At 40.8% G+C, this 144,179-nt stretch overlaps 4 protein-coding genes, 2 long non-coding RNA genes and 2 other non-coding genes across 11 annotated transcripts; 5 read left to right on the forward strand and 3 right to left on the reverse strand.

The window, feature by feature from the left end:
• Nucleotides 1-1,221: 1,221 nt before the first annotated feature.
• Nucleotides 1,222-1,821, reverse strand: LOC127535881 (uncharacterized). The gene is made up of 2 exons (XR_007944762.1): nucleotides 1,664-1,821; nucleotides 1,222-1,560 (listed from the first exon to the last, which is right to left on the reverse strand). It is a non-coding gene; the product is annotated as an uncharacterized LOC127535881 (long non-coding RNA).
• A 1,215-nt stretch (nucleotides 1,822-3,036) lies between these two features.
• LOC127535854 (uncharacterized) lies at nucleotides 3,037-5,896 on the reverse strand. Of its 2 annotated transcripts, XR_007944730.1 has the most exons (3): nucleotides 4,346-5,896; nucleotides 3,510-3,618; nucleotides 3,037-3,350 (listed from the first exon to the last, which is right to left on the reverse strand). It is a non-coding gene; the product is annotated as an uncharacterized LOC127535854 (long non-coding RNA). The 2 variants fall into 2 exon arrangements; XR_007944729.1 differs by lacking the exon at nucleotides 4,346-5,896 and having other exon boundaries at nucleotides 3,510-4,216.
• A 12,920-nt stretch (nucleotides 5,897-18,816) lies between these two features.
• Nucleotides 18,817-81,858, reverse strand: LOC110967754 (protein bicaudal D homolog 1-like). Its single transcript, XM_051954700.1, is given in 13 exon segments — nucleotides 18,817-20,056; nucleotides 21,661-33,833; nucleotides 33,836-34,008; nucleotides 34,660-34,811; nucleotides 43,571-43,765; nucleotides 44,247-44,640; nucleotides 45,940-46,118; nucleotides 46,193-46,699; nucleotides 49,962-50,136; nucleotides 53,541-53,845; nucleotides 55,363-55,515; nucleotides 55,700-55,912; nucleotides 81,198-81,858. Coding segments are annotated over 12 exon segments (3,519 nt in total). The 5' UTR covers nucleotides 81,417-81,858; the 3' UTR covers nucleotides 18,817-20,056; nucleotides 21,661-32,979.
• A 3,428-nt stretch (nucleotides 81,859-85,286) lies between these two features.
• strap (serine/threonine kinase receptor associated protein) lies at nucleotides 85,287-93,204 on the forward strand. The gene is made up of 9 exons (XM_022217466.2): nucleotides 85,287-85,727; nucleotides 86,122-86,257; nucleotides 86,981-87,062; nucleotides 88,060-88,132; nucleotides 88,852-88,951; nucleotides 89,083-89,220; nucleotides 90,043-90,179; nucleotides 90,334-90,483; nucleotides 92,440-93,204. The coding sequence occupies exons 1-9, from the start codon at nucleotides 85,616-85,618 to the stop codon at nucleotides 92,499-92,501; spliced, it is 990 nt and encodes a 329-aa protein (XP_022073158.1). The 5' UTR covers nucleotides 85,287-85,615; the 3' UTR covers nucleotides 92,502-93,204.
• A 556-nt stretch (nucleotides 93,205-93,760) lies between these two features.
• On the forward strand, nucleotides 93,761-129,787 carry tmpoa (thymopoietin a). The gene is made up of 6 exons (XM_022217465.2): nucleotides 93,761-94,623; nucleotides 109,067-109,184; nucleotides 112,960-113,103; nucleotides 114,713-114,840; nucleotides 124,253-124,353; nucleotides 128,650-129,787. Exons 1-6 carry the CDS (start codon nucleotides 94,381-94,383, stop codon nucleotides 129,074-129,076), a joined length of 1,161 nt encoding a protein of 386 aa, XP_022073157.1. The 5' UTR covers nucleotides 93,761-94,380; the 3' UTR covers nucleotides 129,077-129,787.
• Nucleotides 129,788-134,284: 4,497 nt separating this feature from the next.
• slc25a3a (solute carrier family 25 member 3a) lies at nucleotides 134,285-142,419 on the forward strand. 3 transcript variants are annotated; one of them, XM_022217461.2, is made up of 8 exons: nucleotides 134,285-134,426; nucleotides 134,905-135,076; nucleotides 136,123-136,247; nucleotides 138,584-138,763; nucleotides 139,876-140,057; nucleotides 140,851-141,023; nucleotides 141,179-141,289; nucleotides 141,939-142,419. In XM_022217461.2, the coding sequence occupies exons 2-8, from the start codon at nucleotides 134,935-134,937 to the stop codon at nucleotides 142,097-142,099; spliced, it is 1,074 nt and encodes a 357-aa protein (XP_022073153.2). In that variant the 5' UTR covers nucleotides 134,285-134,426; nucleotides 134,905-134,934; the 3' UTR covers nucleotides 142,100-142,419. The 3 variants fall into 3 exon arrangements, with proteins under 3 accessions (XP_022073153.2, XP_022073155.2, XP_022073154.2); XM_022217463.2 differs by having other exon boundaries at nucleotides 134,306-134,426; nucleotides 134,910-135,076; XM_022217462.2 differs by lacking the exons at nucleotides 134,285-134,426; nucleotides 136,123-136,247 and adding an exon at nucleotides 137,407-137,531.
• On the forward strand, nucleotides 140,144-140,343 carry LOC127537298 (small nucleolar RNA SNORA53). The gene has a single exon (XR_007946895.1). It is a non-coding gene; the product is annotated as a small nucleolar RNA SNORA53 (small nucleolar RNA).
• LOC127537295 (small nucleolar RNA SNORA53) lies at nucleotides 141,341-141,540 on the forward strand. The gene has a single exon (XR_007946884.1). It is a non-coding gene; the product is annotated as a small nucleolar RNA SNORA53 (small nucleolar RNA).
• Nucleotides 142,420-144,179: the final 1,760 nt, after the last annotated feature.

The following is a 144,179-nucleotide window of genomic DNA, read 5'->3' on the forward strand; positions in this document are numbered from 1 at the left end:
GACACGGTCATAGGCCTTCTCCAGATCCACAAAACACATGTAGACTGGCAGGTCATACTCCCATGACCCCCTCAGCAGCTCTGCAAGGGTAAAGAGCTGATCCGCTGTTCCACAACCGGGACGGAATCCGCATTGCTCCTCCTGAATCCGAGGTTCGACTATCGGTCGGATCCTCCCTTCCAGCACCCTAGAGTAAACTTTCCCGGGGAGGCTGAGAAGTGTGATACCACAGTAGTTGGCACACACTCTCTGGACCCCCTTTTTGAAAATAGGGACCACTACCCCGGTCTGCCACTCCACAGGCACTGTACCCGATGCCCACGTGACATTGTATAGACGTGTCAACCAGGACAGTCCAAGAATGTCCAGAGCCTTCAGCATCTCAGGGCAAATCTCGTCCACACCTGGCGCCTTGCCACTGAAGAGCTTCTTAACTACCTCGGCAACCTCTGCCACGGATATGGACGAAGATCCCCCCCGAGTCTTCAGGCTCTGCCTCCTCCATAGAGGATGTGTTTACCGGGTTCAGGAGTTCCTCGAAGTGCTCTTTCCACCGCTCGACGTTATCCCCAGTATGGGTCAACAGTTCTCCACTCCAACTGTACACAGCTTGAGCGAAGCTCTGCCTCCCCTTCCTGAGGCATCGAACGGTTTGCCAGAACTTCCCCGAGGCTGACCGAAAGTCCTTCTCCATGGCCAACCGGTACCTGTCAGCTGCTTCGGGAGACCCCCGAGCCAACAAGGCTCGAAAAGTCTCCTTTTTCAGCCTGATGGCCTCCCTCACCACTGGTGTCCACCAGCGGGTCCTTGGATTGCCGCCACGACAGGCACCAGTGACCTTCAGACCACAGCTCCTAGCAGCTGCTTCTGCAATGAACCAGGCCCCCAACAGAACTTCAGCCGGACTCACTGCAGGACCAGAGTCCGGGTGGAGATGACCATAGGCCTGCTGAAAGCCCGTTTCCAGCGCCTACGTCTCCTCAGGGTGACCCCTGAGAGAAGCAGCCTGTGATATTACAGTGGCATGTGCTGTTCTTCATAATATTACCACTATTAGAGGAGAGCAACACCCTGCCCTACAAACTGAAGACCCAGATGATGACCCCATCCACCTGCAGCTATCCAGGACAGCAGAGCAGTCAGAGACACTGTATGCAATAATCACTTTAGAGTTTAAGTCACCATCATCACCACCACAGCAAATAAAGACATGATACACAATTCATTTGGTCTTCTTTATTTCCTACAAATAAAAGATAGTTCAGTTCATGTTCCAATAGTGAACATAATTCACCTGTGACCATCACCCACCTCTAACTTGTGCTCCAGTATTTCAATTTCCAGATCTGCCCTCCTAATCTGTTTTTTTTTATTTTTCTCAGCAAATGCAGTTTGTAAATCCGTTTTACTGATAACTGGGAATACATAGAGGACATTAAATTATACAGTTGCACATGAATTCCACAGAATGAACCTCTGGTGTTTCCTGAACATCCATCTCACTGTGTCAGTCTGTGCAGTGGAAGTTGAGGGACCATCCTGCTGCTGTCCAGCCATGCTCTGTTAAAAAGGATGAGAATGTGCAATACTTCAGTGTAGGCTAAATGCCACACTTTATATTCCACCCAAAATGTGAATGGGAAGAGAACTATCAGTAACATACCTCTATATGCCTTTCTGGATCCCCCTCTGTAAAGGCAGCAGACACAGTTTCAGCCTCTTCATCCTAGATCAGTGACATGTTTCAGTAAACTTAAACTACCATTTGGATAACTCTGTTGCCTACTTACAGTTACAAGGTCTGTTGTGGTATGAAGGGGCCAAAAGACAAAAAAATACAGAAAAGAGAGCTAAATAATCATGTGTATATATATATATATATATATATATATATATATGTATATATATATATATATGGCATGCCGTTTAGGAAATTATATATTGAATGAAAGTCGATATATATTGAATGAAAGTTGATATATATATAATGAAAGTCGATATATATATAATGAAAGTTGATATATATATAATGAAAGCTGATATATATATAATGAAAGTTGATATATATATAATGAAAGCTGATATATATATAATGAAAGTCGATATATATTGATTGAAAGTCGGAATATATGGAATGAAAGTCGGAATATAGAATGTTCAGACTTTCATTCCATCTATTCAAAGTTTCATTCCATATATTCAGACTTTTTCCTACTGAGCCCTGGAAGGACATGGCAAACAAAAACAGGAACCTTATTGGACATTTGCTCTTCAGATGAGCTCTTCTGTGATTATCTATCTGTCTTCATGGTTGTCACAGGGAACAGTGACTACGTTTGAGAAAACAGGTAATTTTTAGAGATGTTTTGATTCTGAACACTGAACGTGTTAGCATTAGCTTAGCTACTTAGCTTCGACTACATTTGCATCCCTACATAGCTTAAAGGTTAAACACATGCACCATATGTTGATGATAATGATAATATCTATGTTTATCTTTATAGCTGGTCTTAAGGCTAATTACGAGGCAGAGGTCAGCTGCTGCCTGGACACATCCATGATCACGCCACTGGTGGGACACAATTGTATTGGATTTCAGCTGAAGGCTGCTGTTCTGTCCAAACTGAGACATTTTTATTGTGACATACCCTCCACTGTTGTTAGCTTTTGATTCAAAAAATTTTTTTGAGATGAGGAAATCACTATTGCATGTTTCTAGTTAAATACCCTACTTTTATGATATATCACTAAAGCATGCACTTTTTATATTTTCCATCAATTTCACCCAAAAGTTGAATAACTATTTGTGAGCAGTGTATGTAGACACATAATAGAAGCATATTTCAATCATATGTCTGCTGCAGTAGTGCAGTTTATCTACCTAGATTGGTGTAACAGTAAAAAAAACAACAATATATGCTACTGATGTTTCTGACTAAAATCTGCTTGAAAAGCACAACTGCTTATCTGTCAAAATGTGTGTAACAAAAGTGTGCACTGAACACCGAATAAAGTCTCCGTAGATTATAGACAAAATTTGCATCTCTCATCACAAATTTCTGTTTATTCACCCAAAGTGCATGGGTAAAATACAAAACAGGTGAAGTACTAAAAAAGATTTATTTTCTAGAAAAGCCAATAGTCAACAATGCAGTTTAATTCTGGGACAGTTGCTCCAGCACCGACACCATGCGTCCCATCAGTGCAACCAAGGTTTTCATTCATCTTCTGGATGTTCTGGAGAATGGCAGAGGTCACGTCTTGGTGTCTTCCGATCTGTTCCAAGAACCGTTCCTCTGACCTCTCCAGATACTGCAGAGGATCCACAGCAGCTTCCTGGTTCCCTTTTCCTGCATAAAAGCACCAAAAAGTACTAGTTGTCAGTAATTATTTTCTATTTTCATAAACACAGTTAACTTAAAGTAAATGTTCTATTTTGTGATTTTAGGATGGGTCAAAAGATAACATACTGATCATGTTGATGTCTGCATAGTCTAAACAGATCTTACTTGATTTGGTCTGAAGAGAGGAGGACAGCGTGGAGGAGCTGCAGGACGGAACCAGTAAGCTGCAGACTAGTGCTCCTGGTAACTGGACCTCATCATCCAAGGCCGACAACTAAATAAAATGAACAAGACATGCTGTTGATAGCATCTGTAATACAAATGATTTTATCCATTAACTGATTTATTGCTTTGTCCATACAATGTTAGAAAGTGTTACAAATAATACCTGTAATCATTTCCAACAGTGATAAATGCCTTGTTTTATTTTACAACAAAAAACACCAAAAGCATCTGTGTATAAGAAATCAGTGCATTGGGTTTCCACATCTGCAAAGTGGAAAATCACACATCAGAATTTTACCTTGAAATTATGAAAATAGCTGCAGATTACCAGTACTCTTTACTTCATTGTGTTAACTTGATCATTTGAATCAGTTTTTTAGACTTGTATTACTGATACGAAACATAATCAACACATAAATTAAAATGTGTTCGCAAAGAGTTCACTGGTTCTTCAAGGAAAATTTCAATGATAACCATATAGTTCAGTAATATGAATAATGGGTCATTGTGTAACAGCGTGGGAGGTTCTGAATACAGGTCTGGTAATGAAATATTGCTGCTGCTTTCCTCCGGTTTTATAAGGAGTTGTTTCATAGCTTGTTAGCTTACCAGCGGCTACCTGGCTGGCAAACAATAGTTCAACGCCAACCTCTAATCAGTGATCCGGTGTCCGGACCGCGTTAGCTGGCGGAACGTTCATAATACTGATGTGGGACTGTTGTAGCTAGCATATTCATAGTAGGATAACAGCAGGATGTTGGAGAAATAAAACTTACCATTATCAGGATCGCTGGTCTGCATGGCAGACTCTTAGCCCGTTAAAGTACGGCGGCCCGCGGGCGGGCCGTTTTTTTATCGGTATACGCTTTTTTGAAATAGAAGGACACTGCAAACACGATTATACAAACACTATACACACATAGAAAGCTGAGATTCTCATGAATCCGCCGGTATAAACCACTTTCAGATGTGATTACCACAGCGGGTAATATAAACACATTTATCCAACAAACAACAAGTCATGTAAACGTGCACAGCTCACCTGTCGACGCAGTTTGGACGCTCGTTTCTGGTCATAAAAGAAGATAATCCACAAAAACTGGCCAGAACCCAAGCTTAGCCATCCAGAGGAAACAATCCAGTATAATACTTTGGCCAAAACATGTCTCGAAATAGGTAAAAAATCCAGAAAACGATCGGCTCCGTGCGCGTGCACGCGGCGCGTGGTGGCGCTGTGCGTTTCATATTCACTGCATCTTTCTATTATAACTTTATCATACACGGTCCTATTTTCTTTGTTCTTTGTTCCATTCAAAATGGATACTGAACGCTTCTCGACCGCTTCAAACCGGACTTCAACCAATCAGGTGACTCGTTTCCGCCTACTTCGGCGATTTAGCCAACCATGGCCGCGTCTGACAGATATCGATTACATCACTTGATTGACTTGTTTCTCAGCAAATCACGCCGGAGGAACCGTTAGATTGACAGGCCTGGTAGCCAATGAGCTTGCTGAATGGCTTGAATATAAATCCCGCCTCTGCCAGCGGCTTTATATGATATTTCATTCGTGAGCTCCGGGCTCCACCTGCTGTTTCTCTGTATTCCTCTCAATCTGTGTGTGTGATCGACACTGAAGCCTATCTGAAGTGATTTTTTGAGTTCTTTATGAGTTTTTGGAATGAAAATAATGTGAAAATGAAGTGAAAATAAATTTATATCATTCTGTAAAGAGTGTGCACAGTGTATAAAGATTGCATCCAACATTGACAGGGGCGGAGCATATCAGTACAAATACATGTGTGAAACACTCATTTCTTGTAGTATTGCTCTGAAATTTTGACCTGAACTATGTAAGACCCCAGGCTTTTGCAATATTGTGTTTTCAAGCTCTTACAGTGCTGCCACACTGATTTTCAGGTGTTTTATTAGGGAAAAAATGTAGGCGAGAAAAAAATTCATCCTAATTCAGTGTGTGCCAACATGAAATACTCTGTGCCAGTAGCACCTAGAGTAATTCTGACTGCACTGGGTGAAAATTCAGGTTGTCAGCTTTCAAATGAGACCCCAACCATGCATGTACTCCAAACAGTTCAAGAACAGCATTCAATTTACTTTCTGTAAATCTCAGTAGAAATTTCGGGCGGAAATTGCCCAAACCTTAAAGGGCTCGCACTGCTTGAATGTCTGTGTATTTCAGGCCGATTTCAAAATAAAACTCAATAAAATTCTCGTCCGGGTGAGTGTCCTCCATTGTCGCTTCGCCATACGGACATGTCCCTTCCGGGGCTCGGTAGGAAAAAATATATAATATAAAAATATATAATGAAAGTTGATATATATTGAATGAAAGTACAAATATATATATAATGAAAGTCGATATATATTGAATGAAAATCGGAATATATTGAATGAAAATCTGAACATTATATATATATATATATATATATATATATATATATATATATATATATATATATATATCGACTTTCATTATATATATATATACTTTCATTATATATATCGACTTTCATTATATATATATCAACTTTCATTCAATATATATCAAGTTTCATTATATATATATCGACTTTCATTCAATATATAATTTCCTAAACGGCATGCCATACATATATATATATATATATATATATATATATATATATATATATTTATTTATTTATTTATTTATCCATGACCTTTTATGCCACCAATTTACAGGCACCTGCTTTCTTTCTGTTGGCTGGGCAGAAGTCTATGTTAGTTTAAATAGGCTTAATTATTTAACAGAACATGATATGGATGCAGACATTTAGGCTATGTGTGGATAAAACAACTGCACAGTCAAACAGCCACTTAATATTTAGGCTACTTTACAATGTAAAACATGATCAACATGAAGTACCTCCATGAAATAATGCCGAGGTCTGACCTGTTTGAACAATGTTTTTATATTTCATCTTAAACTGCTGCCACGTGTGCTTCTCCCCCTCGGGATTTCCCCTAAATGAAATAACTTAATATTCTACCATTCAGACAGTTTTTCCCTATAATATTATTACGATTACAAAGAACTAAATTTAAACTTATGCATTGATCCGGGCAGCAGTGTTCTCCCCGCCGTCTCCCTCTCTTTTGCAGCTGCAGCGGTGTTGCACTTCTTTCTTAAACGTGTTCAAACTCGCCATATGAGCGCGTTAAAAATTTCCAGTTCAAAAACGCAAACTTTCGCTTCCCCGTTGCCATGGTGACTCGTCGAATCGGGGCTCCATTGATGCTGTCTTTTCAGAGTTGTGGTGCACGCGCTTAACTCCAAGTGAAATTAGTCCGAGTTGATTAAACCAACTCAAATCTGCCATTGTGAAACAGAAAACTCAGAGTTTCTATCTCAGAGTAGATCAACTCAGAGTTGAGGATTAAACTCAGAGTTTCTTGAACCTGCTTCGTGAAACAGGCCCCTGGACTCTGAGATGTTATTATCCACAATAATACTCACGCAAATGTCACTGCTGACCTTTTTTCTTGGAAACCCATTTTATTCATAGCATGAATTATTCATTCAACAGTACTTTCATGATGACACCACTCAATTACTAAGGCAACAGACCTTTTACCAATAACACACTCAGAGCTACAGTAGATGTAGAAACCTTTGAGTCTGTCTCACTGTTCACTTTCTTCTCTTCTGTTTCCAACATTTCAACAGGATAAGAGTCAAACAGGAGGAGACTGTGGTGCTGAAGGGACTGCTCCACCTTTTATTTCATTAACCACGCCTGACGTACGTCAGCGGAGTTACTGCATTCGCTTCGGTATCTGGCTGGGTAAGTATGTATGTGGGTATGTATGCATGTGTGTGTATGTCCGGTCAGATATCTCTGCAAGTGCTGAAGTCAGGATAATCAAACTTGGCACTGAAGATCAGTCTAAGATCCCCTGCTAAGTTGTGGAGTTACAGGTCAGCAGATCAAGTAGGAAGGGATATACGTAGGATGATCAAAATTGATACAGAGTATCATGCATGGGCGTGGTTCTGCCATCTACTGAGGGCTCGTCTAGTTTCCTTTTCATTGGGCTTCACAGCACACACTGCAGGATTCAACCTTGGCAGTATCTAAATACACACACCTCTGCACCTCAGTGAAGAATCGATACTGGAGGTAAACAACCCCTGACAAATGTACTTTCCTTTTATCTCTCCCTGGGTTTTCACACATGTTGCTGTACTTATTTGGAAAGATTTCCCAGAAAGACTAATTTCCTTTGCTCATGCCGGCCTTTAAAAGATGCTCTTTAGCAAGCTTCCCGTAAAAAAAATGCAGAACATCCCCCACAGTCTGTGTCCTTTACAAAAATATTTTTGAAATTTTATGGAAAGGTAGTATGTAAGACTTAAGCAGTTTGAAGTCGTCTTCCAAGGTTACAGTCTTTCCCTCATTTTGACCGGCTGCATTCCTTGATTTCAACCGGGCCCTGCTGGAGTTGATGCAGTCCACCGTACAGACCACCGATCCTGATCCTGGTTAGTTTTATTTCTCAAACACCCTGCTGTTAGCCTACTATGACAATATTGCAGCAACATTTCATTACAAGACCTGCATGCAAAACCTCCCATGTACACAACGGCCCATTTAAATCATATTTCCAAACTATAAGGTAATCATTTAAATTTCCCATGAAGAACCGATAAACTGTTTAACATTAACATTAATGCAAGTCTAAAACTGATTCAAATGATCAAATTAACACAATTAAGTATTTTTTTTCATAATTTCAAGGTAAAATGCTGATTGTTCTGTGATTTTCCAGCTTTGCAGATGTGGAAATTCAATGCATTCATTTCGTATACACAGATTTCTTTGGTGGTTTTTAGTTGTTACTCAAATAAAACAAGGCATTTAAGCACTGCTGGAAATTATTGAAGGTATTTTTTGAAACACTATAACATTGTGTGGACAAATTAAGAATTAATCAATTAATGGAGAAAATGGTTTTGAATTACAGATGCTATCAACAGCATGTCTTGTTCATTTTATTTAGTTGTCGGCCGAGGATGATGAGGTCCAGTTACCAGGATGACTACTCTGCAGCTCACTGGTCTGCCCTGCAGCTCCTTCTCTCATCAGACCAAATCAAGTAAGATCTGATTAGACTGTGCAGACATCAACATGATAAATACATTATCTTTTGGCTAATCCTAAAATCACAAAATAAAACATTTATTTTAACTGTGTTCATGAATATAGAAAATAATTACTGACAACTGTGACCTTTTGGGGTGCTTTTATGCAGGAAAAGGGATGCAGGATGCTGCTGTGGATCTGCTGCAGTATCTGGAGAGGTCAGAGGAACGGTTCTTGGAACAGATCAGAAGACACCAAGACCCAACCTCTGCCATGCTCCAGAACATCCAGAGGATGGATGAAAACCTTGGTTGGACTGATGGGACGCATGGTGTCGGTGCTGGAGCGACTGTCCCAGAAATAAACTGCATTGTTGACTACTTCTGCCTTTTTTAGAAAAAAAACATTTTTGCAAATTACTTTCCTTAAGTTCACTTTTATTTTACTCTTGCACTTTGGGTGAATAAAAATATATTTGTGATGAAAGATGCAAGTTTTGTCTATAATCTCCTCCTGAGACCCGGCCCATTCATTTATGTCAATTATAATGGACATTTTGTTCACCTCTATCTTCCTTAAGTATTTGGAGTTACCCTATCAAGCCCTATAGTATTCTGTAGAGGACATCCTGGGGTTTCCAGTGATGTGTCATCTGATGGGTTTGCATGGTGGGAACTTTGTTTTTTTTTTTCTCTATCAAGATGGCCTCCACACCAAGAAGCACATTTTATGGAAAGAGGAGAGGTAAGTCAAAAATTCTTTATTTATTGCTATTTTTTACCAAGATTATTATATATATTCTTGTTCATTAACATGTAAATAACAATATTTTTACATCTGAAAACAGTTTCATTTTTTATGTTTTGAAATGACAGTAATTAAATGAATATCAACTGTAGTGGGCACCAGGACTACTTTAAAGTATTTAATGACTGCACATTGTCGTAGAAGAAAGAAGTGAAGCAGAGAGGATTCTGTACTGGATAGTAGAGGGAGATTCAGATTTGGAGCTTTCAGATGAGGAAAAGGATGAGGAGGATGAATATCAGCCTGTGATAGGAGAAGATGACGATGAAGAAGGAGAGGAAGAAGATGTAAAAGAATCTGATGAGTCAGAGGCAGAGAGGGAGCAGGAAAGTCGTCGTGCTCTGTGGGCCAGGACTAACTTCTATGTTTTATTTTGTTTCAGGCCAATGTATTACATGTTATTATTGTGTTAGATTATTGTAATTGTACTATGTGTAAATGCTGTTAAATGTATCCAAGTTAACTAGAAATACGCTACTAAAGCTGGACAGTAGGAAGTCATCGCAAATCCATGACACATTGAAATTACTGTATTAAAGCAAACTGATGTGAAAAATGAACTGTTACTCCTTTTATTAACTTGAATTTATTTGTGTTATTTTTCCATCTATCATAACAGATTCACACCTGTGCTACCTGGGCTTCCTGCCTATCAAGATGACCCTAAAATCTGTGAATACTGGAGTTCAATCCAAAACTTTTAACAGTACATCGATGACAAAACCTTTGAGGATCTAGCAACTTTTACAAATCAAAGAGAGCTGGGAACTAGAGGAGTGTCACTGAATACCACTGCCCAAGAAATAAGATTTTCTTCAGCATATTAGTACACATAGCCTGCCTTGGCTATCCCAGAGTCAAAATGTTTTGGGCTAAAAACCAAAAGTTCCCGTTATTAGCAGGAGAATGGCAAGGGATAGGTTCTATAAGCTGAGAAGCTTACTCAAGATTGTCAATGACCTGGATGTAACTGAAGAGGCAAAGGAGTCAGACATTCTTTGGAGAGTCAGACCATGGCTTGTGAGGCAAGGTTGTCTTCGCCTTCCGAGGTCTGACAAGGTGTGCATTGATGAGCAAATCATCTCGTTCACAGGCCGCTGTCCAGTCAGGCAGTATGTGGCAGGAAAGCCAAACCCTACTAGCCTAAAGGTTTTTTGCTTGCCTCGTCAAATGGAATTGTCCTAGATTTTGAGGTCTATCAGGGCAAGAATACATTCAGGGGCCAAAGACTGGGAGTTGGAGCTGCAGCGGTCTTGCGAATGGTTGAGTCAGTTCCTACAGGAACTTATGTGTTCTTTGACTGCTATTTCACAACGATCGATCTCATTGGTGCTTTGCTCTCAAAGGGTCTTCCAGCAACTGGAACCATTATGAAGAACAGGGTTTCAAAGCAATGCCAGCTGCCAACAGATAAGCAGCTGAGTAAAGACGGGAGAGGGGCTTCAGTGATGTTGGTCCAGAGGGGACAAAATGGTTTGATAATAAACCAGTTCTGATGGCCTCCACTGTCTATGGAAACGATCCAGAGGACATCTGTAGCAGATGGTCCAACAAAGACAAAGGACATGTCCAGGTGAGACGGCCAGCAGTAATCAGAGAATATAATGACAACATGGGTGGTGTAGACCTCTGTGACCGAATGCTGAGCTTCTACCGCATGTCAACCAGGACCAAGAAGTGGACATCACATATGATGACACATTTCTTTGATGTTGCCATCACAAATGCTTGGATCCAGTACAAGTCTGACAGTAAAGCACTAAATCGTCCAGCAAAGAACACACAGCAGTACCTGGACTTCAAATTGCACCTGGCCGAAGAGCTGCTGGATAGTCCTTCATTTGATGACAGCAGTGAAGACAGTGAGGAAGATTATCAGCCACCAACCAAAACAAGAATCCCACAACCAGAGCCATCTGTATGCAAACTAGGAGCCAGGCACATGCCAGAGATGATGGACATCAAACATGCAGGGACAAGGGCTACAATGGCAAGACATACACCAGGTGCACCAAATGCAAGATGCTCCTGTGCGTAACCAAAAGGAAAACATGCTTTCAGGATTATCACAGCTATGTTCTATGTCTTATAGCTCAATGTTGAACTGAACTAAACTGTTTTACATTACATTGCAACATAATATTGCATAATTGTCCTTGCAAGCAACAAATAACAAAAGAGTGATACAGGTTTTTTTTTTTGTTCAAAATGAATTTGTTCGTGGGTGAATATCACTCTAAAGATATAATCTTGTACCTTTTTTCTCGTTTTCTAAATTCAGTTCCATTTTTACACGGATGTCGTCCTGTTGTCCTGTAGAGTGGACATGCTGTGAAATTAAAATAAAAAATATATTTAAAAAAATAAAATTGTACTGTGTTTTTTTTGGGCCCAATTAGATAGAAAATCAGACAAAAACAGAAATTGTAAGACACTTTTTTCTTCAATTCTCAGGAGGATCTACAGAGACTTTATTCAGTGTTCAGTGCACACTTCTGTTACACACATTTTGACAGATAATCAGTTGTGCTTTTCAAGCAGATTTCAGTCTGAAACATATCAGCAACATGTTGTGTTTTTATTGTCACAACAAGCTAGATAGACAAACTGCACTACTGCAGCAGATACAGTGCCTTGTGAAAGTATTTGGCCCCCTTGAACGTTTCAACCTTTCGCCACATTTCAGACTTCAAACATAAAAGATATAAAATTTTAATTTTTTTGTCAAGAATCAACAACAATTGGGACACAATCGTGAATTGGAACGAAATTTATTGGATATTTTATACTTTTTTAACAAATAAAAAACTGAAAAGTGGGGTGTGCAATATTATTCGGCCCCTTTACTTTCAGTGCAGCAAACTCACTCCAGAAGTTCAGTGAGGATCTCTGAATGATCCAATGTTGTCCTAAATGACTGATGATGATAAATAGAATCCACCTGTGTGTAATCAAGTCTCCGTATAAATGCACCTGCTCTGTGATAGTCTCAGGGTTCTGTTTAAAGTGCAGAGAGCATCATGAAGACCAAGGAACACACCAGGCAGGTCCGAGATACTGTTGTGGAGAAGTTTAAAGCTGGATTTGGATACAAAAAGATTTCCCAAGCTTTAAACATCTCAAGGAGCACTGTGCAAGCAATCATATTGAAATGGAAGGAGTATCAGACCACTGCAAATCTACCAAGACCCGGCCGTCCCTCTAAACTTTCACCTGGAACAAGGAGAAGACTGATCAGAGATGCAGCCAAGAGGCCCATGATCACTCTGGATGAACTGCAGAGATCTACAGCTGAGGTGGGAGAGTCTGTCCATAGGACAACAATCAGTCGTACACTGCACAAATCTGGCCTTTATGGAAGAGTGGCAAGAAGAAAGCCATTTCTCAAAGCTATCCATAAAAAGTCTCGTTTGAAGTTTGCCACAAGCCACCTGGGAGACACACCAAACATGTGGAAGAAGGTGCTCTGGTTAGATGAAACCAAAATCGAACTTTTTGGCCACAATGCAAAACGATATGTTTGGCGTAAAAGCAACACAGCTCATCACCCTGAACACACCATCCCCACTGTCAAACATGGTGGTGGCAGCCTCATGGTTTGGGCCTGCTTTTCTTCAGCAGGGACAGGGAAGATGGTTCAAATTGATGGGAAGATGAATGGAGCCAAATACAGGAGCATTCTGGAAGAAAACCTGTTGGAGTCTGCAAAAGACCTGAGACTGGGACGGAGAATTATCTTCCAACAGGACAATGATCCAAAACATAAAGCCAAATCTACAATGGAATGGTTCACAAATAAACGTATCCAGGTGTTAGAATGGCCAAGTCAAAGTCCAGACCTGAATCCAATGGAGAATCTGTGGGCAGAGCTGAAGACTGCTGTTCACAAACGCTCTCCATCCAACCTCACTGAGCTCGAGCTGTTTTGCAAGGAAGAATGGGCAAGAATTTCAGTCTCTGGATGTGCAAAACTGATAGAGACATACCCCAAGCGACTTGCAGCTGTAATTGCAGCAAAAGTTGGCGCTACAAAGTATTAATGCAAGGGGGCCGAATAATATTGCACGCCCCACTTTTCAGGTTTTTATTTGTTAAAAAAGTTTAAAATATCCAATAAATTTCATTCCACTTCACGATTGTGTCCCAATTGTTGTTGATTCTTGACAAAAAATTAAAATTTTATGTCTTTATGTTTGAAGCCTGAAATGTGGCCAAAGGTTGAAAAGTTCAAGGGGGCTGAATACTTTCACAAGGCACTGTATATTATTGAAATGAGCTTACATGACGTGTCTACATACACTCACAAAAAGTTATTCATCTTTCAGGTTAAATGTACGGAAAATGTCAAAAGTTCATAATGTATCATGAAAGTCGTGCTTTTAAATAGAAGCATGCAATAGCAATTTCCTCATCTCAAACAATTTATTGAAACAAAAGCTAACAACAGTGGAGGGTATACCACAATAAATATGTCAGTGTCTCATGACAGTTTGGACAGAACAGCAGCCTTCAGCCAGGGGTGGACTGGCCATCTGGCATATGGGGCATTGTCCCGGTGGGCCGGTGTCTAGTTGGGGTTGGTCAGCAGGTTCCCCTGGACCTCTAATCAGTAAATTGTAACGGGATTTTAAATTTCTATTTTTCCAGCACAGCTTTCCATTGTTTACGGCGTTGATTATCTTTCTTTTCCTTTTTTTTTAGGGCGTTGGTTATCAGCTCAGAAAACACACAGACCAATTACATACGAGTTCAGACGCCAAACCACAGAAGTTTCTGCATTGACTGAATTTCATATGAAGACCACAGAGCTACACTGCAAAAACTCAAAATGTTACATCGTCTATTTGTCTCATTTTTAGTGAAAATGTCTCATCCCACTTGATTTAAGATAAATTCACTTAACAAGTGACATTTAAGCAAGATGCAGCGACTTGTTTAAAGACAATGGCCATGTTTACATGAAGTTTTTTAATTCGGAATTAACTCATTCGGAATTAAAGTTTTGTGCTTCGCGTTTACATGGAAATATTAATTCCAAATTAAGGTTTACATGAACCACACATTTATTCCCCTTCAATAATTCCCCTTTTAACGCTTGGGCATTGGAAAGGATTCTGATTGGACAGGGATGGCATTTCTTTTCCGCAACAACATGGAAGAACAACTAATAAGCACGCTTTTCGCTTTGCTTTTTATTGTCGTTTTGAAACAGCAACTCGACAATGGCATACTACTTCTGTTGAAGTTGCAAGAATGTGCTCGTGCCAGTAAGTTCGCAGAACGTGTACGTTGCTACGTCATCGCTATGTGAGGAGCCAAGCATGCGCAGAATGACCTGAATTAACTAAAGCGGAATTAACTGTATACATGAATAGAATGTACACAGGAATTAGTTTATTCGGAATTAACATCAGAATAAACCAGGTTGTTTATTTGGAATAAAGTTTATTCGAAATTAATTTTTTAATTCAGAATTAAGTGTTTACAAAGAGATTTTAAAGCGGAATTAACTATAATTCCAAATTAAAGAGGAATTAAAGGTCTCATGTAAACGTGGCCTATGCATCTTAAATATCTTGTTAAGTCAAACAATCTTGAAATTATCTTGTTTTGAGTTGAATTTTACAAGAAAACTCAAAATAAGTTTAACCCTCATGTTGTCCTGCAAGTCAAAATTGAAAATATGGAAAAAATAATAATATTTTCACAGTAAAATTTCTGATGTCCACATTTTCGACATTTTTGGGAAATTTTTGAAAATTTTTTGGTGGAAAAAAGAAATGTTAAAAATGTTGCTTAATAACAGCGAAATTTGTTGGATTTTGGTAGTTTTTTATGTGACTGTTCTTAAAGAAAATATTAGAAGTTTTACTGATATATATATAATCAATTATTCAATTATTGGAATTTTCTTCCTGAAGGATTTGCAAATTTTCAGAAATTTGGGGAATTTTTTTGCTGATTTTTTGGATTTGTTTCAAACAAGGAAACAGTATTTTTATTGCCGCTAAATGAGGACAACAGGAAGGTTAAAACATCTCAAATTAGGAGGTTACATGAAATCCAAAATCTGGTTATGACTGAAAAATTGCTATTTTTTTTTATCATGTCTGACTCATTTTAAGACACCTAAGTTTGACAATCTAGCTTAAAATATAGCTTAAAATAGGTTTTCCCAGCTAATTTTAAGATCTCAGTATTCTAAATATCGTATCTTATTTCAAGAAATCTTACCAAGCCATTTTTCACTTGTTCTATTGGCAGATTTTTTTTTTCACTTATTTCAAGGTAAAAAATTCCTTGAAATAAGTTATTTTTTTCTTGTGTTAGGAGGGGCATTTTTTCCAGTGTAATGGTCTTTTCCTCAGTCTGCTGCTGTTTGGATTTGGCGTCTATATTTACCGTTTTCAAAACACTAAACACTACTACTACTACTACTACTACTCACTCGGCTGTTGAAAAATGGTGGTTCTGTGTTTTCATCGTTGATCATCGGTCACCGAGTATGACATACTCGTTTCTCAACTCTGGCCCAGCAACGAGTTGGTGCCTAAAAAGCTCCAGTTTTTGGAGCCTGGAGCCGGAGCTCAGCTTATGGAAAGACAAAAAAACACTGCAGCTCTATCGAAAAGGGGGTAGTCAGAACTCTATCTAAACTGCTAAACTATAGTGGACTGACAACAACACAGAGTAGGAATTTTGCACTGAAAAGACAGTAACAAAGTGTAACACTGATCTCAATATTTATAGACCACCTCCCTCGTATTGTGTTTTTCTCCTCTATGCTGCTAAAACTCCTCTGACCCAGTGGTTCATGGACTCAGGACCTCTGGCATGTCCTGTAGCACCGGGATGAAGGCAGTGAATTCTGTGGGTCCTGTGGGTTGCAGGGTCGGACCTACCTAGATCAGGCTTATCATGGTACATCCCACATGTACCCAGGTGAAGTGAATCATACCGAGCATGCTCAGTAAGATTTGGATCTGGGGACTGTGGAACCTGGGTCAACACCTTAGCTCTGTTGTGTTCCCTTGACCACTCCTGAGCAGTTTTTGTGGTGTGTCGAGTTGCATTGTCCTGCTGAGGGTGGTGAGTGGTATCAAGGACTGCTGTTGCCATGAGGAGTGGAGGGTTGGGGGGTTGCTTGACCTGCAGTGTTCAGGTACCCACCTGAACAGTAAGCAGGACTACAGAGTGAGACAGATGAAGCCTCCAGGGACATGTCAAACATCCATATGAATGTTAGGACTCAACATTTCCCAGCAGTTATAATGCATTAAAACAGGATGGTTGATATTACTCACTTCACCTGTCAGTGGTCAGAAAGTTGTGGCTGACTGGTGTATGTTTTCATGTGATTTATGTATACATAGGTCCGTAATGTATCTGAGAGGTCTAGAATGAATTATGACTTCAGTCCCTCATACTTCTCTGCAGGTCACACATATTTGACACACAATTCAAATTCCCAAACCACTTTTAGGTCACAGAAATCCCCAAGAGGGCTGCTAGAGCCACATCTGCAATAATATTTATTCAGTCATTTCATTTACATCATTACTCATGATAGAGATTCTTCAAAATGATGTCTTTGGTTGAGAAGTAATAACTTGCTGCTCATCATGCAGAAATGGCCCTTCAGTGTCATTGTCCACCGTTGCTCTGATAAGGAGGCGAACAACAGAGATGGAAAGCAGCTCTGTTGTAATCGCTTCACACACACAGACTAGTCTAGCACTATATGTCTAACATCCCAACATGAGGAAATAACAGTTCAGGCAGTAAGGATACCATCCAGCAGAATTTACTGTGACTGTGGGTGAATATGAAGTTTGATTCAGATTTTGATGTCTTTCCAGTGTATAGATTTACAAAATCAACATGGTAGTGAAACTGGGCCAGCAAAGCACAGCCATCATTTTGGAATCTTTAATGCTGTCCAGTAATGCACTGAAACTACAGCTGTAATGAATATTTATCTATTATTTTCTGCACATTTATGTGACACCCTCTACATTCTGCATTGTTCCACCACCATCATGGAACTGTACTAAAGCACAGGGTTATGCATATCACAAGGTTATGAGATCCCTGACTGAGAAAAAGAGTAAGGTGGCTGAGGTTAGAAGAAGCGTTTAGTCATGCTCACTAAAGAGCTTGTCTTGTCTAAAGCTGGAACAGGAGCTCAGGACCTGCTATCCCTGGAAGCTTCTCCTGTCTCACTCTGTAGTCCTGCTTACTGGGATGAAGTAAAGGGATTCAAAAGCAGAGTTACAAGGAAAGGCTTCTGTTCAGAAATGTGAAAACCTCTGCACATCCACTGCAGCGAGCTCTGATCCTCACTGCAGTGGATCAGCGAGGATCCACTGCGGCGTTTTAACCACCAGAGGGGGCATGTGGGAAACATTGATCCCACACACTTGACAGCAATTGAAACTGACCTTGTCTCTATACGCCAATCAGCCTCAGCATTATAGCCACTGACAGGTGAAGTGAATAACATCCATCATCTAGCTATAGTGTAATGTCCTGCTGAGAAATCTTGAGTCCTGACATTCATGTGGATGCTTGACATGTACCACCCACCTGAACACTGCAGGTCAAGCAACCCCTCATCCTTCATGGTAACAGCAGTCCTTGATACCAGTTGCAACCCTCAGCTGGACAATGCACCCCGACACACCACAAAAACTACTCAGGCACAGGAACATGACAAAGCTAAGCTGTTCACCCGGGTTCTACACTCCACAGATCCAAATCTTACTGAGCACCTGTGGGATGTGTCAGGATAAGTATGATCTAGGTAGAACCCACCCTGCAACCCACACGACCCACAGAATTCACTGCCACCATCCCGGTGCTACAGGACATCCCAGAGGTTCTGAGTCCATGCCTCACTGGGTCAGAGGAGTTTTAGCAGCATAGAGGAGACCAACACAGTATTAGGCAGGTGGTCATAATGTTGTAATGTAATGTAATATCCCTGTAAAAACAATGAATTATTGAGGAAAAATTACCAAAGTGCTAAAATTCAGTGTCATCTATGTTTAAATTCATTTTTGCAATTATAGCCAAACAAATCATTATGAGATTAAAGGAACTGTACTCGACTCATTTTATTACATTTATCAGACTTTCCTTTTTGATAAAGAACTTCTCAGGTGATCCTGAATCTTCTTTTAGTTCTGCTGCTGTAGATCCTGGCTGGTGGGGACTTTTTATCAACTGTCTCTATTATTCTCATCTCTATACCAACTTGTGTGAAACCTGGAATTCAGGGCACATGGCTGTTCCTGGTGGAAAATAACAACCAAACACAAGTATGAGTAATTTATTTTTGAAAGGGATGTGTTAAGGTGAAACATATCTGAAACAAATACTGCAACAATATTACTTATTATTGCGGATTCCTCTCCTCTCCGTGAGTTAATTTGGTATCAGGAAAAAGACATTTACAAAGATCACACTGACTGCACAGTCATATGGAATCATGGAAATAAAACTGAATCCACTTTCACTCTTCTTTCTGACTTAAGCATTGCATTATTCAGACTTGCAGTTAAAGGGTCTATCTATATCTTTACAGACAAAATGACCTTTCTTTTTCACTGCTACATTACAATAAAGACATGGTGTGAGTAAACCCCCTCTTTGTGTTTGTCCTGCACAGAAATGTACTCATCATTAGCTTTCTTCCAGATTCTGTAAATCCTGAACTGAACCTGAGAGGTTTCGATTTATAACAGCCTGAAGTGGAGTGCACTTCTATGATGTAATCACTTGTCGTTTTCAAATAATGCTCAGTATTTCTCTCCACTCCAGCTTATGTCCATTTGAGTCCTGTTAACTTCAGCTTTTGGCAGTACAATAGGTGCTGTGAGTGGATTGATAAAAGTTCCATCTCACCGTGAAAGAAGTGTCACCACTGCTGCTGAGGTTACATCCAAGCGCTCTGTTCACTAAACACGTGTTGAATGATAAAGTGTCGTCAGCTTTTGGAAGTGTTCGATACAATGCTAACAGTCACTCAGTACTTGAAATAGACTGTTACACTTTGTGCTTATCCTACAGGGTATTTCTCTTCCTTTTAATGCAGAAGCAGACTTCCCAAAGCTGAAGCCTAAAGCTGCACATGCTTTAAGAAAGACACACAGAGGTTAACATAGTGATAGAGAGAAATACACATTTTTGATTTTGATGAGTGAAAATAGTCAAACTAAATGAGTTAAGACATAAACTGGCTGATTCTGTATAGTAGTGCTATAGTAGTGATTCTGTATCGGTTGATGTGGCTCTGCTGGCAGTCAATTGTCACAGTATTATTTGTAATTTGTAAAAAAAGAATGTGACCCAGGCACTCCCTGTAGAGGCATCGAGGGACAACTCTCAGGTGGGTGAACCCTCTGGAGAAAATGTTTAAACAGGTCTTGTGGGTTGACAGTGTCAGAGATGGCAATCAGAAGTTGTTCTACAGGGATAGAGGATAGTGGGAAGCCAGACAGGAGGCACTGAAGGCAGGCATCAGCTGAGAGATCCCAGAGGGTCGACGCTCTGCTGCTGAGAATGGGAAAGCATGAAGTCAAGATCAGGATTGAGCCATGATGTGAAATATGATTTGAGGGGTAAAGGGAAAAAGGCACAAAGGTTTATGCCAATGAGACAGATACTGCTATTGGCTTTATACATGCGCTTATAGTAAAACAAGACAAAACATGTTTAAAACGCATAGTGATCATATATATATATATATTACATTTCTGTGCATGTTGTCTCAATATATAGCCCACATACTTTCAGTAGACATTTGGGATGATTGCATTCTCTGTAAAGCATCATTAAGATCATTTCAGCTCATTTAAATATATGAATTCTACTAGTTTCTGGTCAACTGAACCTAATTGAAATGTTTTTTGGGGGTTTTCAGACCACTGTAGAAACTAAAAACATCTAACCGTATGTTTTTATATTATAACCTTGACTCTCTGAGTGAAGAGACTATCTCTCCACCCAGTTACATATTTCATATGTACGGGGTAATTCTTAGGAGACCCTGTGAGGAGGCAGTGCAGCCCAAGCAACATGTCTGTGATCAACGCACTGTCTGCAAATGTACACTTCATTACATACCAATCAGGTGGAGGTCCTGGACAATGCAGAGGGATTTTCAGGCAGTAGGCTGCTTTAAGGACCCCTGGGTCTTAGTAGTCTCTACCTCCTAATTCAACGCCTAATGAACGCCTTAGCAGCACCACAGCAATACGCTGGTATTGATATTGCAGCCACAGGAGCCAGAGAGACAAAAGAATAGATCTAATGAAATCTTAACTGGGAAACAGCAATCCAGGTAGGCTGTCATGCAAACGGCACACAGAAAGATACCGGCCTGGTACCAGGACCTTCAAGCTGTGAAGTGACAGTGCAAACCACTTCAACACCATGGTGGTCCTGCTCATTCTCCTTATCATAAAAATGTATTCTAACCATTACAAAAATTGAATACGCAGTGCCTACACCTGTAGGCGCAGGTTGAGAAATCTTACTTTAATTAGGAGCAGCAATACAGATCGTTGCTGATTCTAGTAAAAACAAACAAAAATGCCTCCAAAAAACAAAAAGTGGCTTCAACAGCCCAGCTCAGTCTCTAAGGTCTTGATGTTAAAAGAAGAGAAAATTCTTAAAAATAGAAAATGTTAAGGGAAGCACATTTGTCCGTAACAATCATCTACATGAGTAGGTGATTCTATTTCTAGTCTAAGTTTTATGTTTAAGTTAATTTAACTCATCTAGTTTTACACTGTCCCCACTAACACAATGACTGTAAACTACTTAATCAGCAGAAATTCAGTTAACTCACATTTTTAAGCCAGCAGAGTAACTTAGGCCTCAAAGCTGATTCAACCTAAAATAATTAAGTGAATACAGCACGCTGTGCAACATTAGAACATGCCAGTGAGTTTATTCTGTAGGACAGATGGTACCAGGAAAACCTACTAGATTAGAAGCCTTCCACCTGTCCTCAGGCTCCTCTGACAATGGTTTTGTTTTTGACTTATAATTGGTAAGACACTAGTGATATCAGGAAGGAGGATTTTGGAGAGGACAGTGAAATTCTGATGCTAAGACAGTTCAATACTATGAGTAGTGAACTGTGATGATGCTACCTGATCAGATCTGAGAAGGCCCAAACCCTCAGCTCTGGGGAGGATATGATGAGCGGCACTGTGGCAGAAGGCTACTGACGATCTGCAAGAGACTGATACAGTTAGATGGACACACAGCAAACACTTAGAATAATAAAGGCTTGTCCAAGGATTCAGCACTTACCCACACATCAGTAAGGTTAAAGTTGCTTTGGATTTACCATTTTAACAGAAGGTGAACTTTATTTCTTCTGTGACACTGGCCACTGTTTTGTACCTGACTAACTACAAAAGGAAATTGTGGAAATAAATATTCTGAGTGCAAAAGATGGGAGGAGTGATCAAGCACAAGATAAGACACAGAAAGTATTGATTCATAGATATTTACAATATGTATTAACATAACACTGTACAGTTAAAGCCTTAAAATATTTGGTATGTACACGTGCATATAAAGTGGTCTGAAAGCAAACAGGCATTGAACACATTCAGTGGTATGACATTTAACAGTCTGGATGTTTTAACAGCAGGGAATTAGCTCAGAGATGCTGCCTGCAGTATGCTAGTGCAAGATCACAATAAAATCAGTGTGATTCTTTGTGTTCTGTGATACACTCGATATTGCAAGGTGATACTGGAAAAGCAGATTGGAGTTTTGGTAACGGACATTTGAAGGCAAAAATTACACTTTAAATAAAGGTGGTGGAGCCACAAGGCCACTTTCTCCAGATAGGCAAGGTTAAACTGAAGGCCAAGACTATAATAATAATGATAATAATAATATTAATAATCCAAAATTAATTTGAATTACTTTAGGTAGGTTGAGCTTCTCAGCAAAAAGGCTTTAAAGTAATTGTTGATCAGGACTTTTTAGGTAAATAATGAAACCAGGGGGGCACATGGGGGCTTAGCAACACATTTTGCCCAGGAGCTTCATCGAGCCATGCTTACATTAAGGCAGAGCAGGAAGTAAAGTTTATTTCGTCAACTGTTGGTTTCTCCTGGGATCTACCCAGACTCACATTTTCAACTTTGATGTTGTAATCCCGTCTGTGTAGAAGACTTTTGAACTATCTGACCATCACTTTGTTCCTATTATGAAAGTCATGTGAGGGCAGGCTGCTGTTTTTTTGTGTCAGGTGAACCGGTAAAGGTCTTGAACTTGTATGGAATGATGCACCCCACAACCTCAACCACAACTCCATTACATCTGTCTCGAACAAGATGGAGTTTTCCTTTTTGACAAATTACAGCTTCAGTTTCTTCCATTTACAGATTGGTTTTAAGAGGGCCTAAACACACAGGGTAAGTTGAACACCCTGTATGGGTTGTTACATTCTTGATGTACAAGGTTATCTTAGTTGTCTAGTTCTTATAGTTGCTTTCTTCTAAACTAGACTTCTAGACTTAAGCATTTTCAAAATATCTGACTGTTACAGTCATGAACAAAGAAACAGGAAATGCTATGAGAGTTAGACTTTTAGCTCTGCCCACCAAAGCTGAACTCAGTCTTTATGTACTTTCAGTCTTTATGTAGGTTTCAGGAACTTAAAATTCCAAAGTATTTATGTCCAGGAACCTTAACTTAACTTAAGGTGTCCTCTGGTGCATTGTGAGCTGTTTTTTCAAAGTAGGTCCAAAGTCCCTGAAAGAATAATTAATAGATTAGCCCAGTGACATATTAAACATGCGATAAACTTAAATTCCACAGAAATGCCGTCTTCTGCAAAATGGAAAACAAAGACTGAACTGCTGGTCTATTCGTTGTGGAATCTCTTGGCCAACTAACTCCTGATCAATTTCAGTCACAAACTACAAGGAAAGTAACATATTTTTTTAGAGGTGACTGTTTTCAAAGAAGTGCCTAGTATGCTGAAGAAAATGCAAACATCAGGATGTTTGCCTTTTCTTCAATCAGTGACACCTAGAGTTACTGAGCCTTTAATAGGCTGTATGTCTTGAATGAAAACTTTCTGAGGGGAAAAGTAATCTATGAACTTCATTCCTCTAGTGAAAGACAGGCTGAGCTTCTCAAAAAAGTTTTCATTCCCTGTGGTGGAAATGCACGTAATGATAAAAAAAAAGAAAAAGATTAAAACAGATTTTTTTTCTCTGAAGACTAGCTCTGGAATTTTATGAAATGTCTAAATGGCAAAACTCTTTCCATTTAGCATCCAGTTAAAGGACCACTGGCTTCAAATCAATAATGGCAATTTTTGAGGAAAACAATTCTAGCAAGCATTGACGTTTTTTCTGACAGTCTGTTAAGGTTTACATTGTAAAATGTCTTTCTAGCTTTACTTTACATTAATTTAAAACATTAAACATTTTTGACAGTATCATTTACTCCAGACTATTCATACATTAATCAAACTGGAGTTGGGTTGGTGGTTCCAGCTGAGAAAACGCCAACATTACTGTGAAACAGCATACAAAAAAAAGCACAACTGCTGTTCTAGTACCATGGGGCAGAAAACCTCATCTGACAGACTTCATTTTGTTTCTTCTTAGGTAAAATACAGGTAATTGATTTGTTTTTGCATATGATGGTTGGTTGGTTGTTAGAACAGGGAGATGTGTGCGTCACTGAGTGCGTGTGTGTTCTGACGAGTGGGGGAGTCACAGAGAGGAGATCACACTGGTTTCCTTTTTAACCTCAAACAACATACAGGTCACACCCTCAGCAGATCACAGTATTCCTTTTATTTGAGTACATTTTAGATTCACCTAATTTTTTTGTCCACCAGTACAATTGCAGATATAATTTGAGATGTAAATGAATGTCATATGCCAGGGGTCACCAACTATATTTGCCAGAGGGCCAGAATTTTACCGGACAGTCACTTTGGGGGCCGGACCCTCAAAGAAAAATTAAATAAAAATCGAATTTTGGCATAACATTATTATTTGATGTTTATTTTTTTAATATTTTTTCCATTTCATTACAAAACTGAAGGCATTTTTAGCCTTTATGAGTCAGTGCTCCTATCACCTGTACCACAGTCAACCACTAGGAGTGATAGAGATATTTTGCCTCATCTCAAATCAACTTTATTCACAGAGCACTTGAAAAAGAAACACCGCAGAAGTGACAGGAAAAGGCCTCTTAACACGGGTAAAATGGCACTCTCTAAGGCCACGAAACGAAAAGTTGATGTGGAAAACAGATCCTTTAATAATGACTGGACTGACTGCTTTAATAGTGTGGACCACATGATATTTTCTCTTTGATCCTCACAATTTTGGAATCCAGTCGCGGGCTGGATTGGACGGTTCGGCGGGCCGGATTCGGCCCGCGGGCCGCCAGTTGATCATCACTGTCATATGCCATGACATGGAAAGTACTTTGCTTGATAAACCCGCAGCATTATTCACAATGCTACTTTTGTCAGGGCCCTCCCCTCACCCCCACTCCTACCTGGCATCCAAAAACCCTCACCCCATCTATCTCCCCCCTTCCTCTCTCCTCTCGTGCTCTCTTTCCTTCTCTCCCCAGCATTGCACTGAGTGGAGTGTGGCCACTCGGCTGCCTCCACTCAGGCAACCAGTCGCCTCCTGGAGTCTGGACAGCTGGAGATCATTCCACTAATTACACCAACCTCGATAAAGAGCGGCTCTTCCTTCCACACCCTGCCAGATTGTTGTACTTGACGTATTCAGTCAGTCGCTCTCTAGCCTGCATGTTTCTATGTGAGTGTTATTCAGCACCTAACTCTGTCTCTCTTCTCTGCCTCATCAGAACCAGCTGTCCGGACCTCCGTCTGTCGTGCCCCACCAGAATCCCTCCTGGACCGAGTCCCCTCCTGGACCGAGTCCCCTCCGGAACCCCTCCTGCCGCCCCCCCCCCAGTGCCTCCGAACCCACCTGTCACCTCCTGGCCCAGTTCTTGGTTCGTGCCTTCCTGTATCACCTACGCTTGGCTCATCTCTCCCCCCGACGTCCTCCTCCTCGTTGATTCTTCGCCCCTTGCCTTCCTTAGCCGCCAGGGATCCCAATACCATCCGCTGCCACACTCTGATCCCCTCACGGAACCACGACGGCCGCCGATCCCCAGCTCTAGCGCTTCTCACCTGGACTCACTCCCATCCCCTCTGGAACACACTCCGGCTCATCATCCGCCACCTCCATCCCCTTCCCTACAATAAAACCTCCTTTAACTCCACCTTTGCCTTGGTAGGGTGGTTCTCTGCTCGAGTCCTGCCCATAGACTGTATATATAGTGGACGTAGCATCTGGCTCCAGAATTGAAGCCAACCCGGAAGTGTCAAAAACTTGCAATATCACGCCGTCCGCTAGGGTTGGCTCCAAAAAGCTTTTTCTACATAGACCCCAATTCATTTTTGGAAAAAATAAAATTTGATAGACTGATTTTCTACGGCTCAGGATTTTTTTCCCGTTAGTTTTCATGGTGAAAATGAGAGATCAGGTGGCCGATCTTAAAATAAATCAATACTGAATTTTAAATAAATCGTTAAAGTTGGCGGAGCCAGGCTATACTTGATAGACAGCAACAGAAGCCTCTGTGGTAAAATGTGGGCAGGATAAGAGAATCTTCAGCCAATCCTGCCCCTAGTTGCTCTCCGGTCCAGCCTGTTTGATGCTTTTTACGTCACTGGCTCCAAAAAATCCAAAACGGCGACCAGGAAGTAGCTAAATCCGGGCTTCATTTTCTCGGCGTTGAAACCAATGGGTGACATCATGGTTAGTTTACGCCTGGTCCTGCCTAAATTTGTGACAGCTTTACATTTCTAAAGGATTTTCCTGTTTCCCAAGTGGCCTTTTTTTTGTATGATTTCTGTACTAAAATGAACTTGAAGTGCTTTGCACAACGTTATTGCAACTGAAATAAAATGCAAGAGTTTGTTCTGACATGATGTTCTGCATCATTTTCTCCAGGGATGTCATCTTTTCTGTCTCTGAGCAGCTCATAAAATTTGTAACAGTTATAAAACTACAAATATAAACCCATCACACTGCACTCTTGCTGATCTATAAGGCAGGGAAACATCCGAAAGCCCGAACTCAAGAAATAAATAAAATAATACTAATCTTTTGACTGATTTAGATGTTATATGCTGTATTCTACCTTTCAGTATTCGTTTTTTTGCTGTAATATACCTTATTGCAGCCACTAGTGGCAGCAATAAGCACACTGCAGCACCAAATCACCGATAGCCAGATGAACCTATTAACTCAGTTCCAATTAAGTTCTGAAGAGTTCCTGTGCTGAAGCTATAATAGGAAATAATCTGTATTAGTTTTGATTGATTTCACTAAATATCTATATTTAACAATCTGCTTCACATGTGGAAAAAATAAACAAAAATAATAAAGGTTTTCTAACTAGTCTGTGATGCAGGACAACAATTAGCTACGGCACCTGATCAGTTGACTGGTAAAGTAAAAACCAATCAGGGGTTGCACAAAAAAATGTGTGTATGTGTGTCTGAGTGTAAATGGTTCATATTATCTATAATAGAGGAGATGTTGCTTGATAAACAGGATAAATAACACCTTCAGTTGATTGTTCCAACAACGTTTCCTTCTGTCAAAGGTGTTATTGATTTAACAATATTGTAATAGATATTATGAGCTGCTCCCTGGTTAAAAGACAGCAATGCCGAACCACTGACCATGAATCAACCACAACATTAAAGCCACCTGCCCAAGACTGTGTAGGTCCCCCACATGCTGCCAAAAAGCTCTGATCTGTGGAGTCATGGACATGGAATAACTGGAGGAGTCCTGTGGTCTCTGGCACTGCTCCTTTGGGTTTGTGGGTGGGACATCTGTTAATCAGACTTGTTCCAGCACGTCCTGTGGATGCTTCATCAGATTGGGATCTGTGGATCTGGGAAATTTGGAGGCTGGCTCAGCCCCTTGTGCACCTTACTATGTTTCACAAGCCATTCCTGAGCACTTTTTACCATGTAGCAGGGCACATTGCCTTGCTGGGGGAGGTCGCTACCAATAGGAAGTGCTGTGGCAATGTGCTTGGTCTAGTTTTGGTAGGTGGCACGTGTCAAACTAACATTCTCATGAATTAAATGTAATTGATTTAAAAATTATATGGAAACCAGTTGCTGAGAGGAAAGAACACATGCAAAAATCTAAAACCAAAATATTTTTTTGAAAATGTTTGGCAGTAAAGCCTAAATTGTAGTCAAACACTGTGGTATGTGACTACATACCACAGTGGGGACTATTCACCACATAAGGGGATTAAAGTACATTTCTTATTTTTAGTTCAGACCACACCTTAAGCTAGGCTTTAAAGAAATGGACCACCTCAAATGGCAACTGTGCAGGAATGATGGAACCTGATGGTAAACGGAAATCCAGTCCATTACTGAGGGTGAGAAACTTATTTTTATTTCTAAATTGTTATTGAACCATTAAGGAGTCACTGAAATGTCATGTGAAGTCAGATTGCAGATGTTGTTCTGCAATGTTGTAAGTTATTTAAAAAAAACATAACAAGAATATGTTGTCAAACTGTAGTATAGCAAGAACAACTCTCAGATAAGCCAATCAGTAATCTGGAAAATAGGGGTGCCTGTCAAATGAGTTTTTGCCCCATGCTGCATATTGGAAAACCTGTGTGTAGGCAAAAAAATATGTTCATCCACAGTATTACACAAGAGTCTGTCATCAAGAGACAATAGTGATAGTCTGAATCAACAGATTTAGAAAGAAAGAAAGGAAGAAAAGTGGTTATCAACGGTCCCAGTGATGGAAAGGCATAAAGAAACAAAGTGTACATTCGAAGATCGTTGAAGGGGTACTTGCCAAGTCTGTATTCACCCAGACAAAAAAACATCTATTTACAGTTGAGCTTTATCTGACAAAGCATTAGCCATCCCACTGATACAACCCAAGCTATACATAAGAAATGGCATTTAAGCCTGAGGTACAGGAGTAAAAATGAAAAAAAGGAAGCACATTGACAGAAAGGTTTGTGACAATCAGCCAGAGCAGGCATTTGTTATTAGGCTACACTGTGTAGGTGCTGTAAATAGTAAGTACTTTAAGGCACACACAGACACAGGGAATACGGCATCATGTGTGCTAAAATGGTATGGTTTCAGCTATGATCAATGGTTTAAAGTACATTGCACATTTTCAGAAACAGGTTTGCTGTTAACTCAGGTCAAATGAGAAGATTAACATCAACTTTCCACCACAAGAGATGGATATACTGGAGGTGACAGGTAAAGAAGGGGTCAATAAAGTCGTAATAAAAGGTGTATTTTCAGTTATGTGGATCTACTCTACTTTATTTAGACAGCACTGTCAGAAAAACCCTCCACAAAAGCCTTCTGAATGAGTGATATCAGGAATTTCTGACAGCTACTATTTCCTACATGACAGAAAAAAATGGAAGTGTCAACTAACTAACAGCAAATACTGGTAATTACATCCACAGTATCCAATTTTAATTGGTATTAATTGGATTCAGCAAATTCAGACAGAGGTAAGAACTGTTTGGACATGATCTGACATGGCAATAAACCACCACAAAAATGGGACACACTGAAAGTACTGTCATTGCTCAGTGTCTGTGCTAAGCTAGGCTACATACAACCCACGATGAAATAGATATTCTTCTCATGTGACTCAAGATAACATGAACATATTTCTTCAAATTTCAGATTTCCATGACTGACTAAAGCTTAACTCTGAGTCTCTGTCTCATTTGGGGATTCTGTTCTCATAATGATATCATAATGCTGATGGTGGTTCTGGTGTGGTTGCTGATTCATTACAGGTTAAATGAAATTTATAACATTCCCTGAGTTTGGTGCAATGCCATGAACAAGCTTTCACATGCTACATGTTGTATCTATCAGTCAAGAGAATCCCAATAGTCTTTAATCTCTTCTCTTCCTTGTTAGTGATGGAATAGAAAGATATTAAGGCAAACAATCATGTGGTCTCACTTTATTTGAATCACCTGTTTGTTGCATCAGTTCCTCGTATTGTTTTGGGTGGAGCTGAACCATTAATTGATTTCTGATCCCCAGTTTAACCTGTTGTGTCAGTGGTTTAAAAAAATAATGCCATCCATCCATTTTGGTGGTATCTCATCACACAATAAATATTGAAGTGAATCAGAACTCATATCACAATATCTGTCAGAAAAATCACAAATAGATTTTCCCCTAAAATTGTTCATCTGTATTTTGGAGTCCAAAATTTAGCAATAGACCAGTTTGCATAAGGTTTTAGATTTAATGGCCATACGGTCCCTGACAAAAGTCTTGTATAAGGCTATAGTAACTTTAAATGGCATATAACTTTATTTCTAATCAATCTGTTCTCACAAAAAATGGTTCATTTTAATGTTAAGGGCTTTCACATTAATAACTGGGTGCAAACTGAACCTGTCAAAGTGTCCTGATGTTGGTAAAGCCCATAACATCTGTTTTTGCAAGGACAAAAGTCTTGTCATGTCTTTAAATGATTCAACCAATCACAGATTAGAAGTTCACCTGTGACAAATACTGTAACTGACACATTCCCAGGTGTGTATAAAAAGAAACCCAAGACACAAGACTTTCATATGAAGCCCAACCTGACCCCGACAGCATGCCAAAGATCCAACCACAGACCAAAGTACTGATCATCAAGAGCCTGAAGACCAAGTCTGCTGCTGAGGTGGCAGACAGCTTTAATGCATCCAAATGTCAAGTAGAGAGGATAAGAAAAAGATCTGAAGAAACTGGTGACATTTATGACAAGCCCAGGTCAGGCAGACACCTGTTAGAGAAGAGTAGTTGTTGCTTCGACAGTCCAGGGCCAGCCCTTTTTCAACTGCAACAGAGTTACACGTGAACTGGTTGCCAGAAATCCCTGTATCTTCAAGAACAGTTTGTTGAATTCTCTCAAACGGTGTTCTCCATGGTCAAATTAGTGCACAGAAACCAGCATTAAACAGAAGATAACAAAAAAAAATGTGTTGCATTTGTCAAGGTCCACAGCTTGCAGGAAGGATGGACAATAAAAAGTGACAGAAGGTTGATTTTTCTGATGGATCATCCATTGAACTGCATCCCAATCAACGCAAATCCTGCAGAAGCCACACTGACCCAAGATTCACCAAGAAAACAGTCAAGTTTGGTGAAAGAAAAATCATGGTTTGGGGTTACATCCGGTATGGGGTGTACGAGAGCTCTGCAGAGTGGATGGAAACATCAACAGCCTGAAGTATCAAGACATTCTTGCTGCCCATTACATCCCAAACTATAAGAGAGGGCAAATCCTGCAGCAGAATGGCGTTCCTTCTCATACTTCAGCCTCCACATCAAAGTTCCTGAAAGCAAAGAAGGTCCAGGAGCTCCAGGATTGGCCAGCTCAGTCACCAGACATGAACATTATTGAGCATGTCTGGGGTAAAATGAAGGAGAAGGCTTGGAAGATGAAACCGAAGAATCTTGATGCACTCTGGAAGCCCTGCAAGACTGTTATCTTTGTCATTTCAGATGACTTCATAAATAAGTTATTTGAGTCATTGATGAGACGTATGGATGCAGTCCTCCAAGCTCTGGAAGTCATACACAATATTAATTCTTCTTTGCAAGACACCATGACTTAATGTTCTGATGTTTTTATAGCATATTTGTGTATTCAAAATAAAGTATATGTATAATTTCAACATTATTTTTGTGTGTGACAAGACTTTTGTCCAAGCAAAATCTGACCTTTCTGTCCTAATTAAATGATAAAACTCAATGAATGATACAAAACTTTCTTTTAGTATAATAAATATAATCTAGAGAGCATTGCCATTTATATGAGCCATTTCTGATTTCAATTGATCAGTCAAGTCAAGTTGTTATTTGTTGTTCCAACAACTTAAGATAAATGACAAGACTTTCGTCAGGGACTGTAGTAGCACAATTTATAAATACTGCAGTGTTTTATATATCAGTGGTTTTGGAAATGAAATGAGAGAGAAACTCAGACCACTGAGATACACCCCAAAGCCAACTCCAAGTCATATTGCTTCCCTGTACAATGACTTGAATATGGATTCAACTGATCATACACTGGTCATATGTCCTGTTTGAGTGCTCTGTCTCATCTACTTCCTCCTTCTCATAAGGTCTTCTCTGCTTCCATACAGCCAACACTGCTATCAGATCAAGTTTTCATATGGAATGGGAAGGAAGTCTGCACTATAAGAGCATCCAAACATGAACATGCATAGCAGAGTATATGGCTATATATAAATCAACCACTGGATGGTGCTGGAGATGGACAGAACTTGCTAAAGGTTGAGCTGATGACAGTAGCATGCTGTAACAACCCTGGATGAAGAACAAACTACAGTCTGGGGTGCACTGATGTATTCCTTTAGTGATGGAAACGTCCTCCGTGATGGAAAACGCACAACAGCAAGCAGTCCATTATTCTTCATTCACAGTTGTCTATACAAGCTGTGTGTGTTCCTATAAGATACTATAGGGTGAAATAAATACTGAAACACTACAGGAGTCAGTATGCTCCAAACAGCACTAGTCAAGCACCCTGCCCTCATGTCCTGTGAGTTGTGTACATTTTTGAGACAACAGTCCAGCAAGCCAACTAAGTTGCAGTGATTGGCCAGCTGTGCAAAAAAATTGTGGGCTACCACTTTCTATTCCCCTCACAACTGCTACCATCACAGAGTGAGATTCTATGAATGACATTGAGAAGAAATTCTCAGAAAGTGTGCATTATCATTTGTGCCATCGATGTGTCTCACCCTTGTTTGAATCATACTGAATCCTTAAACTTCCAAAAACAAAAGAGAATGCTTGCATGTGGTTTACAGTGTTTGTGTATACATCATATGTGACTCACTACCATTTAAGACAGTGTGGATATTACATTGAATATAGAGGATGGTATATAATATGTCATGACCCCCATTTGAACTTATGAGTGTCTGTCAAGTGTCCAGTCAATATCTCAATGTTTCTGTGTTTTGAATCGCTTCATGCATCTGTAGTCTCAACCTGAAGAACCTAAATGCTAAAAACGCCCATTAAAAATCCTCTATTAATGTCCTCCTGTGGACCAGTCAGCAGTCTCAGAATAAAAGGAAGGCGGGGCCACTTGTGCTCCTTATGACAAATCCCTGAGCAAAGTCACTGAACTTCAGAACCCATTAGCCAAGGCTTAGGCACAGGAAAACAAGAACTGGGAAACAGGAAACCACTCTGTCCTCCACTCTGTGAGCCCCTACTCTCTCAGATGACACAAAGAGAAAGGTGATGGGAATTGCAGTTTTAGTGTCAATAAGGAGCTCAGTGGGGAAGCCCTGAAGGCTCACAGTAAAGGACTTACAGCAGAGGGTCATTCCCGGGGCCGGTAAGAACTGTAGTATCTGGGGTAGAGGGGTGTGTAGTGAGTGGAGTGGCTGTAGGAGGATGACGAGCCAGAGGTGAGGTAGGAGCTCGATGGGCTGAAAGCAGGAGAGGAGCTGTGGTAGACAGAGGAGTAGCTGTGTGAGGAAGAGGGGGAGTAAGAGGAAGAGTAAGGGGAGGATGAGGAAGAAGTGTGGAGGACAGAGGAGCGTGTCATGCTGGACAGGGGCCGAGTTCGGGCAGAAGGGCTCCATGTGGAGCGCCTTAGCCCCAGAATAGGGGAGCGATAGGGAGAGGAGGGGGCTGATCCTGGCTGAGTGAGCCTTGTGGTGGTGGAGGAGGGAGAGCTGTGAATGTCTGAGGTGCAGTGCCTGGAGAGGTCTGAGCTACGGGGCAGAGCAGAGGAGAGGTTGACACTGAAACTGTGGGAGTCAACCACAAACGTTCGTACCCCCAGGGTCCACTGGGAGCTAGCCGGCCTCAGGGGAGTTGATTGTTGGGTTTGCGTCGAGGGAGAAGAGGCGGCCTCCAGAGAGGGGGGTGTCTCTGGCACCGAAGGGCCAGACAGCGAGGCGACCGATAGTGATGATGGACTGCGAGCAGGTATATGAGATGTGGGGGAGGTGAGAGCTGAGGCCAGAGCTGCAGCAGCGGCACTGACCACAGAGGGAGAAAGGGGGGCAGAGGGATCATCGAGAAGAAATGACGTAGGACTAGTGAGGGTAGAAGGGGGGAGGCTGCCAGGGGCCAAAGCTGAAGTGGAGCTTTGGGCTTGGTTGGATGCTGAAGCCGAAGCTGGGGGACTTACTTTGGGGGTGCTGGTCTTCCCGCGGGTCACCCTGCCCCCCGGGTACGATGGGACTGCTCTTGATCAAAGGCCAGATCCTCCAGGCGTTGCGTGAGGGCCAGTTTCTGCTGGATGGCCATCCGCAGGAGTGAGTTCAGAGTCTTCTTTTCATCCTCGGCTGCAGCCAGCTGCCTCTGCATCTCATCTAGCTGGGTCACATACTCGTCACACCTGCAGCAGGCACATGTTTCAGTAGTTGGAAAGAGAAACTCAATGAAAGAGGTTTTAATCAGAGCAGGTACAAATAAAAAAATAATCACAAGATGAAAAAGGAAATAAAAGTTATGATCAGCTGGACATTTTGAAAAGGCTTATTGTCTTTGTTGTTGAATGAGGAGCTGGATCCCATTTGAATGTCTGTTTCTTTCTTCTACTTTCTGAAGCTTTGCACATTTTAATAATCTTGGCAAAACAAGGTAATAATTATTGAGCACTAGTGTGTCACCTTTAGAAGTTAGATTAGCTGGTGACTGGCAGCAGCTTCATATTTACATCATAGACACAAGAGTGGCATTACAGAGAAGTGAACAAGATGAGTGGCAAAGTTCATTTAGATCCAGTAATTCAGCTCCAGAGGTTTGTTGACTCGTATTATCGTTTAACTTTCTGTCCATTCAAGGACTCAGTACTAGTGATATTTTCACAAGTGATATTTTCACTATTAATGCGACATGCAACTGCACGTCACAGTAATGCAAACAAATAATATTTACTTACATTTTCAATACGTTTTACATGTACAGTCATTTGAGTCAATAATCAAAAAAAAAAAACAAAAAAAAACTATTGGTAGTGTTTGTTAGCTTCTGTTTTGTCTCTGACCTGGTGGCAAACATTGCTCGGAGAGAGGAGAAAGTGGCAGCGTCCTCCTTCAAGGCCTTGAGCTCATTCCTTAGCTTTGTCATGGTGTCGGTCACCATGGATTTCTCTGCCTCATACTTACTCTTCAGGTTGGCCAGAGCCACCTCTGCCGTCTGAGTGGACACACACATTACAGCAATCAGAAATTCTGCTTTCTGTATTTTGCACTCAGCTCCCTCCACTTTGAGGAAAAACTAAGATCTCATTTCACTTGAATGTGCAACATCCTCGTGAGCCACATCCTGGCAGCAAAACACTGTGGAGCTCCAACAGCTGTTTGAATGACTCTTTAGTATTATGTACAGGCTGAATCAATGTGGCAGCACAACTGTTTTATGCTATTTGTCTACATAATTTTGCAATGTGTGTGTGATTGCAAACAAGTACAGACATTAGAATTCTGTTTGATCCAGAGGCAGATATTCTGTGAGTGGACAGAGTTAACTCTCGCCTTTATACTGTATGTAACATTTTTGGGAGAATTCACGCAAAACCATATAAAGAAAGTCTAAAGTAACAGTAATGTATATAAGGTATGATGAGTGAGTTGTTCAGCAAACCTTACTGGTTGATATCTTTAAGTAAAGAAAGTAAGCTGTTGGCTTTTTTACATGCTTCACTTAATCTCTAAAGGCACAGTTACCCAGCGCTAGTGGCGACTAGTTACTCCGCCAAGGAACACGATGGAGTTATGTGACCATTAGTCAGTCCCTCCAGGAATTCGCGATGTTGAGATCGCGCGAATTCACTCGAAATCAACTAATCTCCACGAATTTTGCGCGGCCTTGCAATTTTGTCCAATCACCGCAACTTTCCCGTAATTTTGGCCCGCCTCCCGTGACTTCCACCAATCATAGCAGCTCCCAGCGTAAACCTAATGCACATACGTCACCGAATTCACTTCCTGTTTATGGTTTGAAGATGCAGACATGCGATACTAATGTCTCTTATTTACCAACAAAAATTACTGCTGAAGACCGTGACAAACAATTAATTCACTGATGTTCTTCACCAAAGCAGAGCTAAACTGTTTTGCAACCGTGCAACGTTGTGGTGGAATACAAAAAAGAAAAAAAAATCATCGATTGATACACTAATTTTTTTTTTTAACACAAAACATATTAGAACGGCTGAAATGATCAGACAACAGACCAGACAAATCACCATGATGGAAACTGTTGCATCAAGATACGTTAGAGCACTGAAAGAATGACGTAAATTAGATTAAATTATTCCACCAAAGAACACGGCGGAGTTATGTGACGATCAGTGTGTGTGAATCCTTCCTCTGTTACCCACATCACTCAAAAACAGACTCGGGGATTTGAATGAAATTCTCAGGGTCGGTCAGAAATGACACAAGGACCAAATGATTAGACTCCGGCAGTGATACGGCTTAAAGTTTGGATCCACAGATTTGTTAAGGATTCATAGCAGCACGGTGTCTGATAGCAGCACGGTAACCATGGCAACAGGTGAACGCTACCTCAGCGGCCTGCTGACGATCACACGATTGTGATCCTACAACAAATCTACCGCTGTGGACGTATCGGAAATGATACAAGGAACAACTGATTATATTGTGGGGGTGTTTCTGAGTTCCATCAATTCCTGTCGCCCCCTGCATAGTTAGGTCACTTCATGTTAAACCAGTATCTGGCTGCTGCTAATATACCACCATGGTGTGCCAGCTTTTGTGGAAATGAGTTGGAACGTTAAATAATTAATTTCAGAATAAATATTGTCAATTACAGTGTTGAAACATGTTCTACAAGCTGGAAAAAATGCAGCTTTTTAGCAATTGTCACTGTCTCCTGCAATTTCATCACAACAAATAAGCTTAAAACATTGCAACTTTTATCGCAATTTTTTAGAAAAGCTGCTGCGAATTCAGGCATTTTCGACCGCAACAATCACGAGAAACGCCCGCAAAATCCTGGAGGGACTGATTAGTTCACATCAATCCTTCCTTCCTTCTGTGCACAACATTACTCAAAACCGGACAAACAGATTTGGATGAAATTTTCAGAGAAGGTCAGAAATGACACAAGGACCACCTCATTAGATTTTGACAGTGATGTGGCTTATAGCCTGGATCCACAGATTTGTTAAGGATTTCTCAATGAGATAGCGGCACGGCGTCTGATAGTGGCATGGCATCCTGTAACTATGATAACAAAGGAACACTACGTCAGCTGCCTGCTGCCAATCACATGATTGTGATCCTACTACAAATCCACTGCTGCAGACTCACTGGAATTGAAACCGCGAACAACTGATGTAATTGTGGAGGTGCTTCTGAGTCCCATCAATTCCCGCCGCCCACAACATATTTAGGTCATGAGATTCGGTATCAGTACATAATGTACACATGCATAACACATGCCTGTGTTCAGCGCAAGGTCAGGGAATGAACAGTCTTGGGGGAGCACTGCACTCTGAGTGCTTTTCTTGTTTTGACTGTGTTACTTCTGAAGGTACAATCAGATCAAGATGTTTATGATTTTCAATTGTGATTTGGGTGGTAGAGACAAAAATTCAGTGCTACATTGATTCAGTTACAATGTTTTGGTCATACATCCTTCAACTAGAAAGAAGTGGATTAAGTAAGAACCAGACCAAATGACCAAAATGTCACAAAAAATCTGGTGCATTTGTCTTATAGCTGGATAATATCATTAATATTGTGATCTGGCACTTGCTAGCCTGTATTTCAGTATTTAAGGCACAAGACAGCTGTGCAACAATTTATGGAAGGAAAGTGCTATTCACAAGCATGTCATGCTAATTTTTAGGCATTCAGTATTGATTTGCTGAAAAACACAAGTTAGAATTCCATAAATTATAAAGAAAACATTACATTTCTGTAAATATGTTATTTTTTACAAAAAAAAATGAAAAAACCTACAATCAACATGTACAACATTTTTTCCACATGTTCACAAACCTGGTGTTTTTCACAATATTCTGCACATCAACTTCTAGAAATTTGACCATGCTCAATGTATTATCCAGCTTCCTTCTCTGTCCTGATCTGCTCTCTGGTCTGTGCAAACATAGGCTGCAGGCCAACTGAAAAGTCTCTAAATTTTTGTCATGTTATATAAATCTTTAATGGTTTCTCAGTTGTGCCAAGGATCGTAGAATGTTTCATTTTTTCTGACATCATCCATGAGTCCAGGGACCATCGCAAAGTTAAAAATGCACAAATTATTTTTGCTGTTCCTGGATCAGACAAATGGTAATTTTGAGGACTGAAGATTAAAGCTAACATGCCTTTCAAACCTGTCATTCAGAGGGTTAAAGTCGAAACGGCAGAAGTTGGAGGGACAGAGCAGAGGTACCCCTCACCACTGCTCTTTGGTGAGCGACCTGCACTATATAATCTTTTCTCATGCTGGATTTATATTCAGCATCAGCTTTTCAAAATTATAAGAGCTGATTTTATGTGTCACATGAGGTCCATCATGTCCGAGAAACACAATAGACTGGACCTTTCTGGGTCTAGTTATTAATGCCTCTCTCTTCACAGACCGGATCATGTTTCAATTAGTTTGACATCTTATCAGAAAGCAGAATTACAGTAAATTATTTTCCTAAGACAACCTGTAATTGAGGTTTGGGGGGAACTGGTGCTGGTCTAAGAAACAACAGCAGCCAAATACAGTATGACACAATCATAGCATCAAGACTTTCGGCTTTTATATTCTGGTAAATTCGAGGTTGTTTCACAACATCCACCAGACTATGAGGCACAATACAGGAAGGACAGCCAGTCATTTCTCCCTCCCACACATTGCAAACAGCACAGTATTGTGACAATCAGTGGCAGCTGGCCAATAGAGGGCCCTCGGGTGATGCCCACCCCCACCCCCCACCAATAGGTGTTTTTGATTTTTCATTTATAAAATAAGTATTTTTTAAAATAAGCAATAATCAGTCATTTTTTAGCACCTTGCGTGTTTAAATTCGCAATTACATGTCATGTACAAAATATTAATTAGAATTTTCGGGGAAAATAGTTTCCTGCTCATCTCTGCTGAGCTGCTGGGGCGCTGGAGAAATCGCCCTTCCAGTGCGGCAGAGCAGCCAATGACCGACAAGAGATTCGACATAGCAACAGAAATTTATCCAATCAGCGTCGTCGAATCTGATGCCCAGAGGGGCGAAATCGATATCGCCCCAAGCCAAGTGTATGGCAAGCCGTTTTAACATTTAATGCCCAGACTGGATATTCGCTACAGATATTTGTAATTCAGTTCTTCCTAGTCGAAAAGAACGTTAGAGATATCAACAACTCTATTTCTCCTATCCGTAATTATCATTTCAGATATCCACAAATACATTCTTCCTAGGAGAAATGATGTCACTTTTGCCATTCATGTGTATGGGTTACGTCATTGCGCCTATCCATAATTCAGTTGCAGATATCCGCAATATGAGTTACGGATATCTGCAACTGAATTATGGATATCCATAATTCCAGTTGCAGATATCTACAACTGAATTACGGATAGTCAAAATTCCAATTCGAGATATCTCCAACCCCTCCTCAATTACAGATATCTATATGTTCCTTTATGGATATCCATAACTCAGTTTTGACTAGGCGGAATTCTTTGTAGATATCTTAAATTAAAGTAATGCCTAGTCAAAATGACGTTGTAGATATCTCAAATGGGAATTACGGATAGGCAAAACTTGATTGTAGATATCTAAAATTATGTTAGAGATATCTTTAATGGATTTTGATGAGATATCTAAAACTGGAGATATCTGTAATTATAATTCTGCCTAGGCGAAATGTAATTAAAGATATCTTGAATGACAGTTTTGACTAGACGAAATGACGTTGCAGATATCTGTAATGTCGTGCTATTAGTTCTCCCACTTTCAGGCGGAAAGCGGTGAAATGCATGATTTGAACTTTTGACGCGTTTTTTTGTCTGTCGCGGCCATGGCCTCCCGGCTGGACAACGTTTCCCTTTTTGACAGACTTTTCAGTACAACTACCCGTGCTCGACAGGAACTGGCAGCAAGAGAAACGGATAATATTGTGGATGCAACGAGACGGCTATTTCGCCGTCAACCCCAACTCCTTCGGAGTAAGTGTTGCCAGCATAGGCTACATACCACTGAACTAGCAAAGTAGCAAAAGCGCGGCTAAATTCATTTCATTTTTCTGGCTATAATTGATCCAATAAATAGCAATCAAAGTTCCCGATTTCTGCTCTCTTCCTCAGGTCTCTGTTTCTGCGGTTGCCGAGGTGCTGCGTTTAGCGTCTTAAAGGGACAGTAACATGCGTTCTATGAGTTGCTGTTTTACTGTGTGGGTTACATTCACATCTATACAGGACCGTAGCCAGGATTTTGGAATAGGTGAGGTCCATGATGCGCGCGCAAAGCGCCGCCGAAAATTTTTCAATGTTTTTTAAAAATATTTATTTTATATATATTTTTTAGGCTACAAGTCACACAAGATGTTTGTTGTTTAAATATCTTTTAATGATGTGAAATCAGCATTTTCCAAACAAAAATGTGTATTTTTTCAAAAAAACAAATCAACTTTTTACATCAAAGGCTAGCTGAATCCTCCTGTGACCAGAGGCATCCCACCGTCGAAGGATATTCTCCCGGTTCACCTCCACTTTCTGATGCACATGCATCATCGCCAGGCCTGTCAGTCTGTCGTTGGACATGGTAGATCTAAGCCATGTCTTAAGTCTTCACATGGCTGAGAATGACCTCTCACAGGCACAAGTCGTCACTGGCAAGGTTAGAAATATCTTCAACATACATTGTATGTTGTCTGATGAGCCAGGCGCTCATCAAAAAAAAAAAAAAAAAAAAAAAAAAAAGCACCGGACGCGCTCTCTGCTGTGGATAAAAGTAATTACACTCTTTGATCAGATGATCTGACAGGCCGAACTAGTGCCGAATTATCTAAAAAATATATTGTGGTCATCTTGGTGTAGATGGGCGGGGATGTGGTCTACAAAGTGCTAATAATAAAAACACTAGTTTTTGAACGGGGTTTGGCCCGCTGCCAAGCGTGTCACAGGGCGCATTTGCGGGTACGTGCATCAGCTGATCAAACAGCTTTTCACCGCAACACGCACACAGGCACAAACAGAACACAAAGCTCATGGATGTTTACCACAATTTACAATTTACAAGCACGTTTCACAGAGAGGTTTCAAGTTTTTATGAGTTTATGTTTTATTCAGTTGGGCATAATTGGCGAAAAAAAAAAAAACTCGGAAAAAATAGGTGAGGTCCGGACCTCGCTGACCTCATACCTGGCTACGGCCATGCATCTATATAAATGTCTTTTAATTGTGTACGAACTGCCCTTTGCACCACTGTATGGTGCACACTGTCACTATGCACATCTTCAATGTATAGGAAATGTAAGTTTTGTATTTCTATTTTGCTTTATATTGTACTCTATATCTTCATGTAGTTTAAAACTTACATGCCTCTTTACCATACTCTCTCCCCTATTTGAGCTACTGTAAATGCCAATTTCTCTTGGAGATCAATAAAGTATCAACCTGATCGACTGGTTTGATTGATCTATGTATCATGTCTTGTTTTCATTTTTACCTTTACCTAACACTGCAATCTCCCCATGGGATGAGCGTGGTTGTGGTGTGACGCATGTGGGCCTGCGTGCCTGCGTGCCTGTACAGGGCTGATGATAGTTGGACGCTCATCCGATTCCGCCGCATATGGATAAATAAACAAAATTATTATTATTATTTTTGCCTTTTTATTGTGATGGTGGCAGTGAAGAGTGACAGGTAAAAGAGTAGGGTCAAGACAGGCAGAAAAGGGCCACGCTCAGGAATCGAACCCGAGCCGCTGCACATGGATCGCCTGCTTAACCCGGAGCTATCAGGTACCCCGTAAGTAAAATTATTTAATAAATACCAGCGCACCGACCCAAACGACCGAATGAAATAACGTTCAATCTGCCCCTGCCTAAAATAGAGCAACGTCATTCCGACGAGTCATAGTGACGTTTAAGATGTCTTTAACTCACATTTCGCCTAGTGGAAACTGAATTACGGATATCTGTAATTTTCATTTAGGATATGTGACGCGTTTTATGACGTTTCAGTTACGTCATTAGAGATATCCGTAATTCAGTTTCGACTAGGCGAAACTGAGATTTAGATATCTCTATCTGTCCTTTCAGATAGCCAAAATTACGTTATGGATATCTTTAATGAAAATTCCGGATATCCAAAATTCATTAACGCCTAGTCAGAATGGAGTTGTGGATATCCGCAGTCTTAGTTTCGGATAGTGCAATCTGGGCATTAAATGTTAAAACGGCTTGCCATACAAGTGAGCATGTGTGAGTGCGGTGGATAACTGTGACAGTGACAATGATGGGCGAGGCGGACGGTGAAAGTGTACGATCTCTTCTCCTAAATCCATTTGAAAGGAGAACATTGGTGGAAAAACTCAAAATAAAACAGCGAGGCCCTGATCAACCTAATATTAAAATAAGTCAACAAACCAGCGAGAAAGGTAAATTTTATACAAGAGGCTTCTCTCGAAATTGGTACAAGAGGAAGGCTTGGCTAGCTGGATGCAGTCATGCAAATGCTTTATATTGCTTCCTGTGTTTGCTCTAAAAAACAGCTGGGACAGACACGGCATGGACTGTTTCAGGAGTAAGAGATATGAAACATTTATCCGAGAAAATAACGAAACTCAAGAGTAGGACGGCACATATGGAGAACACCGTTAAGCTAACGATGCTAGGCAAGGCTAACATCGCAACACAGCTAGATGAAGAGATGAAGTGTAACACACAGTTACACACTGAACTGTTCTGAAGTGGCCTCCAATGAGCCCTGATCTGAATTCTACTGAGCATCTGTGGAAGGAGCTGAAACATGCAGTCTGGAGAAGGACAGCCTTCACACCTGAGACAGCTGGAGCAGTTTGCTCACCAGGAGTCCACACGTGCAGAAGTCTCTCTGAGAGTTACAGAAATCACCAGACCACAGTGACTGGTTTAAAAGGTTGTACAACAAAATATTAAGTTAAGGGTACCATCATTTTTGTCCAGGTCTGTTTCATATTCATACAAAGTAATCTTGAACAGAAGAGTACTGTCTGTCTGTATACACACACACATTTATTCCCTTGACCAGATTTTTCTTTGTATAAAGTTGACTTAAACACATCATCCAGCAATGTATTGCACTGATTAATTTTTGGATATTTTGTCTAAATAGTATGTGTTTGCTTATGTAATCTGCTCATCATTTTCTGGCTTGTTCACTAAAATGTTGAAATCATCAAAATTGTTGCAGATTGTATTTTTCTTTGTCTGCTAATTGAAAAATCACTTAATCGTTGCAGTTCTGATCAGTTAGTAACATTGGGCTTTATCATAAATTACTGTACAGTATTTTTCTGCTCTAGTATTAATTTCTTAATATACTTAACATAATACTTGAATCGTCAATTCAACACTAATGCACTGTTTTATGTGCTCAGCTGTATAGATAATTTATTGCCAAAATTGTGGTTACGCAATATGTTGTTCATGTTTTGTGCAAAAATGCCTCAAGTTATTAATAATTATTATTTCACAGAGCACTGATATCCTGCCATTTCTGTTGTATCGGGATGGTTACTGAAACTGATTTGACACGGCACAGCCCCACCTAGAATATTTTTCACCAGCCGCCACTGGTGACAACATTTTGAATTTGTTTCAGAGATTGAATTGTACTTTCTCACTTTAAGCGTTCAATCATGTCTTACACATTGCCCCATATATTAGCATTACATTGCTCAAAATACTTCTACTTTTGTCAGTATTGTTCAGCCATACATACAGTCTCACCTGTTTGTTGGCCTTAAGTACCAGTCTGAGGGTGGCTATCTGCTCTCTCTTGGTGCTGAGTAAAGATTTGAGCTTCAGGATTTCCTCCATGCAGCTCTCCTTGTCCTTGTCCAGCAGAGGGGCCAGTTCCCGGGCTGCAGCTCTCTGTCTGGACAGCTGCAGGGACCTGTCTACTGCCCGCTGCAGGTGCTTCACCTGGGGGAGGACAGGCACAAGGTGGAGGGGGGAGGAAACGAGGACACAAGGAGATAAGAGGATACAAGGTGGTTTATTTCACTTTGTAGGTGTTCTAAAGAAAAAGAGAGGAGAACGGAAGAAAGGAAGTTCTCCAAGGAATGAGAGTGGAGGAGAAACAATGAGTTTGGCCAAAAATGAGGATTTAATCTGCAGGAGAAGAAAAGAGATGAACAGGAGGAAGGAGAGAAATAATACAGAGCTGAAGAAGCAAGATAAGAAAAGACCACTAGAAGTATCACATCTTAGACAAGAAATGAAGCAACTGAGAGCTGTGAGAAAGGAAAGGCAGACAGTAATGAGACAGAATATGAAGATGGGACAAGTCTGAAGAAAACTGTGATCATTCAAAAACAACAAGGGTGGATAGCAAAGTTTAGCACAGGAGAAAACTGACAGGGAGAAGGGAATTCCACCCACACAACACCAGCATGTGTTCTACCTGGTCTCTGATGATGGCGTTGAGGTTGTAAATGTTCATGGGCTCCCTGCGGAGCTCACCGGCAGGCTCCAGGGCAGGTGATGATGATGACGATGACGATGATGAAGAGGCACTGATGCTGGGTGAACGGGTAGGAGGTGTGCAGGGTGGCAAGCTCGTCTCAGGTGGCACCTGAAGGCCCTCCCTGTCTACCTCCTTCTCCTCTCTTACTGCCTCTGCAGAGAGAGGCTCTTTGGATGGAGACTCAGAGGGGCTCCGTGATTCCCCAGGAGTTGAGGTTGTTGAAGAGACAGCGGCCAGCCGCCTGGCTAGGCGTGGTGTGAGGAGAACTTTGCTGTTGTCCGAAGACATGGCTTTGAGACTGGCACTGAGGCCCCTGAGCCCCCTGCCTTGTCTATAAGAAAAGCAGAGCGAATTAGATTTTTTTACCCTGTCAAACCTTTAGTGTGGAGCAGGGGCAGTCATTTTAACTACATCAGCAATCATGTGCTGTTCTCATAATTGTCCTCCATGGAATTCAATACTGCATTTAGGTGTTGAGTGTCCAGAAAGTATCCACAATATCTACATTAATAGGAAACACACTATTATGAAAATGATTGTTTTTGATGCTTGAACGTTCTTACTCATTGTAATACTGCGTGACGTGTGCTAAAAGAGTAACAAGGACACAAGCTGCTCAGAAAGGAGTTTGAAGGATAAGAAACCAGTCCTAACCGGCTGCCTGTAGCAACCTAGAGATAACGCATACCAAGATGTTTAACTCATGTTTATGTGTCTGTATTAAAGCTGTGCTATTTTCACCCTTCACCAGTCACTTGTCCAGACTCTGTTCTGTGCATGCTGATTCCTTGCACAAGCAAAACTTTGCTTTGACTTGAGAGACGACTCTGAGTATTAATTTGGAGAAGTCAGGACTCCACAGAATAATTCTCCTGACACACTTGAGTTGAATTATCCTTTAATGCTAACAATGCCAATTGTTAGGATCTTGCTCTGGCCCCTGTCTTTCTTCCATTTTTTTCCTCCTTTCTTGTTTCCTGATCTGTTTTGGTTTTGTCCTGTCTTTTTGGTTCCCTGTCTGTCACCTCTCCCTCATGTCTCTCTCTCTCTCTCTCCCTGCCACTCGTCCTCCTGCTCTGCCTGCACTCTACCGGCGGATTACTGCTATGAGTGTCAGCTGCCGTAATCAGCTAAACACTACTCACCTGTTCTCCACCTCACCTCAGCTGTATAAGCTCTGTGCTTTCTTTCAATCCCTACTGGATCATTGACTCACATGTTGTCACAGACTCTGCTTTCCACCTTGGATTGTGCTCTCCTCACCAAGCCCTTGTCTGCTATTCCTGTTTTGGAGCTGAAGGTTTTTGTAGGTCTAGGTTGTAGTTTGTTTAAGTCTTGGATTTGGTTAGTTTATCTCCTGCCTTGTTTTCCCCTTCCTGTAGTGGTTTACTTGGTTTTGTTTAAATAAAGACCTGATTCCGTCAGGCTGTGCTTGGGTCCACTCCCTGCCCCCCCTGTAACACCAATAGGTGCTATAAAGGGTTTGGGATTAAAATTCTATAATCAAGGTGCTGTGTTTTCTCAATTACCTCTTTAACATAAATTTCTCAAACTCATTCAGTCACTGTAAATTTAGAAAGTCACCACACTCCCCAAAGCTGCAGGTGTCCTATGAGAACAACAGTCACACCTGTAGTAGTCCAGCATGACACGGTTGGGCGTCTCGTTGTTGCACAGGCAGACGTGGTGGTAGAGCTGGGCAAGTTCCTCACTCAGGGTCACCAGCTCATCCTGAGCTGCATTCAATGCCCCCTGGCTCTCACTGGCTGCTGACTGGGCTGTCTGCAGCTTCAACTCCAGGGCAGAAATCTGACAGAAAAGAAGAAATATTTCGTCCCTGTGAATACCTCTTATCCTACTCAAAGTTAGTAATACAAGGTTACCTTCTCCCGGCCTTCCCGGCAGCTCTTCTCCAAAGAGGCAACGTGTCTCTCCAGCCTTTGGAACTGACTATTTCGCCTTGGTTTCTCCTCCGTTGCTCCTTCCACACACTGAGCCAGCTTTTCTCTGAGGGCTTTCATCTCTGCTTTGAGCTCCACCACCTCTGTTACAGCCACACGGTATTTGCACTGAAGAATCTCCAGACCTGGAGTTTGGTATGAAAATACCCGACGTCTGTTCAGTTCTTCACTCTTATCCTCCTCAGTTTCCCCTTCCTCTTCAATCTCCTCGTCTCTGTCCAGCTCCATCAGGGTTTCAGCGTGGAGCTGAGTGGTAGCACTGCTATGGGCCTCAAGGCTAACCCTTCGATGCAGGCGGCGGAGGACAGTGACTTTGTGGCTAAGGCGCAGGGCCTTCTCATGCTGCTCTGTCAGGGCCCCTTGTGTGTGTTGGAGTTGAGTCTTGGACTCCTGAAGGCTTGTCATTAATGCTGCTTTCTCACGTTCAACCTGAGGGGGGCAGCAAGATAAGGGATGGATGTTAGTGGACTTTAGGATGAGATCACAACAAGTTCAGCTCCAGTCAGGTGACTTTGTTGCATTACATTATCACATTAGTGTGATGTGTCTGACTTATCATTCATGTAGAAACATTCTTACAAATCAGAGACAGACTGTTCAATATAAAAAACACACCTCTTACCAACTCAGATAATTTAAGCTTCTCCGCAACCAGACGTGAACTAGAAACTACATGGGAGTGGATTTTCACTGCAGTCTCATCCCACCTGCACAAAAGTCCCATGACAGAGTAAAGAAAAATCCTCTGTTGTGTCCCAGCCCTATTCCCATGTTATGTTTTCATTAAACAAGCTTCAGGCAATTTAATAATTTGATGCTCTTGCCATTCTTTACTTACATGAAGTTGTGTTCTACTGAACATTTTTTAAGTCACACATTATATTGCGGAGTGGCTGCAAATATATTTGGAAAAAAAAACATACGCCTACATTGCAGGCATGACACTCCACTTTCTTAGATTCACACAAACACATAGATGTGCGCATAAACACAGACTACAGCTTCTAAGCTGCTCTGTTTTGAGCATGGTTTAATGAACTAAGTAACTGGTTCTAAGGTCTGAGAAACGCCCTGAGATTTTGGGAAAGTAGGAGAGAAAGGAAACAAAACAAGAAAAGGTCTGTGTACAACAATACAAAGTGGGAAAGTTCGTGACAGAGTGCTTTACGTAGTAGGAATACAATATGTCAGCATAGATTCATAGTTAATCATTCCAAATCATTTTAATGAGGAGTATGCTGTTGGATTATGAACCCAGAAGACAAAAGAATAAAGATTAAAATAAAGAATGAAAGTGTCATGTTTTTCTGTAATTATCAAAGGGAAGAAACAGCTACTCTTTACACTAATGAAATGCAATTATTTTCTGTGTCTAAGATTGACATGTAAAAAATAATGTGTGTAGATGTATTTTTGAACTTAGTACAAAGCCAGGCTATCAGACTAACAACATCCAGACCCTAGCTCTGCTTTTAATCAACCTCTAACCCTAATTACATTAAAAGCAGAGAGGCAAAGGATAAGATATTAGATATAATACGTTCAGAAGACACAGATGAATGCAGAACAGATTTGAGACCCACACCCAGAAGAACAATCCTGTTCAAGCTCAATGTTAAGTCATTGGCAAGTTGTTTGTTTTCACATTTCATGCTGTGATTGAAGCTCCCATTCTGCATTGGTAATCCTCACTTTTAATATCTAACCACACAGATGGTTGTGTTTGCATTTGACAAGGTTTTGAGATATTAGTCTGGGATTAGTATTGTAAAATCCAGAATAAAATTTAAAATCCTTCTCCTCACATAAGTCTTTAATGACTCCAAATTACATGTTTCTTGTGGCCCTTAATGTACCATATTATCAAAATGGATCACTTCGCTTTCAGAGTGCAGGCTTATATGTGGTCCCTAGAGTTCTCAAAAGCAGAGTAAAAGGCAAAGCCTCCAGCTATCAAGTTCTCTCCTGTGGAATGAGCGCCCCATTGGGCTGAGGGCCCAGACATCTTCTCTGCTTTTAGGATTAGTCCTAAAACTTTGATATTAGTTAGGAGTGCACAGGAGACCCTGAAACATCCTTTACTTATGCTGCTACAGGCCTAGACAGCTGGGCAACTTTGAATGATGCACTGAGCAACTCTCCTCTCTTTCACTCACCATACATTTAGTATATGCCACCACTACATGCCACTAGCTTTCTATCCTCTCTCTCCTGTAGTTTATATTCTTTCCTTATTGCCATTATCTCTGGGTGCAGCACTACAGGGTTCTCGCCACCTTTCCCAGCATATATTGTCTCTTATGAATTGTTTACTATCCTTTTCTCTCCCATTTTGCTCTCACTCCAACTACTGGAGGTTGAAGGCCACCCTCACTGAGTCTGGTTCTGCCAACATTTTCTGTTTGTTTAAAGGGAGTTTTCTCATAAGACTGTTGCCAAAGATCTACTCAAACTGAATCAAATATTTGTTGGGTCTCCATGTATAACATATTCTAATAAGGTCTTCACCTTACTATGTGAAGTGACTTGAGATGACATGTTGTGAACTGGTGGTATATATATTAGAATGAATTAAATTGAATTGAGCTCCTCTGGTGCTTTCTCAGGCCCAGGTCACTGTCACTTTTTCTTTTACCTCTGCATAGTTTTCTTAGTTTAAAGTTGGTTGTTTATCTTTTTTGACGTTACACTTGATTCTGTCGACTGAGCAAGTTTTTCTGACATTCAAACCCCAATACATCTACATGTTTGCTTCTACTGTAATTACTTTTCCTGCACAAGTAAGAACTTGACTTACCACATATACTAATCAGCCACAACATAAAAACCACTGACAGGTGACGTGAATAAGATTGATGAAGTTGATATGTTGTGTTTTGCTGGAGAACCTTGGATTTTGGCATCCATGTTGATGAAACTTAGAGACTCAAATAAACATTATCCCAGAACAAGCACATTCCCTCATGCAAATAGTAATCCCAAATGTCACTAGCCTTCCCCCACAGGAAAGTACAACCCACTAGATTGCAAAAACATCAAACACTCAGGGACATCTTGAGGAACATGGCAATTGCCCAAGATGTTGATTTGACCTCCAAACTTCCTAGACCCCATTCTGATCCAGCATCAAGAACATGCAGTGGAACAAGTCTAATTAGCAGAGGCCCAACTGCACAACCCCAAGTACCCAATAGATCAGGGGTGTCAAACTCCATTCCTGGAGGGCCACTATCCTGCATGTTTTAGATGTTTCCCTCTTCCAACACACCTGATTCAAATTATCAGCTCATCATCAAGCTCAGTAGAAGCCTGATAACGAGCCTGATCATTTGAATCAGGTGTGTTGGAAGAGGGAAACATCTAAAACATGCAGGATAGTGGCCCTCCAGGAACGGATCTTGACACCGCTGCAATAGATCCACTGCCAACGTCCTGGTGCCAGACCCCATAGGACACCCTGAGGAGTCCTCTGGTCCAAGTCCAATGGTTCAGAGCATTTCTGACCACATAAGGGGAGCCAACACAATACTAGGCAGGTGGTCATAATGTTATGTTTGATTGGTGTATATGTATTCATAAATCAAACTCTCTCTAACCTCTTAGGTTGATTCATCAGTTCATTATAAATACATCATCTTGAAGCCACATTTGTGATAATCATCTATCGATCTTGATCAGAGAGCAGACTCACCGTCATCAGTTGCTGCCTGAGCTTCTGAATCTCAGTCAGGTTCATCTCACTAAAGAGGTCTGATGTCGCTGCCCCCTCAGCTTTTCGGCTCGGCCCTCGGCACTCTCCATTAGCCCTGGACACTGACCCTGCAGCCGTTCCTGCTCCCATCCCACCCTGGAGGTGGCCGTTACACCTGGGCAATCAGAGTCAGTGCAGTATATTTAGGATCATTTGCTTTCCAAATTGCAAATAGAAAATAAGAGAAATCTATTACCAACAACTAAGATTGAATACAGTTTTTCCAAATGCTCACAAGAAATTTATTTCATTTGTTTCGAAGAATGTTTTCATGGTTTTGTGTCAGCAATGGGAAGCATTTGGTTGCAGAAAAGGCCTGGCGATATACAGTGGTATGCAAAAGTTTGGGCACCCCTGATAATTTTCAAGGTTTTCCTTTATAAATCACTGGTTGTTCGGATCAGCAATTTCAGTTAAATATATCATGTAGCAGATGAACACAGTGATATTTGAGAAGTGAAATGAAGTTTATAGGATTTACAGAAAGTGTGCAATAATTATTTAAACAAAAGTGGACAGATCCATAAATTTGGACACCCTTGTTGTTTAATTGATTTGAATACCTTTAGCACTCATTATTGGAGCACAAAATTTGTTTGGTAAGCTCACTGACCCTTGACCTACATACACAGGTGAAGTCAATCATGAGAAAGGGTATTTAAGGTGGCCAGTTGCAAGTTGTTCTCCTCTTTGCATCTTCTCTGAAGAGTGGCAACATGGGAGCCTCAAAACAACTGTGAAATGACCTGAAACAAAGATTGTTCAACATCATGGTTTAGGGGAAGGATACAAAAAGCTAGCTCAGAGATTTCAGCTGTCAGTTTCCACTGTGAGGAACATAGTGAGGAAATGGAAGACCACAGGCACAGTTCTAGTTAAAGCCTGGAGTGGCAGGCCAAGAAAAATCTCAGCTAAGCAGAGGCGAAGGATAGTGAGAACAGTCAAACTCAACCCACAGACCAGCTCCAAAGACCTACAACATGATCTTGCTGCAGATGGTGTCACTGTGCATTGTTCCACTGTTCAGCGCACTTTGCACAAGGGGATGCTGTATGGGAGAGTAATGCAGAAGAAGCCTTTTCTGCGCACATGCCACAAACATACAGTAGTCGCTTGAGGTATGCTAAAGCACATTTGGACAAGCCAGCTTCATTTTGGAATAAGGTGCTGTAGACTGATGAACCTAAAATGGAGTTATTTGGACATAAGGGGCGGTATGCATGGCGGATGAAGAACACAGCATTCCAAGACAAACACTTGCTACCCACAGTAAAATGTGGTGGTGGTTCCATCATGCTGTGGGGCTGTGTGGCCAGTGCAGGTACTGGCAATCTTGTTAAAGTTGAAGGTCGCATGGATTCCAGTCAGTATCAGCAGATTCTTGCGAACTATGTTCAAGAATCAGTGACAAAGTTGAAGTTGCGCCGGAGCTGGATACTTCAACAAGACAACGACCCTAAACACTGCTCAAATTCTACTAAGGCATTGATGCAGAGGAACAAGTACAACGTTCTGGAATGGCCATCTCAGTCCCCAGACCTGAATATTACTGAAAATTTGTGGTGTGATTTAAAGCGGGCTGTCCATGCTCAGAAACCATCAAACCTGACTGAACTGGAGATGTTTTGTGAAGAAGAATGGTCAAAAATACCTTCAACCAGAATCCAGACCCTCATTGGAAGCTATAGGAAGCGTTTAGAGGCTGTTATTTCTGCAAAAGGAGGATCTACTAAATATTGATGTAATTTTTCTGTTGGGGTGCCCAAATTTATGCACCTGCCTACTTTTGTTTAAATAATTATTGCACACTTTCTGTAAATCCTATAAACTTCATTTCACTTCTCAAATATCACTGTGTTTGTCTGCTATATGATATATTTAACTGAAATTGCTGATCTGAACAACCAGTGATTTATAAAGGAAAACCTTGAAAATTATCAGGGGTGCCCAAACTTTTGCATACCACTGTACAGCATTTTTCATACTGCCAATGAATTCCATGTGCAGAGCCAAATACAAAATGAATTTATCTAACACGTATGCATCAAAGCTTGATACATTTTATTTCCATAGAGTTCTATTCAAAATACATATATGAGCCTCACTTGCACTGGGTGACATGTTTTTACACACTGCAGTTTGAAGAATGTCTGTTAAACACTACAGCTATATTCTGATGTTTAGACAACTACTGTGTCTTTTTTAAAGTGAAACTATACATTTGTTAGAGAGCCATGGACATCATATGCACTTAGAGATAGATTAATACTTTGTTGACTAGAGTGTTATAATACATTTTGTTTTCAGTAAGAAAAATCTAAAATAGCACCGTTGAAATATAAATGTAACATGAATGTAATGCACTGACTGATTTATAAGTTCACCAAAATCACTATATTTCCCTGACTTTAACAAAGGGTTTTAGAGACCCAAAGCAAACAACATGAACATATGGTGGATATGAAATCCACTGTCAAAGTCTTATGATTTGAATATCCAACTTTCCAAAGTCCCTTATTTGCTATATTTTTCAGAAAAAAAGTGGCACAATATGTGCAGAATCCATTCAGGAGTTCCCATTCAAATCATTCAAACCTTATTTTCCAAACTAAATTAGTAGGACATACCGGGCTTTGCAAAAGTTCTGTTACACTCAGTTTTATGATCTTTAGAGACGTGTACATGTCGGAGTGAAAAATTCCATTAAATAAACTGAAAGTTCTACCTTATAGGCAGGTGTCCTTAATACAATTTTTTTTCTCCGGTGAAGTTGTATCAAGATGGAAGTCAAAAGAGTTGAGATATCTGCTCTCCTTTGTGCTGAACATCAGCCAGATGACCGTCCACAGAGTCGCAGAGAGGCTAAAGAATGGTGAAGATCTTTCAGGTCTTCACCATTCTTGAAAGATCACTGAAAGATCTTCACCATTCTTGAGCCTCTCCGCGACTCTGTGGACGGTCATCCGGCTGATGTTCAGCTGCTTGGCTCTGTCAGACTTGTTGTGGCCAGCATGAAGGAGAGCAGATATCTCAACTCTTTTGACTTCCATCTTGATACAACTTCACCGGAGAAAAAAATTGTATTAAGGACACCTGCCTATAAGGTACAGCCATGGCCATAAGTTTGGACACAAGTACCATGATGCTTGTGAATCTTAGAAAATACCACAAAATTGTCACTTACAATATAAATACCAGTCATAGTCATCAACCAAAATGAAATATATTTCATTTTCAACCAAAATCAACCATTTTGGTTGAAAATGAAATATATTTCATTTTGGTTGATGACTATGACTGGTATTTATATTGTAAGTGACAATTTTGTGGTATTTTCTAAGATTCACAAGTGTCATGGTACTTGTGTCCAAACTTATGGCCATGGCTGTAGAACTTTCAGTTTATTTAATGGAATTTTTCACTCCGACATGTAAACATCTCTAAAAATCATGAAACTGTGTAACAGAACTTTTGCAAAGCTCGGTAAATGCCTTTTGGGTTTAGGTAAGAAATGTCCACCTTGTTGGGTCCTCTGTGGTTGGGGAGAGCAGAGTAGTTGGGGTGGCAGTGCCACTTGGTGGAGCAGAGCTGAACATTAGGTGTGCACTGCCAGTGTAGGCCACGTCACACATGCTGAGATGGTGGACCAGCTCTCTGCGCAGGTGGTTCTTCTGCTCGCGTTCAGTCTTCAGAGACTCCAGCGACTCCTCCAGCTGGGCATCCGACATGTCCTTCAAACGCAGTGCATCCTGTAACTGGCTGTTGAGGAGCTCCCTCTCCTCCTCCAGGACCTTAATCTCGTGCTTCAGGCCTTCGTACTCCACCTGAACCATGATGGAACAGTGGACAGATTATCACGGGTTGCTTTTGAAACACTCTAGCATTCCTCTTGTCATTAGCCGTATATTATATGGCTTTTTTATAAATATTATAGAAAAGCAATTATAAATATATATTATATGGCAATTTGATAAATGATATGATCTCACTGTAATATTACAGTGAGATCATATCATTTATCAAATTTACCTGTAAAGTGTAGCATAGAAACAGTAATAAACACAAATAATATTTGTCATTAGGAATTCTTTACAATGATTTATATAATGTATATATCTCAGCTAAATAGGAGTGTTTAGTGGCTCAGTGGTGTCGCTTCACAGCTAGAAGTTCACTCTCGGCCTTCCTGGGATCTTATTGCATAGAGTTTGCATGTTCTCCTTGTGCAGCTTGGGTTGTCTCTGAGTTCTCCAGCCTCCCTCCCACAGTCCAAAAACATGCTGAGGTTAATTGGCGATTCTGAACTGGAAAGCTATTTGTGTGTTTATAGCATCTGACTGTGACAGTAAGCCATAAAGACACATTCTGTGGAACTGTGTTCTGTCTGAACAATTGAACGGGTGGACACTGCTGCCACCATGAGGTCAGGCTAAAATCACAGCACTTACCAGCAAGATTGAGGTTTTTCTTGAGATCAGAATGCACTGTTTAGATTTTTTTTTAAAAACAAACAAAAAACTAAGATCGTCAAGGCAAAGAATTTGATACAAATTTACTACAAGGGCAGTAGTGTGCATATGTTGAACCCATGACATCGCTCTACCAGAGTAGACAATCCTTCCCATACATGCAGACATGTATGGGAAAGATTCCTCCATGTGGACTAGATAGTATTAACAACAACTCAAATTAACAACAACTCTGGGTCCGTGGTATCCCCAGCCTGTCCGTGCGCATCCAGCCTGTCCGTGCGCATGTCCACAAAACGAGTACTAATAATTCTTAGACACCATACATAGCAAACACTACTATTAAATCAATTCAATTTGCAAATTGCAAAGGTTACGGTTTAGAAAATATGGTATGTGGCTTCACAATATTGAGACTAATGCTGCAATACAGTTCTATAAATCAAATTTAAATGAATCAAAGCTGTCAAGGGTTGCTTATGCTGCCCATCCATCGGTGTATACTATGTGGTTCAGGTGGCATGTTGTTTGACTGTCATAGGTCAAATATCAGTATACCATCATATCAGTGGATTTACAATCATCCTAGTGTTTTCTATCTGTTGCACTGTCAATATTGAATTGAGGCGGCACTTTAACAGTTTTTAATCACAAATCAAATTGCATTATCTGATAGAAAAATTTTAATCATATATAAGCCCAATTTAGCATTTCAGTTGAACAACTGGACATCTGTTTGTATATTTTTAAGCTGTGTAAAGTGCAGCAGCTGATACATAATCATTTAATATCTGTAGAATAATGCTTGTGATCAAAGCAAATTATTTTGTGTGTGTGTGTGTGTGTCTGTGTGTGCGCGGTGTAATCTGTACCTGATTCTGTTTGAGCGTTGACACCAGTTTCTGCAGAGAGATGTTCTCCTCCTCCAGCTCAGAGTAATCCTGGAGTAGCCGTGACTCCCGAAACTTGTACTCCCTGATCTCTTCTCGCATCCGGCTCCGCTGCAGCTCCAACATCTCATTACTCTGCTGAGACAGCACAAAAACAAAGCAAAAGCTGAGGACATCATTGCCGTATTCTGTCACTTATGCATATATTGAAAACTTTGATACTTTTTTGTTTTTTTAATTGTGGTAGGAAACTTCACATTTTTACAAACTACTGGCCGGTTCTTTTAAATTCTATACTCCCACTACAGTGCTACTGTACCTCTCTGAGCTCCTGCAGCACGGTGCTCAGGTGCTCGCTGTCGGCCTGAGCATTGGAGGCGGTGGCCCTGCTGTGCTTCAGCTCAGACTGGAGCTCCAGGAGACGGCCCATGTAGTAGGCCTCCTTGGTGGCAGACTCTTGCAGCAGTGTCTCTTCATTAGTCTCCCCATCCTCTGCTACCTTACGCTGGGTGGAATAGGCCTGGCCAAATGCCTTTGAACAGGAGGGGAAAGGGTGAGTTCTCTGATAAGCTACATAACCTAAGGAAGCCACATGCACATGTTCCAAAAAAATCTTGTTCAGCAGCTCTTTGAGCCAAAGCATTCTGTTAGGATAATAAGAGATTCTGAAAATATGAAATAGGGAAAAATTACATAGGAAATACACATGACCCAACTTAAGCCAGCTATGTCCACATTATACATGCTTCCTTTAGTCAATATTGAGAGCACTGTATTAATTTCCATTGTTACGCTGACGACACTCAGTTGTATTTATCTATGAAGCCAGATAAAATTAATCAGCTAGCAAGACTGCAAGATTGTCTTGAGACGATTTAAATTTAATTGGTAAATGGTTGTATTTATATAGTGCTTTTATCCAAAGCGCTTTACATGATACGTCACATTCACACACTGATGGCGGAAGCTGCCATGCAAGGCGCTAACCACGACCCATCAGGAGCAATTAGGGGTTCGGTGTCTTGCTCAGGGACACCTCGACATGAGCACGACAGGCCGAGGATCGAACCGGCAACCTTCCACTCTACCCACTGAGCCATGCCGCCCCAATTGGTGCTATATAAATAAAATTGAATTGAATTACAGGAAGAGGAACAGCAGAATTTTGGCCTATGACACAGTGACCATTTAAGGGTCATTTGTTAAATTATGTAGATTATAACATTAACTTTCTTAACTCCAAACAGTATTTGAGCATTCAAGGCTCTTCTATAGAAACAACACAACTATTGCTAGATGGAGAAAAAATCTTCTGTTTAGTATTATATAGTTGTAATATAAGCAATCACGGAAAAGAAAAAATGTTTTGAATTTATTTGACTCTATATTTTACAAAAAATTTTAAAAAACAAACCTAGAGTGAAAGATGCAGCGAATACTGGGAAAAAGGTGACTCTAGTAGCTACAGTCTACTAATTACAGTTTTAGATCCTCCACAATACTCTGCACATCAACTCCAAAGAAATATTCACTGCTCTAAATGTAACCTCCATCAACTTGCTGACAACGTGCTACTCTGCATACTATTTTCTTCTAAATCAAATTAGTATTATTTCAGTATGTTTCTTTACTTGTCCTCTCTGATCTGTCTAAACACAGCTTGCAGTTTAGGCAAATAAAATCTCCAGATTTTTGTCACATGACTGTTGGTTTCAGTTGAGCTTCTCCTGGCTTGCCAGTTGTGCGGAGGATGACGTATAATGAAGGGATTTTGGTTAAATATCACATTTCTAAACTTAGAAACAGAACAACCATCCATCAACATGGTTAGCCACGAAGTGAACAATTATTTCTGTTTTTACTGTTTCTGACTGGAAAATGCTGTCATTTTGGTGATAATTTAAACGAAAACATGCCTTTCAAACTCTTCAGCAGGTTTTCCAGTTCAGAGGGTGTATTGAACTGCAAATTATTCTTGCTCCAAAAAACTATCATTTTACTTTCTATACCCATATAATTTGAACTGTAAAATTTGATCATGACTCAAACACAGTGGAGAAACTACAGTCTATTATTTGTGCTGCAACAAACCCTTTAGTGTGTAATCATTCAATTAGACTACATGCAGAGAGGTTTTCGGTCGGTTCACAGCACCTCTTGTGCACCAGTGGTAGTAACGTTTCTTACAGGTTCAACAAGTTGCTGTTAGAGACAGCTGACGTTGCAACTAAAAGTGACCGAATGGAGTCAAGAGGCTGAGATCCAACACATAACCAGAGCTCCTCCTGGATCCTGTGCTGCTCCCTAAACACACAGACCACTGCCTCATTGAGAAGTCTATTGAACTAGAAATCAATGTTAAGGATCACGCTAGACTGAACATACGGCGGAGAGAGGGGGAGGGAAGAAATGTATGGGGAATGGTTTAAACCCTACACTTTTCTTTAATGTGGTACCTCAGAGAAAAGTCAAGTCAATATGTGATTTTCTTTACAGGCATGACTGCAGGAATCACTCTGCATAGGAAGAATGCACACTGTACTTTTCCCCACAGGAGAAACCTGTAAGTACAGTTTAACACAGTCAGCAGGATGCTTTCTGTCCCCCACTCACAGGGCCACACTGCAAACATGCTAGACTGCATACTAAAGAGATTAATGAGCATCCACCAACTGCCCTGTGTGTCAACTACAGCTACAAACTAAAAGCCATCATTTATTAGTTGAAATTGTATGCCACTGGGGTCAAAGTGCAGGGAGAATGTTCAATGTGAGAATATCAGGTGGTGTTCAACAATGTCACAGTTACTTTAGTTTTGTTGCCATCTAGTTTGTCAACTGCTTGACTAAGAGGCATGAAATAGGAGTGATGCTGTTGGTGTTGTCATAAAAGTCAGCACTTAACAAAGCACAGTAAATCATAAAACAAGTCAGTTATAAATAAGTTGCAACCATTAATTCAATAAAAAGCATTAACCCTATCTTCTATTTTTGATATTTGTTGTACTTAATTTCAGCTTATCAAACTAATTTTGATATAAGACAAAGATAACCCAAGAAAGCAAAAAAGAATCAGTTTATACTGCCCAGTCCATCTTGCTTTATGTGAAAAAGTAATTACCCCTTTAGCTGCCAGTTTATCAAATGATAGAGTTCATTTGGCAGTTGTGTTCATTTTCACCAGTCACGCCCACATCTGATTAGATCCAGGCTTGTTGAATCTAAACATCACTAAATACAACCAAAATGTAATTGTGAAGTAGCTAAAGGGTCTCAAAAAGCAGCACATGATGCCACGTTCTAAAGATTCAAGAACTAATGAGAAACAAAGTCATTGACGTTTATCAGTAAATGACTGACTGATTTTTTCTCTTTTCCCTACATTTTTTAAGTTCAAAAAGATCCCCCTTATCACAATGCAAGCTCGGAGGTCTTTTCCACAAAGTCATTACTAAGACTCAGGGAGTCCAGAGAACCACAGTGAGAGGCACTATCCACACATGGAGAAACATGGAACAGTGGTGAATCTTCCCAGAAGTGGACTAATGACCAACATTTCACCAAGAGCCCATTGACATCTCATCCAGGAGGTCACAAAAACCCATCTGGACATCAGAAGGACTGCAGACCTCACTGGCCTTAGCTGACATGATTCAACAATTGGGAAGACACTGGGCAAAAACGGCCTCCATGGGTTCGTTACATCCGGGTTAAAGCTAATAAAGCTAATGGTCAAGAAGACCATGATACCAACAGTGAAACATGGTGGTGGTAGTGTGATAGTTTGAGGACCTCAACGATTTCTCATAAATGATGGAGCCATGAATTCTACTCTCTATCAGAAAATCCTCCTGGAGAATATCCACCATCAGTTCATGACCTAAAGCTTTGAGTGGCTCAAAAAGAACAAAATTAAGGTTTTGGATTGGCCGAGTCAAAGTCCAGACTTCAATCTAATAGAGATGCTGTGGCAAGACCATTAAAAAGGCAGTTCATGCTGGAAAACCATCTAATGTAACAGAATAAAAACTATTCTGCAGAGGAGCAGACCAAGACTCCTCCATTCTGATCTAAAAGACTGATCACAAGCTATCACAAACATGAAACTGCAGCTGTTGCTGCCAAGAGTGGACCAACCAGTTATTAGGTTTAGGGGAAAGTTACTTTTCTCCCAGGGGTGATATAGGTTTTCAATAAATAATCAATTAATCATTTCAAAACTGCATTTTGTGTTTTTTGGGTTATCTCTGTCTAATATTCAATGAACATAAATATACAAGTTAATGTCATCAGAATAATTTGCAAGTTGCTGTAATTACATAAAAATATACACTTAGTGGCTTTGAATACATGAATGTGCTGGAAAATGTGTCACCTCAAACAGCTGCAGTTTCAGACACCACAGGTTCCATAAAAGCAAAGGGGCAACATCGCAGACAGTAAGGATCTCAAACTGAGGATAGGATATTAAAACTATCATTTATGCTTCAGTTCTCTAGTCTTTCAGTCTGTCTTTGCAAGCCAGAATTGTGAGGATAAACCTTTTCTTGTCAGCTATGAGAACGTTTCAGTTTCTCAAGCTGTTGTCATTGAAGGCCATCTTTAAGTCACCATAATATAGACACCCAGCTGGAGACATTTGAAACCACAGCAGGCTGCTGTACAGTAGTGCAACACGTCAGGGACAAGGCATTGATTTTATCCATGAACTGCATCCCACAGCTAATAAAGCTGGACAGGAATTACTGCTTATGTACGCAATGGTTGGTGCAGCCATCTGCCATACAGGCTATTACTCTGACACCACACACAGATGGCACTAATATGCACATGTCAACATATGCCTACTTGCTGCATCTATTCATTTATCATGACAGTAACCTCAGGCTGAAGCATACTATGACAATAAAGTACTACAGACACACACGTTCAACAGCTACAGTGTGAAGAGGGAAGTTGCAGTGATTCAACTTCAGAGACTGGCTGTGTATTTCAGAAATAAAATCCTGAGACAAGACAGCAGTCTCCATAAATGTAAAAGCTAAATGAAATAATGTTTCCTCCTTGAAGGCTGTAATGGACCTTTACACAGGCTGGAAGTGGAGGTAAAGGCTGCTCAGTCATTCCCATTTAGTTTGGAGAGAACAGACAATGTGGACCATTCTCCTCACACCACTGGAGACAGGCGAATACACACACACACACACACACACACACACACACACACACACACACACACACACACACACACACATGCGCATACTATGTTTTTCTATCTTTGTGGGGACCTACCATTGACTCCCATTCATATCTAACCCCTAACCCTTACCCTAACCCTAACCTTAACCCAGACCAAAACAATGGCTAACCCTAAAGAAACGTTTTTGCACTTTTACTTTTTTCAGTAACAACAACATGGCCAAGAAAACACTGTTTAAACTTGTGGGGACCGAAATGAGGTCTCCACAAGTGACATTGTTTTCGGTTTTCCTGCAGTTGTGGGGACATTTGGTCCCCACAAGTATAGCCAGCACCTGAGCACACACACACACACACACACACACACGACATTGAAATTACTGACAGGGGCCATGAATGACATGGATCTAGCCCTCTGATGATATTAGCCTTACCTAGTAAGACAATGCAGAACGCCACACTGCAAAAACTGCTCTGGAACAGAACGAGGAAGGAGTTGACCAAACTTTTCAGAACCCAATCTGATGAAGCATCTGCGAGATAAACAATCAACCGACTCCCCACCCGCAGCCTCCCAAGGATCCACTGTCAACCTGACTGATTTGACTGACTTAGTCATACCAACTAACTCAGTAGGGACCACCAGAAGCCTACAGTGGGACAATACTACATGGATGGACTGCCAGGATGTATAACCAGAATCTTCAAGCCACAAGCTGGTACACCCTCACATGGCAGAAGTGGAATGATATATGACATCATCATGGAATCAGTGAAGAAGCAAGGAATCTGAACGAAACCCAGAAACAGGCAACATCAGCTGTCTGTCCATCGAGCAGGAACCAGTGAATGATCGAAGAAAGATGGAGGACCGCAAACCTTGTTTGAACAGGGACAGTCTGTACCATCTCCTCCACTATGCAACCATCTGTTATTATGTAATAAGTTCTAGTTCAATCCACAAGAGCTAAACAGTTTAATGTGCTGTAGATCGCCACTGCTGATGGCTTGGAAAAGCAACCTATTGTCTAACTTTGGAAGTCACCACAACTTTTTCGTCAGTTGTAGAATCCAGATCCTCTCAGGTCTGGCTAGTAAGTTTGATAAGATTCACTCCATTAGCTTGAGCTGAACCATCAAAACAAGATAAACAGAAACCGAGCAAAATGAATGATTCATTTAACGCTTTAACGCTGATTGTCGCAGATTCACATCATGCCACTTTCATTCAGACTGCGATCAAGACAACACTCCCCCATTGCCGGTTTGTGCAAATTCAATACGTACCTCGGAACCTTTTGCAAGCACTGGTTTCTCATAGGACCAGTTGAAGTGGGACCTAATTATTATGTATCTGTTATTATTATTATATATCTATTCTATGTGCTACAGACAAATGAACAATCTCCACTTAAATTAGCATCAGATGGAAAGCAAAAACACAAATAATTAATTTTTAAATATATTGTGAATAAATTCAGGTGTCAAGGTATTAAAATAGCAGATTAAAATGATAATTTTGTAATCAATATTCTGAGTGAGATCCAACATGTTTGTGTTCACTTAAAGACTCCACACAAAATGCCAACGATTCTCTTGCAGATAAAGTTTGTGCTTTACTGCCTTGTGTGAGTCAGCAGATATTCAGTGTCAGAGCTGCTCTCAGTTCTGATAAACGCAGCTCAGACACGCTGTCATTTGAGACAAAGTGAACAGATCAACTGAAAGATGAGAATATCACTCTCCTCATGACCCACAGAAAACTGAAATAGACATAACACACATGACAATATTAGTTTGCCATAATAACAACCTGAGCCCAGACTGTGTAGATTCACAGGCTGTGCTGCTTTTTGTTCAATGGGGCAAGTTGAGATCTATTTAGATCATACAAAGGTTTTCAGATTGCTTGTCATGTTGTTTCAGATTGCAGAAACTTTGAGTCACAAAGTACAGAGCATTAGTGTTTCTGTTTAAATAGCTTTTTAAATTTATTCTGTTTTGCAGTATCACTGTCATGTGTTTTTGTCATATAGTCAATTTCATATTGTGTCTCCATTTTTATAATTTCAGCAGTGTGTGATGTTCTGTGACACTAACGGCATTCAAAGCCATTTCATCTAGTAAAACAAAGGTTGATTGTCTGTGATAACACAATACATTTCTGAAAGGATGTCTGGAAGCCTGGAGGTTTATTTACTGCTCTGATGTACTGAGCAAATCCAAATTCTGGGAGGCAGGGTGAGCAGACACGTATTACCTTAGCTGTGCAAGACAGCTGAGATAATGTACATGTCAGTGAAGGAAATACAAAGCTGGTATGCAGTATATGGCTTAAAGTGCATTATTTTGAGCCATGCTAACCGTCTGGTTGATCTATGAACCATTTCAGTCTAGATTGAAATTGTTCAACAACTATTGGATGGAATGCTGTGCAGAGGATGAATCCCCTAAACTGAAACATGAGCATAGTAAAAGAAAAAAAACATACATGGGCAAAAAATATGCTTGCCATTTATAAAATGTTTATATGTAATAAAAAAAACTGTCAGAAAGTGTGCTTAGTCAAAATGAATGAATATTTGTCAGTTCATGTTGCACACAGCTGCTGTAACAATAGAGTGACACCTACCAGTAACGATGGAAACTTTATGAGACTCCATTAAAACTAGACTAGCCATTATTCCTTTTTTCCAGCTTAAACTTTTTAGATTTAAGCAAAACATGAGGAAAAACAATGATTTTTTTAAAAAAATCATGATTGGCACCAGAATCTTGCTGAAAACAAACAATTTGGGAATTAAGTGACTAAAAAAATCAACCACACAGTGTGTAATTCATAGAGCCAAATGGCTGACACCCTGAGCTTTGCATTTACAGCTTAATATTGTCAATGTCAGCATGTTCCTCAAGCTACAAATGCAGAAGGGGTCACAGCTTCAGTATAATTGCAAGATGATGCCTCAGTGATGTACCAAATACTAAGCAGAGACTGCAAGAACAAAGATTTGATGAATGGATTATTTAATGTTCCCCAGCGAGCTTCTCATACATTACATATTAAAAGTTGGATTAGCGATAGGAGAAAAACAAGTATTATGCTGCATTTACATTTTATTTAAAGTTGATACTGTGTGTACATGGTAGCTATAAATCAATACATCTCTTTGCTTCTAATTCCAATTCCTCTGTTATCATCTCATCTACATTGTTTCATGTGTACTGTAGCCACTGAATAGGCTGACAACATGACTATGACAATACTAGCTGGTTCATTGGGGGTTGAACCAGCTAGTATTGGTTGATCTGACCAATAGCTGGGAGGTGATGTCAAGGAGGTTTGAGGTGGCCAGCAGTGGTATGTCAATCTGCCGCCTTCTTCCACTGTTGTTCTAAGACCAGCGTCCTCATGAGCCACCACAGTGACTTACTGCCAGCTCTGAATTCATCCTGTCTCAGGCTGAAAGAGACAAGGACAAGTATAGCACAGGCAGACAGAGAGAGAGAGGACCAGGACAGAGGCAGAACAGTGACCTACTAGCCCATTATGACAGTGGCCTCAACATGTGATCATTATGATAAAAAAAGACCCAGTTATTCATTCATGAACATTAGAACACCCACAAATCATTAATTTTGTTGTGCCGCAAACCTTTATCTCACTTTGTTTTACTTCCCTCTATCTATTCATTTCTCTTTGCCTGAAACATCAGCATACTAATACAGGCAGACTTAAGATTTTCCTGTAAAACTGTCCCTGCGGAAATGGCTAAACCATCAGACTGAGTTTATGGTACAGCAGCTATCTGGGAGTTTGGGTTTTAAAACTGGGATATTCAGTATGTGGGAAACGTGATCTGCTCTTGCAGAATGGCTGATGGTGCAAAGTGCTTGTTCAGTTTGTTTATACTCAAACGAAGAAGTAACAGTGCCATACACAGTTTACTTTAGGAAATACAAAAGTTTACAATCTGTTGGAGAACTTGTACTTTAGTAGCTTCTTTAAGGATCGGAACATAAGCTGAATGCCGTTTCAAAGCTGGGTTCATATGATGTTTTTCTCTTCAAGCATATGATCCACAGAAACCAATGTAACAGACCGGTGTATCACGAGTCCTTTAATTAGAATCTAATCTGTGTAACTCCAGTCAGCACAAACACACAGTCTAACCAAACTCAGACAAAGGAAGACCTTTAAGCTGGTATTTGGAGTCCTAGTTTCCCTATTCTCATTCTTGCTCTCTCACCATTCCATTGTTTCCGTCCAGTGCTGCCTCCCAGAAAATCATGTTCCTATACAACTAAACTGCATTCTCATTAACCTAATTTCATTATTTTCTCAACAAAAGATAAGACTGTAGTTTCAGAGAGACAAAGATCATGTTAGAAGGACAGAGGCATAAAACAGCACAACAACTTTCATCCAGGAAACTGTGCATTGTGTTCTGTGTTGGATCATTTTTTTATAGTTTTGTTCACAAGTTCTATTTTGACCCACGGTTTGGGTGACGGGCTGCACAGTGATGTACTGGTTAGCACTTTCGCCTTGCAGGAAGAAGATCCCTGGTTCAAATCCGTGCCTGGGATCTTTCTGCATGGAGTTTGCATGTTCTCCCTGTGCATGTGTGGGTTTTCTCCGGGTACTCCTGCTTCCTCCCACAGTCCAAAAATATGCTGAGGTTAATTGACTACTCTATATTGCCCGTAGGTGTGAATGTGAGTGTGATTGTTTGTCTGTATATGTAGCCCTGTGACAGACTGGCGTCCTGTCCAGGGTGTCCCCTACCTTCACCCGAGTCAGCTGGGATAGGCTCCAGCACCCCCCATGACCCTAGTGAGGATAAAGCGGTGTATAGAGAATGACGGATGGATGGCTTGGGTGACAGGGTTATGGTAGAGAAAATGCCACACTCTGGATACTTTCACGGTCATAGCAACATGCTACATGCTACATATTCATTCAGAGAATTCTCAGACTCAAGGCTGAATCACCAGTATTAATAGCCAGTAAAAGCAGGATGCCCCAAAAGTCACAGATTAATTCCATGAAATTTTTGTCTGTATTATTTGATTAATCACATAATTGTGAACAACATAAATTATGGTAGGTCCTCCATCTTGGGCCTCTTGACGAGAAACCTGAATTAGTTCATATTTATTTATTTAGTTGTGTTCACTTATATTTCAACTTTCAACTTCTATTTTTATCACACACTCAGAAGAACTGTAACACGCTTCATAATCAGTGGATCTGAAAACTAGTTTCTTGACAAATCAATTAATTGTTCAGTGCATACCATGTCAAAACATACTTGCAAAACACCTAAGTCCTGGGTATTTTTGAGTAAAAAAAGTTAAAATAACCATCCAGCTTGAATGCTTATAGTGGCATGTATACCGTGGGTCATTTATGGCCTAACAGCAAATTTTTGCCCTGGTGACCTCCAGAAAGTTAATGAAGTCATGCTCAGAGTGGCAATTCTATGATTGCCCTGACTGTTACTTTGACAAGCAGGAAAACAGGTATTTCAAATCCAACTATGATATTCCAGATTAAGTTCCAAATCAGTCCTTTTGTTTTCTGTTGACCACAGCAGGCTCTTAGTTCTGAGGTCTTGTCTGTTGGCTTGTTGGTTGATGCAGTTGATGCAGAAAGCATACCAAATAAATTCAGTTCAAAAAAGCCAAAGTCCCATTGTAGTAATAATAATACTGTCATAGTGTTTTTGATTTTGTAATGTAAAGTGAAGTTATTGGATTTGTAACCCAAGTCTGACTCAAATCTAATCACTTCAAACCAACCTTTACAATGTAAGCAACAGCTACAAACAAAGGTACTATTTCTTACTCTCCAATAATTCAGGCAGAGCACTGAAGTTATGTCAAGCACTGGCTGAACGCCATTAGTGATTCATCAGCTATTTGAGGACCAGCTGCCTTTTAACCCCTCATCATATTATTGTATATGCAGTGAGGCTATTAAAACCTATCACTTCTCCCTCCTACCTGGACAGTTGATGTCAGCTCAAGTCAATCTTGTCATGTGTCAAACTATCGCTGATAAAAGATGTGATAGACAAAAGACGTACAATTTTTTAGTTTATGTTTGTAACAGTTGTCAATAAAAAAGCACAGTCAAAAATAAACGCAAGGAAAATAATCTTTTCATTTCAAATGGCCTTTAGGAATCTGGTAATGTTCATGAAGTACTGCTACAAGATTCAGATTCAAAGAATTAAACTGTCCAGTTCCAGAGTGAAATATAGTTTTTTATCTAAAGTCTTTCCTTCCATGCAGGGAGTGTCAGACAGCAAGTGATGCTGAAAACAAATGTACACAGAAACTTCCATCCAGCATCAAATAGAAACAAGTTTAAAGGTAACATTTACGCCACTTGCTTTCTAAAATTATCTGTTTTGAAAGTTATACTGTGGTGATCATAAACTATAATGGCAAATATTCAAATTATATTTCAGTGTAGATGAGGACTTTAAATTGAATGAAAGGAACAAGTGGTTGTGATGTCGGTGATGTGATGACACTTTTAATTTTTTGTTTCATGCTTTGTAGATGCATTACAGTATACCAGTGTTTCTATAAAATGGTGGTCAAAGTAAATATGGATTGATTTCATTCTTTGTAAAGTGTGAAGGTAAGAACCAAACAAGCTTGTGAGCCAAAGCACCCTAGAAGACTAGTGTGTGTGTCTTTTAACCTTCTTTAATCTCAAACCCTAACTCAGGCTTTACTATCCACTGAAAGTGGCATTTTTCAAATATTACCAAGTGTGGTAAATTCAATTCAGTTAAAATTAGTGCAAAATTCATTGTGCTTCATTTCTGTTCTGGTTCAGTAACATCACTGCCACTAACTCCTTGCTGTAAGGCTGTCATTTACATTTACATTTTCGCTTAAGTAAAAGTTGTTGTTTTTTACCTATAGTAACAAAAATAAAAGTACTCACTATGCATAATAGCATATTTAAACATGTCTTTTTTGGATTATGATAACTGATGCAATAATTTGTTTATCATTTTAATACTGACACCGGTTTATTCCATTTTACTTTTTATAATTGATCTGCTAAGTAACTTGTTGACTTAGCTTGGGATATTACAGTCAGGTCTATACATATTTGGACATTGCCACAATTCTTTCAGCATTAGGGCTTTGTACACCACCACAAAAGATTTGAAATAAAACAACCAGGATGTGCTTTAAGTGCAGATTTGCAGTTTTAATTTAAGGATATTTACATCCAAATCGAACGGTGAACGGTGTAGGGATTGCAACACATTTTATATGTGCCCTCCACCTTTTTAAGGGACCAAAAGAAATTGGACAGTTGGCTGATCAGCTGTTCCATGGCCAGGTGTTTGTTATTCCGTCATTATTACATTTACAAGGAGCAGATAAAAGGTTTAGAGTTCATTTCAAGTGTTGTGTTTAGAATCTGGTGAGGTCAGTTCTCAATATGAAGTCCAAAGAGCATCACTATCAGTGAAGGAAGCCATCAGTAGACTGAAAAATCAAAATAAACCCATCAGAGAGATAGCATAAACATTAGGTATGGACAAATCAACTGTTTGGTACATTCTGAAAAAGAAAGAATGTATTGGTGAGCCCATCAATGCCAAAAGACCCAGAAGACCACAGAAAATTAGTGTGGTGGATGACAGAAAAAGCCCTTCATAACAGTTGGCCAGATCAAGAACACTCTCCAGGAGGTAGGTGTGTGTGTGTCAAAGTCAACGTGTAGGAGAAGACTTCACCAGAGTGAATACAGAGGGGTCACTATAAGGTGGAAATGAATCCAACTGAGCTGCATTTCACTTCTTCAAGACAAAACTGTGGTGAAAATGCTTCAAGAACGAGCAGGAAGTGAAGACAGTAGCAGTAGAGGTCTGGTAGAGCATCACCAGAGGCCAAACGCAGCCTCTAGTGTTGTCGATGGGTTTCAGACTTCAGGCTGTCATTGGCTGTAAAGGAATTGCAACCAAATATTATATATATATATATATATATATATATATATATATATATATATATATATATATATATATATAAATAGATAGTAACTAACTGAATGTCAGTTTGGAGTTTCAGACTTTGCCCCACAGTTTTGCCAACAGGACTGAATGTAAAATCCTGACCTTGGAAAGTCATTATGCTGTATCTGGAGCAGCTCCAGAGAGTGTCCTGGTGATGTCACAGATTATATGAAGCACTCAGTCAGAACACTTTAACAGCCAAATCAGTTACTTAGAGTGATTCTTATAGAACCAATCCAATATACTAAAATTCAAGCTTTGCTACAACAATCTATACACTTGAGCTAACACACTGACAGTAAAGGCTCACTCCTGGTTGTGAACTATAACAACAACCACGAGTCAGGATTCTTGCTTCTGACAAATACACTTCATTCATTTGTCGTGCCAGGAAAATACTGAGTGGTAACATAACTTAATTTAAACACAATGAAACTAAAGCCTATTATCAGATTTCTTCGTGAGCCCCTAAATGATATAGGAGTTATAGGCCTCATTTATCTGTGTGAACAGCTCAAAGATGCATAGATCAATATAAATCCGGTAGGTTTGAAGAACAGTGTCCTCTTTAATCTGGGACCAAGAGACAAATACAGACAAAGACAGCAGCAGAGAGGACAGAAAAGGCCTATAGAGCAGTTGAAGAAGGGCTATAACATGAGACTGTAGCAACAACACAAATGCACCAGTAACAAGAGGTTTCTTTTGAGAGAAGCTAGAGTCTGTGTGCTACATTCAGGCTAATGTGCAAATCTGCATCAAAATAAGAGTTAAACTTTTGCCCTTCCTCTCCTGAATTCAGTGCATCTCCTTGCGACTTCTGCTGAACATCTGTTTATAGGTAGACACTGCAGTTTAAGGATGTTCCCTAAATCCCTCACATGCAGTTTAGGTAGAAGCTAGCTAGTCATCTGTGCACAGAGAAGCTTCTATTCTCCATTCAGTTACTGCAGCTCAGACGGGAGTGTGACCAAAAATTACCTTTATTTTTACTATTAATTTGTTTCAAAGTCAGATTTATCCAAGCTGAATCAAATAACTCTGTTCACATACATGGGCTGTTTTCCTTGAGCAGATGTGAGGAGGTGTGTTTTCTATGAACAGACTTTTCTGGGAATGAAGCATTTTAAATATTACACAGTTTTCATTTAACTGTGGAAAGCCAAAATCATGATCATGATGAATATTCTATTAATTGTGCACCCTTAAAACCGGCAATCCATTCTTTTTGCAATCAGTTCTGTTCAACTTGTCCAACCTTTTTAATGTTACTCCTGCTCCTCGCTCATATTGCTGTGCGCAAACTATGTGTCTTGTTTATGAAGTGAAGAAAAAAACTAAGCGTATCAAGGAACCTTTAAGTCAGCGTACGGGATGTTTAATCAGACGGTAAAAGAGCCTACCTGCACCAAGATTATGGAGAATATCTGTGATAATAAGCATCTTTCACAAATCTTTGGTACATGTGAGGGAGACCAGTTTTTGAATACAGCTATTAAGTCTGTTCAGTGGTGCATCTCGTATGTCACAAAAACACTATCCAATTGTTTTTTTTGCCATCACAGGTGAGATGTGAGTGAGTGAGTGAGTGAGCGAGCGCTATGTGTGTGTTGCTGTGCTGGGTGTGTCCATAAAGGTGGTGTAATCCTTGAGGGAGGAACAGGACAAAAGAAATGACAGCCATTGTGTTCCATCCATCTCTTCCTCTCAAACTCCATCATCCCTTTGTCATTACCTTGCTGTGTTTTTACTGAGGTGTGTAGCTGCCAGACTCTCACCTTCTTTTACTCCCATCACATTCTGCCGAATTACGAAATGAGGAATAAGACGAGAATGCTGGCAGGAAGAGAAGGAGGGATGAGAGAGAAAAAGAAGAGAGGGGGAGGGGAGTGTACGGAGGACAAGGAGGTGGAGTAATCACTTCTAATAGTGCATCCTAATACTCCACTGGAATAGGCCCTTTGTTCCACCTCTTTACTGTTTACAACATTTCTCCTTCCCATCCCTCCATCACTTCACTCACCAGAACAATAAAAACAACCAAGAAAAGCATATAGAAATCAAACAACCTTTGCTTCACAATAAACTGAAAGATATTCTGTATCTAAATCATACAAGCATTACATTGATGAGCCAAAACAATACTCTGTTGGGCTTGTCAAAACAGTTTCAGCCAGTCAAAGCCTGGACTCTACAAGACCTCTGAAGGTGCCTTGTGGGCTTCAACAAATTAGCAGCAGATCCTTTAAGTCCTACAAATGGGGTTTGTATAAGTGTGGGTACAATCAGTGTCAAACACTGTCTCTGTCTCATTATTTTTACATGTATTAAAAAGTAGAAAACTGGGATCTAATGTGAGTCATATACAGGTTGTATCACTACCTATTTGTAATAATTTTGTTGAAAGCTATGAAAATGATATTTTATAAACATAATTGTCCCACAACGTTATGTGAAATTCCTGTCTGAATACTGGCAAGTTAACACACTTTCTGAGCATATCCCTCTCACTGCCTTTGGGTAGTGTTAGGATCCCTCAATGTTCATGTCAGTTGTTTATGGAACTGTTATTATTGTAACAGTGTACCAGTAATAACACTTCACTTCAGCCAGAATATGAATTAAAAGGGCAACGCTGTCATTCAGTCATTGTGTGTTGGAACTGTAATTCAGGAAATTTATAGCATATTAAGTTTTGTGATCTTTCTGCATGGAGTTTACATGTTCTCCCTGTGCATAGTTGGGTTTTCTCTGGGTTGTCCAGCTTCCTCCCACAGCCCAAAAACTGATGCTAATTGGTGATTCTAAATTGCAGGTAGGAGTGAGCGTGACTGTCTGTCTCTCTGTGTGCCCTGCCTTCACAATAAGTCAGCCAGGATAGACTCCAGCTTAACTCAGTGAGTTCTTTGTGGATGTACGATCATGTATCAGATTTACTACTGTTCAAAAGTTTGGGGTCACTTACAAATGTCCTTATTTTTGAAAGAAAAGCATTTTTTCTCAATGACGATAGGATTAAATGAATGATAAATCCAGTGTAGACATTGTTGATGTGGTAAATGACTATTGTAGCTGGAAACGGCTGATGTTTAATGGAATATCTCCATAGGGGTACAGAGGAACATTTCCAGCAACCATCACTCCTGTGTTATAATGCTACGTTGTGTTAGCTAACGGTGTTGAAAGACTCATTGATGATTAGAAAACCCTTGTTCAGTTATGTTAGCACATGGATAAAAGTGGGAGTTTTCAATCAAAAAATTAAATTGTCTGAGTGACCCCAAAATTTTGAACGGTACCGTACAAAACTACAAAATTACAACACAAATTATAATTAAACAGACTTATATTTTAAAAATGTGTTCCAGTTCATATAATTGGACATCTGTCTCTCGTGTCTTCCATGGGACCATACAGGCAGCAGGACTGACGCTAGACAATCTGTTAAAGATCACTGTTGAATAACTTACATGTTGTATTATGTGACAGTGCAGTATATGGTAAAGGTGTGGTTAGATTTAAAGGTTAGAGGTTAGAAGTCCATCCATCCATCCAAAAACCTCACTTCCCTCTTTGCTGTCATAATTAGTATGACCACTAAAGGACACTGTCACATAAACATAAACAGATGTGTTCATGAGGGATTTGCTAGAGGTCATCTAACAATGAAACATAGCTATGGATCGCAATAAGCTGCAGCGCAAACTACCTTCAGGGTCATTATTTATGATGGCAGTGTTAGTCAGGAATCATCATGAAATCGCCATGATCTCATAGTTAATGAATAATTCACCAACTGCTTCTTCTCTTGTGTGTGTGTGTCTACAGACACTGGTGCAGCCATGCATGTTTGAGACATACAGTCTGCTCTTAAGTGCCTCTGAGCATGTGTTTCTGTCCCATTCATGATGAACAGACAGCAGACAGATAGAGGTCGAGCATATAAAATATATGCAACACTATCCAGTACAACATTATCGAGTGAAGCTATAGCTACAGTGTAAGGATTCTCCTTCCCTGAGAATTAGTTTCTAATGGCTGATTTTTGCTGATTTCTTCCCTTGTATCTGCAGAGGATCCATAAACCCACTACATCTTAAACTCTGGTAAGCAAGGAAGGAGGAAAGCTGACTGGAAATCAGTGTCCGGTGACAACAAGCCATGGAGGGAAGCATCCCATTGGCTGGCTGACGTCACAGAGGAGTAACTGAGCGTCCCCATGGGTCACTCAGTCCCACTCTGTTTTTAGCCTAGTCGTCTCCTGATGTACGCGCTGCATTTTTCATTATTGCTCCACTCGTCACACATCTGGCATACTCACATTGCTTCTTGGAAGACCCATAAACCATTTGGCTGAGCTATTGCTGTGGCCTGATCAGCATCACAACACTTCAGACAAAATGGTCTGTATTTATATAGCGCTTTAGTATACCTGCAAGGTAACCAAAGTGCTTTACAAGATACGTCACATTCACCCATTCACAGACCGATGGCGGAAGCTGCCATGCAAGGCGCTAACCACGACCCACCAGGAGCAATTAGGGATTAGGTGTCTCAGGGACACCTCGACATGAGCACGAACCGGCAACCCTCCAGTTGCAAGACAGCCACTCTAACCACTGAGCCATGCCGCACCCATCGGCAACAGGGATTTCCTGTATGTCAATCAGGACCTTTATTATTGATTTAGAAAAAATAACCAAAAATTGTTTACATTTTAACAAACATATTTTACTCTCTCGTGATGTTAATTTTGATCTTATTTGCTTCATATATTTCCCACTCTATCTAATTTGTGAGGAGGATGTATGGCATCTTTTTATTTTAAACATGCTACATGTAATAGATGGCATACTTAAAAATCCACAGAAATTGATTAAAATTAGTATTTGCAGGAAAATCAAAAGATTTTAAAGGATGTAAGGCTTATTTCCTGAGTCCCATTCAACATTTTCAATGTACCTAAAATATAATGTTATTTTAGGTACATCTAGACAAAATGGAAAACATGACTTTTTCCATAAGCATTTTCCCTAATCTACTAGGTCAGTTAGTAATTGACTAAATATTGGTTGCTGTCGCTGTTTTTCTTCTTGTTTTTGCTCCTTTCCTTCTTTCTGCTTGTTTATTATCTTTGTATGTTTGGTAAACATTGTTGAAAAGGAAAAAGAAGACCCACTGCTCCATGAATTTCTGTGACTGCTGGAAATATATAATCGTGCTGCTGGTTTGCCTAATGAATCAGGCAAAAGAGATGATGTATGTTCTGCCTATTTGCTCACAATCTGACTTTCAGGGACTTTTGAGGGATCACAAATGCAGAGTAAAGACCGTCATTATCACTACTGACAGTAGTCCATCCATCATCTATACATCACTTAATCCTCATTAGGGTTATGGGGGACTGCAGTCTATCCCAGGCCAGCTGACTTATGGTGAAGACAGGGGACACCTGGACAGGTCACCAGTCTATCACAGGACTATATACAGAGACAACAATTGCACTCACATTCATATGGACAATTTAGAATCACCAATTAACCTCAGCATGTTTTTGTACTGTGGGAGAAAGCTGGAGAACCTGGAGAAAGCCCACACATGTACAAGGAGACAATGGGGGCTGGAGCCTATCCCAGCTGACTTAAGACGAAGTCAAAGAAGAAAAGAATTCAAATAAAATAAGATGAAATTCATTACGATATTCTTCAAAGAATTACAATGAAACAATAACAAGAAAGATTATTTAGTCATATTCCTAGTGGTACCCTTCTCTCTCTGCTGGTGCTTCCTCTGTTTCTGCCACTCTTTGTGTCTCCTGTTATTTCCTCCCTTGTGTTATTACTCCACCAAGGAGACACTATATTGCCAAAAGTATTCGCTCACTTGCCTTGACTGGCATATGAACGTAAGCGACATCCCATTCCTAATCCATGGGGTTCAATATGACGTCGGTCCACCCTTTGCAGCTATAACACCTTCAACTCTTCTGGGAAGGCTGTCCACAAGGTTTAGGAATGTGTTTATGGGAATTTTTGACCATTCTTCCAGAAGCGCATTTGTGAGGTCACACACTGATGTTGGACCAGAAGGCCTGGCTCTCAGTCTCCACTCTAATTCATCCCAAAGGTGTTCTTTCGGGCTGAGGTCAGGACTCTGTGCAGGCCAGTCAAGTTCATCCACACCAGACTCTGTCATCCATGTCTCTATGGACCTTGCTTTGTGCACTGGTGCACAGTCATGTTGGAAGAGGAAGGGGCCAGCTCCAAACTGTTCCCACAAAGATGGAAGCATGGAGTTGGCCAAAATGTCTTGGTATGCTGAAGCATTCAGAGTTCCTTTCACTGGAACTAAGGGGTCAAGCCCAGCTCCTGAAAAACAAGCCCAAACCATAATCCCCCCTCCACCAAACTTTACACTTGGCACAATGCAGTCCGACAAGTATGGTTCTCCTGGCAACCACCAAACCCAGACTGGTCCATCAGATTGCCAGATGGAGAAGTGCAATTGGTCACTCCAGAGAAGGCGTCTCCACTGCTCCAGAGTCCAGTGGCGGCGTGCTTTACACCACTGCATCCTACACTTGCACTTGGTGATGTACGGCTTGGATGCAGCTGCTCGGCCATGAAAACCCATTCCATGAAGCTCTCTGCTGAAGCTCTGTTCTTGAGCTAATCTGAAGGCCACATGAAGTGTTTGAAGGTCTGTAGCAATTGATTCTGCAGAAAGTTGCCCACCTCTTGGCACTATGCGCCTCAGCATCCGCTGACCCCGCTCCATCAGTTTATGTGGCCGACCACTTGGTGGCTGAGTTGCTGTCATTCCCACACACTTCCACTGTCTGATAATAAAGCTGACAGTTGACTGTGGAATATTTAGGAGCGAGGAAATGTCACGACTGGATTTGTTGCACAGGCGGCATCCTATCACAGTTCCACGCTGGAATTCACTGAGCTCCTGAGAGCGACCCATTCTTTCACAAATGTTTGTAAAAGCAGTCTGCATGCCTATGTGCTTGATTTTATACACCTGTGGCCGTGGAAGTGATTGGAACACCTGATTCTGATTATTTGGATGGGTGAGCCAACACTTTTGGTAATATAGTGTATGTGACCATCTGTCTGTCTGTTCGCAACATTACTCAAAAACGGACTAACGGATTTGGATGAAATTTTCAGGGAAGGTCAGAAATGACACAAGACCAAGAGATTAGGTTTTTGGCAGTGGTGCGGCTTATAGCGTGGATCCACAGATGTGTTAAAGATTTCTGTATCATTGCAGCATGGCGTCACTGTAACTATAACAACAAGTTGAACACTACGTCAGCTGCCTGCTGATGATCACATGATTGCAATCCTACTACAAATCCACCACTGCAGACTTATCAGGACTTATCTGTCAGAAATGATGCAAGGAATGAGCAGCCTTGGTGGAGTACTGCGCTCATTGAGTGAATTTCTAGTTTCTCTGTGCCCATGCCTGAGCCTGGTACTCTGTAGAACTCTCGTCTACAATCAGCCTTTACACCTGCTGCATATATACCCCAGTCCTACATTCCAATCTCCACCAGATCATCCTGTCATCCAGAACGTTCAGATACTACTATTCCTCTACTTTTCCCTGTCAAGATCCCACTTTGTATCTGCAGTCTGTCTCTTGGTAGGTTTATATAAACACAGATAAAAGTCCTACATTTACAGTAAGTATGAAAGAAACTTCAGGATAAAAGTATACAAGCCATATGAGCCATACAGAGAAGAATATCTTCCGTTTCTGACAGTACTTTGCTAATGTTAGCAGATCTCAAGAGGAGCAAAGTATCAGATTATGGACTAGCACTGAAATATTATTTAAAACTAAAGTAGAGACAGCAACAAAACAAAAACATGCCAAGCTACATGTTGCAATTTACATAAAGATCAGAAAAGTCAATTTCACACAAACATATTGACTACAACATAATAGCCGACTTTCTTTCAGTGGTTATGAATGTCTGACAATAATGTATGATGCCAATTACCTAAATGAATATTAAACAAAAACTCCTACAGATTTAGACCTTGGATCTGGAGCTGTTTTCTATCACTGGGTCCCAGTTTTTCCTTCTTCTCCGTTCCAAAAGGAAGGAGTCCTATCAGTGGTAAGGGCAAACAAAGTGCATGGGGTTCAAACTGACAGGGCTGTTAGCTGAAGTTCTTCATCTGGGATCCCCATAGTCAATGATGTTCAGAAACTACAAACCATGAATGTCTAGTGGTGTTGTGTAGTCAGAATCTACCCAGTGGATGTTGACTGTTAGCTCTAAAAAAGTAAAAGAATTATTTAGAAGTTCCCATTTAAGTCCTAATTAAAATTAATAATCAAGCTTAACAATAAACTGGTGTTTTGTGCCTGAGTTTGGCTCTGAGTACAGCTGAATGAAAGGCCACTGAGTACAAATATAAATAGCTTCTTGTATAAATGATTCATTGTAGCTGACTTTCAGCATTCAAGTATGTGCTCTACAGAAACATTACTATTTCATGGACATGCACAAAACTCCAACACCATTCACAATATAATTTCCTGAGTGTGTATCTGTTCTCATTACCATTCTATGAGACTTTGCAGTGCAGTTGTTGTGTTAGTCTGTCATTCATTATGATGAAGGGAGTTGATTGCTGTTAAAAGAAGTAGAACTGTATGGTGCTTCCCGACTTTAAATTGAAAATCTGTTGAGGGGATGTAAGCGTACAACACTATATCTGGTTTCTCACAAACTCAAAATGCAAATACAACAGCTTCTGAAAAAAACCTTATTAGTTCAAGTGTGAGGCAGCATGGTGGTGGAATGATAAGCATTGTGCTCAGTTTGAAGCTAAGCTGAGGCTATTCTATGTGGCATTTGTTTGTGTGTGTGTTTTCTTTCTCCCACAGTGTAACTGCATGCACGTCAGATCAACTGGTGATTCTAAAATGACTGTAGCTGTGTGTGCGCATACATGGCTGTTTATCGCTTTGTATTGGCCCTGTGATGGATTGGTGACCTGTTCAGAGCGTAACCTGTCTCTCACCCAGTATCAAGTGGCATAGGCTGCAGGCCTCCATGACTCATGACGCAACACATAGATAATGAATGGATAGATGAGGGTTTGCATTTACATTTAAGGATAAGTTGTCCATCGGTAAATCTGAAAATAATACAAAGATTAATCACCAACATAAGTAATCTTTACATGCAATCTTAAACAAGCCAAAACCCACCTTCCACTGACACGATACTAAGTACAGTCAGTCAAATGTGAAACAGAAGAAAGGTCTTTAAATTGTCTGGGTCATCATTTACTGTAGAAAGAAGAAGGGGAAAGAGTGGAAAAACAAAGCAAAAACCTACCAGTCAATGGTTGTTTCAGTGTCTACATGTTCAGTCAGATTCTTTGTTGTTTGTCCTGTTGTCAGGTTGCACAAAAATAAACAAAACAGCTAGAAAGTACTGCTGTAAAGCTAGAATCTGCTCTTTGTAGTGCCTTTAAAGCTACAATCTGGCATCGGCACTTTGTAGCAAGATATGTCCATGTTAACACGACATAATAAAACACTTCTGATTATTAAAGATATTGTTCTTTCTCTTATCAGGATTAGTCTTCATTTTTTTGTCCACTTTTTTCAATTATATTCCTAGAATTCGGCAGTAAACTTGGTGAATACATAGTTATTACTGACAGGAATGACAAAGAACCAAAAGTGCAAAATAAAGATCTGGCTTGTTTGCAACCAGAATTAGTTTGTCACTCACTGAACCTCCAGTTGCTCCAGCTGAGTTATGTTTGCACTGAGAACCTTCCAACAAGGAGTGCATTCAGCCGTCAACTACTCTGAATAATTTCTACTGTTAGTACAAAACATACCCATTCACAAATAGGAGTTTGTTTTTAAGCCAAAAAAATTGTCTCAACATTATGATGCATACATATTTTTCTAGTCCTTTCAGAAACAGGCAAAAAAAAAAACAACATTTCTTATAGCAATAACTGACACGAGCTGGTTTTAACAGTAAACACTATAACCAAACCTATTGGTATGTATAATAAAGAGATGAAGCTTTCTTTTAGACAGTGTCTTCACAGGGTTTTATTCTGAATATATTCCTGCTTCTCACATTGCCATATAGTCTGGGCAAGTATATTATGCACAACTCTTCATAAAATCTTTCTTCCAAAAGAACACTTTTACAAAGTTTTACAACACAATTACAAACAATCTGTTCCTCTAGTTCAAGAAACTGGCACGATGATAGGAAAAAAAAATCACAATTTAACAAAGACAAAAGATCACTTCAGATTAACTTTTGAAATTAACTCTCACATTCTTGCTTAATGAGCTGATCTTCCTCTTCACAAATTCCTAATATCAAACAATCAGGAAAAAGGTTTATGCTGACATAGGATTCAGAATTAAAGGAGTGCTGTTGACTATATACATATCTATCCATCATCTATACACCACTTAATCCTCATTAGGGTTGTGGGGGGCTGCGTCTATCCCAGCTGACAAACCGGGAAGACAAGGGACACCCTGGACAGGTCACCAGTCTATCACAGGACTACATATAGAGACAAACAATCACACTCACATTCAGCCCACGGACAAATTAGAACCATGAATTTATCTCAGCATGCTTTTTGACTGTGGGATGGAAGCTGGTGAAAACCCACACATGCACAGGGAGAACATGTAAACCCCATACTGAGAGATCCCAGTCTGGGAAGAGAACCAGGGATCTTCTGTTTGCAATCATCGTGTGTGTGTGTGTGTGTGTGTGTGTGTGTGTGTGTGTGTGTGTGTGTGTGTGTGTGTGTGTGTGTGTGTGTGTGTGTGTGTGTTATATGGGCTTCTCTTGTCTCTTTGCACATTCACTTTCTCTTCTTGTTTAAGTGTATCTGTGCTGAATAATTTTCTGTTGACATGTAATATGTTTGAGCTGCTTCACACACACACACACACACACACACACACACACACACACACACACACACACACACACACACACACACACACACACGAACACAGTCTGGTAGCTACAACACTCTTGCTTTGTCTTCAAGTAGCTCACATTTGTAAAAATTTAAACTGCAGACAGACAGATGAGCTGGTAAACAAAGTGGTAGTGTTGGCCTACTATATTCAGATGCAGTATTCAGCATATTTATGATTGTATCACTTCATTTTTAAAAACAGATTTTCAATCAAATACGTAAGCTCATTGAAAAGTGTGCTGCTTTGGCTCTTTGCTGCTGCCTTTCTCTCTCAGCCGTCACTCTGTTCTCAAACAACGTCCCACCCACAGCACTGTCTGACTGGTTACACATCACAAGGATCAGCCCATAATCACTGAGGGACAACTGTTGAAAAGATCTATTTTTATAGAAAGATTGCAAGACATAAATAAACAAAGGGATTCTATGTTTGTCATGGAGTGTGTGCTATTCTTAATTTTGACACCAAAACTCATTTTCATCGCGAATGCACATCAGTTCCAAATACTGGTAAGTCTTCTTGATTACGAATAATTGTTATCAGTATTGGCCCTGTAAAAAACATATTGGTCCCATTCTGGTACATTTCTTATAAAGAGCAAGGTATTGCTGTCAGGATTTTGTGGAGACCAAACCAGAGTTAACTGGAGAGTGGCTTCAGAACTCATTCATTATGTGGACACAAACACCATGATTTCAAGGTGAAAAATGTCACTTTGTTTTTAGTTTGATGTGCTTCCCTGGACTGGCCAAAAGAAACAATCCTTCAACAAAAAAAATGGTGATTTTTTATTTGTCCTTCAAAAGGTTCATTGCAGATTAAAATGAACAGCAAGCTCCTATGGATCCCCTTCAGACTTGAGCCCCCCAAAACCAAGCAGGACTCCTGTGCTGAAGTACAAGCTGACCTTCAGTTGACTACTTATTTAAGATGATGTACCATAGAGTTAGTGCTCCTTAAAATTAGAAAGGCTTTAAATTCATATTTAATTAAAATGAATTTTCCATGTTCCTGTCATAGTGACAGGAAAGGAAAAGTTTATTTCAAGTGGGGAGTTGTGGAAGCCAAAAAACTAGTTCTCATTGGTATCTTTAAATTAGCCTGTAATTATAACTTGCATTTTAGTCAATAAAGCAATGTGGTGTTGTTGACTGCTATGAAAACTGTATGTGTGCTTATGAAAACAGTTTGAGATTAAGCAGGCTAACAGAATATGCAAAAACGTAGCCCTGGGATTAGAATACTGTAGAAATAGCAAAACAAATCCGACAGATTTAGATTAGTAGCTTAGGCTCATATGTACACCACAATATTCATTTTAAAAGTCATTATCTGCAACAATGTTATGAGCTGGGCCTGTCTACTGTTACTGTCCAGCAGCTGTAGTCAGTGTAATGAACAAACACTACATGATAACTACAGATTATTAAGCTGCTAACATCTCCTGAGCCTTCGTCAACCACCTCTTTCTCTAGTCTGCAGTAACGCGTTACTTCCCAACTAACACACCAATGCATTACTTTTCGAGTGAAAGCCTTACACCTGCTGAGCCTACCTCCTGCAGCTGCTCCAGCTCCAGCCTCAGAGCCTCCTGCTCGGCCTCCAGGTCTGCGTACTGCTGCTTCAGGCTCTGGTTCTCCTCCAGAACCACCAGTCCGCACTCCGCCGCCCGGATCTTCTCGCGGTTGGCCTCCGCCAGCTCCCGGCTGAGGCGCTCTACCTCGGCTCGGCATTGCTCCACCGTGTCCCCGCATCCCGCTCCTCCGGCAGCCATCGCCCCTCTCTCCCTCCCTCTGCCCTCTCCGCCCTGCGTCGGATGAGCAGAGAGCCCCGCCGGAGGGAGAAACAGCTGAGGTAGACAGCAAACCCCCACCGCCTCCCTCCGAGGAATCACAGCGCCGCTTCAAATATCATCAACAATAAACATCTGAGGGCTGGATATCCTCAGAGCGCTGCCATCATCGAGGAGAGAGTCATCTTCTGCCAAGTGATGCTGGAAATGATGCAGCTTCTCATCATCTGCCCGCATCTCTTTCCCCTCCCTCTGTTCCGTTTTTCTGCGTATTCACCGGCATCAGGACGCCATCTCTGCCCGCAGCCCTGGAGCAAGGCACTCTCTCCGCGGAGTGTCCTGGTGCTGCAGGCTGGGGGTGTGGATGCTGTCTGACAGGAACACGGCCTGTCTCCCTCACACACACTGGAGATGCAGTATGCGCCCTCTGGAGATCACACTGATCTCTGAGCACAACTTTCTCTACAGGTTTCTGCAATAAGAAAACATTTCACACGTTTTCAATTTTACACAGTTTTAATGGTTAATCACGTTTTGGAAACAGAAGGAATGCACAAAAGCAGTTCATTAAGGGAACCTAGATACCCCAGAGGTAAATATGCAATGCCAAGAGGCTCTAATTTGATGGTATTTTATAGTAGCATCTAGTGTTCCATGTACTTTAAATGAACACCCATATGTTCATTAATATAGGATTGTGTTTGCTATGCAGAATTTCTTAGGCATTAAAAATTAGGCTCAAGTTCTAATTCATTCATTATAATCAGAATAATTTCAAGCAATCTCAAAATACAAAATACACAAATGTGTGAGGAGTTTATTTAGGTCAGCAGCCACACAAATAGTGGTCAAAGTGTACAGTCATAAAACAACAGCTATTCCTGAAACACTGCAGAGCATTTTGTGTTCATTGATTTGTCAGCCTTACACAGTAGTGAGGTATCAATATCGTACAGGAACCTATTTTTTACATGTAAATACAGGTTTGTACTTTTGGCAAAGTGTACAATATAACCTATATGCATATATGTACGTCTTTCATTCAGAAGAGAAGAAAACATCATATGAACTCAAACAGAAGGAAAGAGGGAATCAGTCTCTATCAATATTATTTACAACATAATTACTGCGAGATTATTAGGCTAATGCTCGCTGACATCCAGAAACAGAAGACAAATTCGAGAGATTTTTTTAACCCTTCTGTCGTCCTTTGGGTCAAATTGACCCATTTTAAAGTTTTAAAAATGTGGAAAAAATATATATATTTTTTCACGGTGAAAACTTCCATTTCATTTTCCAATTTTTTTAGGACATTTTTGAACATTTTTTGGTGGAAAAAACAAATTAAAAAAATGTTTAAGAACATTCAAAAAATAATCAATCCGGTGAATTTCGCTGTCAAATTTGGTGTTTTTTTTTTATTTCAAAAAATACAACTTTTGAGAGAAACTTTTCGGGAATCTTCTTCCTGAAGATTTTGCAAATTTTTATAAATTTGGGGACATTTTTTTCTGAATTTTTGGACTTTTTTCAGACAAGACAACAACATTTTTTGGTAAGGACAACGCGAGGGTTAAATGTCAATTTGTCATTATGCAGAACTACTGATGTCCTGCAGGGGGAGGAAAAGCACCAGAAATGAGTTTATCCATCAAGAAGCACATGAAGAAGTCATAGACCAGCCTTCAAATTAAAACAAGGAGTGCCTCTAACGGCCTTAACTGATTTTTGCTTTTTTAAATTTGTTTGTTATGTTTGAATCCGGGCTGCACAGTGGTGTGGTTAGCACTTTTGCCTTCAGCGAGAAGATTCCTGGTTCGCGTTCCGCCAGCTCCGGGATCTTTCTGCATGGAGTTTGCATATTCTCGCTGTGCATGTGTGGGTTTTCTCCAGGTACTCTGGCTTCCTCCCACACAGTCAAAAAAACATATGCTGAGGTCAACTGATTATTCCAAATTGTCCGTAGGTGTGAATGTGAGTGTGATTATTTGTCATTTCCGAGTCAGCTGGGATAGGCTCCAGCACCCCCCGCGACCCTAGTGAGGATAAAGCGGTGTATAGAGAATGGATGGATTTATGAATCTTCAGTTCACAGCAGCTGCAAGGTTGAAATGCTCTACTGTGGCGTTGCCTCATGGTAGATTTTCACTGCAGGTGGTCTTTACTTAACAGATAATAAATGTCTAAAGTAATATTAGTGAAGTTTGCAACAGAGGGATTATAATTGTCTATTAAATGTCAGAAAATGGTCAAATAAAAGATAAATAAATAAATAAATGCTCATTGAGAACAACTCAGCACCCTGTTACATAGGTGTCTCTAGCCTAATTTGTTGGGGTGCTGGTGATATAGAGGTCAGCACTGCTGCTTCCCAAATTCTCCTGGCTGGCTGGGATCTCTGGTTGCATGTGTTTTCTCTAGGAGCCCCAGCCTACTCTTTCAGTCTAAAGACATGTATGCTGGGTTAATTGGTAAATCTAAATTAGTTATAGGTGAGAGAGGGAGTGTGTGTTTCTCTGTGATGAACTGATTTTTTGGATGTACTCTGCTTTCTGACTCAAGTCAGCCTGGATAGGCTCCAGTCCCTGCAATCCTCCACAGGATGAAGCAGGTATACTAGAGACTGATAAAATGTTGATAGGAACCAATCCTGTTAATGACAGGATTGTTTCCTTAGGTTTGTTCCATATAAAACCTCAGAAGTCTGAATCTGGGCTTTTGAGGCTGCTATTGGTGTACTGCAGTTTAAATATGAAAATGGCATCATGTGCTTATTTCTCCAGCATGTGATTAAAGACCATACAAACATGTTCACATCAAAGAAAGACCTTGAATTGTCACAGTTAAAACTTAAATTAATAAAATTATCTATATTTGATATATACTATATACTACAGATAATACTCTCCATCCATCCTTCCATGTAAAACATCGAGGGTCACTTGGTGGGAATAACTGCTGAAGATCAGAACAGAAGTTGTGAAAAACACAAAAACTGACTTTGCAACAGGAATACTGAAAATGAAAGAGTATGATTTCTTTCAACATTACTTTCTTTTTTATAAGTTGCAATGTGAAATAAGCATCATCTTGTAAGCTGCAGTGCTTATTATGGAGGCCCAAGATGCTTCCGAGTAAATTATATGTTATGAAATAAATCAGTGCAGTACGACTTCAGACAAATATATGCAGACATATAAGCTGTTAGCTCATCTGGGGTAACTCAGCATCATGTTACATGGGTGTCTATGTTTTCAGTGTCTGACAGATAAAGAAAACTCTGAAGAATGATAAAGCAGCCACTTTAGAAATTGCATTTTGAAAATGAAAACAGACTCTGAAAAAATTAAACTGACACCCCCTGCCTTTGCACATATCCTTTGCCTGTTTACATGGCAGTATTGCAATATTGCCAACATTTGCACATAGAATTTATTTGTAGCTATTTTTTTCATCTTGTTTTATTTTTGTTATTCTATTTCATTATTATTATTATTATTATTATTATTACAATACTTTAATTCAATTTTATCATCTTATTTTATTTGTTATTTCAGTTGTGTGAAAGCAGTTCGCAAAATAAGAATTTTATCACTCAGGGTAACCACTGTGTTTCTGCTGTGTTGTAGACGTACATGACAAAAAAGTTCTTGGATCTTGAATCTTGAATAATAATAACCTGTTCATGTGAAAAGAAAAAGAGTGAATTAACGTTTGTGAATTTCTACACTGATCAATAGTAATATTATATTTTTGTACTTATCAATTCTCCTATGATTTCTCTCCCCGACTTTTACCTATTCAGTACTGTACTAGTGTGAGGATGTGATACTTTTATTGTGAAAGTCCCGCTCCGGGCCGTGCGGCATATGATCTGTACTGTAGCCGCTCCGCGTTGCACGTTGCTAGTTAGTTGCAATGTTGTAGCTATTAGCACGATAGCCGTTCCTGCGCTGGGAGGGAGACTCGCCGTTCACTTTGACAAACCTACGGCAAACTTTGGTTCATTCACAGTCTGTCCACTTGCTAACCACCAGAAATTAATCAACAGACCTCTAGTTAGCTTGTAGTCTTGTCTTCCTGCTAGCCCGCTAGCTTACCCAGCTTGCTAGCTAGCTAGCCACTAGCGTTGTACCGTCTCCTCCCTCAGTGACAACCGTCTGCAGCCCGGGTGGAGGACCATGGCGATGAGACAAACTCCTCTCACCTGTTCCGGTCACACCCGGCCTGTGGTGGACCTGGCCTTCAGTGGAATCACTCCTTATGGCTACTTCCTCATCAGCGCCTGCAAGGGTGAGACCAGTAAACAGTCTGTTCAGAAAATGAGCTTTATAGAAAACTGTTTAACGTTCCACGACGTAAATGTGATAGCAGACCTCTTCACTCCCGAATTTTGTTTGCTTAAGTTTCAGTTCTCACTGATGTTGACTGGCTTTATTTTTACACACGCTTGCGCAGACTACTTTTAAAGAAACTGTTTGTGTTGTTAACATGGTCGTTTTTAAGCGCTTGAAATAAAATGTATTGTCAGTAGAAAGTGGCTTCCTCTAGGCTGCCGTTACAATGCAAAATCACACGTCATCAAAGTGAGACAGACTGTGGTTTGTCTAATAGGCACCTGTTGATTGTAATACAGTAGTGCTACCATCACTGTAACATTTTTATCCTCCCTGCTTTGCCTTGTCAGATGGCAAGCCCATGTTGCGCCAGGGAGACACAGGGGACTGGATAGGAACGTTTCTGGGTCACAAAGGCGCTGTCTGGGGAGCCACTCTGAACACAGACGCCACCAAGGCAGCCACTGCTGCTGCAGACTTCACAGCGTAAGTGGGGAGTCCTGTACTGTATGAGGTTAACACATTTGTAATGAGTCTAAAATATCCCAGTCATCCTGAATACATCTCTCGCTGACTAATCTTTCATGCATGTAAAGACATGCATACTCCAAAACCTCAGTTCGCTTGTAATCAAACACTTGCGTAAACGGAAATTATGGGATGTTTTAACACACTGTGTTCTTTGTGGATATGTAAATCACTTCATTTGGTTAGTGATTGATTTTAACAAACTGGTGACTGATCCCCATTCAGGTAAATGTAAATATTTATCCTGACTCCAGTGGCCTGTGCCATGCAGCTAGATTACTTTATAAACTTGCTCTTTTTGGGCTTAATTAATTCAGGGTTTCTGATAATACAAATTGGTTCCCTTTTAACTGAGATAGTTTTCCATGGTAACGATGCTGCAGAGCTGTCCTAGTCCTTGCATGGTATGTGTGTCCACATTAGAGAATCTCTGGTTTATTTATTGTCTTATTGATTTTTAAATATACATTCGCTTTCCTTTTTATGTATTTGTATCTGTTCAGTTTGTTCGTTTAAATCACTGAACAGATTCTGATATGAAAAGCTATGACATGACCATGATTGCTAAGACAGGCATTATTAAATCACTGTAATAATAGTCATAACAACAATTAGAGGAAGAAACTACTAGCTACATAAACTGTTGTCAGTTAAAAAAACAATCACATCTCTGCTTTCCAGAAAGGTGTGGGATGCAGTGAGCGGAGACGAGGTCCTTTCACTGGCTCACAAACACATTGTCAAGACCGTCAGCTTTACTCAGGTCAGTCCAGCTCCTGAATGTGATAAACTCTTCAGATGACATGTTTGTGATCATGTGATTGATTTTTGCTCCCCCAATAACAGTCTATGTAGAGATTTGAGATTTTAAACCACAGTACATAGTATAGCAGCTAAATATGGATGAATGACTGTAAATTTGACTGTATACTGTTTACTGCTGCACTTTTTCTTCCCCAGATTTACACACGCATCCACCTACTTATGTGCAGTCACTTATACCTCATCCTCGTGTATATAGTCTTCTACATAGTATTTAAAAAATTATACGTATAAAATGTTCTTTGCAATTTTTCCACAGTTTTTTCTTATTTATTCTTGCACTGCCTTTATACTTTTTCTTTTGGAACTGCTGTAACGGTGAATTTTCCCCACTGTGGGATCAATAAAGTTTATCTTTATCCGGCCTGTATGTATACAGTCAATGATTGAATCCAACTTTTCCACTGGCTGAGAGCGGCTCAAACCCAACAAATGTCATCTCAGAAAAAAAATCTTGGCATGTCATCAAATATAGTCATGGAATTAGTTTTAGCTGGTGCCAGCTGATAGGACCCACTGCTGTTTTCTTGACCAGCAACAGTGAAGATCTGCAAAGGCTGAAAATGAGAAGCTTCTGCCTGAGGCAAGGGGTGGGTTTTTTGGTTCCTTCCCACTGTCGCCAACTGCTTGCTCACCTTGGGAATCCAAAGGGAACTTTGGATTGTTTGATTCCCTGTTAGTAATTTATAAGGTCTTCATGTTACTGTTTTAAATGCTTTAAGATGACGTGTTGTGAATTGGTACTATATTAATTAGATCGAGTTGAACTGAATTGAATGGTTTGTCCGCTTAGCTTTGCTAACAAGTGTATCAACGAGACTCATTAACACCGGTGCAGCCAAATATGTTTTCACAATGGCACATTGTAGTTGTCATGTATGCAGATGAAAAGCTCACGCTGTAGAGCACTACCCTAATCTTCTGTCTCTGTCCCTTAGGACAGTAATTGTCTGTTGACTGGCGGAAATGATAAGCTGCTGCGCATATATGATCTCAGCAACCCTGAGGCAGGTGAGTGAGTATGCTAAAGAGACAGAATTGTGCAACTTTACCTGTAGGTACCTGTAGAATTTGATGTGCTTTGCCAGGTTTTGAGTTTCTTCATAGTTTCCTGGAAATTCTGCTTTGGTCAGTGTAACACTGCCCCCTACTGGAGATCTGTCTCAATAAAACTGGTCTGACTCACATGATGTAGGATGCGGGTACAGGCCACCGATCATTTCATTCACCTTTGTCCTTTCATTTACTAACTGTGTGTTACAGTTTTCTTTACTACTGGAAACAACAAAAACAATCTCTGATCATCAACCTACCACACTGACATTTTCAGGTTTTGCAGAGCTTTTGGATCATGCAGTGAGGAAACCTTGCTAGTTATTAATCGGTGGATTATCCACATTATTCACACTGCTCGTCTCCTTGTCAGCAAATATTCCAACAAAACAATTCCACCTGTCACTGTTTTGAAGGAACACTGTTCCACAGTCTTTGCTTTGCCCTGCATGTGACAGCTGTGATTGGTTTAAAGAAATACAAGCCAGAATGTTTTTGTCCCCTACAGCAAAATGGTAGTGTGCTGTGTGAGAGGGAACATCCTGTTGTACAGAATGATCGAGCTAAGCAAGTCTATATTAAAAAATTACTGCAGAAAAGTGTGGAAATCAGCATTTTATTAGGCCTGCATAATTTCTGATTTCTAATCTAGACTGTTGCATCTGTATTTCCTTCAGCACCACAGGAGATTGCAGGTCACACCTCAGCCATTAAAAAAGCTCTGTGGTGCAACAATGACAAGCAGATTCTCTCAGCTGCTGAGGACAAAACCATACGGTCAGTGCACCAGCTTTTTCTCGTTTACCTTTATTCTTCTAGACCTTACTGTGTGTGCCATACCTTAAATGCATCCTGACTGACTGCTTTGTGCTGAGAATTATCCTTCTAAAAAGTCACTTCTCAGACAGGTTGTGGAATAGAAGTTCCATGGAGGAGGTGAAGACGCTGACATTTGACACGTCAGTGAGCAGCATGGAGTATGTGGCTGATGGAGAAACTCTTGTGATCACATATGGAAAGACGATTGCTTTCTACAATGCTTTGAGGTATGTTGTGCTCTCACTGTAAAAAGTCATGGTAAAATACTTTAAATGATTTTCTTTGTCCTTTTTGTGAAGAAAAAACTGATTTGTGCATCAAAAGCAAGCAAAGTGAACAGTGTTGATAGAAGTTCATGCTGTCCACATGACGTAAATTGTGTCCCCCGTGTGAATGTCTCGTGCTGCCCAAAGTTTGAGAATGTGGATCTTGCCATCTGCACTATAAATGTACACTGGATGCTTGTCTTGAGACTGTGCAAGGTGATTTGCCATTTTCCACACTCTATAATTAAACATTTCAAAAGTAATAACGGTAGTTGCTGCCAGACAGTGGGACGTTCCAGATTCTCCAGAAGTTCTTCACTGTGACTGTACATTGAATGTGAAGGCAACAAATTCCAGTTGTAGCTAATTCCATAATACCTGGCACACCCTGGGAATAATCATAGACAAAGGCACTAGAGCCCAATCTGTAACTAGCAGCTACACTACGTAGTATAGCCAGTAAAAAGCCCAAAGTCACACCCAGCCTTTCAGAAACATCTACAGCAACACTCTATATATTCCAGTGTTCAATGTGAAGGGCAGCTTACCATGTGTTTGTGGAAGATGGATATGTTCCCTATTTGTGTTAGGAATGGAATAGCTGAGGTCAGCACATGACGACATGGAAAGCATGGAACTTGCTTTTACACTTTGCACCATTCCAAAGCACCAGATCTTGTGTGAATGCTTACTGTGTGTTTCACGAGAGTTGAGTACAAAATAGCAATGTTAAAACATTATTTTAACATGAATATTGTTATTATAATCATTTGTATTATCAAGCTTGGACCTTATCAAGACCGTGGAGGCCCCGGCTCCTATCAACTCAGCCTCCCTCCATCCAGAGAAAGACTTCTTTGTTGCCGGTGGAGACGACTTCAAACTCTACAAATTTGACTATAGCACTAAGGAAGAGCTGGGTGAGGAACACAAAGCTTTTTTTGTTACTCTTGTTCACTGTGCAGAAAAACAGAAAAGTGTGCGTGACTGAATAAGCCCAATAGTAGGTTTTCCTATCGCAACATATCTTTAACCACTTAGTTGAAATATTATTGCTGCTTCTCTTGTCTGCAGAGTCCTATAAGGGTCATTTTGGCCCTGTACACTGTGTTCGCTTCAGTCCAGATGGGGAGCTGTATGCCAGTGGCTCTGAGGACGGCACACTCCGGCTGTGGCAGACGGCGGTGGGGAAAACCTATGGCCTGTGGAAGTGTGTCCTTCCTGGTAACTGTCCAGCTTCAAGCACTAACTGATGTGGCTACTGCTGGTTACAGAACGATGAAAATGCATTTTAAAAACTGAATAGAGAAATACTAATACTGAAATGTAACATAGTAGATGTATGTAGAATATATGTAAATATTGCATAAGATGATCTTCATTCAAAGAGAATTGTGCTATAACTGCTATATTCTGGACAATAAGACCTTGAACATAGATCAGGCTTTGGAGCAAACAGCAGCATGCAACACTATATTCTGAAGCCTGCTTGAAAGTTTTTGAAAATGCAGATATTCTTACTGCTACAAAATACTAGTTTCAAAACTGGTCACTTGTCTCCCGATTACTGTGAATGTAAATTAAGTATTTTACACTAGAAGTTAGAGCACAATATATTATGGCACTTCTTCCAATGTTAGTCTTGGTGGCAGGTTTTAATGGGATAATGGAGCTGTCCTTTAATAGAGTTCAGTACAGCATTATAGTTAGGAGTTTTGATTGACAGATTTGATTAAAAAACAGGACAGCGGAGGCTTGGATCCTGCTATTCCCATAGTGCAACTCAGTATTTAATTTATCTGTTTCTACCTGAGACAACACTGTGGACATTACTATGGCAAAGCATCAAACGGCAGGTCTGGTCAAATATTCCTCGTATACAGTAGTTTGTACTTACAAGTAGTTCGAGGGAGGACAAGTTATAAACTGATGACAGGGCTATGGGCCCACAGCTCATTGATGCATGGGGAGGTGAAGGCTGGCCTGTGTGGTCTAATCACACAGAACAGCTACTGTAACATGGCAACAGTATTCCCTGATGGCATTGGCCTTTTTGAACAGGGACAAAGCTCCTTACCACACTGCAAACTTTGTTCAGGAATGGTTTAAGGAACATGACAGTGAGTTGAAGGTGTTTATTTGGTTTCCAGTTTGACATGGTCAGGCTTTCTTTGTGCAAGCTGGCTCGAGAAAATGTAAAGCCCCTGTCAGAAATCGCGGGTATCATGAAGGTAGCTAGCAACATTCTTTGTCAACTCAGACTTTCTGCTATAGACTCTGTTTGCACAAAAGGAGGCACTTAACGTGTCATTTGAGTCTTATACACAAAATGAAATACAGCTGCTTCAGTCCACAGGTTGTTTTAATGGAGAACAATGAGGAATATAAAAATATACAAGGGTTTTTGAAGTGCTGCTACTGCATATGATGCAAGACAGGAATGCTGGTAGAACCTGTTAAACATAAGCAATGTATTTATTTCTGCATCACCAGCTAAATGCATCTGGGGTTCCTATGGCAACGCAATCCATAGACTGTGCAGTACTGTACTCTGACTGTACTTCATTCAGTGGTTTTAGTAACATACAGCTCAACATGTTGACTGAAAACATGTTCCCTCAGCTGAGAATCTGTATCGCTCATAAAGAATCATCAGGAAACAAGGGAGACAGTTCTTCTAGGCGATTTAAATCAGAAACTCTGAACATAACCTGCTATAGCATAGGTTAGCTACAGAGTATAAGTTACCATGGTGAAGTTTAAAAAAAAAAAAGAGCTACTTCAAACAAAATCTGTTGAGGCCAAACTTCCCACTTTACAGAATTTGGAGAGTCTGCTGCCAGCACCTAGAAGCCTGATATCACAGGACACCTTCAGATGTTTGCTTGGTGGTCGTCACATTTATCGCACTTCAGCTTTACTTTCTCTGTCTGTACGTGGATTTCCTTGTTCCAGAAAAAAAATGTAAAATTGTGAGCAACACTTTAGACGTTAAAACATCTGCTCAGAAACCTGCTGACCACATATCTGTAAAGAACACATCTGGTAAATGTCATGGAAAGTGACTCCTGCCTGCATTAGCTTTTGAAGGATGCTGTGCTTCTTTCTTATGTCAGTGGTGTATCCATGTATCAGATTATTTTAATTTCTTCCTCCTATTCTTTTGCTTTCCATTCTCAGAGGACCTTGGGGCAGAGAACTCTGAGCAGCTGTACACCTCGACCCCTGAGATCAAAGCCTGAGGACATAGTGCTACTGTTTGGAAACCAGATGAGAAAAAAGGAAGAGGTAAAGGAGATGAGCAGAGGGGTGTTCCGGTGTCTTCTATCAGGCCCAGCAAGGAGCAGAGTCCAGAGCATCTCTATCCATCAGAAAATGATGTGGATATTATGACTGTCCTGTCATAGACCAACGATTTCACACACCCACACATCACACACTGATTTACAGTCATATGGACAGTATGGGCTGCAGAGTAAAGCAGTAGAGCTGTGAGTGTCATTGCTGCCTGCTTTCTCTCTGATCAGCCCGGTTCTGTCTGCTTAAACTTATTTTAACTTCCCTCTACGCCGTGAACCCCAAACTACATGATACTATAATGAGTTTTGGTTTCAAAATTAAGGTGTTTAATGAGCTGGACCAACGCATTTGTTTTCAGTTCATAGTTACAAGGATACTGGAGGTAGTTGCACAGTTTGTGCTAAAGTTAAGGCGCCTTCATTTCTTCAAAAAAAAAAAAAAAGAAACATTGCTTTGAGTATTTGCTTGTGTTGTACTGGTTGAGTATATGAAGTTATGTGTCCAAATAAAAGAAAATATTGTTTTGTGACAAAGTGGACAGGAAGAAATGTCACTGGGTTTTTCCAATTTGGTTATTGTCTTCATTTGTGTCCAGTGATGAAATAAATGCATTGCAGTTTTATTTGTAAGTAATGCACAAAGACAGATTTTGGTGTTTTGAATTGCTTTTTCCATTCCATCTGTGCCAGATTTATTATATAGAGTCCTTTTTGACCGAGCTAAATGATTATACAAAAAATTAACAGACACTGAATTGTAAGTTGCATTGCAATCATAAACTGCATTTTTAATTAACTTTGTTGAACACTGAAAACAAACAGCCAGGGTTTTATGGATGGACAAACAATAGCAGTCTACATGTTAATTACATAAGTCTTCTACCTACTTTTTTTATATCTCAATTTTTTTTTAGCGAATTAAATGACTAAAGGTTAAAATAACCTATATAGATATGTTTTGGACAAAAATAGTCTAATACTCATTGCCTTTAATGAAGGGATACTTGATAACACTGAAGTCAATGGATGATAGTCTTGCTAAAAAAAAAAAAAAAAAAAAAAAAAAAAGCGCCAATGGTGACAGGACCAAACAATGACAGATCTGTAGGTCAGACTTTTAAAAAAAAAAAAAAAAAAAAAAACAAGCAACAATAATGTCCTTGAGCTTTTACTTTTTTGCTTCCATAATTTGCACCTAAACGTAAATATTAGAATCTTCAGTGAAGCAGTACATTGCAATAGAGGCTATAGTCTGATGCGACGGTTATGGGATTTCTGGAAGAACAAGTCTGTAGGCCCCTGTTCTAACAAGAATATCAGGATCTCTTGTGTTTTAAGGCTTCCCTGTCGATATAACTTGAAAACCAACTAGCGAGCTGCGGTTTGTTTTCAACAGTTACAGGTTTTCCACCAATGGCAAGGCGCTTTGTAACAGCGTTTGACCAATAGGAGCTAGTCTTTCCAGGGTGCCACTTCCAGCCTGGGCCATCTCCGTGATCCCCTGGCGTGGAGCGGTTTCTCCCCAAACAGCCGCGTCGTGCGTCGCTTTCATTTCTTTATTTTTATGAGCGGAGGGGGAAGTTAGACCAACGGTAGCAAGTCATCTTATTTTCCTTTTTTACGTTTCTTGCTTCTCCCTTGAAGCACACTTTCTAGCTCCTAAGCTACCAGTAGTTTTTTCGATTTAAATCCAGTAGGAGGCGCTGGTTAGCCGCTCTGCTTAGACTGAACCTTCTCTCGGTTTATTCCAGATTCCTCCTCGGTGTTAGCTAGCTAACTTACCCGGGCCACGGTGCTTCTGTGCCTCCATCTGCCCGCCGACATGCCGGAGTACCTGGACGACCCGTCTGTGCTCACCAAGGACAAACTGAAGAGCGAGCTGCTGGCCCACAACGTGGAGCTACCGAGCGGCAACCATAACAAGGACGTGTATGTGCAGCTTTATCTGAAGAACCTGACCGCTCAGAACCAGAAGCATGTCACGGCCACAACTCTGGACGCCTTCTCCAGCGACGAGGAGCTGCCGTCGCCCGTGGTCTCTCGCAGAAGTCGCTCCTCCGGCAGAGTGAGTTCATTTATCCGCTTCAGAATGAACGATGGTGGTGTTTGATTTGCAGGAGCTTCCAAATCCCTGCAGAGTAGGGTGGTTCAAGTTTCCACAACTTAATGAGAATACCATAGTTTTAAGGTTTACTTTGTTCAGCTACTGAAATATATAAACACACACCATTGCGGCTGCAACTAACCACATCGACGAAATATTTTCTGATTAATCGATGACCCGTGTGTAAAATACTCTACAGTGTAGAAAATAATCAGAGATGCCCCTCAGAAGTCAGCAGATGCTTCAGACTGTTTCAAATCTTTGCCCACGTTCCCACCTTCTACTGGAGTGGGTTTTTCTTAGTTTATTCCCTTTCTGTCTTTTGTTGCCAGGGCTTTCTACTTCTGCCAGTCCTCTGGTTGCTTTCTGCTCATTAGCTGGGTAGAAAAATACTTTCAGTTTTTATTTTTCATCTAATGCTGAAGTACTTTATTTTGAAAGTGGACTGTCAGACATTTTTCTATGGGACTCTTTCTGTTTTCCTTTGGCTGCCCTGAGATTCAGGGAGCCCTTGTCTGGAAATTTTAAAATTTTGCACAAATGACACATGAATAAATCTGTGATCAAACCCTGGTCACATACCAGAATCACACATTCAGCTTTCACTTCCCTCCCCAAGAATTTCCCGCGTTACTTCAGCTGTTGGAGGAGTGTCTTCACGGTTTCAGCACAACCACAGCAGCCCTGGATCTCTGCTGATCCAGTCTGTGACCTGTAGTACCTTAATACAGACCCAGTAGGGGTTCTCTCCCTCTGCCTGGACATCATTTCATATGATAATTGAACCAGTTTGGGTTTTGAGGGTACAGACAGAGCCAGTGCTTTTTTAAATTAATTATTACTAATCCCATGCAGCCACAGACTGCCTGCATTCCTCGAATACTGTCAGAGCAGGTCAGTAACTTTCCTCTGAAGCATGCTGACTTCTGAAAGCATGTCCACAATTGTTAACATGTAGTGCCTACAAGACAAACAGTCCTGTGTCAGTTCCAACCCATCAACTGTCAGGTACCAGGAGCTGTCAATAGACTGACTTTCCAGCTGACAGAAAAATCATTTGATTATCATGAGGGATTTGGTGCTTGTCTTAGTTTTAGATTATACCATACCAATCAGCTGATTTATCTGCCAGTACTGACTTATCACAGGGATATTAGTGTCTGGATGCATTCTGACAGCTTAATTTATAGGACATAAGTAAGACAGAGATGCTTGGGGTAGGTAGTAGAAATGGTTTCATCACATAGTTTGTCCAGCTAGTGGCTCCAACTCCATCGTACACCTGGCAGCCGAAGTGAGCTTGTCCACAGTCATAGTAACCCTTAGTAACCAATCTGTCAATCAAAAGAACTAAACTATTTGCGTTTAATCAATACGGAAGGTACTGTTTTGCAGTATTACTAGTACTCTAAAATTTTATTCAGTTTGGATGTTGATTTGAACTCAAACAGGTGTGCAGCAGAACACGTCTGGCCTGCGCTTGTTTTGGAGGGAGGACAGTTTGTGCGGGATGATTGAATGATGGCTGGGAGCACAGCAAAGGTGGCGACTGATAAACGACATGCCAAACATGTGGGAGGTGACTGTATGCATTTGCTGCTGTTGGCAGTTTGAAACAACAACAACAGCATGTAAAGGTGTTCTGCTGCATTTTTCCTGTTTGTAAAGAGATTTACATTTATGTTTCATTCCTGTTCTTACCTTATTTGGACGTAGAGGGTCAGGTAAGAGTCACCTGATTGTCAGAGCAGCTGCTGTGCAGCGAGCTGCAGCTCTTTGTGTGCCGTGATATGTGGACACAGTGCAGATGATCAATCTTTCATGAGTTTTTAGATGATGGATAAATGTTGACAGTGAGAGGGGGAGAAGTGTTGGTTAGCAGTACACGCTAGTCTGGGCATAAATATTTCCTCCAAACTCTCAGAGCTAGTTCACCTGAACTACACCCCACTTTTGGACAAAGTCTGTGAAGATCTGAGGCGTTGGAACAACCTTCCCATCTCCCTCTTGGGACGAATAGCTACAGACAAAATGAAAATATTACCTAAAATCAACTATCTCCTCTCCATGATTCCATTTAAACTCACATCAAAGTGGTTTCAATCGTTAGACTCTGCTATTGGTAAATTTTACTCAAAGAACAAAAAGGCTAAAATCAGTCTGTCCACCCTCCAGAAGAATAAACCCGAAGAGGGACTGGAGGCTCCCAACTTCATGTATTATTATTTAGGTAGTGTCTACAGATACGGACCCGTACCCGTAGCCTGTGGCCTACGGATACGGCACTTTCCCTTAACATAAATATTAATGAGCCGTACATAAATATTAATGAGCCGGCTGATGAACGCGCTTCGTGATTGGCTGGTAATCCGACGGACATAAATATTAATGAGCCGGCTACGCTGATGAAGGCGCTTCCGTGATTCGAGGTGAATCTGCGGAATGAATGGCGGAACTAACAGCCAGCAAACTATAAGTATTTTTTTACCTTCAAAAGTAGCGACAGACTATTACATATTAACAACCTAAACAAAACCCTGACGTATTTTCTGCGTCTGTCAACACAGACCCTGTCAGTCACTTTAATGTTAGCGGACTCTGTTGAATGGCTAAGTTACATCACCACAAACAAATCTCACAATATCACAGTAAATCGAGTTTGTGGTTTTTTTTTTAAATTCATGCCGAATTAAAGAGCTGCTCCTCACCATTCACGAGTGTTTGTTTCATATTCGACATCCTTAATTTTATCTTGTAAATTAGCGTCCGAAATTAAATGGGAACATTTGCAATGGAGTTCGTCAGCCGCTTCCACCACTGAACGTGGTAAACTAATTAATAGGAACTGGACTTCAAACAATTTAGACACGGCGTCGAAAAGCGTAAAAACTGCAATGTCTAAAGTGTGAGAGGAGACGGTGTATTTTTAGTTAAATTATACAATGTTCGCCGTCAGTCATTCATATAAACTGCCTGTAATGTGCAGCAAATAGTAGTTAACCATCGCCAGCTCTTCAGTGACCTTAACACGTCCGTACCTCTAGTACAGATGCTACGGGTACGGGTCCGTACCTCTAGCATCAACCTATTATTTAGCCAACCAACTACAATATCTCTCCAAATGGATTCACCCACATGAAGAATATAACTCCTGGCTGGAACTAGAACAGTTAGATTGTAATCAGATCAAAATCTCTGACCTGCCCTTTATCACTTCTGCCCTTAAACATCACTCCTGCTTCAAGAACCCAATGATTGCTTCCACCTTGTCTGCTTGGTGGAAATCGCTGGAAGTCACAGGCTCCCAATTAAAACCCAGTATACTGTCCCCAATCTGGCAACCCTGATTTTGCAAGCAATAAAACAACTCTTTATTTCAGGACGGGGGCAGAGAGAGGAGTCACCCACCTCCATCACCTTTTTGATGGTAACATATTTAGGACATACATAAACTTATTCCAAACATTTGAAATAAGAAATGGAAACTTCCTCCACTACCTACAGGTAAAGAAGGCGATATTTTTCGCCTCAAATGCTTTAGAAATACTTTTCCCTGAAGTGTTTTCGAAATGATAGAGAAAGTTTGTGGCCCAGCCGCTGTGTTTATCAGACTCATCTACCGGACCGTCAAGCTGAAAGCGCGGTCACGTGACCACGTAGTGGCCCGCTCACGACCGTCCGGCATCAGTGCGATTTTGAGATGCGTGCATTCACATGTAGTGGACACGCAGCATGTCTTTGTTTTGTGAAGCGTGAAATGCTCCCATACTTTTGAGGACTTCGGTCAAACTGTTTTCTCCGTGCTGCTCATGTTTCATTTGTTGAATTTACTTCCCTTTGAAAATACCTCCTCTGCTCTGCCTCCACCTCGCTCTGTTCAACTTGCTCTGCAGGTGAAGTACACGGGTCCGCGACATGACGAGTGATGCATGAATCGCGCGACACAACAAATCGATAATGCAATTCATTGCCAACGCTTTTAATAATCGATTATCGATTTTATCGATTCGTTGCTGCAGTCCTACACTAAACCCATTCTCTCTTTCTCTAGTATGTTCTTCTGGACTATTCTATGTTTGAACAGACTCCACCCATGTTCTTTTGTTGGTTTGGATCATTGTGACAGTGTGTTCTGGGCATTTGCTCCACTGTGAAAAAATTAACCCTCGCTACCCTAAAAACGCTCTGGAGCATTTTCTTGATGCGCCGCTGTAATCAAAACAAAGCAGGAAAATGAAGCGTTGAGGAGTCTCCCTATAAAATTGTGCTGAAAGTGCAGATTTTGAACTTTCTACCAGTTTTTGAATCATGTTGATCGGCCAAGTAAAACCAGAGGTATGATCAATAATTAACGCCACATTTTTTACCGAACTTCACCGGAGCGTATTTCCAGCGTCTTGTATGCACAGCGAAACTTTGAACTTTGGACTCAGCGGAGAGCCTGGCTAGAAACCAGGCGTAAACTAACCGTGACGTCACCCGTTGGTTTCAACGGCGAGAAAATTAAGCCCGGATTTTGCTACTTCCTGGTCGCCGTTTTGGATTTTTTGGAGCCAGTGACGTAAAAAGCGTCATCAAACAGACTGGACCGGAGAGCAACTAGGGGCAGGATTGGCTGAGAACTCTCTTATCCCGCCCACGTTTTACCGCAGAGGCTTCTGTTGCTGTCTATCAAGTATAGCCACGCCCCTGGCTCCGCCAACTTTAACGATTTATTTAAAATTCAGGATTGATTTATTTTAAGATCGGTCACCTGATCTCTCATTTTGACCATGAAAACTAACGGGAAAAAATCCTGAGCTGTAGAAAATCAGTCTATCAAATTTGATTTTTTCCAAAAATGAATTGGGGTCTATGGAGAAAAAGCTTTTTGGAGCCAACCCTAGCAGACGGCGTGATATTGCAAGTTTTTGACACTTCCGGGTTGGCTTCAATTCTGGAGCCAGAGGCTACGTCCATTATATATACAGTCTATGCTAGAAACACAGACCCTTGGAGTGATGCTTGGTGTAGGAAGGAAAATGTGGACCAGATTTTCACAAACCTGGCGTTCTCTGGAGTAAAAACGCGAACAGGATTTCCCCAAAGGTGACTGAGAAACTTGAAGCTGAGTGACAGAGACGCTCTGACGGGGAGCGGCCGCACAGACACGCCCCCAGTCTCTGTGTTCATAGTAAGAGAGTGGAATATTCTGGAAATACACAGAGGAGAGATGGCCAAAGTGCAGATTTAGAACTTTCCATCTTTTTTTATTTATTTTTTTGGTCAGGGGATAGCTACAACTCTTTGGGAGAGCAGCACGTCCTTCACTGGCTTTGGCCACAGATCACTCTCTCTGCTTGACACCAAAGATGCACAGAAAATGAAGATTTTGTTTCAGATGTAATATATTACTACTACTACTAATAATAATAATAATAATAAAACAATAATAACAATAATTATAATAAAAATAAAATAATAATAATAAAACAACAATAATAATAACATTCATAATAAACATATTCTAGCAATGGAGAACACCAGGACTCTGGATTCTCCCTGTGGTCCTAAAGACTGTTTCTATTGTTTTGTCATTGTATAGATTGTGGCGGACAGAAAAAGCTTTTTGGAATGGTACAAATTAATTTATGTAAAATTTTATTGTGACTCCTCATGATTTTGTAAATAATTGTGCAAAAATGCCCCAAAAAATTCCTGCATTTTAGTGCAAATAATGGTATATAACTGTGTTAACTGCTAAATTTGTACATTATTTTATGAGAAACAATTTAGATTTACATTATAAGTTCTGAAAAAGATTCATTACACATGTTTATGGTGTCCACAGCAAAAAAAAAATCCAACTTTTTTCTACTCAGACTTTGTATTTTTTCTGCTATTTTAGGTCAAGTGTTCATACATTATATCAAAATGTATAAATAATTATAGAATCACACAGGCGAGGTTGTGCTGAAAAAAGATACCAAGCAAAGCAAGATCAACAGCTTTTAAGGTGAAATATAGAGGTAAAATCAGAATTAGTCAAAAACGGACTTTGTGTCTTTATGTGCTTACATGGTGTTTTGCACCTGATGCATTTTGGTGAAAGTGATCCCAGACGTTCTATCAAACAATTTTCTCATGGCTGTGAGTGAGGTTTCTATCACATGTAATGGCTGGAATTGTTGCTGTTTGAGCGAGAAGGTTGAATTTTTAGTTTCTGTGTCTCATATTTAGACCTGAGAACCATGACTACCGTGGAACCTGTCCTGGGTTCCATAAATACAACCACTCAAGTCTTGGTTACTAAAAAACAAAAGTCCTGTAAAGCCTTACAGGTATGTTGACACCACCATGTGGTGCTGTTATCTTAGTGGATTTGGCCTCTTCATTTAGGAAATGCTGTTGTTAGGAAGAGGAATTCATGTTCAGAATGCGAGAGAGAGAGCGTGTGTGAGAGAAACTGACATCAGAGCGTATCTCTTACTAAGGGATCAACCTTCCACAGTTCCATGACAAACTCTTTGACCTGAATGTTGCTATCCTTCAAGCATCAGTCAGCAAGGACTTCCAGAGATGGAACACATTCCAGTCTCTGGCACAGTGAATAAAGCCAGTGGATTTGGAATTATAAAAAAAACAACCCAACAACTTAAATATTCCATACTCGGAGTACAGTTTAAGAAAAATGTAGGATTTCAGTGCCATTGTTAGCATTGATTGTAAATTGTTCTTTCCGTTCATGTGGGTCATGAACGGAAAGGAGGTGGTTGTCCTTGCAAGACAGGTTTCAGAGACAAAAGAAAGCTAGCTTTTTGTTGTTTTCCCTCAGTTCACATCAGTACTATTCCACATATTGCTGTTTTTCTAATGTTCCTCCCTCCACATCTCTATTCTTGTTTTAATTTTATGTTGTACAGATTGTGAAATGTGCTCCTTGCATGCCAGAGTGATTATAGCGTACAGGTGAGAGGTGCAGGTGGACAAGCAACTCAAATATTCATTCCTGACATTTTTGAGACAGTTCACTGAAGGTGGCGTCTTACGGTGAATCTGAGAAGCCCAAATGCTTTGTGAATTTCTCCTCTTTTTTTTTTTTTAAATGAAATGTTGTTGATGCTCAGGAGAATTAGTTGTTAAGTGTGAAGCGTGGAATGCAAACAGTTGTGGTTAATCTTAGCAGAGTCAACTCTGGCTAACCACACATACTTCATTGTTACTCAGCCAAACAGTGAGTTACGGCATGTGGCCACAGGTCCTAGCATGCCCTGCCCTCGACTACTCCGTCTGGGTTTAGTCAATAGTATTAAAGGAAAATCTGATGCTGTTTGTAGTGAGTTTACTCCACAGAGCTGTGAGCTCTGAGTTCAGTTATGCCTTTAAAGGCCAGGGTGTGGTCTGCAGAGGAGGGAACAGACGCTTTCTCCCCCCTCCTGTTCTCCTGGCCCAGGCTGCTGTGATTATGAAACAGCCTGGCTCACGTCCAGACCAAACCCTACAACAGCCCACAGGGAGCCAGACGTGGAGGAAGCCTGCCTCTCCGTGTGCCTCATTTACCACACACTGAACCCTGGCAGCACCTCGCCCTTTTTGCTGAGCATGTCATCTTTGCATACCTCACATTTTCCATTGGTCTGCTAAAGTGTTTTTTTTAGAGACGCATGTTAATTTAAAAACCACAGTCCTTTGAGAGTGCAACTTTTGTGGTCCGAGATTTACAGAATAGAAAGAATAGTTCTTGTTTGGTGCTTTAGCCTGCTGGTGTTCGTCCATGTCCATCCACTTTACTCAGTAGAAAAGCAGGCAGACTCCGCTGGCATCGTAGCATTTTAGCTGCAGTCTGATGTGCTGTTTCTGTATGCACACATTCCACACACACACACTGCCTGAAGTGCTGCAAACTATCATTAGAAAACAGCTCAATGGTGTTAGGAAGACCTCTAGTTTGTAACATTTTTTTTTTTAACAAATCTAGAAAAAAATGTATATATTGAAAACTCCGATCCTCAAGCAGTCTGGGGTCGTTCTTTGTGTACTTTTTGTGAAGTGCTTTCATTGTGATCTATTTTCCTATGTTTCACTGTTTTGTTTTTTGCTTTGTTTTTTACCTGCCTTGGGACTGCAGATTTAAATTAGCTTGTTGCTATAATCTGTCATATTTACATCTATTGTTGTCTAAATAGACGTTAATTAATGAGCACTGTATCTGTCAAATAAATAAACAAAATTCTTAGTTTTGAGAGTCCAGCTGGAACAAATGGTTTATTTTATGGTCAATTTTAGCATGAAGCACATACAGTGGGGAAAATAAGTATTGAACGCGTCAACTTTTTTCTCATCACATTTATTTCCAAAGATGCAATTCAAACAAAATTTCTACCAGACATTGATATTAACTCAAATAATCCACACATGAAAAGAAATCACAACATTCCTTCCAGATAGGTTGCAACTTTTAGGCCCTTTTCAGACATGATACATAAAACAAAACTGGTTTTATCAATCCGTCAGAGTGAAGCCTTTCTAGTCACTCAGACATAGGTCACTAAATGCACCCCCCCCACAGTGTTCAATGTGTAATGCACAATAATACAATTATTGACATAAGCTAAACTAATAGCATCATATCAAAGTGTTCAATTACCGAACTCAACCTCAACTGACTCCACCTCACGACTGCTGTGATGCAACAAAATATTTCATTGCTGCTGATAAACTGTGACTCTCTGTGCAGCATTTCATCTGTCTGATGTGAGACATTTAGTTCTACACAGTGGGAATTGCTGTGGGATGGACGGGTCCACTCTCCATGGTTTCTCAGGAATACTTCAGAATTAAACAAACTCATTGAGAATAGTTCTACACAGCTGGAAGCCGCAAACTTCAACTTCTGTTAGCATTTTGTGGGGAGATACAAACTTATTTACTTACTATACTTTCCTTATTACTTGTTATTGGTGAGTGGCATTAATCTTTAAGCTTTTAGTGTCAGTTTTCAGGGCAGTAAAGTTTTATTTCTATGGACATTTCATTTTGCTGCCCAATAGATTTGAAATTGTAGCGTTAACAGAGTGAGGAAAGGTGTATTGTGATTAAGGCACACAAACTGTGATGTTTCTGGATGAGTATTACTGCTGAAATGTGGTAAAATCCTTCCTTACGTCACTTCACACAACTCTTAAGTTTGCTTCTTCTGTGTGTCTATTGGTTAATGTGACGGTTCAGTTCAGATTTGTGCCGTACTGAAAGTGAGACCTAGATGGTTCTAGGTCTGATCTATTGTAGTTGCTGATGCGACTTTTATGGAAACATGACTGAGGTACACATTCAGACACAAAGCGACACACTAAATTGCCAGATTTACTGTTGGCAGCTGCAGGTGGACAGAACAGTGTGACGTGTTGGAAATAGAGCGCCCTCTGCTGTCAATAAACAAAGCTTTCCTGAAGTCGAGACTATAATCGCAGCAAAGTTGTTTATTTCTGCCAGAGTTTCTGTGTAATTTTTTAAATATCTAAAGAACAGTAGTTTTGGAAAACAAAATGAAGAGTCTAGATTGAAGGCTTCAAAAAATTCATTTAGGGAAAGATGTGATTTTTAACGGCAATAGCAGTTTACAGGCTGTGTGTAATAAAATTAGACACTCCAGAAAAATGCAGGCAAAAATCCTTGATTCCATGGGCTAAAATCCTTGATTATGCGAATAAATATGCGGGGTTTTTATGCCATTTTATGCGGGGAAATTGTGGAAAGTTGCAAAGTATGCGAATAGTTGTGAAATATGCAAAAAGATGCGATATATGTAAGAACTGGGGGAAAAAAGGTGATTCTTCTCCTACATCCTGTTACTAGGCTACCACTAAGTTGTTGTTTGAGTCCTTTGTGTTCAGCAAAGCTTTTGCTGTGCTTCGTCGTGGAGAAGTGCTGCAACACGGTTGATTTTCTTCGGTGCTCCAGAACGATGTTGTACAGGGTGCAAAAAAGTTTCCCCCCACTTTCGTGCAGTAAATCTGGGTACTGTTTTGCCCGGTGTCTGGCTAAAATATTCGTAGGTAAATGTGATCTTTTAGCATTCGCCATTCTTGTTTTTCGTCTCTGAGCGCCACGCAGTGTTGCCAACTCCTCAGTAAGGAAAGTCGCTGTTGGCTGTCCTAGAAGTCGCTAAATGACATCATCGCCTAATTTGCATATTTCCCAGTTTGCATGTAATGTGGAAGAGACCTAACCTTGCCAGCAAGTTGATTTCTCGCGATATTTGTGAGTTCACAAATCTCTCAAGAAAGCATCTTGTACCGCTCTCGCTTTCGCTGTTCGGACAGAGCCAAGTTGGCACGGGCCAATCACGCAGCAGTATTCGTGTGTGGGGTGGGATATCCGGGTGTGAAGACGACACCAAGCGCCAGTAGATCAAAACAAACATGGCAACGGAGGACAACGATCGTGTAGATGCTGCTATTAAGTCAGTTTTAGCCGAATCTCGTATCGCTTCTTTGAAGGAAGAACAACGAGAGGCGCTTTGCGCATTTCTGGATGGTAAAGATGTTTGTGCTTTTTTACTAACGGGTTTTGGTAAGAGTTCAATCTACCAATTGGCTCCGCTCGTTGTGAAGATCCCGCGATTGGCTAAAAACAAACCTGTCAGAGGCGGGACATACTGTTGCATTGTCCAATCCGAGCCTCTTTCCTCCGAACGGATTTACATGGAGCGGTCCCAGATTGATATTGTGGAGTACTATCAAGTACTACACAATTATTAATCTGGCTATTGCCAGGTTAGAAGAGACCGAAAAGTGAGTATGAAACACCCAAAATATGTTTTTGTACCAGGGGATAAGTGCTGTGGTTTATTTTAATATCACAGTGAAGAAACATTTTCATTTATATCTCGCTCCGTAAGTCTGGATGGGATCTGTAGTGACTGCGCATGCGCGATTCATCTGCCGTCTGGCCGCGGAGTGATGTGTCCTCTAATCAGACACTGGGACTGCTGCGGGGTTACTGGACTGACAGCCTGTGCTTTGAGACAGGGAGGAGCTCACAGCAGCACCTGCTACTTGTTGAAAACAGTAACTGCAGAATGATCCGAGTTTTCCTGTCAGTCTCCAAAACGGCAGGAAAAAGTCACTAGATTTGTCGCTAGTCGCTTTTGACAAAAAAAGTCGCTAGGATGCTTTGGAAAGTCGCTAAGTTGGCAACACTGGCACCGCGCTCCGCTTCCAGTGTCTGTGTGAATGTGCGAACTGATGACGTCAGGCCGGGCGTCACATAAAAACTCACAACTCCATTTATGTTGTCATTTTATGCGGAAATTGTGAAATCAAGCGGGACCCGCATATTTCTCTTTATTTTTTTCGTGGAAATGTGAGATTCTTGCTGGGATTATGCGGCCTTTTGGGAAATAATTGACCTCCGCATAATCAGCGGCATTTTGGTGATTAATGCGGGAATTCATGCGATCGCATAATCGCGTTTTTCTGGAGGGTCTATAAAATGCACTTGACAGTTCAAGCTTCACTTCAATATTTATTGTGTTTAAATTGAATTTGTGATAGAGCATTGCCACACAAGATGATCAAAGTGTGACTGACAAACTTTTGAAGTTTCTAAAACTATTGAGAAACCAGTTGGAACCCTGGGTGGCATGTGAAGCATTACATACAGTGCCTTGTGAAAGTATTCGGCCCCCTTGAACTTTTCAACCTTTCGCCACATTTCAGGCTTCAAACATAAAGATATAAAATTTAAATTTTTTGTCAAGAATCAACAACAATTGGGACACAATCGTGAAGTGGAATGAAATTTATTGGATATAACGTATCCAGGTGTTAGAATGGCCAAGTCAAAGTCCAGACCTGAATCCAATCGAGAATCTGTAGGCAGAGCTGAAGACTGCTGTTCACAAACGCTCTCCATCCAACCTCACTGAGCTCGAGCTGTTTTCCAAGGAAGAATGGGCTAGAATTTCAGTCTCTTGATGTGCAAAACTGATAGAGACATACCCCAAGCGACTTGCAGCTGTAATTGCAGCAAAAGGTGGCGCTACAAAGTATTAATGCAAGGGGGCCGAATAATATTGCACGCCCCACTTTTCAGGTTTTTATTTGTTAAAAAAGTTTAAAATATCCAATAAATTTCGTTCCACTTCACGATTGTGTCCCACTTGTTGTTGATTCTTGACAAAAAATTAAAATTTTATATCTTTGTTTGAAGCCTGAAATGTGGCGAAAGGTTGAAAAGTTCAAGGGGGCCGAATACTTTTACAAGGCACTGTATATGCTACAGTGCAGCCTTTCTTATGTCTTAATTGCTTTGTTTGATTTAACAGTAATTGTTGAATCCTTCTAGAACAGGGGTCGGCAACCTTTAACACTCAAAGAGCCATTTCGACCCGTTTCCCACAGAAAAGAAAACACCGGGAGCCGCAAAATCCTTTTGGCATTTAAAATGAAGACAACACTGCATATATGGCTTTTTTACCTCTATACCTTTGTTAATCAGTCGTGATTAATTAATTACAAAGCCTCTAATTGGATAGATTCATTTTTTTAATTGTGTCCTTCCACTAATATTTATCTTACTTGGTTAATATCATTTTTGCTCCTGGACCTCATATGTTACGTAATGTTAGCTAGAAATCAATATTTTGTGAATGTCTATTTAACTTGTAAAATCTATTTATCCTAAGCTAATAACTTTTCTCCGGTAAGTCGCTGCCCTATTTTCCAAGACGACACTCTGACTCTCTGACCTGCTGCCGTGTTCTTGCGAGTAACATGTATTACCCTATCATGAGTACTTTTGACTCAAAGACGTGTCTTTCTTGGAGTGGAGCTTTAATATACAGGCTTGCCATTCTTGAGTACAAAACGATGTGAAACTACAGGTGTTGCTTCTCCAGGAGTAAAATAAAAAAAGGCATGAAACGTCTGGGAATCTGAAGCTCCGTGTTGTTTCTCTACATCAATTTGCGCTCTCATGTCACAGGGGAAAACCCCAGCAACACATCCGGTGGAGTGACACGGCAAAATAAGAGCGGTAATTTCACAATAAAACTCTACATTAAAAATCATTGAAACGTGCCTGAAAGGCAGAACAATTTATTTTCCAAAGTTACAGGGAGCCACAACAGAGGGCTGAAAGAGCCGCATGCGGCTCCGGAGCCGCGGGTTGCCGACCCCTGTTCTAGAACTTTCAAACTTTCCAAAATGTTTCACTCCTATTACCAGCTACTTTCCCCTATCATTAACTTGATCTCAACCTACACAGAAAGCAGCAGCCATGTGAACTAAACCTGACACAACACCCTGAACAGATCGGTTCTTTATAGAGTTTTCTGCAGCACGGTTCAAACTGTGGAACTAAGGTGGTGTACTCTAGCAAAACATTTTCTGCATTCTTGTTTTATTAAGTTTAAGCGAAGCCTTCTTTGGCTGTGAGCCAAGGACAACACAAGGCTTCATTTCAGAGTCTGCTGGCTTCAAATACAGTGTAATTTCCTGTAGGCTAGCTAGAGAGGAGCAGCTTCAGTTGCACACAATGTTTACTATCATAAAACGCCTGCAGCATCTGCTTTGAGTGCCGCCCCTTTCCTTGTTTTTTTCCCCGCCAAGTGACTTCATTTTAGAAAGCTGAAGGAAAAATGTTTGTGTGCAAGAGCACACATTTCATACATGCCTCCACAAATCTTTGCATAATGGAAGAATTACATCTACTTGATTGTTCAGAGAAAGCATGGTAACGCTGCTGACCTAGTGTTGTATTTAGGGCTGATGTCAGTATCAATGATTAGTGATTTGAGAAAGACTGATGAAAGATATTCAAGGATAACTGTAACTGAATATGTACAACTAGAGAAGGAGGAGCTAAGATGTGTGAGAGCCAGGTGACACTACAGGTGAGGTTCAGACAGGAAGCTGGCACATTGAATTGCAGTCAGGTGAACTAAATGGGATGCATGTTTGAAAGGACATAGTTGACTTCTGCGTCATACATTTTTTTTGTTAATGTGTGTTCAAAGATGGAACTTTTCATGATGGCTTCTTTTTTGTTTCACGTTGCCACTCCCCCATAGTCAGAAGCTGTTTCATCTGCTTCTCATGTGTTGCAGATTCGGAGTCCATGCAGGATGACAAATGCCGGTGGAAATTTCAGGTCTTTGTATTTAATAGTTCCTAAGATCGTGTCATTCTATATTCTCTTCGGAAGGAAAAATGTTATTTTTTCTTACCTACAAAGAATAATTTTACAGTAGCAGTGCACAACAAGCCTGGCCCCTGAAATAAAGCTGTCATGTCATTACTTGCTGATTCAATTACCTCAGGGCTAAAACAGATCTATGACTGTCCCTGATCTGACCCTTGTGATATTTATTTATTTATTTATTTATTTTTTACTGACCGGACTGCCCTGTTGTTTTCCACAGAAAGCCACCAGGAAGACAGACAGGGTTCAGCTGGATGAGCTCGATGTGACTGTGCTGACTGACGAGAGTCTGAGGGACGAGCTGATCAAGCATGGCGTGGACGCGGGCCCGGTTGTGGGTGAGTGTTCACAACAGTAAGGTCAGATGGACTAAGAGAGTGACTTACCATCTGCCCTGAGCACACTGATACATGACGGCACTTCACACACATGTAGGAATGTGTTGTGTTGGTGCTACACAGTCCAGACAGGTGATGGAATTTAAAGGGGCTTTGACACGTTCAGTGGTGGAATGTCCATTTCATCCATTAGGTTTGGTGGCCAATGAATTTAAGTGTAAGGAGCTGTTCAAAAACACAGAAATTAACAACAACCACAAATAAATAAAAGGTTGCAATTTTTACATCAGTTTGTCACAGTGCAGGGAACAAACATGCCATACTGACCGTTCACATGAACTCATTCATTCCAAGCTACTGTCTAAGCACTTTCCACATGTTTTGCATTGAAAGCTTATTTAAGGCCAAATTCATACTTTCAGCATGTCAACAACAATCTGCAAAGGTATCCAATATGTAAATTGTCATCCGTAGTACACATGGGTCCACAAGGATGCATTTGTAGATGTCTGCATGCAGCCTAGAGTTTGTGATTACGCTGATTCCATGGAGTTCCAAGACAACAATCTGTGCTGAACACAAATATGAGAGACTATAGGAGGATATTCTCCATCATCCATGTATTCATAATTCATCATTAAAAGTTGTAATTGAAGCTGATGCTGAAATTTGATGCTTTTATTTGTACATGCTTTCCATCATTGGAGGCCAAATACATTGATTAGTTGTAATTTTCCTGTTGATGACCCCCACTGTGCTGGATACACCTCAGGAATAATCACATGGTGCCACAGGCCTGCTGCTGTATCCTGTGATAAATTCTAAGTCACGGTCTCTCCAAAACACTCACTATTTGATCTGAGGGGCAAAGCGACCGACTAGTAGCAGATCAGAAGCGTACCTGTTCACTCTCACATTCACTCTCTGCTTTCAAAGTCATAGTGAAATGATGTATCAACCTGAAGAGAGGGAGATGTGAAATATGTCCATTTCGCTGACGGCAGTGTAGCTGATTTCTGTGTTCAGGGAGAGTGAGCTGCTTAATGCAGTGTGAAAAGATCTAGCAGTTCTGTTCAGCTGATATCAACACGGGCTGCACAGTGGTGTAGTGGTTAGCACTTTCGCCTTGCAGCAAGAAGATCTCTGGTTCGAGTCCCGGCCTGGGCCAGGGATCTTTCTGCATGGAGTTTGCGTGTTCTCCCTGTGCATGCGTGGGTTTTCTCCGGGTTCCTCCTACAGTCCAAAAATATGCTGAGGTTGATTGATTACTGTAAATTGCCCGAAGGTGTGAATGTGAGTGTGATTGTTTGTCTGTATATGTAGCCCTGAGACAGACTGGTGACCTGTCCAGGGTGTCCCCTGCCTTCGCCCGTGTCAGCTGGGATAGACTTCAGCACCCCCCGCGACCCTAATGAAGATAAAGCGGTGTATAGAGAATGGATGGATGGATGGATGATATCAACACTAAGTTAAAGAGAAGCTCAGTCATTGAACTACTAACTGCTCTCACTGCTTTTTATTGAATTTAGTTTCTTTAGTCTATTGTTCTGTTATTCTCTATTTATTCATCAGCTGATTTTCTACATTTGACTTAAATTTGAAAATAATGAAGGCCTCTACATTGGAGCTGCAGCTTTTCATGTCATGAATTTGAGCTGTGTCTTTGTGCACCTGTCTAAGAGAACAGCTTTTACTAGCTTTTGTTCCCTTAAGTGTGAATGTACATGACATGGTTCAGGCTGTGAGTGTAGGGCAGAAATGTTACTGAACAGATGCCGTGTTCACAATGACAGTGGTCTGCATGAACTGTAACACATACAAACACAACATGAATAGTGAGATGATCTATTAGAGGAAAAGGAAACGTTTTAGTGTTCTGGTCTTCTTGTGTAAAGGCTTGGTTTCCATCACATGTAACTGAAGTATAATTTCACTGGACATTTGTTTGGGTGTCCAGTGACCTTTAGTAGCCAGGACACAAGGATGGAACAGGGAAGGTAGAACTGTGAGCTCCACTGAAAACAAAGACCTCACTTATCTAGTGGGTGTCTTCTCTCACATAAACACAACCCAGATAGCAAACTATGGGTGAATCAATGTTGAATCTATGTTGAGACCTAACGTCGAAATTATACAGAAAGCGCAAGGTTGATAAAATGTTGAGTCAACGTTTGCTTTTCAACCATAAATCACACTTTACCCAGATAGCAAAAGATGTTAAATCAATGTTGAATTAGGGTTAAGAAGGTTGAATTGTGGTTACGGTTGAAGACTGATGGTTGGATCAACGTTGATTCAACAACATTTTGTCAACATTGAAGTTTGTGTTTAAAAGATGCCATTGAATCTACATTGTATTTTGGTTTAATTAAAATGTTTGACAGGTCAATGTTTAATTAATGTTGAATCTATGTTTGCAAACATGTAATCTATGTAAGCAAATGTTGACTCAACATTTTATCAACCTTGCGCTTTCTGTATAATTTCGACGTTAGGTCTCAACATAGATTCAACATTGATTCACTCATAGTTTGCTATCTGGGAATGCACTTCGATTACAGTATACAACAAAATTGAGAACACCCTGGTGCAAACTTTGTTCAAATGATTTTTGAAATGATACAAACTTGAATCACCTCTCAATATGTTGCATTATAAATTAGTAGTCTTTCCTTTGTAACCAGTCAGAAACAAATACTTTACAAAGACTACACTGAAAATACAGGCTCTAATATAGATGGCAGCAAAAGTGACAAGAAAAGCACTGAGGGAGCGCAGTACTCCGCCAAGACTGTTCATTCCCCCGTACAGCATTGTCAGAAATACAGCCTTTTTTTTTTTTTAAATAAATGCACGATTGATGTCAGAAGTCATGGCAACATAGAATGTGGCCTTTTCATATGTACCCACAAAGTGACTTTGCACTGAGCACAGGTGTGTGTTATGTATGTGTACATTATGTACGGATACCGAATCCCATGGACTAAATATGTAGCGGGTGGCAGAAATTGATGCGACTAAGAAACACCCCCACAGTTTAATCAGTTGTTCCTTGTATCATTTCTGACAGATAAATCCTGATAAGTTATCAGTGGTGGATTTGTAGTAGGATCACAATCATGTGATCATCAGCAGGCAGCTGATGTAGTGTTCACTTGTTGTCATGGTTACAGTGACGCCATACTGCTATTTCACAATGATACAGAAATCTTTAACAAATCTGTGGATCCAGACTATAAGCCACATCACTGCTAAAATCTAAACATTGGTCCTTGTGTCATTTCTGACCTTCCCTGATAATTTCATCCAAATCTGTTAGTTTGTTTTTGAGTAATGTTGTGAACAGTCGGACAAACAAACCAAACAATCATCAAATAACTCTGCCAAGGCTCTGCCTCTGTGGCAGAGTAATTAATAACAAACTAAATCACTCAATCCATTGTATTATTCCAGTCTGGGTAAAACTTCTTGATCGGAATAGACAAATTTTTACTGTTTGTATGTAGAATTTTGGAAAAAATTGTAATAAAATAATCCGAAACACCACCAGTCCCAAATCAAGTGTCAATAAACTGGCTCTCCAGTCAGAGGAGGCTGGACTGTCCAACAGTCCACTACCAGCCTCTCTCTGGTCCTCATAAATGCAGTCTGTCATGCCGGTAAACACAAGAATGCTCTGTGCAATTTATTTTCATCCATGTAATCATTTTACTGCCATTCACATGAAAAGTCATCTTGTACAAAATTTAATGTCATCCTGCCGCTCCTCCCCCAGCATCCACCCGCAAGCTGTATGAGAAGAAACTGCAGAAGTTGCTGGATGATGGTCCTGCTCCACTGCCTCAGCTGGTTCTCACAGACATACAGGTCAACCACAACGGCAATTCTGAATCTGACCTCTACAGCGACAAGGAGGACGGTAAGGACATCCAACAGAATATTCAGACAGATTTTATTTATACATTTATTATGAAATGTGATATTTAGTGTCCTTTCACTCAATTCTACAACTGAGAAATATGATGTAATGTATTGCCACAGTGGTATATGACATGTGGTGTATTGTTTCGGCGGCTTACCAGTGGGGTTGTTTGTTGTCACCTGCGGTTAAATGTTGAAATTTTTATCAACAACCACCTTCCAAAGAATAGCATACACTAGAAGAGTCATGTCCCAACTTTTAGGCAGCTGCTGTTTGAGTCTCAGTCCACTAGAAAATCAGCGTCCAGAGACTGAACTTTGGCTACACACCCAGGGCTTGTTAGTGAGCAGTTTGATTGCCTTTCTTTATTTGACATAACTGTGATGTGGCTGGACATTGTAACCACTGCTAGGCTTTGTTTCTGATGTCGATAAATATTCCTCAAGGAACAAGAGTCATTTAGAATCATTACGTCATGCACTGTGCTGTCAAAAATCAAGCCTAGAGGAGTAGCACTGAGCGACCATGAATGTCTTAGTGATCAGTCAGTTGTAAAGATCATGTATGTCATGTAGGGCTGGACCCAAATAACTGAATATTCAGTCGTGACGATGGTATCCGAATATTAATTTTGAGATCCGAATCCACCCCCCCACCCCCCCACCCCCTTTCCAATGAGCTATTTTGCCACATTGACCAGAAATATGTTTGGAGGAGAGAAGGAAAGTCCCTTAACCCCAAGAACACCATATTTAAAGTCAAGCATGGTGGTGGCAGTATTATGCTCTGGTGCTGTTTTGCTGCCAGTGGAACTGGTGTTTTATACAAAGTAAATGGAATAATGAAGAAGGATTCTTCAGGGAAATCTAAAATCATCAACAACAAGCTTTGGGTCTAGGAGGCAGTTAGGTGTTTTACCAAGACAATGACCCCAAACACATATCACAAGGAAGAAAGAAATTGCTAAATCAGCCTAGAATTTAAGGTTTTAGACTGGTCTTCCCAAAGTCACGAGCTACACCTCATCAAGAACCTGTGGACTGGACTGTGCTGAAGACAAGTCTGTGCCAGAAAGACAGCACATTTAGTTGAACTGCACCAATTCTGTCCAGAGGAGTGGTCAGATATACAGCTAGAAGCTTGAGAGAAGCTTTGACACTCAAAGTGCCGAGTTAAGGTGTAAATGGCCAAAAGACATTTGACTGAATATGTGTAGCTGTGTATGCATATTTTAAAATGCATGGTAGTTTTTTTTTTTGTTTGTTTGGGGGGTTTTTTGAAAATCTGCATGTGTTTCAATAATTCCATCATAGAAAATTCAGAGTTGTAAGAGTCATTGGAAACTCAAGTCTGCCATGACATACGTGGTCTTTAGTGGATGTCAACTTTGTTCACAACTGTAGTTTCGTCTTTCTACCAGTAAATTTCCGCTGTAGTGAAATGAATGAAAATTATTAACCTCTTGGAGGTTAAGAAATGAAAATCAAACTGCTCTACCTTGGAAAATGATTGGCACTTGTGGAAACTAGCAATTCGTTTTGCATCACTGTGATATGACATGTAATAACCCAGCAGTACGATGTGTGATGGCACTGTGTTTCATCAGAAGTGACGGAGGCACCAGTACCAGAGCCTGTGGAAGAACCACAACCAGCTCCAGTGGTGGAGAGACCAGTGAGGAGCAGAGGGAAGACCCCCATCACCACCCGCACCCGCAGCAGCCAGCACCAAACAGTAAGAAAGAAGCTTCATTTCCTCTCAGTGGAAAACAAAACACCACCTGAAACTAGGAATCATCCTGGTTTCTTCACTGCACTGTGTTGTCACACTGATTTTAATATTAGTTTGTTGTTTATGCAAAGTGTAACTTTTTTGCTGCTGCTGTAGGTGCTGAGCCAGAGAACTGTGTTGTTACACCTATATCTGAGAGGCGTTAAGCTGCCAACAGCTTGTCTTTACTGATGTTTGTGATAGGAGTAACTTGGATGTTGACGGTGTGTAAATCCATTGCCGGGCCAACTATAAACCTGAATGATCAGGGAGCTGTATGTTTCCTTGTGTAAAAGAAACTGTAATTTCTAAATTTCTGCAGAAAAAACAACAGTGCTCAGGATTCCAGCTAATTGGGAACCAGGAGTACCAGGGCACAGAGGGAGATTTTTTGTTTTGTTTTTTAACTCTGTTCTTTCTGTTGACTTAATCCACAAGTATTCTTCTGTGTTTGACTTTCCATGTTTTCTGGAACAATATCCTAAATGTTACTGAACACAGAATGTTCTCAGAGGATGTAATGATCCTTTTGCTTGATATAGTGAATTATTCCACAATGGTTCCATTGGTTTCAAACGGAAGAAGTATTCACATCCATAAATAAAGGTAAAAATAATCGATTTAAAATAAAAGTCGTCCATTAAGCAATCCTGCTTGAGTAAAGGTACATGAGTGATTGCAGAAAAATGTAGATAGCATATTAAAGTACAAGTCTTGGTATGGGTTCTGTGAAATATTTTTGTATGTGCCATCATTAGATTAATAATAGTAAAGCATTAATGTAGCTTCTGCATGTGGAGCTAGCTTGATTTACTTTATATCCAGCAGATAAATGTGAAGGTTTGGATAGGGCTGGACCCGAATATCCCAAATATCCGAATATTTGTTCACTACGGCACTATCCGGATATTAATTTTGGTATCCGAATATTTGCGGAAAGAATATGCGGCGTTACTGTCTTCCCTCCGCCTTCGGCCCACATCGGCACTTATCGGCTCATCCCATTGTGTGATCACATAAACATATACACATATGTCTATGTGATCACCCCCTCCTCCCCCCAGATGAAAATATTCGGAGCTCGTCTCTTCCCTGCGCCTTCGGCCCACTTCAGCTCATCCCACCGTGTTCTTCGGCTCATCTCGGCTCCTCCATTCCTGTTTGTAAACACCACCCGAATGACCGGGTGGCTGCCGACTCTGACGTCACGCTTCACTTTGTTACACAAGACAAGATGCTGAAGACCTCCGCTGTTTGGGAATTCTTCAGTTTAACTGAAGACAAAACAAAGGCAACATTTGGGCCCGGGAGACCAGACGAACGGATCTGAATATTCGGGCCGTCTCCGCCACAAGCCCCCACCCCACCCCCACCCCCTGTTTGATTTCTCAAAACCTACTTTTTTTTTTTTTTTAGCACAGTTGATAATTTTCTGGATTGACAGTCACGTTTCATGCCAGTATAATCCATAACAGCACTCCAACTGTAAGACATCAAACACTGTCTATTTGAAAACTAAATGATACTTTAATTCTACCACTGAAATAGCTCCCACCTGGCAGCTCTACAAGTGAGTGTGAACATAAACCACAGCAGAACTATAAGGTGTTTTTCCTGAACTCTAGTGACCTAAGAGTTGCCATGTTCCTGCTCAGGAAGAGAAGTTCTATTCTTTTTTGGGCTCAATAATAAATGAAAAAAATCAGACTTCCCGCTTCTTTCTCGTCGCTGTTTGAGTAGATGGCCGTTACGAAAGAATGAGTCATCCTTGAAGAGTTAAAAGAGAGATACTGATGTCTGATTATTGGAGCCATATCACTGGTTTCCACCTTGAAACCACATTCCAGCACCAAAAAAGAACAGGTGAGAAAAGCTGCAGTCAGCATGGGTTCGTAGACCCAAAAAAGTTTGGAAAAAAATGTCAGACTGAGTGAAAACTGAATAAGTTGAGCATCAATGAGGCTTTGCTGCAGCACAGAAGTAGATGTGGTGTGTGTCGTGCAGCAGGTAGGACGGGACATCCAGCAGCTGGCTTTCATTACACAGCTTCCTCTCACACTGACAGAGGAAGTGTTTTTCATTTTATTGGAGTGCAGTCACACCCAGCTCATTGGAAGGTTCAGTGTATCAGTGCTGCTTGCTGCATGTCAGACTCCAAGCACATGATCTGGATTAGCTGCTGCCATGCACACTGGATGCTTTGGACTTATTCACACACTGACTTTTCTCTTCAGAGTTCCACTTCTGATTACTCCTCCTCCTCCTTTGTGTTTCATTTCTGATTTTCTATGTCCTCATTTCCTTATGGTTGTTTTTGTAATCAGAAAACCTAGACAATGTACCTTGAGAATTTTGCCTCCACTATTTTATTGTTGCTCATTTGAACCTTAACCTCCTATACTACTACACTGTTCTATTTAGGTTAGCACAGTACTAATTCAAACAGTGTGTAAAAGCCTCTTTTAGGGAAAAGCAGCAGTATTAACTGTCTCACATGGGAGAGCAGTGATCCAGCAGTGTGTTTTGGTCGATCTTGAATGTGGTTGTTAAAAGCGCCTCCTGCTGCCCAGACAATGAACGTACACCTGTTGAGCCGAGGCCTCCAGGAATGAGAGGCATGTAGAAACTGTTGGTCTGATCTCAATAACCTGATAGGGGCTATGGAGGAGGAGCTGGAGGCGTGCGTGCTTTCGTGTTTCCTGGTGGGATTTACCCCTCTGGCTTGTTATGAACTTTCCAGTAGAAATAGTGTTGGTATTCTTCAGGTATTCTTCAGCTGTGTATGGGATGTTCTGATGTTCTCAATAATGTAATTAGGTTAAAGGCAAGTAATGAACAGACTGAAACGTGGCTTTCAGCGTGCCATTGGCTTTACTGTCCCTCTCCTTCTGTAGTCGTGAAACTAGTGTTGCATTTGTGTTTGCTTTTTCCCCCTTTTCTCCAGTTAATGTACAGTTTACACCAACCAAAGTTCTCCTTCACTTTCAAATTCTTGGTTCCTGCACAGAGCAGCTGTATACTTTATCAGAATTTATTTCTCAGTCATTCAAGGATAGTCGTAGCCTAGCCGCGCTAGACAACCCACGGCAACGAATTTAATTCTCTGCCAGGGTCGGTCTAGTTACCCTCCATAAGGCTCGAGGTTGGATGCTCCTAAAACTGGCCGGACGAATCCCCATGAAGTGTAGAGTCAGAAGGCGGGCGTAACTAAGTGACGACAGAGGCGCGACGATTCTGACAGAAACAACCGGAAACAACTAGCCTAGCCGCACTAGACAACCCACGGCAACGAATTTAATTCTCTGCCAGGGTCGACAACAAAAACAACAGCCGTTGAGCTCCATTAGCACCAATAATCTTTCTGTTAACATGTCTGTAATATACTTGAGCTTCACCTATTGACTGTATAAATAAGGCTTCACCGAACTACCGCATCCTCTGATTTCCGGCGCTCTAGGAGCCTATTCGTTGCGCTGATTGGTTGTATACCTACCCAATTGCTGCAGAGTGATTTGATAGACAACCTCTTAGCCCACCTCCCTCCCTGTCGAGCGTGCCTAGACCCTTGTGTCTTCAGAGCATGGGTCTAGCGCAGCTAGGCTAGGTCTAGGATATTCGTGCTTTGCAAAACTGCATATGTAAATTTTTGCTAAAGCATGAAGTCTTCTGTAATGCACTTTTTTAACCTTCATTTTGTCATTCTTGACCATGCTTTGTCATCGATTACAGTGATTGTAATATTGAGTTTGTCTTGGCAAAGTTATCGTCAATCTCCTAATGAACCAAAACATTGAGTACATGAAGGCGACAGTTCATTCTGCAGCACAAACATAACTTTGATGTCTTCACTTTTAAAAGGGTGATGCAGTTCATGTGGGCATGCATTGAAAAATCTCTGGACCAAAGATAAAGCATAAATGAATGTTGATAGACAGGGTATTAGTCAAACCCTGCTGTTCTCATTGTCTGCTGGTGTGTGTGCGTACCATGTGTGTAGAACAACCCGCTGATGGATGAGCAAGATGAAGAGATTGTCCGGAGAGTAAAGCACAGATCCAGGCGGTTATCCCAGAAACTGGTAAATGCTGTCCTTCAACTGGGTGGCCAACAGTGTGACCGATTAACCCACTGGTGCACTCTCTCCTCTGCCTGTAAATCTACTTCACACCAGACTGTACAGAGGTGTATGTGCACAGAGGCAGCTCCTTCTCTTCAACACCTTGATATATGTTCACTCCTCTGTTCCAACAGTTTGAAATATGTCATTGTAATCATGTTGAGTAGCAGCTCCCCACCTTTGAAATAATACATGATGCAGTTCATTAAATTAATTTTTAAGAAAAAAAATATTTAGTGGCCAGAGTTTTTCTGTTATAATTCCTGAAGAACAGAGATGGAATTTTCACTCAGATAGATTTTTTTGTTTTGCTAATAGATGTATCCAATCCAAGATCCCCGGTTCAAATCCCGGCCTGGGCCTGGGATCTTTCTACATGGAATTTGCATGTTCTCCCTGTGCATGCATGGGTTTTCTCCGGGTTTTCCGGCTTCCTCCCACAGTCCAAAAATATGCTGAGGTTAATTGATTACTCTAAATTGTCCGTAGGTGTGAATGTGAGTGTGATTGTTTGTCTGTATATGTAGCCCTGTGACAGACTGGTGACCTGTCCAGGGTGTCCCCTGCCTTCACCTGAGTCAGCCAGGATAGACTTCAGCACCCCCCATGACCCTAATGAGCATAAAGCGGTGTATAGAGAATGATGGATGGATGTATCCAATCCAATCCAGCTTTATTTATATGGCACTTTTAACAACCACCGATTCAGCCAAAGTGCTGTACATCCAGAACAAGGCAAATAAAATCAGGGCTACACAATAGAAGCACTAAAATCAAATAAAATACTGATGTCCTGCCCAAAACAATGCATTCCACGCCACTGCCTGCCAGACTTATGGAATGCAAAGCAAGTCTAAACGGTAGTGATCAGAGCCTGGAGACTTGTGACCAGGAGCTTTCCTCCAAGGACCTACCTGATGAGCCACTACAGTTAGCTGAAAATGTATACACAATAAAGGCACTAAAGACACTAAAAGGATCTATTTCAACATTAGTACACGTGGGCCTAACGGATGAACACTATCTAGTTGAACTCTTCATTTTAAGCACCTTTTTTTCGAGTCAGCTGGTTACATCTTAAACTAATACAAAAATGGCAATGCTAATTGGTCTTAGAAATGATATGTACAATTCCTTTAGGTGGAATAAAATTGTAGTTCATTCTCCATCAAGATTTTAATGGTACTCCTACTCACCTATCCGGTACTTTAGCAGTACTCTTAAGACAGAACACAAAGTCCAACAGGAGGAACTAATGTAAGACACAAACCAAGCTCTAATCCAGCAGTGGAGACGGCTGTCCAAAACGCCACCGAGGTCTGCAGAGCTCCTACTCTCACATTTGCGGGTGGCTTTCTGATGTCAGGAAGGCCAGAGGGAAGTTGACGTTGCAAACCTTTACCATGAATACAGTCCACTAAAAATCACTTTAACCCAACGATCAGCCACCAGATCAGAGCAGTTTGGACACTGCATGGCTCCACACTAACCTTTACATTGGTTGAGGTTGTGGGCCTAATTTTTTAATTTAGGTGCACACAAAGTTTTTTTACTGTGCCATTTGGCACTTACTCATATAATTATTGACTTTAATTGGCAGTTTACTGACATGGGTAATTTCTTGGCACACTGTGTAAATGACCGTAAACTGAAATGAAAGTGCAGGTAAATGGTTTGTTGTTCTTCAGGAGGATGATCTGGGTATAAAGCAGCTCTTCTTTGGTCATACTGTAAAAGTTTAGTGTTATCTTTGATTCCTCAGTGCTTCAGTTTTCTGCTGCCTGGTTCTGAAACGCTGAAAGAAAAGGGTCTGCTTTGACAGGATGAGTTTTTATTTTTTAGCATTTCAGTTCAAAGCGTTGATGCTCTGCTTGCCTTTTTACCTTGATTGTAGTCTATGCACTAAGTGCGCCATGCTTCCTGTCTAATTATATCAGTGTTTCCCACATGCTGAGAACTTGCTTGTGGTGGGGGCAGCACAGCAAGGCTGAGGCAGTTAAGATGAGGAGAGGGGTTGTTTTCTGAAGCTAGTGAAAGGCCTCTAGTCTTCACTCAATTACTGCAGTGAAATCTATAGTTACTTTAAATCTGTTAAGTTGAAACTGAATGGTTTTTTTTCCTTTGAGTTCACCCAGAGACAGACAAACAAACAAAATATCAGGCACACTGATGCTGCATGCTAAGTATTGGTGATGTCATCTTATAGCACACAGATACACACTCTTTTTAGGTCATCGTATGGATGATGAAGACCTCAAAAGAGTGTGTGACAGAGAAGATCAAACTGCCTAATTCACACCTCCAAACACCTGACCAGTCTACCACTGTCAGATGGAGCCTCTTTGTAGAAGTTCCAGCAAACACTTTTCGTTTCAGCTTGGACTTGTAGGCACAGCCAGTAGCTGACATGTTTTAGCTGCAAATCCCAGCAGTTCTTAGAATCCCTCAAGACATTTTCCTCTCACTCTCACCCATTCAAAACCTGTAGCTCCAAGAGGAACAAACGGTGTGACATCTTCCCAAACTTGATAAGGACACATCTCACAAGTCAGTCTCCCTGCTCGGCACTGCTCAGCTAAAGGTCAGCCTTTTTGTCAACCCTCTCACTTGTCCATCACAGCCAGAATCTCTCTTGAACTGCTGATTGTGTGTCCAGGTGTCAGTATGCTCACTGCACCATCACACTCAGTCAGTCAGCACAGAGGTGATGAAGCACAGGAATGAGGTATTTTGGGTGGTATGCAAGTATTTGAAAAAGAATGGTCGGCTGATCAGCCTGCACACGGGAACACACATACTTATATCTTTGTGAGGATGCTCCCCGATGTGTATTCCATGCCTTCCTTTACCCGAAGTCAAACCTAATCTAACCTGAACATTAACACAAGTCGAAACCTTCGTCCAGCCGTTTGAATGTGTCAGAGAATGAGCACTGGTGAAAATATTGTCAAGAGTCAGGGTCTAAAAGTCCGATTAGCCCTCACAAAGATGTACAAGTACAAACACTCCAGTAATAAAAGGCAAACACTGTTCTTTATGTCTTTAACTTGACATTGGTAATCACAGGGGTTGGGGTTGTTAAATGTTGCATTCTTCGCCTGTTTCTGCTTTTGTACACTGTGCCTAACTTGATGTGTAGTCCATGCATCCTGTCAGTCCTCCATCAGTGTGTATTTGTTCAGTCACCATAGTGCTCAAATGACGATACAATTAGCTACACAACTACATCAGAGGTAAACCAGGCTCAGTCATTTAAAACGGCAAAGCTCCAATCCATTAGACAGACCATGATCCATTTGAAATGGTTCTGTTCACTTCTAAGTTTGACTTGTTGAGTAACTGATACTTCTCGATTTGTGAATGGGCTTCACATGCCTTTCAGTATGAAGGCAGTGGTTCACCCTGACTGTAAAAGCAGAGGGCTTGACAGTAGCATCTGCATTTGACCAGTGCTACCACATTTAACTCGCTAAAGTTTATTTATATTTATGTCAGGGTAGAGACTGCGATTTGGTAGAATTGGAGTTTCTACCAGTAGAGATTGCGATCGCAATCTCTACTGGTAGAAACTCCAATCCTACCAGTAGAGATTTGTCAGGGCTAAGGTTAGACTTTTAAGGTTAGGGTCAGGGGTCAGGGAAGGGGTTAGATTAAAAGGTCAGGGTCAGTTAAGTTTAGGGTCATAGGTCAGGGCAGGGGTCAGATTTAAAGGTCAGGGTTAGTTAAGGTTAGGGTCAGGGGTCAGATTTAAAGTTCCATCTCTACTGGTAGAGATTACAATCGCAAACTCTACTGGTAGAGACTCCAATTCTACCAAATCGCAGTCTCTACCCTGACATATACATATGAGTATGTGTGTGTTTGGCCTTCACTGACAAAAAGCATGAATGAAGCAAAGCCTCAACAATGTATGGCAGCAGCTACTTTAGTTGGAACTATTTTAATGATGAATTCTAAATATATGGATTGCTGAGATTTGTCTTGTCAGGACCACAACTCCATACAGAAATCAAAATTTCTATCAAATCCGTTTAGAGTGAAAAGCACAGACCAGTTGAAGTTACTCCTTTGTTCCTTGTTATGCATTTGCTCTCTGACTTTGGCAGTAGCTTTGAACAACAATGTACCCTGTGTGAGATGAAATGTGGCTAGTGTAGGCCTGTGATTAGTCTTGTGTATCTGTGTTGGCATCTCAGGAACCCAAACCAAGTGCAGAAGCAGCAGTAGGACAGGGACAGAAAGCCACAACTGTAAGACCAGCTGATAGGGTGCATAAAGATATGTTTGAGTTCCACTGGAAGTAATCATCCATTTGTATTTAGTGTTATTGAACATAATGGCATGGGCTACTTTTTCCTTATGTAACTGATATTCCAGTCTGTGTTTTGTACCAGTCAAAGGGTCTGATTGAAGAACAGAGTCCACGACAGGCTGCAAAGCCATCAAGGCCTTCATCCTTTCTTGTCCACCTCACCAAAGCCAACCCCATCAGCTTTAGCCCTGTATGTGACATGTCACCCACTGAAACTGAGAAGTCAGACCAGTGTGGATCTACACTGGACAGCAGATCTACAGTAGGGCTACAGATCTACTCAACCATCTGTGGTGGCAGGGTTCCCTTCTGTTCCTCACAGCTTCTCACTGACATTTGGGGTCTGAAAGGAGCTTTGTTTAGTCAAAAGTTAAAACTCACATTCTGTTCATGTCTGTTCGGTGTACTGGTTTCTGATGAAGTGGTTGTGTGTTTGTGTGTGCAGCTGTTTAGGCATTGTGTGAGGACAGCTGTGTGACAGCTGAAGTGCTGGCTGCTTAAACATCCTTGTACCACAATGACGCACACTGTTTGTGAGCAGGAGGAGTGTGTCCCCCCAGATGTCCTGCTGCTACACAGACACAGGCAGCAGAAAATCACCGGCTTTCTGATCACATGCAGCCCTGTGAGGACGCTGGGCTGTGTGTCTGCGCGTGTCAGACAGGTTAGACTGAATGTTGCAGGGCAGAGACTTGGATCTGTGTCACACTCACAAAGTGGTTTGGTAGTAGACATGGTGACTGGCCCTGCACTTTGTTTGAAGTAGTCACATGGTGAGAAGTGTATAATGTCAGGCAGAGAGCCCTCTGCTGGTTCAAACCTTGCAGTTACAGGTGTTTCATCAGAATCCACTAAAGGCCTTGAGCAACAAGAAACTTGTTCAAGTGCACTGGTGAAATGTAATGTCATGTAAATCATGTTCACTATGGTTGATTTTGTCTGTGCAGGTGGAGAAAATTGCAGCCAGTGACCAAACCCCAAAAGTGGAGGAGAAGGATGTTCTGAAAGAGCTCTTCTCCAATGACATTACCAGTCCAACAGGAATCACGTAAGTAACTAATGGTCACTTGTCCTGACAGTGAGCGCAGAGGTTTTTCCTACAATAAAAGTCAAAAACACTAAGATTTACCCTCAGAGTTGAAACTCATTTGTAATTTTCATGAAAATGCATTCAGAAGACCGACGGCTTCACTGGCGAAAGAGAGGAGCTGAAATGGGAACAACCTTAATAAAATTTTAAGTTAAACAACTGAAGGAGCGCTCCAGTATTAACTCAGTAGTGTCAGCTTTTTAAAAAGATATCACAGTCTCGAATTGATTAGCAACAACAATGTATCTGATGCATTGTTGTTCTTATGCACTCATAAGAGAGAGGTTGTAAAAAGCAGATATTCTGTCCTATGTTTCCCTCAATACAGCAGGTTTTCCCTGGGCCCTATCAAACTTCACTGCCTCCATTTGTAAGCCAGGCCCCAAGGACAAGCTCATTTGACTTTGCTGACTGACACCTTTGCCCCGTGTGTTGTCAGCGTCATTTTAGCAACAGCTGCTGTGAGAATGCACCGATCCAGCTTTTCACACCCAATTCTGACAGCTCAAATCTAACCTCATGGCTGTCTGTTTCCTAAATGTAAAATCTATGCAGCTCACTGCATGGAACTCACGAGTAACATGAGCTCAGGAAATTCTGTGAACTAAGATAAGAACTGATCAGTGGCCTGCACCCAGAAATACATTCAATAAACAAGCTATTTGCTTGAGATATCGAAGTAGTGCTGGGCTACATAGATGAAAAATGTAATCACAGTAAAATGTTTTATTTTGATTGAAACTGATCATTTGAAAGACCTATAATGACCAGAAAAAAGTATTGAATTTGAATTTAAACACTTTAGTCTGTTTAAGGTACACAGGCAAAATTGTAATGCTAGCACAACAGTGAAAAATACACATAAGTAAAGGTAAGAATCAAGTCATGATCGCATCTTGATACACGTTAGATTTTCAGTGTGCGCCAATGACGTCGGACCATCGGTCAAATCCGATTTGTGTACCAAAAGTCCGGTAAAACTTACTACATTACTGGTCTCATGTCCGGTGTAATTTTTTTCCTGTAACCCCGAAGTTCCACATAATGCGATCGCGCCGCGCAACGGAACGAAGCGCCGCTGTCTTGCTCCAAAAGTCAAAGCACACAGCAAGCACAGCGTAGCGGCGCGCCGTCTGGATGGGGAGGGCTGCTCCTCAGAGAGGCTCTCGTGTGAACAGCGATATCACGCGATAAAAATGATGATATAAACAGAAAATAAATAAACCACACCTCATTTCGCTTCTTCAAGGTCGCTCTGCTTGACCCAGCCACATTGCTCTGTGATTTATAGTACTTCTAGCATGGTTGAGTACATGATTTATGTTTTGATCTCAAATGAGTGCTTTTCTTTATCCAATAGTTAATTTTGTTTGGTTTATTCGATATAAAAACAGTCATTTCTCTTCGCCCATGGCATCGTGTTGTATCTGGGACATAATTAATAAAGTAGTAAATTTGTATAACAATTATTAAAATTAAATTATACATCAACTTTTGGTACATTTGTGCATAAAATATTCGGTCCAGTAAAAACTATTTCGGTCCAGTAAAAAATTACTGTTTACTGGTCCACGGTCCAGTAATAAATTGTGCCCATTTGCGCAGACTGGATTTTTAAAAAGCATGAAGCAAGAATGGGGAGAGTGAGAGCAGGCAAAGGATAGAGTAGACTTTTATAAACCAGAGAGGGAACGTGCTTCCAGTTTGTTCATGTAACCAAACTTTGGCTTTTCATTGTTTGTATCTGATTCATGGAATTATCAAACATTGCATCAAGCTATTTTTTTCATTGGTATTGATGAAGTTTCTATCACCATTTCTATCTCTATCATTTTATTTCCCAGAGCTGTGTAAAAGCACAGCAGGGCATCCATAGGACAGTGTGACAGAAGACTTGATTTCAACACAAATTCAAAAACTAAACTACCGGTACTATTAAATCTATGTGCTGATGTGTTTAGTGTCAAAGTGGTCTTCTGTGTGATCCTGTGGAGAGAGCTGGAACCATTTTTCGTCATTTCATTCATAAGGATAAACTTCCCTGTATTCCTTATACCTTAAACAAACAATCACATTCACAATCCAGTTTTTGCAGTAGTTCTCCTGATGACTGTGTATACTGAACTAAACTGAGAGATACATGGTATTTCTACTGTTTAAACAGTAATTTACTCCAAATGAAATATTCTAATTGCTAGAAGCCTTATTCTATTTTCAGTGTAATAACAGAAAAGCTTGGCATATTTCACTATGCATGCTAGTAGTCTAGAATACACACGTGGACAAAATTGTTGGTACCCCTCAGTTAAAGAAGGAAAAACCCACAATTCTCACTGAAATCACTTGAAACTCACAAAAGTAACAATAAATAAAAATTTATTGAAAATTAAATAATCAAAATCAGCCATCACTTTTGAATTGTTGATTAACATAATTATTTAAAAAAACAAACTAATGAAATAGGGCTGGACAAAAATGATGGTACCCATAACTTAATATTTTGTTGCACAACCTTTTGAGGCAATCACTGCAATTAAACGATTTCTGTATTTGTCAATGAGCGTTCTGCAGCTGTCAACAGGTATTTTGGCCCACTCCTCATGAGCAAACAGCTCCAGTTGTCTCAGGTTTGATGGGTGTCTTCTCCAAATGGCATGTTTCAGCTCCTTCCACATATGTTCAATGGGATTCAGATCTGGGCTCATAGAAGGCCACTTTAGAATAGGCCAACGCTTTTCTCTCAGCCATTCTTGGGTGTTTTTGGCTGTGTGTTTTGGATCGTTGTCCTGTTGGAAGACCCATGACCTGTGACTGAGACCAAGCTTTCTGACACTAGGCAGCACATTTCTCTCCAGAATGCCTTGATAGTCTTCAGATTTCATCGTACCTTGCACACTTTCAAGACACCCTGTGCCAGATGCAGCAAAGCAGCCCCAAAACATTACTGAGCCTCCTCCATGTTTCACCGTAGGGACAGTGTTCTTTTCTTCGTATGCTTGGTTTTTGAGTCTATGAACATAGAGTTGATGTGCCTCACCAAAAAGCTCCAGTTTGGTCTCATCTGTCCAAAGGACATTCTCCCAGAAGCTTTGTGGCTTGTCAACATGCATTTTTGCAAATTCCAGTCTGGCTTTTTTATGAGTTTTTTTCAGCAGTGGTGTCCTCCTTGGTCGTCTCCCATGAAGTCCACTTTGGCTCAAACAACGACGAATGGTGCGATCTGACACTGATGTACCTTGGCCTTGGAGTTCACCTTTAATTTCTTTGGAGGTTGCTCTGGGCTCTTTGGATACAATTCCAACGATCCGTCTCTTCAATTTGTCATCAGTTTTCCTCTTGCGGCCACGTCCAGGGAGGTTGGCTACTGTCCCGTGGGTCTTGAACTTCTGAATAATATGAGCCACTGTTGTCACAGGAACTTCAAGCTGTTTAGAGATGGTCTTATAGCCTTTACCTTTAAGATGTTTGTCTATCATTTTTTTTTCGGATGTCCTGGGACAATTCTCTCCTTCGCTTTCTGTTGTCCATGTTCAGTGTGGTACACACCTTTTCACCAAACAGCAGGGTGACTACTTGTCTCCCTTTAAATAGGCAGACTGACTGATTATGAGTTTGGAAACACCTGTGATGTCAATTAAATGACACACCTGAGTTAATCATGTCACTCTGGTCAAATAGTTTTCAATCTTTTATAGAGGTACCATCATTTTTGTCCAGGCCTGTTTCATTAGTTTGTTTTTTTAAATAATTATGTTAATCAACAATTCAAAAGTAATGGCTGTTTTTGATTATTTAATTTTCAATAAATTTTTATTTATTGTTACTTTTGTGAGTTTCAAGTGATTTCAGTGAGAATTGTGGGTTTTTCCTTCTTTAACTGAGGGGTACCAACAATTTTGTCCACGTGTGTATATTTAATTTGCACTTCTTTATGCAACTGATGAAAAATATTAACATTTCATCATGTTATCATTTCTTGACATGCACAAGTATATCCACATCAGTATACATAGTCACAGTGTATTTCATAGATTTTTCATGAAATGTTGTGATTACACACCAACTGTCCACAGTATCCTGGTCCAGCTGCAGTCTATACTAATGCTGCATTTAATTTTTATTTCTTGATGAGAGAATATAAATGGAGACCGTATGATTGATCATGCAATAGTTCCAGTCATCTAGAAGACTTTGAGGTGTTTGACCGACAAACCACTTGAGGACCCAGAGCTGTAAAACCTGTGTCTCTTGCAGCGCCACCTGTCGAAGGCCCATCCGAGGAGCAGCCGGCCGCCCCGTGGTTTCCAGTGACCTGTGGAAGGATGAAAACAACATCCTCTCTCCAAAAACCAAGACTAGCAACTACTCCTACACAGAGACCCACACTGTCAACAGAGTCCCCATCCTGCCCCCCTCTTCCTCCTCCTCCTCTTCTTCCTCCTCCACTTCCTTCACTTCCTTCACTCCCTCTGCCTCCAGCTCTTCCTCCAGGCTCTTGTCTGCAGCTCCCCCTGCAGGTCAGACCAAAGCAGTGCGCTGCAGTGTGTCTCTCTGGATAAAGCTGTTACTGCTGGCCATCGTGGCTGCTTTTCTGTTCTTGGTTTACCAGGCCATGGAGACTAACTCCATCAACCCATTTGTAAGCCCAGACACAGACGTGGCCGCTGACAGCACAGCATAGAGAATACCGGAAGAGGCTGAGGGGGAGAGAGAAGCATTTCTGCTTCTACTTTTTCTTTTTTGTGTGTGAATCTACATTGTAGCCAATTTACTCCTTACCTCTGAGGTCATTGTCTGTTTTGTACTTTTTGTGTTTTTCTTCCCGTCTCTTCTGAATCAGTTTTCAGTGAGCCCCTGAAGAGAAGTGACATAGCCATTTCAGTGAGACTCAAGGATCTCCATGACATGTCGTGTTGGTTCATCCTTGACCTTGGACCTCAGGTTAAAACAAAGCCAGCCACTAAACTGCTCTAAGAAACACACACAGTAACTTTCAAAGAAATGTGAGGACTCTGTTTTTATTGCCATGTGATTTTTTTTTTTTTTTTTTGGTCATACTTGGCATGGTGCGTTCATTAGTGTGCTTGTATTGAATGTATGGTTGACATTTTTTCACACTTTGCCTTAGTGTCTATCTCTCTTAGTCATTAACCGGTTTAAAGATGGAGTCTGAATCTCTAATTTTGTTTTGTACTTTCAATCATCTTTGTTAATGAGACAGAGAGGCTTGTTATTGTAATCCAAAGCTTCTAAATCTTCTTAAAGCATACACCTATATTTTTTAATGTTCTCTTATAATAAAATTGAATGTCCCGCTGTATTCTACTTAATTATGTATTCACTGTCTCAATTATTAAATATCCACTCAATAAACTATATTGTTGTTACTGTTCCTGAAAGAGCATTTTATTCATGAGCCAGTAGTTGATGCGCTGCCGTCTTTCTTCCAGATTCTGTCAGAAGATCGAATCAGCTGATCAATTTACATTATAGGAAAGGAGGAATGCTCACCTGCCTTCAGTGGTGTGTAGCCATGCCATGGGTTTGTGTACTGGGTGAAGCCTTAATAAGTGCTGACTTTTACTTGGAAGCCAGTCTGGTGAGAAGGGTTTGGAACAGAAATCAACAAGGCTGTATGTTTGCAGATGATGGCATTTCTTTGTGCTTTTTGTTCTTGCCTTTTCCAGATTTCTGCCTACTGCAGCTTTAAATCAGCCCATTTTGTTGCAATTGCAGCTTCTAGTCTTCTAGAGGTGTTGTCACATATAAAACTAAGAGATCTACCGCTGAGTTCCGTCCAAAGGGTTGAATCTTTCTCTTCATCAGAGACATTTTTCTTTTACATGCAGTTTGGCAAACAGTGGCTTCCATCTGCCTTCAAGATAAAGGCCTCACAGTAAAATATAGAAAAAATAAAGGGATAAGACCACTTCATGAAGTGTCTGTATTTCCCTACAGTTCTGACCTGAATAATAAACTGACTGAGGAATTTGAAAAATATATGTAATTGTAGAAGCCTAGCGATGCTTCCGTTTATTTTGTACCAGCAGTATTGAAGTGAGAATTTTCAAACATAAAAAATAGTATTTGTACTTGTTAGTGTAATGCAGTGATTTATCAGTCATTCATTTTCTCTATAACTAGTCAACAAATACTTTTAGTTTTGCTTGACAGAACTTTAACTTTTGATGACCTGCTCTCTTCTGAGGATATGTCCAATTTTCTACTCAGTAGAATCACAATGAGCAATGTTCAGTATTTCCCTCTGATGTGTGAATTTGAACAGTTGCTACTCTAAACACTTCCATGTCTGTTTTCATTAATAACAAACACAAATGCTAAGGAGGCTGACAGACAGGACACACATTTGACATAGTGTGTGAATTTGCGTGCCTTTGCAATTAAATCTGTTTCACTGAATTATCTACAGTCCAATGTAAACCTCATCAATCTGAATGTTTTAAAAGCAAGTTAATTCTGCTTGATTTTCTGTAAAGATGAGACTATATACTGGTAGCTGCAAAGAGTTAAAGGACCATTAAGATGCTGTATGTTTCAGCCTAAACTATGTACTTCATTCAGTTGGCTTTTAGGTTCCATTATTTGAATGCAAAAACCAGAGATATTTACATATGCAGCTCTGAAGTGTCTAAATTAATAAGATGTGATGAAATATTCACATTGGTAAATACAGACAAATGTTTAACTGGGCACTGTGAAATAATCCAACACAAATTTCAATTTTACCCACTTGTAATGAAATATTACATCCGTCTTATTTTCACAGTGAGAATTTATTGTGGATGTCCAATTTAATTTCAACAGTTTTTATATCAAAAATGTCTCTCTTTTTTTCTCTCGTGCATTTACTTTACAAATCCCACTTTTCATCACAACAATTTATCTGTCAGTCAGGGCCAGAGCAGTTGTGTAAATGGTTGTCTAATTATTCAGTTACTCAGCGCAGATCAAGTGTTCATCTGGGGCTGGAGAAGGATAGGTTGAATTCATGTTTGTATTTTTTCATTTGTTTATTTATTTCACAATGTCTTAGAGCTTTACAGTGGCTATTCCAAAATTTTGCAAAAAAAATGTTTACCATCTTTTATCATGTACCAAATACTACAATTATTTCATGTCACCAACATGAGCAGTTTGTGAAAGGCTTGTCTTGCATAGACCTTTATACTCTTGATGTGGACACACACATGCACACAAAGTTGCTTTTGTCATAGAATGAACATTTCTAGTCTACTCAGAAGACCCCGATATATTCATGTGAGGGTCACGTCTGTGTTCAGGTAGTACACGTTACTGACGACCATGTGCACTATTGCCCTTACAGTGTAATGCCGCAGGTATACGACTGGATCCTCACAGACTAGGGGAGATGATGAAATTTATGCCATGTGGACTGTCATACTCAGGAATTGAGAAAGTAAAATGCTGCCCTTACACTTCATTGCAGACGCATACTCGCACATCTGCAGACAGTTTTGGACACCCATAGATGTGTAGTTATTAGGCCAGTGTTATACTTTCTGTGTCCCTGACTGCACAGCGACTGTATCACCAGTGGTCTGTGTGTCGTGTAAATTTCACGTGCAACCCAATATGTGTTTCCATATAGTAATGATAAGAAATCAGTAGTGTGCATGTTTGGCACAGGTGTGTTTGCATGAAAGAAGTAGATAGTGGGGTTGTCTAAGTAGAATCCAGTGGACTATAAAAGCAATATATGTAGTAGTATAATAACAACTGCTGCACATTTGCTTTCCAGGTGCATGTTGGCGAGGAAATAGAATATTACTTCCTACTCTGCTTGTAAAACTCTCTGCTCATAAATATGCAGTAGGCTAACATCGCACAAACCCTCACAAACTCGTAGACATGGAAAGAACAACCTACTCAATTTGATGCTTTGTGTCATCACAACTTCCACACAGATCATCACTGTCAAAGAATCTTTATTAGTCTCCGTTAGGAGACATTTGTCTTGGACATAGGAGTCTGCTGCACTCACCACATACCATTCATACAACAATAAAATAACAACCATTCATAAAAAATAAATAAGGGAAATAAAAGTGCAATGTATTGTCACATTGGTTAAGGACAAAAATGCAATGTGTAAATTCAGAATTCTGTATAAAAATAATACAGAACAGAACACACTACTACACACATGGTTATCTGGATGACCATACTGGCTCCCTGTCTTTCTGTTCATCCTGGGTAGTCTGCTCATTACTGAACTTCACTGACAAAGGGATGAATGAGTGTTCGTATCTGCTGTGTTTACAAAATGGAATCCTCTACCTTCTTCCTGAGTTCAGTAGAATGTATTTGGGGTGCAGTGCATGAGAGGTATCTGATAAAATATTGCCTGGCTGTCTGAGGGTTGTTTGTTCAAACAGGTTTTGGGGGTTAGAGGTACTGGAATACTGATGTCTTTCCCTGCTGTGTTTAACAGATTAGCTATCTGAGCTTTTCACTTCACAGTCAAATTTCCAAACCAGTTGATAATGCCATGTCATAACCATAGACTGTGTATATATAATGGACGTAGCATCTGGCTCCAGAATTGAAGCCAACCCGGAAGTGTCAAAAACTTGCAATATCACGCCGTCCGCTAGGGTTGGCTCCAAAAAGCTTTTGCTCCATAGACCCCAATTCATTTTTGGAAAAAATAAAATTTGATAGACTGATTTTCTGCAGCTCAAGATTTTTTTCCCCGTTAGTTTTCATGGTCAAAATGAGAGATCAGGTGGCCGATCTAAAAATAAATCAATACTGAATTTTAAATAAATCGTTAAAATTGGCGGAGCCAGGGGGCGTGGCTATACTTGATAGACAGCAACAGAAGCCTCTGCGGTAAAACGTGGGCGGGATAAGAGAGTCCTCAGCCAATCCTGCCCCTAGTTGTTCTCCGGTCCAGCCTGTTTGATGACACTTTTTACGTCACTGGCTCCAAAAAATCCAAAACGGCGACCAGGAAGTAGCAAAATCCGGGCTTCATTTTCTCGCCGTTGAAACCAACGGGTGACGTCACGGTTAGTTTACGCCTGGTCATAACAGACTCAATTGTTGCTCTGTGAAAAGTCAACAGAATATTTTTACAGACACCAAACAGCCGGAGTCGACATTGGTGGATTCGGGCATAGAGCTGTGATCACCCGTTGACCTGGGGTCCACTAGCATCGATTTTTCTTGTGTTGATCTGCAGTTGGTGAGAGGCATCACTTACTTAGCTCTGTGTTCTGTGACTCCCCTGAACAGCGACCCACCACTGAACCCAGCAGAGACTTAACTTCACAAAGCTGTGTCAGCACTGGACAGTCTGAAAGACTGGAGTTCATGCCCATCAGGGGTGAACATAAAAATGCAGTGATGTCTATCCACGTAGTGTATTCTGGAATGCCAGGCTTACATGATGCTGCACTGCTCTCTTGACTGCTCCCACATTTGTCTATAGTCAACCATTCTGGCAGATTTTGGAAATTCTTCCCAACAAGATAAAGAGCACACTTCCATCCATTTTATGGATACCTGCATGCAGCCACACTCAACCCTCCTATCAGGTGTGACCAAGTGTTTTGTGATGTCACAAATTATCTCCATGGAGGGGTCTCCACTCTTAACCGCCTTATGACAAGAATAGAAGCAGTAGCCAATAGGTAATTTACTTAGTGCTTCTTACATTTTGCCATTTGGAGTCCGAGTAACACACATCACTCCTGTCTACTGACAGATGCACTCGTGAATTAATGACAGACTAGCAATTAGTTTGAAGAATTCCCTCTGCTAGAAGCACCGTTCTCTTCTTTTAGTCCTACACCAATTTTCTGATTGGACCAGAGGTCCTGATTGACAACTCTGAGGCGTGTTCTGATGGAACAGAGAGGAGGACAGACCCGCCCCGGATTCCTGGTGACGTCATGAAAGGACAAACCGATTTACCGCGAGGTCATTCGGCCTCTCCGAGCAGCCGGTGAAGCGCAGTGGAGGCGCCATCTTAAGACACTGACAGAGTGAGTACAGTGTTTCATGTAAAACACGTCGTATGAATTAATCAGTTGCGATTTGTTTGTGGTTGACTTATTTGTAAGGAGTTTTGACTCATGTTTGCCGTTTAGTTTCTGCGACCTTTATCTCTAATATAAAGAGGGCACCTTCCACCTTGGAGCGGTCAAATTAGCTTAGTTTAGCATTACCTAGAGCAGAACAAGGGGAATGCTATGTCAATGAGTGAACAGGCTGCCTGCCTTTGCGTCTGAGTGATGGTTTGTAAGTGGGTAACAATTACCCAGTAACGTGTATGGACATTACGTAGTGATTATTATAACTCATTGTCAAGCCAAGCTAATTGTTCCCTGTTCATTTGGATGTCAGACTAAGCTAACCAGCACGTGACACGCATCCCTCAGTCCGGGTGTCTAGCTCGGTGGGGGCAGATTGCGTTACCGGCTAGTTCAAGCTAACATTCAGCTAACTTGTTGCTCATTGCAGCGCAGCTCCGCCGGCAGGCAGGATATCATCATGTACCCGACATCTTTGACGCAGCTGGCCAGGGGTAACCCTTTCAGTGCTCCCCTGTTCAGTCTCCAGAAAGTGGAAGAACCCCAACAGAGCCTCCATGGACAGAGGACCCGCAGACTGGCAGCAGCCGCAACGGCAGATGGTAAACCGAGAATAGTCCGAAGGCTCGCTCAAATGCTAGCGTTAGCTGCATAAGCGTAGCCGGCAAGGTTCTCCAGGCTGTGTCTAACTTCACCTTGTATCAAATATAGACTTGTGTATTGTTAAGTACATCTAACCATGTGAGCACTGTCTGTTATTAAGGGTTTGTAATATCAAGGAAGGTTATGAATGTAGGAGCAGTTAGCAGCTAGGCCTTAGCTGCACACTAGTCGGCTGTGGAGGACAAGGAAGGACAAAGTAGTACCTCGCCTTTGCATTGCAGCAGACTGTAACTGGCGCGTCGCACTTTATTTTAGATGCTGGATTTAAGGTGGATGAAGCGGTTTTAGTGAAGTATCAGTAATTAGGTTACGCAATAGTAAACGATCCCACATAAGAAAATGACCCCTGACTGAATCGGGCAGGGTTGAGGGGTGGGCGCAAGAACAGATAGTCCTGACTCGAAGCGTTGATGACACGTTGTAAAACGGTTACTAAAATCAGCGTTACACCACACAACAGCAATGATTCTGCTTTTCTTGTTTCAAAAATGTCAAATTTTGCTCTTTAGGCCTGCAATGCTGTTTGTTAACAGGTTTTTCAATCCCGCTAAGTTCCTGCCACAATTTAGTCAACTCTGTCTCCTCTGCTTGCTAAGACAGTTCATGGTCAACCATTTAAACTGGTTATGTGGTGTTTGGTATGTTACAAAACAAGTTTAAATCAAACGCCTATCGTTCAACAGAAGTTTGTGGGTCAAAATCCCTTGAATTTTTGGGTTGTAACTTTGTTGGATTAAATTTGGCAAGAGCAGAAGAATCTTAAAGCGCTTTTATTCAGATGTGTGCTGACTAATGTTAAGACTGGTAAAAGATTCCTTGTCTTTTTGTTGACAGACATTAAAGGAACAAGCATGTTTTTTGTTTTTATTTAATCCAGTTGAACCTTTCAGACACTTAGCTACTAAAATCACCCAAAGGCTCAAGGTTTACTCATTTCAAAGCTCACAGATACACAGCTCTCAAAGTTTCACCTGTGTTTCTTCAGAGGGGGACAGTTGTGAGTTCGGCTCTCAGAAGTATTTCATCGTGTGTGGATTTGGTGGAATTCTGAGCTGTGGCACCACACACACAGCTGTCGTTCCCCTTGATCTGGTCAAATGCAGAATGCAGGTCTGTCTCTGTGGCTCGGTGCCATTTTGTTTATGTCACACCTCACCCACCATAACGTTTGTTTACTTTTTTTTTAATGTACCGATTTGCATGGAGGAAATATCACCATCCCTGTTGTGGTGAAATTAGTTTGTGATTGTGTAATTCCCGTGATTATAATGTGTTGGAGTGATCATAACATGGCTGCATGATTCTGCACCCGTGTTCCTGTCTGTAATTATATCAGCCCGCCTCGCCAACCCCTCCCTCCAGCCCTGACTCAGTCCACGGTAGAGGACTCATGTAGGTGAAGGTCTGCAAAGCCAGAAGTGAGGGAAAATATCTTGACTGCTGACCATACCACATCACATTAACTAGTATCTGTCAGGGATGTCTGTATATATACACTAAATACAATAATCTAGTGTATAGCATAGGCTATATGCTAGATTATTGTTGCTGAAATTTCTTCAAACAGTAAATGACATTAATCTTGTGCTGCTGGGTGAGAACGGTGAGTTAAAAAGTCAAAAGTACACTGACAAAAGATGGATATGGTGAAGATGAAGAAAATGAAAATAGAGTATGCCTTTGTTTTATTCTTCAAATGATTATAGATGTGATATATTGTGTTGTATACAATTAATTGCAATTCAATTAAACTTGCCCTGCTGCTGAAAAATGTTGAAATGACACTAAGTTTTTAGTGATTCCTTTGTTCTAGGCGGCCATTTATTTCTGACTGTAGCAGTGACAATATGTATTTCCTGCTAAAGAGATCAAATCAGTGACTGTAGGAAGATGGCAAACATAAAAGCTTGTGGTATGATTTGGGAAGGAGTAAGCAGCAATTTGAATTACTTTATTGTAAAAGAACACTGAAGTCCTTGAAGACTGTTACTGAAATCACCTGTGTACGATGATTTGTATCAACCTTTGGTGGGTTATCCTAATGAATGGTGGCATGTTAGTGACGGAGCCATCAATGGTAGAAGAGACTTGGCACTGAATTTTAAACCACAGAACATTAATTGGACGCTGTCTTAAAGAAAGATTTGGTCTTGTTCCTTCTGCAGTGGCAACTCTTCTATGATGTGGCTCTGGTGTTGATTTTTGTCCTGTGTTGCATGTGACCTTGCATGTTGCATGTGTGTTGTGTGTCCCCTCCCTTCTACCACAGAGGATGTCAGCTGCGAGTTTGGCTCCTCAAAGTACTATGCCCTGTGTGGCTTTGGGGGTATCCTGAGCTGCGGCATCACACACACAGCAGTGGTGCCCCTCGACCTTGTCAAGTGCCGCATTCAGGTTTGTATGGAAGCTGAACCTTACAGTAGTAATAGGTAGCCAGCAGCTTCTTTGATCTGTACACCCCCTAATTGACAAATACTAGGAGTTTCAGAACAGCTTGCGAATTGTTACGTAACAGAAACCTCTTATGTTCGATATGAGGAAAAAGTTCAACAGTCTACAATTTTACCCTGTAAAAACAGTACAGCTTTTTTTTTTTTTTAAATTAAACAAACTGAAGATTAGTATAGTTAAGGATCCGATTTGTAGGATTTGGAATAAGAAGCAATTTCTCGGGTTAAACAATGCAAATACACAAAGGAACTCTGGCTAACTTATGCCCAGGCTGGTGCCAGAAGACTTAGGGTGATATATTGATAGAAAAGGAATAAAGTCTAATTGTTTTCATTAACGTTTAATTACCTTTAAATATAAATCGCTTTCATTGCCTTAGATTGAACCCTTTTTATCTCTGAATAGGGACAGGTTCTGCTTCCACAGAGTCTGTTGTACCAGCATGTTTGTACAGTAGCCCACTACAAACAAACCAAATACTGCAAGCTACCATATGTTTTCCCACATGCTTGAGAGGACAATGTGAGGTGAGGGGTATTCACTCGGTGGCAGTCTGCAGCCTCACTACTAGATGCCACAAAATCCTACATACTGGTCCTTTAGCAGAATACATTCACTCTAGTGACACAATTTATCAGCCTGGTTTATTACCGATTATATTGTTGGACTTTTGACAGTAATGTTTTAAAATACGTTCACCTTGTATAGTATGAAACCAAAAATACAGACTTGAGGGGGGAAAGATGATCTGTCCAGTGCAAGTACATTTTAGTGTTTAACAACAGGCTGAGCAACAACAGGCGACCCCAAGCACTGGGGCAGTATACAGAACATCAGATTTACAGGTTGGGTGTTGGCACACGCCTGTCAATAGTTATTCCACAGGTTTGCATCCCTGACACATTAGACATATCTGCCTTAAATGGATCCAAACTCACTGCCCAGAGCTGCAAATGATTTGACATGCATGGTTACGTAGTATTTTCCTTCCTCAGGTGAGCCCAGATAAGTACAAGAGCATTGGTAATGGCTTTGCAGTAACACTGAGAGAAGATGGTGTCAGAGGACTGGCAAAGGGCTGGGCTCCTACCTTCATCGGCTACTCCATGCAAGGACTGTGCAAGTTTGGCTTTTACGAGGTGTTCAAGATCTTCTACAGTGACCTGCTGGGAGAGGTGAGCTCCACATCACCGTTAGTACTTAACTGCTATGACTGAATGGAATACATCTTCATGTTCCAGCTGAGTGAAGTCCTTCTCTGGCAAAGTAATGGCCATGCAGCTGTCATCACAATGTCCACTGTTAAGCAGCAGTAGATGCATGTCTGCGCTCATATAAAGTCTGTGACCTCTTTGATCTTTACTGCCTATCAGTTGTCTCTTTGTGTTTAACTAGCTCAAGTGTTGGGATTCAGTTTTGTCTAAACTGACATTACATTTAACAATATTGATATTGTTTTATTAGACACTAGTATACTCACTAAGCACTTTGATTCATTTGTGTATATCTGCTTGGTGAAAGTGAATGATTTGCACCATGCATCAGAATACAGAGTAACAAAATGACACTATGGTAAACTGAGACATGCATCTCAGATCGTACAATACAAACACTTTAGCATCAAGGGCATGGAACTGGCTTCATGGGCCTATGCTGCTGCTGCTAGTGGTCTAGTAATGTTTTTGTCGCCCCTGAATACCAACAGTAGTGGTTTAAATGTTATTTATTACTCAATCCACTACTCATGTACATCACTGTATGGCCACAGTTTACAATCTTCTAATAGCTGCTTCCAGCAGGAGAAAACACCATGTCACAAAGCAAAAGTCATTTCACACTTGTCATATATCAAACTGAGTTCAGTGGACTTGATTTGTCCTCCCCAATCACCAGATCTACGCCCAACACCTTTGGGAAGTAGAGCAGCACGCCTTTTTGAAGTGGGACACATGGTTCACTGCACAAGTGTTCAGATGACTGCAGATAAGCAGAAATGGTGTGAGTCTTGATAAAATGTTCAAGTGTGTGCTTTAATGCGCTTAATTGTTTATTAAAGTGACATTCTTTAAACATACATTAGAGAAAACAGACTCACACATGCATTGATGCTTTACTGCTGTAAAGGGAGCTCAGCTATTGACCTAATAGTGATCATTTCAAAGATTCCAGGCTGAGACCATTTATGGACAGCACATCACAATGGAGACAAGGTCACCATGTACAGCAGGATTGGCCAGACTTGGTTTGTGTTTATTCTGACCATTTGTGGTATGTTCTCACTCAACAGGAGAATACCTACCTGTGGAGGACATCACTGTACCTGGCTGCCTCAGCCAGTGCCGAGTTCTTTGCTGACATTGCCCTGGCTCCCATGGAGGCCTGCAAAGTTCGTATTCAGACCCAGCCAGGCTATGCCAACACCCTCAGAGAGTGTGCCCCCAAGATGTATGCAGAGGAGGGGCTGTGGGCGTAAGTGTGCTCCTGCTGACAATTCTACTGCATGCACTTTTACTGTCAGTGACTGTAATTGATGAATAGAAAATCAGTGTGCTGACAACACGCTCCTTAGATCCACCTCTGGAGGGCACTGTTCTGTGAGCAGAGGTCCTCAGCAGCTTTATGGCTGTACAGTTGGAGGTGCTTGAGTCATTGGCGTGTAAGAACAGTCTACCTGTCCCCCAGCCCACCTGCAGCATTGGCAACCCTGACTTCAGACAGGGAGCTCCCAGTGCTGCAAGCCTGGGGGACAGACACTTAAGTCACTGTACAGAGCTGGAAATCCTGAAACGTGTGGAGTCATTTACAGCTCACTTTGATTTGTTTGTTGGGAATGCGTGCATTTTTAAAAAAAAAGATGTTAATCTCATTTTCTGTGTGTATTTTGTTTGTAGTCTCCCCACTCCTGTCATGTTGACAGCATTTGGGAAAATAGGCTATTCAGAAATGTGACATGTTTTGCACCGTTTGCTCTTTGTGTACATGAGGACAACAAAGGGACTAAATCACAGAAAAACATGCTGCTAAAATCTTCTCGTATAGTATTCTTTAGAAAAAAAGAACACACCATACATTTTTGTTTAAAAAATAACCGTAGCACATTTGAAACACTGACTCTGATGTGCATAGTTGTGGTTCAAAGGATAAATGCTGGTCCTCAGAGGTGCTTTCAGTGTGACATGTCTTTGCACAAGAAAACTGTTGGATTGTGTAAATGTCTTCAGTGCTTGATGGCTCTTTGTAAGCTCATTTCTTCTTCCTTCAGTTTCTATAAGGGTGTGGTGCCCCTGTGGATGAGGCAGATCCCCTACACCATGATGAAGTTTGCCTGCTTTGAGCGCACTGTGGAGATGCTCTACAAGTATGTTGTTCCCAAACCCCGCAGTGAGTGCAGCAAACCTGAGCAGCTGGTTGTCACCTTTGTGGCCGGTTACATCGGTGAGTGACGTAACACAGTATACTACTGGTGTATTTGGCAATTTGTAAATATTGAGTAGCTACATATTGTGTCATCAGACAGCAGTACTGATGCAACCTGTAATCACTCTGAGCTATAGTTCTTGGTTTTCTGATTTATTTTTGTGTGTTTGCAGCTGGTGTGTTCTGTGCCATCGTGTCCCACCCCGCTGACTCTGTAGTGTCTGTGCTGAACAAGGAAAAGGGCAGCACTGCTGTCCAGGTCCTCAAAAGGCTGGGACCCAAAGGTTTGTATCAACACTAGTTCACAGAAATTTCAGTAGCATGAGACTTTGACCAACACGCTCCTTAGATCCACCTCTGGAGGGCACTGTTCTGTGAGCAGAGGTCCTCAGCAGCTTTATGGCTGTACAGTTGGAGGTGCTTGAGTCATTGGCGTGTAAGAACAGTCTACCTGCCCCCCAGCCCACCTGCAGCATTGGCAACCCTGACATCAGACGGGGAGCTTCCAGTGCTGCAAGCCTGGGGGGCGGACATACAGCTGGTTGAACATGTGCTTTGCTGTCACTGGAAACTGACTGTCGTCTTCCAGTTCCAGTGGTACATCTTGATGAAATACTAGCTTTTGCTTTTGTCCTGCGATCTTAATATAAGTTGGCCCTGAGTAGCCTGATTCTGGGTTTTAAATTGATCTCTCAAACTGTTGTGTAGCAGCTTCGATCCTTGCTGCAAATCAACAAGCCATACTGCTTTACAGTAGAATTGAAATGACATGAGATTTTTCCTGAATCTTAAGTTGTGTGTAGAAAACTACAACAGTATTTGGGAAAGGAATCGGTGACAGATTTTAGCGAGTGAGCTGAAGTGAACATGGGGTCTAAACTAGTGAATACTGTGAGGTCAGGAATGTGTCTGAATCAGTCCTCTCTCCTTCAGGTGTGTGGAAGGGTCTGATTGCCCGTATCATCATGATTGGTACTCTGACCGCCCTGCAGTGGTTCATCTACGACTCTGTCAAGGTCTACTTCCGCCTGCCCCGCCCTCCTCCCCCAGAGATGCCAGAGTCTCTGAAAAAGAAGCTTGGCCTCACAGAGTAATACCCCACTAGTTCCTCCACTGAGCTGCAGTCTCCAGAGCAGATGCATCTGAACCCTCCCCAACTTCCACAGCGCACACAGCAGTTTTCTATATTTATGTCTCCAGCTCCTGTTGCTCCACACAGAGCGTAGAGCTGCTACTTCTCATGTATATTTTAAAACCCAAAAAGGAGAGATGATGGAGCTGTGGCTCTTGGTTGACCAAGAGTGACAGAAAATATTCCTCTGTAGAAACACCAGTCTGGTTTTATCAATTCCTGTCATTAGATTATGTGGAAATTGTAATTAATTAAAGAAATGTTTCCCTGGAAAACACCAAATGACTGCTTTGTTTGTTTTGCATTTAACATTAGTCTTTAAATACTAATTGCTAAAACCTGAAAGCATCCCACTGAAAACTCAGTGTGATGCTTTAATAGTTGAAAATATGCCAAACTGAAATTGTGATTTAGAGTTAAACCTTCAGTGTAGGTGTATGGTCCTTTTAGTAGAACCAAATGGCAGTTTTTCAGACACAGGATATCTTGTACCACCAGAGGGTGTTCTTGCTCCACAGGGATTCAATGCAGACAAACAGGGTTTTTAAGAAAAAGTAGAAATAATGGAAAAGTCTTGCATTCAGTGTCTGTAATGTACAGAAGTTGTACAGAGTGACCCAAAAGTTTGGAAACAAAGTTTAACTGCAGTGTCTATTTCATTTGGGGGTGCATGAATTCACTCTTATTTTACCCATTTTTGTTATAGCATAATAAAATAACTTAAAAGCATAGTATTTGCCGAGTGCAATAACTCAGAAGAAAATTAATAGAACCATAAGGTCCAGGTATGCTGGAGCATAACTTCAAAATGCAGGCCATTGGTGTCAGATTTCAAAACTCTTGATGGTAAACTATGATGGTTTTAATTTTTTTAAACATCCGAAAGTCCTATGAGGCAACATTTACTGGCCAGTTTGAGGAACCTTCATAAGCATGAATGAAGATCAATACCAGTGTAACCAGTTGGTGGAAACATTCACAACTTTGTGTAAGAAACAAACATGAACATGTCGAAATGTTTGTTTTACACTGATCTGATACTCTTCTGAATATATCTGTGGTACTGATTTATTGAAATAACACATTATTTGGATTATAGACTTCATTTGTTTCCAAATTTCTGGGTCACCCTGTAATAGTGAGATATGTAAGCAGGCAACAGAAGAAAAAGCTGGCTCCAACAGCACTACTCAGTTTTGTTGTCCAGAACGATGGATCACTGCAAATGCATACGTAGCTGTTCAATAAGTGAGTACCTTTAGTTTATGAAAATGTCTACATTTGTGGTAGCTTTCTCCTGCAGGATGGCTGCCCACATCTACAGGACACAGAGCCTCACAGAACGGTTTGAGTTTTTTTATCATGCTGTCACCTTCAGTCATCAGATCTGAACTCCTAAGGAAAGCTTTGGGACAGTTAGGTAACGTTCTCCACCATTTGTTGAAACACCAAGTGAAGGAATATCTTTGGACAGAGTGGTGTTTATCCCCCCCAGTAGACTTCCATGTGCACCTTTGGCTCAGACAGAACAGGTCATCCACGGAGCGCAAGGTTGATCCCTTGCACCTCTGCATGCTGAAGTGTCCATATACTGAACAGAACGTTGCTTCTGATGGCAGGCCTTCCATTGTTGGTGTGTGAGTGGAGGACACTGTAAAGCACTGGGTGTTAAGACTACAGACTTCCAAAGAGACACTATGTTGGTGTTATCTGCCTGTATGTCACAACATTACAACTACTGACTGGTTAGTGACTGTCATTGCAAGGGCACTGATAGGGATGCACTAGACAGCAAGTGAATAATTAGTGATTGAAGTTCAAATGTTGGAAGCAGGAGAAAATGTTCTTGTAAGGATCTGAGCGACTATGATGGTAATGGCTTGAAGTCTCAGATCATCTCCAGAACAGCAGGACTTGCAGTGTGTTCTCAGTACGTAGTAGTTACTGCCTATCAGAAAGTGGTCTGGGGAAGAACAACTGTTAAACCAGGTCAGACTAGTAAGCTTGTGGGGAGTGAACCATACGTGTGTGTGTGTTTGTGT

This window comes from Acanthochromis polyacanthus, chromosome 1, assembly GCF_021347895.1.
Source record: "Acanthochromis polyacanthus isolate Apoly-LR-REF ecotype Palm Island chromosome 1, KAUST_Apoly_ChrSc, whole genome shotgun sequence".
In the NCBI taxonomy this organism is placed as follows: domain Eukaryota; kingdom Metazoa; phylum Chordata; class Actinopteri; family Pomacentridae; genus Acanthochromis; species Acanthochromis polyacanthus.

Excerpts from the sequence above, each read along its gene's own strand:
- tmpoa (XM_022217465.2), top strand. The coding sequence starts at position 94,381 with ATGCCGGAGTACCTGGACGACCCGTCTGTGCTCACCAAGGACAAACTG. Across the intron at positions 109,185-112,959 it reads GGACGCGGGCCCGGTTGTGG|CATCCACCCGCAAGCTGTAT; the intron begins GTGAGTGTTCAC and ends CTCCTCCCCCAG. Across the intron at positions 113,104-114,712 it reads CTACAGCGACAAGGAGGACG|AAGTGACGGAGGCACCAGTA; the intron begins GTAAGGACATCC and ends GTGTTTCATCAG.
- slc25a3a (XM_022217461.2), top strand. The coding sequence starts at position 134,935 with ATGTACCCGACATCTTTGACGCAGCTGGCCAGGGGTAACCCTTTCAGT. Across the intron at positions 136,248-138,583 it reads TGGTCAAATGCAGAATGCAG|GTGAGCCCAGATAAGTACAA; the intron begins GTCTGTCTCTGT and ends TTCCTTCCTCAG. Across the intron at positions 141,290-141,938 it reads CAAAAGGCTGGGACCCAAAG|GTGTGTGGAAGGGTCTGATT; the intron begins GTTTGTATCAAC and ends TCTCTCCTTCAG.
- strap (XM_022217466.2), top strand. The coding sequence starts at position 85,616 with ATGGCGATGAGACAAACTCCTCTCACCTGTTCCGGTCACACCCGGCCT. Across the intron at positions 88,952-89,082 it reads GCTGAGGACAAAACCATACG|GTTGTGGAATAGAAGTTCCA; the intron begins GTCAGTGCACCA and ends CTTCTCAGACAG. Across the intron at positions 90,484-92,439 it reads GTGGAAGTGTGTCCTTCCTG|AGGACCTTGGGGCAGAGAAC; the intron begins GTAACTGTCCAG and ends TTCCATTCTCAG.